Source organism: Mus caroli, unplaced genomic scaffold, assembly GCF_978045245.1.
Source record: "Mus caroli unplaced genomic scaffold, Mus_caroli_1 scaffold_18, whole genome shotgun sequence".
NCBI classification, from domain to species: domain Eukaryota; kingdom Metazoa; phylum Chordata; class Mammalia; order Rodentia; family Muridae; genus Mus; species Mus caroli.
Window position 1 is genome coordinate 75,565,345 of NW_028227273.1, and position 134,749 is coordinate 75,700,093.

The following is a 134,749-nucleotide window of genomic DNA, read 5'->3' on the forward strand; positions in this document are numbered from 1 at the left end:
GCATACACTAGCAAGATTTTGCTGAAAGGACCCAGATATAGCTGTCTCTTGTGAGACTATGCCGGGGCCTAGCAAACACAGAAGTGGATGCTCACAGTCAGCTATTGGATGGATCACAGGGCTCCCAATGGAGAAGCTAGAGAAAGTACCCAAGGAGTTAAAGGGATATGCAACCCTATAGGAGGAACATGATGAACTAACCAGTATTCCGGAGTTCTTGTCTCTAGCTGCATATGCATAGAAAGATGGCCTAGTCGGCCATCACTGGAAAGAGAGGCCCATTGGACTTGCAAACTTTATATGCCCCAATACAGGGGAATGCCAGGGCCAAAAGAATGGGAATGGGTGGGTAGGGAAGGAGGGAGGGTATGGAGGACTTTTGGGATAGCATTGGAAATGTAATTGAGGAAAATATGTAATAAAAAAATATTAAAAAAAAAAAAACTTTGGAAAGTTGCTGGGGGTTGTCTTACTGTGAAGTTTCTTTGGCTGAGGTTTAAAGTTCTAGAAATGCCTCATATGCATGGAGAGGCATTCCAGGAATTTGAACCTGTAATTTCATCAAGGACTATGGGACACTCATCAGATAAGAGTGTGCACGTGGATCTTCCCAGATAAGTTAGAGAAGAAGGGATAAGGAATGGGAGTCCTCTAGTTTGCTCCAAGATCAGAAGAGCTATCTGGTCATGGTAGACTTTGACCTTAAGATGAAGCTTTTTCAATTAAATGGTAAGGATTATGTTATCTTTGCCAAAATCATAATAGAGCATACTTCCTTTCTTTATGATTAAAAATGTATCTCTCTGTGTGTGTTTGAACGAATAGTGTCATTCTGTGCACATTTGTTTAAACACCAGAGTATAATCAGATCTGGCATTCTTCAGGTGTCAAACACTTTAAATTTTAGGAAAGTCTTCCCTCACTGACTTGGACTTACTGGGAAGGCTAGGTGACCAGAAAATATATACCAAGTATCCCTCTATAACTACCTCCACAGTAAGATGTCTACATAACATCTCTATTTCTCAGTTCATCATTTTTGCAAGGCAAATACTTTACCAAGTGACTTATCTCCAGAGTTATAGATCACCTTTGTTTGATATATATTCCCATGATTTTTCTGAGAGTTCCACAGTGAATTCAGGAATCAGACAAGTGTGTGTGTGTGTGTGTGTGTGTGTGTGTGTGTGTGTGTGTGTGTGTGTATGTGTGAATATGTTATCTTCTAAACCATTTTCCCTGGCTTATACAGCTATCTCTTCCCTCTGTCTAAACATAGTCTTCCCTGTAAGTTCAAACCCCCTGAATATTTCTTACTCTCAGAAGCACACCACATACACTTCATTAGATACCCACCTTTAGGGTCCCATTTTGCTTTAATTATTACTTTATTTATTCGGCTTCTTAGTAGTTACATTTTGAGGAACTATGATTAGGAAGACAATGTGAATTCAAAGAATACTTAAACATAAGCTATAACATGAAATTTTAGGGAAGGTGAATCAATGAGCAAAAATGCTGGTGATAAGAATGAAAAATTAAGTGAACCAAATATTTGCCTGGATATCCAGAACAACTTCTGAGATAGAAAGGTTAATTAGAGTAAGGTGATATAAAAGTCAAAGCTGTGAAAACATATACAAAGAGACAAAAATGTCTGAAAGGAGACAAGAATGTTTTTAATTGGATATAAATGAGTCAGAGGTTAAATGTGCTTACTGCTATTAAGTGGATCCAGGCCCAATAGTCATCAAACATCTTGCCTAAAACCATCTGTAAATCAAGATAAAGGGGATCTGAAACCTTCTGACCTCCTGAGGAATAGTCATATATCTAATGCCTTCACATATATAGAGAATAAAACCCTTTATATACAAAATTCATATATGTATATATATACACATATATATATATATCTTTCTTTCTTTCACATATATATATATATATGTGTGTGTGATATATATATATACACATGAAAGAATCTTTCCTTTTTCTAATACATAGAAATGATTTATTTGACTGAAGTACATTCTGAAGGTTCTACATCATTTTTCCTGTGTATTACATTCAAACAAAAATGTAACATTATGACTGTAAAATCAAAAGTGAACTGATTGATACTCGATAGTTACCTGTCAATCTACATGTTCTTATAAAGCCTATATGAGTCAAGAATTTTTTTTAATTTATTGACTGCTGGAAACCAAAGATAAGGAGTTGTGATTTACAAATGGATTTATAATTTAGTACCTATGTTCTTACATAAAAATACATTAGCAAAGTACAGCATTCCTAGTTATATATCCTTGATGCCTCACATCATTAAACTGAGATGCAGATTTATAGCCTCCCGGTACAAAGAACTTATATCTCACCTTTATAGAAAATGTTCATTCCCTGATAAATGACTTATCCAATTATTCAACTAATGAATAACCTGTAACTGATCCTTACAGTGAGCTTTCATTCCTTACAAAGGATTTTGCAGTTACTTGAGTATAATAACAGTTTATGAACAGGGTTAAAGAGTTGGCATGAACATTAAGGATTTTCATCACTCAGCACAGTCCAATAGCATTTCTCTTTGTTTTGCCTATGTTGGACAATGTAACACCTAGAATAGAAGCCTACTTGAAGTATTTCCTTCTTTGTTTCATTGTATGACTTATGACATACTAAAGCCCTCAACTGAGCATTTTCACAGATGCTCCTATGATAATCATAAGCTATTTTGAAACAAATAACAAAGCCATCATGAACTTTACTAAGAGGTATGCTGAGATGTAGTGGACACACTGACATTCTCATCTACAATATTCAGGAAGAACAATCAGACTTCAAAGCACTTCACATCTGATCAACATTACTGGATAGATTCTCTTGCCATTTTTGTTTTCTTGCCACTGGGGGCCATTCTCTGTGCAAAATGATGTTCTGTGTCATTTACATTTTAATAGAAGACTTAGTTGTAAGTTCTATATACATTCATTTGCAGACCTCTTCCACCACATGGAAAGCTTCTAAAAGACATCATTTAGAAATCAACACAGATTTGAATTAGCAGATATTTGGAGTATCACAAGATTGATTTAGGTCAACATGCCCTAGTGGTTAATGCTTTATGCCCTCTGTCTGTGTCAACTCTACATTTTTCAACCACTCTCTGTGACTCTTGTTACTATGCCTCTTATCCCATCTCAGCCTTCCATTATAAAAATTGATCTCGTTTCAGTTCTATATACTGAAAACTCAAGATGAAAATGTTGTCTTCTCCCAATTTTTTTTAACCTGGCTTATATGCAGTTAGCTCCTCCCTGTGTTCAAACATAGTCTTTCCTGTGAGTTAAACCATCCTGGGCATTTCCTATTTTCAGAAATACACTACCTTCACTTCATAAAAAACTCTCCCATAGAGGCCCACTTTGCTTGAATTATTACTGTAAGTATTCTGCTTCTGAGTAGTAACATTTTGAGATACTGTGGTTAGAAATACAACATGAATATGAAGAAAACTTCAACCTAACCAAAACAGAGAATACTGGTGACAAAAAAAAAAAATGGGCAAGAATACTAAAAATAACTAAATGACCCTATTAAAAAGAGTACAGAGCTAAAGAAAGAATTCTTAACTGCGGAATTTTGAATAGCTGAGAAGCACCTAATGTTCAACATAATTAGTCATCAGGGAAATGCAAATTAAAACAACCCTAGTAGGCATTAACCTACTAGGCACATAACCAAAAGGTGCTCCAATGTATAACAGGCAAACATGCTCCACTATGTTCATAGCAACCTTATTTATAATAGCCAGAAGCTGTAAAAGAAAAAAAAAAAAACCCAGATGTCCCTCAATAGAGGAATAGATACAGAAAATGTGATACATTTACAATGGAGTATTACTCAGCTTTTAAAAACAATGGCTTCGTGAAATTCACAGGCAAATGAATGGAACTAAAAAATATCCTGAGTGAGATAAGTCAGACACAAAAGCACACACATAGTATGTACTTACTGATAGGTAGATATTAGGCAAAAAGCTCAGAAAAATAATTTTGCAACTCACAGATCTTATTTAGCTCAAGAAGATGGGAGACCAAAGTATTGATGCTTCTGTTCTTCTTATAAGGGGAAACAAAATAATCACAGGAGGTAAAGGGAGAGAGGAACTTGGAAGGGAAATATGAGTGTGAGGGAAAAGGTGGGGCAAGGATCAGGTGTGGGAGAAGACGAGGGAGATGTACAGAGGGTCAGGAAATTAAACTGAGGTGTATAACAGGACGGGGTGGGGGGAACTGGAGGTAGTCACCATAATGTCTCAGATGCCAGGAAAGCAAGAGGCCCTCAGGACCCAACCACTAAAACACTCAACAAACACAGAGAGAAACTGTAGAGACCACATTCAGAGGTTAGGCACAGCCCCTAGTTGAGGAATGGGGTTACCCACCCACCTCAAAAATATTAACCCAGAATTGTTCCTGTCTAAAAGAAATACATGGACAAAGTATAGAGCAGAGACTGATGTAAATGCCATTCAGAAACTATCCCATGTGGGGATCCATCCCGTATGCAGACACCAAAACCAGACACTATTGCTCATGCCAAGAAGTGCTTGCTGATGAGAGCCTGAGCTGGTTGTCTTCTGAGAGGTTATACCAAAGCTTGACGAATACAGATGCAGATTCCTGCAGCCAACCATCAGACTGAGCAAGAGACCCCAATGGAGAAGTTAGGGGAAGGACTGGAGGACCTAAAGGGGTTTGCAATATCAACCAAACAGACGTCCCAGAGCTCCCAGGGACTAATCCATCAATGAAAGAGTACACATGGAGGGACCCATAGTTCCAGCTACATATGTAGCAGAAGATTGCCTTATCTTACACCAGTGAGATGGAAGGTCCTTGGTCCTGTGAAGGTTAGATGCCCCAGAGTGAGAGTAATGAGGCTTGAGAGGGTGGGTGGGGTGGGAGCACCCTTATAAAAGTGGGGGGAGAGAGTGTTTTTGGAGGGGAAACTGGGAAGAGGGATAGCATTTGAAAGGTAAATAAATAAAATAACCAATTAAAAAAGGAATTCTAGAGATAGGACTGAAGCAATAAGTGAGCCAGTATTTGCCTGTTCATCCCAAACAAGTTCTAAGATAGAAAGAAATACTAGAGTGATGTGTGATGGAAAAATAAACTATGAAAACATATAATGCCAAGATAATCTGAGAGGAGACAAGAACTATTTTATTGGTTAGAGAGATGGATCAGAGGTAAAGCTATTGTTACTATTTAGAGGACCCAGGTTCAATACTCATCATACAATCTTGTCTGAATCATCTGTAAATCAAGTTATGGGAGATCTGACATCTCCATTTGTCCTCCCTTGGGAGCAGACATACATCCCATGCCTTTATATACACACAGAACAAACAAACACCCATACATACAAAATTTATGTATTTAAATATAAATGGAAAATAATCTTTTCCATCTCTAATATGTACATATTATTTACCGAACTGAAATCCTTTCTGCAGGTTCTGCACCAGTTTTCCTGTCTCTTATAGTCAAACAAACAAACAAACAAACAAAAAAACTGTAACAATTATGACTGTGAAGTCACAAGTGACACACTGACTGTTACACTATAGTCATTGATCAATCTATATCATTTTATAGAGCCTATGAATCAAGAATTGTTTTTATTATTTTTATTTTATTGACTGAAGCTCCCAAAGCAAAACAAGTAGTGATTTATAAAGAGATGTATTAAGAAAGAAATTATTTGTTATTTTTATTAGATATTTTATTTATTTACATTTCAAATTTTATCCCCTTTCCTCGTTTCCCATTTGAAAATCCCCCTACCCCCTATCCCCTCCACGTTCACATTAACACACCCACTCCCGCTTCCCTTTCCAGCGATTCCACTACACTGGGGATGGAGCCCCCACAAGACCTCTGCTCTCATTGATGTCCCACAATGCTATCCTCTGCTACATTTGGTGTTGGAGCCTTGAGTACCTCATTGTATACTCTTTGGTTGGTGGTTTAGTCCCTAGGCACATGGGAGGTACTGGTTGGTTCATATTGTTGTTCCTCCTATGGGTCTACAAACCCCTTCAGTTCCTTGGGTCCATTCTCTAGCTCCTCCATTGGGGACCCTGTGCTCAGTCCAATGGATGGCTGTGAGCATTCACTTCTGTATTTGTCAGGCACTGGCAAAGCCTCTCAGGAGACAGCTATATCAGGCTCCTGCCAGCAAGCACTTCTTAGCATCCAAAATAGTGTCTGGATTTGGTAACTGTGTATGGGATAGATCCCCAGGTGGGACAGTCACTTGATGGCCTTTTCAACAGTTTCTGCTCCAAACTTGGTCTCTATATCTCCTCTCATGGGTATTTTGATACCCCTTCTAAGAAGGACTGAAGTATCCACACTTTCTTCTTCCTTACTGAGTTTAATGCAGTCTGTGAATTGTAAGTTGGGAATTCTGAACTTCTGGGCTAATATCCACTTATCAGTGAGTACATACCCTTTGTGTTCTTTTGTCTTTTCCTGATGACTAAGAATGTTGAACATTTTTTAGGTGTTTCTGAGCCCTCCAATTTTCCTCAATTGAGAACTCTCTGTTTACCTCTGCTCCCAATTTTTAATAGGGTTATTTGGTTCTCTGTAATCTAACTTTTTGAGTTTTTTGTATATATTGGATATTAGCCTTCTATCAAATGTAGGAATAGTAAAGATCTTTCCCCAATCTGTAGGTTGCTGTTTTGTTATGGGACACAATGAAAGCAGTGCTAAGAGGAAAAGTTGTAACTCTGAATGTCTCCAAAAAGAAACTGGAGAACACATACACTAGCAGCTTGACAGCAAAACTGAAAGTTCTAGAACTAAAAAAAGCAAAGAGAACCAAGAGGAGGAAAAGACAGGAAATAATTCAATTCAGGGCTGAAAGCTACCAAGTAGAAAGAAAAGAAAGATACAAAGAATCAACCAATCCAGGAGCTGGTTCTCTGAGATAATCAATAAGAGAGATAAACCCTTAGCCAAAGTAACCAGAGGACACAGAGTTAGTACCCAAATTAACAAAATCAGAAATGAAAAGGGAGACACAGCAACGGAAACTGAGGAAATCCAAAACATTATCAGATCCACTACAAAAGCCTATACTCAACAAAACTGGAAAATCTAAACAAAATGGACAATTTTCTAGACAAATTCAAGGTACCAAAGTTAAATAAGGATCAGATTAATGATCTAAACAGCCTCATATCCCCTAAATAAATAGAAACAGTCATTAATATGTAACCTCCAACAAGCCTGAAGCAAAGCTCATAATATCCAAGATACAATTCACAGACCACGTGAAGCTCAATGAGAAGGAAGACCAAAGTATGGATGCTTCAGTCCTTCTTAGAAGAGGGAGCAAAATACTGATGAGAGGAAATAAGGAGACAAAATGTGGAGTAGGGACTGAAGAAAAGGCCACTCAGAGGCTGTCTCAACTGGGGATCCATCCCATATACAGTCACCAAACCCAGACACTATTGTGGATGCTAAGAAGTCTTTGCTAACATGAGCCTGATATAGCTGTCTGCTGAGAGGCTCCACTAGAACCTGACAAATACAGAGGCAGATGCTAGCAGCCAACCATTGGAGTGAGCATAGGGTCCTCAATGGAGGAGTTAGAGAAAGGACTGAGGAAGCTGAAGGGTTTGCAACCCCATAGGAAGAACAACACTATCAACCACCTAGACTCCTCAGAGCTCCTAGGGACCAAACGACCTACCAAAGAGTACACATGGAGGGACCTATGACTCCAGCGGCATATATAGCAGAGGATGCCCTTGTCAGACATCAATGGGAGGAGAGACCTTTGGTCCTATGAAGGCTTAATGCCCCAGTGAAGAGGAATCTGAGGGCTAGGAGAAGGGACTGGGTAGGTTGGTGTGGGAATATCCTCATAGAAGCAGGGGGAGGGAGGATTGGGTAGGGGGTTTCAGGGGGTGGAACCAGGAAAGGGGCTAACATTTGAAATATAAATAAAATACCTATTAAAAATTCTGATTGGCACATATAAAAATAAGCCTTCTTATTAATATTTGTACATCCTGTCCCAAAGATGGACATCAGTAAGACATTTGGGAGTAATGACGATCTCTAAAACCTAATATAGCAAATGGGGGCACTAATCACTTTTTTGTTTAAAGATCAGAATGAGAGGTAGTAAGGAGTTGTCTTTCACTCTGTCTTTCTGTCCTCAACACCTTTATGTCTTTGTTTTGTTTTTTGGGGTTTTTTTCCTATTAACTGTAGGGAAGGACATTGAATTGTTTACTGTGGCAGAACACAGATCTACAAAAGATGATAATTTCATAAGTCAGTTAAAATTTTGTAGCTGACATTTTCTATTGTAACTCACAATGCGAATTAATTTGTTGATGCATTAGCACTGTAACAGAAGAAAGGACCTTGAAAACAGTGTTTTGTATAGATGGTGTTTAATTAAATACTATGGAAGACCTGAAAACAATAATTAACAGAAACACACATAATTTATTTTATTCTTTCAGCCTAGTGATTATCCCACTGGTTTAGCAAATCCTTGTGTGACATATAGTGTTTAATCTCTGGTTAATTTGTTGTCAATGTGACCATATGGAAAAAACCTTAATTGGGAAGATATTTTCACAAGATTAGCTTGTGGACAAGACTGATGCATTTTGTTGTTGTTAATGTTTAGTGTAAAACGTTACGGCTCATTATGGTTGATGGCACCTCAGTGAATGTTTGGAAGAGAAAGTAGGCTGAGCAACCTAGAAAGAGTAATAGTTATCCATGTTCCACCATTTCTTCTAACATAAAGATTAACATAACAAATAGATAGATAGATAGATAGATAGATAGATAGATAGATAGATAGATAGATAGATAGATAGATAGATAGATAGGTTGGCAAAGTAAGGCTGTAAGAGATGCACTTGCACTTTATACATCAAGTGGAGCATGCCCAAATAAAGAGTAAAATACACAAACATGGGATGGGCATGTACTATATAATCTGCCTATAAGGTGGCACAAGAACATAACCCAGCAGTGTGCATTTGAGTGCACTCTCTCTCTGCTGATTACACACCTACTCCTATACTAGAGAACAAGTTCCTTTTGATAACACACTGTCTCTATTTTCTCTATTTTCATATCTCAGCTACAATTTTTCCCACGTATGCATGAGCCAGTAAATGTAAAATGGTGCCCTTTTAAATAAGTTAATCAGAAACATTGTGAATTTAAAACCATCATTACCAGCATACAAGAATGAATTTCAATTATATTTGATAAAAATCAGTTAAACCACAATGGCAGCAAAAGAGAGATACTGGTATCAGTGGGGAAAGTCCATCGGTCATTTACACATTAACTTCACTACTTACATAAAAAGGATAAATGATAGATAGATAGATAGATAGATAGATAGATAGATAGATAGATAGATAGATAGTGCAATTATATATATATATATATATATATATATATATATATATATATATATACACAGAGAGAGAAAGAGAGCACATAACTCACAAATGTATAAAAAGTTCTCACACAGAGAATGTTTGGCTTTCAGAAACCCTGTATGCTACCATAATTTGCTATACTTATTTGTAATTATCGTCAATAGACATTTAATATCCCTGTGATGGAGGCTAAAACACACATAAAGGTTGAATGAGAGAGTTGCCTCCATGAAATTGTCCTATGTCCTCCATCTGTGCGTTCTGGTACGCATGTTCTCACACTGTCTTTGTCGCTGCCTTTGTTTTTCTCTTCCTATCTGTCTTGCTCCTCTCTCTCTCTCTCTCTCTCTCTCTCTCTCTCTCTCTCTCTCTCTCTCTCTCTCTCTCTCTCTGTGTGTGTGTGTGTGTGTGTGTGTGTGTGTGTGTGTGTGTGTGTGTGTGTGTATGTCTTTATGGGTCTGTCTCTCACACACACATGAACACATATAAATGAATAAATGAGTGAATAAATATATAAATAAATAAATATAGCCAGTAAGCAATAAACACCAAGGTTCTGCTTTTCACATTTGGATGTGACTAAGTCACATGCAATATTGGCACATCTAGTATATAAGAACAGGGTATTCTGGCACTGTATATAATATTTACACATCAGAGATCATGCTTTGACTCAGTTTTGATTGACTCAGCTTAGTACTAGAGTAAGGGGTTGCCAAATAACTGAAAGTCACCCAGTGATGATAGTTGGTGTCTGAAACCAAAATAGCCTTAACAAATAGGGAGTGGTTTTTGGTGATGAAGAATCATCCCCTGGGAGCTATTAATCATTATTTTACTCAGCTATACATTGCTTCATGCCATGGCAGAAACTATAACAATTACATCTCCAAGGTCCATTTTTAAACATTCATTCTACTCATCCTTTAAGACAGCATTATTGAGTTTCCCAAAACAAGGGTTCCCACAAGCAGAAATTTTATCTAGCTGTGCTGGGGACAGTTCCCAAAGTTGTAAATCCAAGAAAACAAGCACCTCCTAGACAAATGCACTAAAGATTCCGACTTTCATTCTTATATGACAATTAAGAGCAATGTCACATAGAGGGATAAGCTGAGTCCCTCAAAATAATGCAAGAATGTAGTAATTCATGTCCTATTAGGTCTGATTCACTTTGTTTGATATTGAAGACAGTCTTTCACATCCCATTTTGTCAACTACATTTAATGTTCCTCAGCTAGTTTTCCATATTTTTCTCTATGGAAAACAAAACAACTTCAATACAAAATATACATAGGTCAAAACAAGTAAGCATAAATGTTTGAGACCTGAGAGTGCTGCAGGTACATAAATAGAAAGCCAGGAAAAAAAAAGATGAAGAGAGATAAACTAGAACAGGAAGACAGAAATAGAGATATAATTGCAAAGCTTGTCAAGATATTCTACGTAGAAAGTATGCTTTTTATGTCTTGGGATGTGGTTAACATGCTAGACTTCTTAGAATTTTTACATGAGATGAGTGAACACCTTTATTCAATTACCAGCACTTCCTGAACTGGGTGTGGTGAAAAAATTCTAGAACCCCAACACTTAGTAGACAAATATATGATGATCAGAAGTTCAGGCTCATCCTGAGATACGTAGTAAAACTGAGGTCATACTAGGCTACTAGATACCAGCTTAAAAGTACAACAAACAACACCTCCCAATCTGTACCATCTATATTTCTGACCTATTTTCCAAATAAAATGGCTTAGATTCATTTCTGTGAAACATAAATTGATGCAAAGTTTTACTTCTTTGGTTCTGAATCTGATTTGAGAACTCTTATGCTGGTTCACAATGAATGTTCGGGTCAGATAATAAACATGATAATTTCAATTTTTGTATTTATTCTAATTCTCTCTCTCTCTCTCTCTCTCTCTCTCTCTCTCTCTCTCTCTCTCTCTCTCTGTGTGTGTGTGTGTGTGTGTGTGTGTGTGTGTGTGTGTGTGTGTGTGTGTGTGTTTGTGGTAAAGTGTAAAAAGGAGTGCCAGATTTTCTAACTCTTCAGTTCCTGACAGTTGTGAACCACCTCATGTAGTTTATGTGAAAACAGCTTTGATCATCTGCAAGATCAGGAAGAACTCAACAGCTGAGCCATCACTTCACACTCTCTTACATTATTTTTTTTTAAATCAAACAAGAGGCACATTTTTTTGGGGGGGAGGCTCAATGTTTATGAGTACTACTCTTTCATACTCTTTCATAGGACCTGAGTTTGGTTTTTAGTTCTAACATCAAGCAGATTACAATTGGCATACACATACACAGAAGCACACACACACGTGTGTGTGTGTATGTGATATATATGTATATATATATATATATATATATATATATATATGCAACATTAAGGAGCTCAGTGCCTTCTTAGTAGCTGGGTAAGGCACATAACTTAGGTGCATTAAACAATGGTAAGAAAATTGACACAATGTGTGAATATGGTCATATCTTTACTATGATAACATGTGTGTATATGTTTGTGTCTATGTGAATATTTCCATGATAATAAATTTATGCACTTTAGACATAGGTAAGTAATGACTGATTACTCATATTTTAACACAGCCACATTGCTAAGGGATTATGATGAAAAAACGTAGGTAAAGCAAATTTTCACAATCTGGGAAACACACAAGTATAGCAAATATTCTGATATGATATGACCTGTCAGCTGTTACTTTCTTGTGCTTATACTTCCTGGAGCAAGCCATCTCCCTCTTTTTGTACACAAGGGTATTCTTCTCTCTTTACATCTCTGTGTCTCTCACGGGACTGAATATGTAAATCTCTAAGACAGGACCTACTGAAACAGAAAGGACTTCAGGATAATGATGCAATTGTATGGGAGCTGCAGTGGGTTGCATGTTTTCTTACCTGCAAAGTACTGACTCTAGATTCAGGCAGGAGAGTGTCACATGACTGTTTGCAAAAGAAAATCTGTATGCTGGCACAGTTACTGTTTATTTCCTAGGGTTATATGATTTAGTAGCTTTTGTCTCATGGGTTTAGAGTACATGATAGAAAAACTATTAAGAGCATCTCAGCCCTTGAGTTTGTAGGAAGCAAGTAGAAAAATTAAAAAAAAAAAATTCTTAGAACCAGAAGCTAAAGTTGTATTCAGTCTTGTTTATCAATTGTTATTTCAGTACTGAAATGACTTGAGATCTCTTTTGTTACCCCATGTTCACTCATACCTGTTTTGTGCAAGTAAATTCAGAGGTCTATGTGTAATTTTGTGTGTGTATGTGTGTGTGTTTCTATATGTCTGAGTATGAGTATACAAAACAGATCCCGTAGTTTTACAGCCTCAACATGCACCCTAAAATCTAACTTGTGAATCAGTTGTCCAGTCTCTGGGAAAAGTTCAGATCCTGTATTAACAGGAAAGAGTAGCTAAAATTTAGAAATGCTGAGACCCAGCCTACATGCTCAGCCAAAATATCCTGATGTCCCCAACCTACTTCCCCGCTGAATTTCATATTCTTGCAACTTTTATCAACAGAAAAGTAGTGAATGTCTTAGGTGAAGCTGTCCTAACACATGTGAGAAGAGCTTTGTCTTTTCCATATGCTCTTATGTCTTCCCCTTATAGCCATACCCTTACCAAATTTGCAATTGATCCAAAAGAAAACACTTACCAGCACTGAGCTCTGCTACTGGAACAGTGCCAGGACTGTGGCCCTCAGTAAACTTAGGGCATTTGCAGCCAGTGCAGTTATATTTCCTCACGATCCCTAAATTTACATTGTCACCTGAATTACAGTTACCTTGTCACCTGCTGAAAACTGACACCTTGTGTAAAGGGACCATGATGTGGCTCTGAACAAGTTGTAACTTAGTTGCTGAAAATGTTACAGGATCCTGGGGATTACTAAGTTCTGAGTTAATTAGAATACATGAAAACTTCCCTGAGTTCCTTGCAATGAACTGCCCCTCATATAAAGAAAAGAGTTAATAAGTGATTTAGCAATTCTATTGGCCTGGCTCCCTCTGCACCACAGACAAGGTATCTATAATTTTTATGATGGAACTTACCCTGATACTAACAATAACCCTTGTCATGATGAGGATGAGGAAACTGCCTTGAGAATAGATGTGTGAATAATACTAAGTTGTAAACATATGCTCACCTCACACATTGGGCATGTTAGGAAATAGTCAAACTGAGGGATGAAATCAAGACTGCCAACTCTCTCCTTATTTATTCAATATAGTACTCAAAGTTATAGCTAAAGAAACTAGACAACAAAAGGAGGTAAAGGGGATAGAAATTGGAAAATATAAGTCAATATATCATTATTTATGGATGATATGACAGTATATATAACATTCTCCAAAAGTTTTAACAGAGAACTCCTACATCTGATAAACAACTTCAACAAAGCGGCTGGATATAAAATTAACTCAAACAAATCAGTATTCTTCCTCTCCACAAAGGATAAATGGGCCAAGAATAAAATTGGAGAAATATCATACTTCACAATAGTCATAAATAATATAAAAATATCTTGGCATAACTATAACAAAGTAAGTGAGAGGTCCATATGACAAGAACTTAAAGTCTCAAAGAAAGAAATTGAAGAAAACCTCAAAAGATGGAAAGATCTCCCATACTCATGGATTGGCAAGATTAATATAATAAAATTGGCCATTTTACCAAAAGCAATCTACAGATTTTGATGGAGGACATAATAATTCCAACTCAATTCTTCACAGAGATAGAAAGAGCAAGTCTCAAATTAATCTGGAATAACAAAACACCCAGGATAGCAAAAACTGCTCTCAACAATAAGAGAATTTATGGGGGAGTCACCATCCTTGACCTCAAGCTGTACTACAGAGAAATAGTGATAAAAACCACAAGGTTTCGGTACAAAGAGAGGCAGGTAAATCAATGGAATAGAATTGAAGATCCAGAAATAAACCCATATACCTATAGTCATTTGATCCTTGGCAAAAATCCAAGACCATACAGTGGGAAAAAAGAAAGCATTTTCAACAAATGATGCTTATCTATCTAGCAGTCTACATGTCAAATATTGCATATTGATCCATTTTTATCTTCTTGTACAATACTCAAGTGCAAAGGGATGAAGGACATCCACATAATACAAGGTGTGAGGGAGCAGGCTGGGGAAATAAAAGAGGTTGAAAGAGAACCTGTATCCTGCCAGAGCTCCGGTGCTCTGGGCAGGCAGACGCAGGGGACTGCCATGCAATCACCACATTGCCCACGGTAGGCATCTGGCTGTGGTAATCCCAGTCCAAAGGGAGGAGAGGAAGCAGTCCAAGGTCTCTGGGCCTCATGAAGGCCAAAGATGACAGGTTCTAGCTCTTGGGCATCACAGGATGTCACTGGACTCCACGGAAGAGCTGAGAACAAAGTGGAGGACCCAGTGGCAACTTGGTCAGCACAGGGCTAAAGAGAAAAGAGGGCAGGGGGGTGAGTGCTGGGTGGTTCCCATGTAGGCAAGAGCCCTTGGTTGGGTCCATGGCTGGAGCACAGGAAGGCCTTTCAGTGGGGAGGTTAGACCCGGCTCTTTAGAGGAAAGCACACTCTATTGCCCCAACAGGTTGAATCTCAGTGAGCAGAGAAGGTCTATAGTTTTAGAGCTTTATTGTAGAAAGGCAGAGAGAGCGAGAGACAGTAGAAGGAGAGAGGCCGACCATGGCCACATGGAGAAAAGTGGAGAGTAGAGCTAGAGATAAGAATGAGAGGTAAGAGCTTGAGATAGAGAGGAAAGACCAAGCATCTCCTTTTATAGTGGGCTAGGCTATCTTGCAGTTGCAGGGTAGATGTGGGAAGGAGCATACCTGGCTATTGTCAGGTAACCGCGAGGGTAGAGTCTAGCCAGAATGTCAAGAGTTTGGGTCATTGCATGACTATTGTTCCAGAATTATGGAGTTGGGGGCTCTGTGGTGTTAAGCTGGGAGCATGTCTGTCTGGAAGCATGGATCACCATTCTGTCCCTTGTAAAGTTTCTACTGGGTCTTCAGGGTAAGACTTGCTTGACCAGAAAACAGGCTGCCTTTCACTATCCCACAACAAGGTATGCTGAATCTAACAAATGAGAAAGTTAAAAAGAGCCTTGAACACATCAGCACAGGGGAAAGTTTCCTGAATAGAACACCACCAGTGGCTCAGGCTCTAAAACCAACAAATTTCTGTAAGGCAAAGGACATAGTCAATAGGACAAATTGGCAACCTACACATTGGGAAAAAAATCTTCACTAAACACACATCTTATAGAAGGCTAATATGCAAAATATATAAAGAACTCATGAAGGTAACCTGCAAAAAAAAAAAAAAAAAAAAAAAAAAACAATCAAATAAATGGAGTATAGAGCCAAACTGAGAATTCACAGTGGAGGAATCTTGAATGGCCTAGAAGCACTTAAAGAAATGTTCAACATCTTTCATCATCGGGAAAATGCAAATCAAAATGACCCTGAGATTCTACATTACACCAATCATGACTAAGATAAAAATCTCAGGTGACAGCCCATGTTGGCAAGGACGTGGAGTAAGAGGAACATACCTCCATTGCTGGTTAGATTGCAAACTGGTACAACCACTTTAGAAAAAAAATCTGAAGGTTCCTCAGAAAATGGAAATTAGATCTACCTAAATAGCCAGCTATAGCACATTTGGGCATAAACTGAAAAGATGCCCTACCATAACACAGAAGTACATGTTCCACTATGTTCACAGCAGCCTCATTGTTGATACCTGGAAGCTGAAAACAACTTCAATGTCCCACAGTGGAAAAGTAGATACAGAAAATGTTCATTTACACAATGAAATGCTATTCAGCTATTAAGAATGAGGACATCATGAGTTTCGCAGGCAAATGGATGGAACTAGGAAATATCATCCTGAGTAAGGTAACTCAGATCCAAAAGGACATGCATGTAATCACTAATATGTGGATATTAGCTAAACAAAAACAAAACAAAACAAAAAGTACAGATTACACAGGATACAATCCACAGAACTTCAAAAGGTTAATAAGCTGAAGGACTCAAGTGAGGATGCTTCAATCCAACTTGAGAGGAAGAAAAAAGTAATCAGAGCAAAGCAGAGTAAGGGAGGGACCTAGGTAGGAGAGGAGAGGTGGGGAAGGTATACATGATCAGGTGTTGGGGAGGAAGAAACAGGAGAGATGACCTAATGGCCAGTAGAATGAATGGAAATATGCAACCACCAGTGGGCTGGGAGGTGGGTGACCCTCTAGGATGTACCAGAGACCAAGGAGATAAGAGACACTTAGGACTCTAAATAGAGGGATCTTAAATGAAATTCCTTAAAGTGGGGAGAAGGAACTTGTAGAGTCCACCTCCAGTAGAAAGGCAGGACATCAAGTGGGTGGATGGGGTTGCCATCCCACAGTCAAAAACTTTGACCCAGAATTTTTCCTGTCTAAAAGAACTGCAGGGACAAAAATGGAGAAGAGACTGAGGAAAAGGAGGACTGGTGACTGGTCCAACTTGGGATACATCTCAAGGGGAGGTTCCAGACTTGACAGTTCTACTGATGCTATGGTGTGCTTACAGACAGGAGCCTAGCATGACTATCTCTGAGAGGTCCAACAAATAGCTGACGAAGACATATGCAGATCCTTACACCCAACTGATGGACTGAAGTCAGGGACCCTGTGGTTGAATTAGGGAAAGGCTGGAAGAAGATGAAGAGGGTGACCCTATGCAGACCAGTAGTTTCAACTAATCTGGACCCCTGAGGTCTCTCAGACACTGAGCTACCAAGCAGGCAGCATAAACTAGCTGATAAGAAGCCCAGGACACATATGCAGCAGAGAACTGCCTGTTCTCACCTCAGGCAGAGAAGATTCACCTAACCCTTAAAAAAATTGAGGCCACAGGGGATTGAGAGGCCTGGTGGAGCTTGGGGATATCCTCTTGGATACAGGAGAAGGAGTAATGGAATGAGGAACTGGCAGAAGGTGGACTGGAAGAGGAATAATGACTGTAGTATAAAAAAAGTAATAAAAAAATACAAATAAATAAAAATTATATTTACCACAGCTGGAACAGATTTGTCACAGCAAGGACATACTCTTAGTAGAATTTATCTTAAAAATTAATAGCATCCTTATTTATAATTGCCAGGAACTGGAAAGAACCCAGATGTCCCTCAACAGAGGAATGGATACAGAAATTGTGGTACATTTACACAATGGAGTACTACTCAGCTATTAAAAAGAATGAATTAATGAAATTCTTAGGAAGATGGATGGAGCTGGAGGATAAAATCCTGAGTGAGGTATCCAATCACAAAAGAATACACATGATATGTACTCACTGATAAGAGAATATTAGCCCAGAAGCTCAGAATACTCAGATACAATTCACAAACCACATGAAACTCAAGAAGAAGGAAGACCAAAGTTTGGATATTTCTACCCTTCTTACAAAGGGGAACAAAATACTTATAGAAGGAGTTGCAGAGACTAAGTGTGGAGCAGAGACTGAAGGAATGACCATCCAGAGACTGCCACACCTGGGAATCCATCCCATATACAATCACCAAACTCAGACACTATTTTGGATGTCAAGAAGTGCTTGCTGACATGAACCTGATATAGCTGTCTCCTGAGAGGCTCTGCCAGTGCCTGACAAATACAGAAGTGTATGCTCACAGCCATCCATTGGACTGAGCACAGGGTCCCAAGTGAAGGAGCTAGAGAGAGGACCCAAGGAGGTGAAGGGGTTTGCAGCCCCATAGGAGGAACAACAATATGAACTAACCAGTATCCCCAGAGCTCCCTGGGACTAAACCACCAACCAACGAATTCCTATAGTGGTACTCATGACTCTAGCTACATATGTAGCAGAGGATGGCCTAGTCAGTCATCAATGGGAGGAGAGGCCCTTGGTTTTGTAAAGGTTCTATGCCCCATTGTAGGGGAAGGCCAGGCCAGGAAGCTGGAGTGGGTCTCTTGGTGAGTAGGGGAAGGGAGAAAGGGATAGTGGAGGGTTTTTTGTTTTTTGTTTTTTGTTTTTTTTTTTTTTTTGAGGGGAATCCAGGAAAGGGGATAACATTTGAAATGTAAATAAAGAAAATATCTAATAAAAAAGAAAATGCTTATTTTGCAAAATTCAGGTTATCAGGAGATAATAAAATCTGAAAATACTCCAAAAAAAAATCATTTCCTGACGCTATAACAGAAAATACTCTCATAAAAGTCACTTAAGGGAGAGAAGAGCTGTAATCTTGTATACTTCATGATCCAGTCCATGCCTAAGGATTTGTGGGACACACATTACAGAAGTTTTTCAACCTAATTGATGTCCACGAGACAATCCCAGTACAGAAGCCCCCATGAACTATGTAAATCTAGAAATTTTCTTCTAAAGTCTTTTCTTCCACATAATTTTGGATGATGCCTAGTTGACAATCAAAACTACCCATTACATATTCTTCCACATTTCTTGCATCTTTCCTGTTCCTCTTATGCCTCTTAGATCACTTAGTTGAAATGTACTTCCATATCTGGTACCCAGATGTATATGTATATGTGTGTGTGTGTGTGTGTGTGTGTGTGTGTGTGTGTGTACATATGAAAATACAAAATTTTTCAAATCAATATAAAATCTAGAGAGTCACAAATCAGAAATAAAGACATCAATTTCCTTCTGATAATGACATTGTTCACACTATGCTAACAAATATTTTCCCATTTTACGCATTTTAGAGCAATGATATAAATTTTTGCTCTCCATGGCTGAACACCTTGTTAATCTTGGTCTTGGTGTTGTGTGGTCCAGGTTGACTTAAATTCTGAAATTCTCTTTGTAAGCTGTCCTTGATATGGTTCTGTTTTTATAGATGTCTCAAGTACTAGAATTAGAGTCCTATACCACATGGTCATCAAAGGTTTCTTCTTAATAAAATAAAAAAATTGTTATTAATATATATTATCTTGTATAATCCTTTCAAGTGTCTATATGTTTTGTCTCTTACACAGTTTTGTCACGCCCAGACTACAGGTTCAGTTGAAAAAATTCTCAAAGAACAATGATATTAATTTTCATTTATATTTTTTCTGTCAAACTAAAGGTCAAAGAATTTTTTTTACCAGATTTATACTCAAAACACTGTTGTGCAAGGTAGCATGAGAAGGAAAGTGAGACTAGGGTGGCACAGAAAGCATCCCCATGACCTCTAGGGATACTGCCATTGCCTTAGTCATAGCTTGTAGAAATTTATTTAACCCCACCCTGATATTTTTATCCTGTGTTTATTTATGTACCCTGATAAAAGACATACAACCTTTATATTTAAAATAAGCCTTAAACAACACAAGGGAGGAGCAGATACTACTCTCTATGAGATCTGTTAGAATCTACTTTCCTATAGATAACCCTGAAGTATTACTATGTTTTATTTGGGCTTCTCTTAACTCTAACTGGCCAGCACATATGGCCATGTTCTCTCTTGACTCATAACACGTGCCAGTTTCTCTTTCCCCCTACTGTACCCTTCTTCCCCTCCTGGCTCTTACAGCCCCAAGTCCAAGAATCCTAAACCCTACCTATGTCTCTTCTACCCAGCTATTGGCTGTTGGCATTTTTATTTACCAACAGAAATATCTATGGAGCATGGTCACTTAGTGCCTTATATGGGGAATCTCTCATCTCTGGGACAACCAGGTGTTAGGAGCACACACTTAGCATTACTATTGATAGCAAAAGGCCAAACTTCGACAATTGCTGAGGGATGAGTCTTCCCTCAGGGCCTACTCTTCCCTCAGGGCCCTCTCTAGACTGGCCGACAGGGAATGGATCAGTCTGTCTCTAAATTCTTGACCCTGGAATACATAGAGTATTGGGTTGAGGCAGCTGTTGAATGTGGCCAGGATGCTTGCTGGGTTCACCAATGTGTGAATGCTTTCTGGTGTCTCCAATTTCCAGATGTTGCCTAAAGGCATAATTAAGTGAAAAGGGAACCAACAGACAAAAATGAAGCTTATACAGACATGAGGACACGTAAGGGACGGGTGCAATTCACAAAGTCACTTCTGTAGATCTTTGTAGCCATGAATCCATAGCAGATGGCAATGAAGGACATTGGCAGGCTGAAACCAACAATAAACTGGATGATTTCTGCAGCTGTGTTCACAGTAAAGAATACTTTTAATTGTTCTTCATGGTTTGCAACCCAGGATTCAAAGTTACATGTACAGTACATGTCTCCTCTTGCATCTCTTACTGTAGTCAAGAAGAGTAAATCTGGCAAGGTAAGCAGTAGAGCAAAAATTCAAGCTCCAACAACCACTTTTCTGGCCAGATTCACAGTTCAGGAATTCTGAGACCATACTGGATGCAGGACACAAATACACCGATCTGTGGCAATAATAGTGATTAGGAACACACTTAGAAAAAGATTTATGTGCACAATGCTGTGAACAAATTTGCAGAGGAACCAACCAAAAAGCCATTTTCCTCTCATGATCATTGAGATGATATGGAGTGGTAGCGTAGCTATAAAAGAGAAGTCACTCAAAACCAGGGTCATATAACAGATAGTGGTCACAGTGTGAATCATTCAGAGCCCTGCCATCCAAATCACGAGCCCATTACCTAGCACACTGAGGATAAAGGGTATCGAGAGGACTATGACTGAGATGATCCATAGAACTGTGGAGTTGGTAGATTCATAGAACAACACTTCTGATCCATTCAGAGGGATGGAGGAGTTGTCTTCCATCTTGGTAGCACCTGAAACATTTCAACAAAGAGAGTTTCTCAGATGTAGGTGCAGTTTATAGCACTGTTACTCAGATCCAACATCATCTTCTATATTATAGGGTTAATAAAGTAAATCTGAATCTATGCAGAATGTTCCTTATGGAAAGCATACTTCTACAGATTATGAAAGAGAAATATTACCTCTCAAACCAACTATAAAATCTCCGATGTCTCACCACTGATATTGAGCTGTGGATGGATAGGAAACAGAATATAAGCAGGCATGAGTTGATCATGAGGAAGAGAGCAGTGGACTGATTAGATTCTCCTTGGCTAAGGCTGTTTATCAGCTCTTTTTTCTTAAAGAAGAAATTTCAGTAGAGAGAGGCAAAACACTTTAAGTGAGTTTGTTTGCAGACCAATCATTAAGGGGTACATAGAGGTATTGGAGTTTGTTTACTGAAAATTGTAGATGGTGTCTTCTTAATTCTAGCTGTAATATTGTTACTACTGTTGTGGCATTCATTTTTGTCTATTGGCCTGTTTTTCAATTAATTATCCTTCTAGGCACAGTATTATAAGAATAAACTGCTCAGTGAGGACCATAAAATCCTTAAAATTTTGTTTGACCCAATGATTCTGATAGTTTCTACATTGTGAGTTTCAAAGAGAACTTTTGTAAAGATTATGAGGTACATGCTATATTCACAGTGCTACAGTTTATTATCTTTGTCCAAATCATACTATTGCATACTACATTTCTTTATGTTTACGTGTGTGTCTGTGTCAGTGTCTGTGTCTATGGGTGTAAATATATATTCATGTTTCTGCATGTTGGTTTAAATGGCAGTGTAAAATGTCAACTGACATTCTTCATGTGCCAAACATTTTGAATTTTAGGACAGACTTCCATCACTGACCTGGAACTTACTGAGGAAACTAGCTGATGAGCCTAAATACAATCAATATTTCTCTATATCTGCCTCCCCAAAATGTTTCTACAAGAAAAGCCCCATCTCTATTTTTCAGGATTTTATTTCTGTAAAGCAAGCACATTATCAAGTGAGATGTGCCTAGAGCCTGAGACCTACTTTTTACTGTATATCTTACTATGATGTTCCTGATAGTTCCACAGGAAAGGAGTAAAAATAAGATTATGATGAAGCTAGAATTCAGACCTTATACTAGCGTGTCTGTGTGGCAACAAGAACATTTCTTAATATCTTAGATAATGATAAGAAAGAGTTCAATAGAGCTTCAAAGGGGTTTAATGACAAAGAGGAATTCAAGAAACAACTACCAAGACAAAGTGACACATAATATATTATCCAACTTCTTGCTAAGCTCATATCAGATTTAAATCTAATTCTGCCCATGATATTCACCTCTCTGATCTAGGTTAACACATAGTCTCTTACCTTCTGCAAATTTTATAGATCATATTTCTCTTTGTGTGTGTGGGGGGGGGCGGTTATTTTTTATTACGTATTTTCCTCAATTACATTTCCACTGCTATCCCAAAAGTCTCCCATACCCTCCCCTCCCTGACTCCCCTACCCACGCATTCCCACTTTTTGGCACTGGCGTTCCCCTGTACTGGGGCATATAAAGTTGAAATGTCCAATGGGCCTTTCTTTCCAGTGATTGCCTACTAGGCCATCTTTTGATACATATGCAGCTAGAGTCAAGAGCTCCAGGGTACTGGTTAGTTCATAATGTTGTTGCACCTACAGGGTTGCAAATCCCTTTAGCTGCTTGGTTACTTTCTCTAGCTCCTCCAATGGGGGTCCTGTGATCCATCCAATACCTAACTATGAAGATACACATATGTGTTTGCTTGGCCCCGGCCTAGTCTCACAAGAGACAGCTATATCAGGGTCCTTGCAGCAAATGCTTGCTAGTGTATGCAATGGTGTCATTGTTTGGAGGCTAGTTATGGGATAGATCCCTGGATATGGCAGCCTCTAGATGGTCCATCCTTTTGTCTCAGCTCCAAACTTTGTCTCTGTAACTCCTTCCATGGGTTATTGTTTCCAATTCTAAGAAGGGGCAAAGTGTCCACACTTTGGTCTTCTTCTTTTTCAGTTTCATGTGTTTTACAAATTGTATCTTATATCTCGGGTATACTAAGTTTCTGAGCTAATATCCACTTATCAGTGAGTATTATCATTTGAGTTCTTTTGTGATTGTGTTACCTCACTCAGGATGATGCCCTCGAGGTCCAACTATTTACCTAGGAATTTCATAAATTCATTCTTTTTAATAGCTGAGTAGTACTCCATTGTGTAAATGTACCACATTTTTTGTATCCATTCCTCTGTTGTGGGGCATCTGGGTTCTTTCCAGCTTCTGGCTATTATAAATAAGGCTGCTATTAACGTAGTGGAACATGTGTCCTTCTTACCGGTTGGGACATCTTCTGGATATATGCCCAGGAGAGGTATTTCGGGATCCTACGGTAGTACTATGTCCACTTTTCTGAGTAACCGCCGGACTGATTTACAGAGTGGTTGTACAAGCTTGCAACCCCACCAACAATGAAGGAGTGTTCCTCTTTTTCCACATCCTCACCAGCATCTACTGTCACCTGAATTTTTTATCTTAGCCATTCTGACTGGTGTGAGATGGAATCTAAGGGTTGTTTTCATTTGCATTTCTCTGATGATTAAGGATGTTGAACATTTTTTCAGGTGCTTCTCAGCCATTCGGTATTCCTCAGGTGAGAATCCTTTGTTTAGCTCTGCGCCCCATTTTTCAATGGGGTTATTTGATTTTCTGGAGTCCACCTTCTTGAGTTCTTTATATATATTGGATATTAGTCCCCTATCTGATTTAGGATAGGTCAAGATCCTTTCCCAATTTGTTGGTGGCCTTTTTGTCTTATTGACGGTGTCTTTTGCCTTGCAGAAGCTTTGCAGTTTCATGAGGTCCCATTTGTCCATTCTCAATCTTACAGCACAAGCCATTGCTGTTCTATTTAGAAATTTTTCCCCTGTGCCCATATTTTCGAGGCTTTTCCCCATTTTCTCCTCCATAAGTTTCAGTGTCTGGTTTTATTGGAGTTCCTTGATCCACTTAGATTTGACCTGAGTACAAGGAGATAGGAATGGATCAATTTGCATTCTTCTACATGATAACCACCAGTTGTGCCAGCACCATTTGTTGAAAATGCAGTCTTTCTTCCACTGGATGGTTTTAGCTCCCTTGTCGAAGATCAAGTGACCATAGGTGTGTGGGTTCATTTCTGGGTCTTCAATTCTATTCCATTGGTCTACTTGTCTGTCACTATACCAGTACCATGCAGTTTTTATCACAATTTTTCTGTAGTAAAGCTTGAGGTCAGGCATGGTGATTCCACCAGAGGTTCTTTTATCCTTGAGAAGAGTTTTTGTTATCCTAGGTTTTTTGTTATTCCAGATGAATTTGCAGATTGCTCTTTCTAATTCGTTGAAGAATTGAGTTGGAATTTTGATGGGGATTGCATTGAATCTGTAGATTGCTTTTGGCAAGATAGCCATTTTTACAATGTTGATCCTGCCAATCCATGAGCATGGGAGATCTTTCCATCTTCTAAGATATTCTTTAATTTCTTTCTTCAGAGACTTGAAGTTCTTAACATACAGATCTTTCACTTCCTGTCAACAAATTAAAAGGGCAATCTCCAAATTCATTTGGAATAACAAAAACCTAGGAGAGCAAAAACTATTCTCAAGGATAAAAGAACCCCTGGTGGAATAACCATGCCTGACCTAAAGCTGTACTACAGAGCAATTGTGATAAAAACTTCATGGTACTGGTATAGGGACAGATAAGTAGACCAATGGAATAGAATTGAAGACCCAGAAATGAACCACACACCTATGGTCACTTGATCTTTGGCAAGGGAGCTAAAACCATCCAGTAGACAGCATTTTCAACAAATGGTGATGGCACAACTGGCAATTATCATGTAGAAGAAGGTGAATTGATCCATTCCTATCTCTGTCTAATAAGGTCAAATCTAAGTGGATTAAGGAACTCCACATAAAACCAGAGACACTGAAACTTATGGAGGAGAAAATGGGGGAAAGCCTCGAAAATATGGGCACAGGGGGAAAATTCCTAAATAGAACAGCAATGGCTTGTGCTGTAAAATTGAGAATCCACAAATGGGGCCTCATAAAATTGCAAAGCTTCTGTAAGGCAAAAGACACTGTCAATAAGACAAACAGGCCACCAACAGATTAGGAAAGGATCTTGACCTATCCTAAATCAGATAGGGGACTAATATCCAATATATATAAAGAACTCAAGAAGATGGACTCCAGAAAATCAAATAACCCCATTAAAAAATGGGCCTCAGAGCTAAACAAAGAATTCTCACCTGAAGAATACCGAATGGCTGAGAAGCACCTGAAAAAATGTTCAGCATCCTTAATCATCACGGAAATGCAAATTAAAACAACCCTTAGATTCCACCTCACACCAATCATAATGGCTAAGATCCAAAACTCAAGTGACAACAGATGCTGGTAAGGATGTGGAGAAAGAGGAACACTCTTCCATTGTTGGTAGGATTGCAAGCTTGTACATCCACTCTGAAAATCAGTCTGGTGGTTCCTCAAAAAATTGGACATAGTACTTCCAGAGGATCCCGCAATACCTCTCCTGGGCATATATCCAGAAGATGTTCCAACTGGTAAGAAGGACACCTGCTCCCCTGTGCTCATAGCAGCCTTATTTATAATAGCCAGAAGCTGGAAAGAACCCAGATGCCCCTCAACAGAGGAATGGATACAGAAAATGTGGTACATTTACACAATGGAGTACTTCTCAGCTATTAAAAAGAATGAATTTATGAAATTCCTAGGTAAATGGTTGGACTTCGAGGGCCTCATCCTGAGGGAGGTAACCCAATCACAAAGAACTAGCACAATATGTACTCACTGATAAGTGTATATTAGCCCAGAAACTTAGAATACCCAAGATATAAGATACAATTTGCTAAACGCATGAAACTCAAGAAGAAAGAAGTCCAAAGTGTGGAGACTTTGCCCCTTCTTAGAATTGGGAGCAAAACACCCATGGAAGGAGTTACAGAGACAAAGCTGGAATGAAAGGATGGACCATCTAGAGACTGCCATATCCGGGGATCCATCCCATAATCAGCTTCCAAACGCTGACACCATTGCATACAGTAGCAAGATTTTGCTGAAAGGACCCTGATATAGCTGTCTCTTGTGAGACTATGCAGGGGCCTAACACAGAAGTGGTTGCTCACAGTCAGCTATTGGATGGATCACAGGGCCCCCAATGGAGGAGCTGAAGCAAGTACCCAGGTAGCTAGCGGGCGATCTGCAACCTTATAGATTGGACAACAATATGAACTAACCAGTACCCCCCCAGAGCTCGTGTCTCTAGCTGCATATGTATCAGAAGATGGCCTTGTCGGCACTCAGTGGAAAGAGAGGCCCATTGGTCGTGCTGACTTTATATGCCTCAGTACAGGGGAACTCCAGGGCCAAGAGGTGGTAGTGGGTGGGTGGGGGAGTGGGTGTGGGAGTGTATGGGGGACTTTTGGGATAACATTGGAAATGTAAGTGAAATAAATACCCAATAATAAATAAATAAAAGAGTTAGTTAGACAGGAGATAATGTTTTATGTTGGCTGGAAAGGTGTCACAGTGTTTACATGTACTGACTGCTAGCCTAACACCATTTGTAAATTAGGTTCCAAGGAATCTGACATCAATTTCTGACCTCGCTTGGCCCATGGTCTATCTTGTGCTTAGACATACATACAGGAAAAAGCCGAAAAAACATCATACATACAAAATTTAAAAATGTATGAGTTATGGGTTAAGTATGTTTTCTATCCCTTATATGTAGATATTATTCATTGCACTGAAATTCTTTCTCTATCTTCTGCATTAGTATTCCTATTTTTTATATTCAAACAATCACTTGTAACAAACATGACTCTGATGTAACAAGTGAACTGAATGATACTCTGATCATTGATCTATTTACATGTGTTTATACAGCCAATAAGGCAAAAATTGGTTTTTTTTTTGTTTGCTAAAAGAAATCAAGAGAAAGAAGCTATGATTTATACATGTACACATAATCAATTTGCTCTGCTCTTAAATGAAGATTTGCTGCCACAGTATCACAACCCAAATTATATGTTGTTGATGTACTCACATTAGCAAGTTAAGATCAATACTTTACAGCCTGCTGGTATGAAGTATTTACTATCTAACCATTACATAAAATGCTCATTCCCAGTTAAATGACTTATCCAGTCATTCAATTATTAAGCTGGCCCAGATACCTACTAAGATCCTTTATTGTTTACAACGGACTTTGAAGGACCATTTTACTAGGATACTTGAAGATTTGGCTTTCTCATTAAGGATTCTAGCCACTCAGTACAATCCAATGCAATATCTCTTTGTTTTGCCTTTGTTGTCCAATGGTCCACCTAGAACAGAAAGCCACTAGATCACTCTCCTTCTTGATATCATTATATGAATTTTGGCATACTCAAGCCCTCCTCTGGGTATATTCACAGATGCTGATATAATTATCACTGGCTATTTTGCAGCAAATGACAAATGTTCCTGTAACTCATTAAGGGTGTCCATGACTGTGGTGGAAACACAGGCATTCTCATCTGTCATCATCAGAAAGAACAATCAGACTTCAAAGCACTTCACATCTGATGATCAATTCCTGTCTATGCATTTTCTTGGCATTTATGTTTTCTTGGCAGCTGGTCCATTCTCTATGCAAAATTAAGGTTTATGTCATTTAAATTTTACTAGAAGACTTTATTGTGAGTTCTGTATACATTTATTTGCATACCTTTTCCTCTCCTTGGAAAGCTTCCTAAATGTACGTTTTATAAATCAACAATAGACCAAATGAATAGATGTTTGGAGTATCATGGTATTGATTTAAGTCACCATGCCAGAGTGGTTAATGTGTTATCCTCTTGGACTATATAAACTCTTCATGTTTGGCTTCCTCTCTCTGTGTCTCTTGTTCTATGCCTCTCCTGTCTATCTCCAAATTTCCCTATTTAGTACAGATTATACTTATTAGGATCTCAGATGTAGGATCCCATTTAGCTTTAATTATTCCATAAAACACTCTCCTTTCAAATAGTCCCATTCCTGCATTACTGATTGGACAACCAGATCTCATTATCAGTGATACCTATAGAGTTGTATCTCTGGATCTTACCATAGAAGTAGAAAAGGTGTTTAGGATCTTTAATCACTAGAGAGATCCTTCCTATTTCCCACACTTTTAAAAAACATTTTAGTTCTGACATCACTGTAAATAATACCATCTTTCATTTCTTGTTTTCTGGTTTCAGTTCTGTCTCCTATTTCTCATTTTTATCACATATTTTCCTGAAACCAGTAAAATCAGACCACTTATTCCAGGAGAACATATTACAGCTGTCCAGAAGAAGGAATAGAGATTACAAAAGCACAAGTCAAAGACTTCTTCCTGGAAGTAGGCAGAATTTTGCCTGGTTGTACTCAAGAGACTGGAAGCAGAAAGGCTTTGACATAAGCTGCAGAAGGCTGTAGTTGTAGCTCACTTGGTAGCTACAGAGATTGCCTCAATATTGCTGAGACTTTGTTCAGCATAGCTCAAAGTATTGTGGCACCTGTATGTAACCTGACCATTAGGAAGATGGTTGTGTTGCATTAAAAAAAAAAAATCAAGGCTGTATACGGTCAGGTTGGAGCAAAGACTCAAAGTTTTAAGTCAAAACAAACAAAAATTAGTTATTTTCTTCTAAGCCACATAAAAATTAAGAGGAGTAAAATAAGAAGGCAGTCTCAAGCATACATGAAAACAGGACCCCACTGTTTCACATTGTCTGTTCAGGATTCCCCTCTGCTTCCTCTAGATCTCTATTCTTGCCTGCATTCTACTCTCATAACCTGAGTTTCCTCTATCATACCAATGTTGGTGACAATTACTCAGTTTGATACTAACTAAAATCTGAAGATTGTGAGGATGCATTTCAGCATTTCACTGGTTAAACGGGCTCTATAAACAGTGGCCAACTTCATTGCTGTTCTTGTGACATCATATTCTTTATCCCTGCAACCAACAGTGGAGCCCTATCTCAGACTTCTGCTCTTACCTGTTCTATTTTGTCAGTGCTAGAATCTCATTCAATTTGTAAACTCTTTCAGTAGTTGCTTCAGAAATTTGTCTAGCCTTATTTAGCCAAATTATCATTTTGCCATATAGTTGAAATAAGATTTATTATGAGATATTCCACATTAATTTATTAACATTATGACTGAAATTTGGTATATATTTGTATGCTTCCTTTCCTCAGTTTATACTATAACTTATGTGAGACTTCCCACACAGAGAAATTGAATGGAAAAGCAGGATGAGGATTTGTTGGAATTTCAATTTAGTCCTAAATCTAGCAGTTAATTTGAATGCTCAATATTGGCTTCCTCATGTGCACAATAAAAACTGTAGAACTTTCATCATTATTTAGTACATGCTACATGCATACTGAAGAGAACATGTACAAAAAAGAAAGCTCCAGAATAGAAACTGGAGAAAGTGTCAAATATTAATAAACATTATAATGAATACTTTGGTACTTTGGGAGCTCTTTCCCACTTGCATTCTTAGGGAGGCTTTCTCATGTTTCTTAAATATTGTCTCTTTTGTGTTTCAAACAGATTTAATTAATTTGAAAATTTTATGAAATGATTTTAATTATGTTCAAACTCATCCCTAACTTCGTATTGATTCTCACCCCAAATGTGATGCTTGCTTTTTGTCTGTATCTCTGTTCATCTATCTATGTCTCTCTTTCTCTCTCTCTCTCTCTCTCTCTCTCTCTCTCTCTCTCTCTCTCTCTCTCTCTCTCTCTCTTTCAATATTGCTGGCCAACTACACTTGTACATGTGAACTGCAATTGAGTGTCAATGGCAATATACCAGATGGTACAGCATTGAAGCAAAATTATTTTTCCCTCACAACTGTCACAAAATAACAAGAGCTATTCAGATAGAGATGGATCTTTTACCCACATCTCCTGCCCAGATTTTGTCTGACTTGGGCTTGTGCAGGTCTTTTATATACTGACTCAACTGTTGTGAATTCACATATGCTCTACATTCTGACTCCTTTAATCTACATTACATATGTAATTACATGCATACAAATCCACATGAATTCACAGAAACACACATAAATCATACTGTATACAGCTCCCAGTAAAGACTGGGGTCTATAAACTCAGAACTCTAATATGAGTTGAGAGACTCTTTGAGAGACTGAGGAGGATGAATTCATTGTCATTTTTACCACATGGAATGATAAAGGTCTACATTATCTATATAATCAAACCCCCATCTTTAAAATTGGAAACAATATAGCACTGGAATTATACTTCTGTGTGACAGTTCTACCATGAGCAAATGTCTGGTTTTGATCCACTGAAGTATTACATCTCTAAAAGATTCAGCAAAATGAACCATACATGATTATGCTATATACTGCCTCCTCTTAGGTTGCTAAGGAAGGTTTGGTGAGAGTTTAAGGCCATCCTGGGTGTGTATTTAGGTTCTACTACAGGCAAATAATAATTCATGGTTTCCAAAAAATGTTTTGTGCCCAACCTAACCTCTATGATTCTGTAAATTTCTCCAAAGTAAAAACATCAAACAATAAAACAGATTAATAATGTTGATAAAGAGCACAATTTTATACGCATGTAGATAGACTTTCAAAGTGAGACTGAAATCCCACATAACAATAAATGCCACACAAATCATTTTGTAATAGTTATGCTATATATATGGGGTACATTTTTCATGTTTTAGACATGCACACATGCTTGTAGAATCCGGTGATGACCACTGAGAATGGGTCCAGCAGTGATATCTGAACTCTTTCCTTCAAATCAATCATAAACAGAAATTTGGTACTTGGCAATCTTGGAGCATCAGTACCAAAGGGCTGAGTGTATGAAAGCATGTTGTCAGAAATATAGTGACATGCTGCATACAGTAGTGAGGCTCAAAAGTAGCAGCATTGCCAAGTGTAAGAATAGATTGGGTAAAATAAAGCAAAATGAAGCTGCCTGAGATGGTCTGAGTGGCTTTAGTCTCAGAGGATAGTGAATGGAAGATACTGAATAAGTGAAAATTTCTCACTATCCCCTGGTGTCTTTAGAGAAGAACCATGTAGACATTGGCACCCACATAAGTCCTATCAATATAAAATCTGAAAAAGTCATCATCATTTTGCATCTGCCTTCAGATATACTTGACACTTGAGAAGAGAAGAAGCCATAATCCTACATATTAGTAGAATTCTGCATATGTTGAAAGTCTTTAGTGTGTATAGGGACTAATATGTTTATCCAACATAAAAGACAGGAGACACTGATCTTCCAAGCTTGGCCTTTGAGTTCTATCTGCCCAGACACTCTGGGACTGATGGCTATTGTCTGAAAATTACTCAAGAGGCAAGTGGTATATAGAGAGAGATGTTGACCCACTCTATGCATATGTAAAGCAACATTACACCCATGGGTTCCCAGAATGTGTGTTATTCTCCAGAAATATATGATATAGAGAACCACCTTGAATAGAAGAATCAGGAAATTTCCCACATCTATGTTAGTAAGTATTAGAAGGGTGAGCCATGATGCTTTAATAGTATAGGACATGGACGTATAGACTACAAAAACATAAGCATTCCCCAACACCCTAAACCCAGTCTGTACAAGGAAATGTAATCTAAGAATAAAATCACCAAAACCCATTATCCCAGGATCAAAGAAAAGTGTTATATAATGGCTGGAAACTCACAGATGTACATCTCAGTTTAGATTTTTTTAAAAATTTATTATTTCTGATAGAAAATCCAGATCCTTCATGAACTTTTCTTTCTAAAGGCAGTGATTGTATTTTAAAGTATTTTATACCAATGCGTTCAAAATTGACATATATACAGACCAGACAAATGTGTTCACATTTTGCTAATTCAATCAGACCAGATGACTCCAAATTCTATTTTCCATAGTCTTCATTACATGTCCAGGATACCATCCACAAAGGAAAGTATGATTCATATTAAGAATGTTTTTAAGGACCATTGTATGACAGAACAGACTTACATTCCTCAGAATAATATACCTGGGTCACTTCCTAAGGCTTCAAAGCCTTGTATAGAAGACACTTGTACAAACTATGTTAACAAGAAAATTCAAAATGAATGGAACTGGCAGAACAAGTATCTGATCCCAGTAATCTAGAGGCAGGCACTGACATTTCTTTGAGGTTGTTGCTATTTGTCTAAAGAGTTCATTTTGTGCCAACCAGTATTTTTAGTTAAAACCCTGTCTCAAAGCAAACAATATAAATAAATAAATAAATAAATAAATAAATAAATAATGTCATGCCATAAATTAAAGAAATAAATATTATAGGTATGTACTGGCTAGTTTTGTGTCAACTTGATATAGCTGGAGTTATTACAGAGAAAGGAGCTTCAGTTGGGGAAATGCCTCCATGAGATTCAGCTGTAAGGCATTTTCTCAATTAGTGCTCTGGGCTGGTAGTCTTGGGTTCTATAAGAGAGCAGGCTGAGCAAGCCAGGGGAAGCAAGCCAGTAAGGAACTTCCCTCCATGGCCTCTACATCAGCTCCTGCTTTCTGACCTGCTTGAGTTCCAGTCCTGACTTCCTTGGTGATGAACAGCAGTATGGAAGTGAAAGCCGAATAAAGCCTTTCCTCCCCAACTTGCTTCTTGGTCATGATGTTTGTGCAGGAATAGAAACCCTGACTAAGACATAGGTACATATATCAAGGATTCATATATATTCATACCTAGTGATTCCATAACAATATGTAAAAAGTATTTATAAATAAATTACTAATTTTTAAAAACTTATTAAATAACTACATAAATATAAGTAGTGAAATTACTATAGATATACAGTGAAAGGAATTTTTTTCCTTCTCTTTGCTCTTATCCCCCTTCTCTGGAAGAAACTTATATTACAATTATTTAATCTTTATAATTTTGGTCATATCCTCATAAAATATATGTTGTAAAAGCAAATGAAGTATTTGCATTTAAATTAATCTCTTACAAGTTTTGACAGTTAAAATTAAGCTTTAGTTCACAGCTCATGGGTCAAGATATTATGCTGCAAACATAAATTAAGAAAATAGATTTTAAGAACGGCGGTTGATTTACTACAAGCACTTGGGAAGTAGATCCAGGTGGTTCTATATGGTGAGTTCCAAGCCAGCCAAGGTCACATAGTTAGACTCTGTGGGAATAACTGGATACAGAAGGAAAACAGATAAACAAGCAGAGGTTACCTGGCTCAGTCAGTAGTTAAGTTTGCTGTTCTTGAGGAGGACACTGATTCTGTACTTAACAACAATATCAGTGAACTCACTATTTCTTACACTTGAGTTCCATGGGTATCTGATACTCTCTGGATTCTGCATGCATCCATTCTCATATAGTGAACATTAACTTACACAGTCAAACACAAAATCATACATTAAAAAATAATAAATATGTGTTAAAGGAAGGAAAAGAATATTGCGTGCCAAGTGAGACTTATACCAGTAATGTAAAGTAAGTTCAATGATATGTTCAGTAGTACACATCACTATTTTAAGAAGGGAAAATGGTCACCCTGCCTCTAATTATACTTTCTGATAACTATCTTGATGGGCTCAATCCATATTATGGCAGATGAGAATCTGCTTACAACAAAAGGTAATGAAGGGAAAGAGTCAAAGCAACAAGCTATAATTTCTGTTCCAAATAAATATTTGGAGAGCAAAATTGATCATAAGATAGGAGTGTTTGGGACTGGAGAGATGGCTCAGATTGGGGCTGGAGAGCTGACTCAGAAGTTAAGAGCACTAACTGCATTTCCAGATGTCTTGAGTTTAATTTCCAGCAACCACATGGTGGCTCACAGTCATCTATAATGTGATCTTGGTGCCCTCTTCTGGCATGCAGACAGAACACTATGCATAATAAATAAGTCTAAAAAAAAGACAGCTGTGCTCATACAGAGACATAAATATGCAGTTTAATAGACTGGTATTCTATATATGGAGAGGAAGACGATTTCAGGAAAAAGTGAAGGACTCCTATAACAACTAGTTTTATTTTTTCTGTTATACTGAGTTAATAGAATTCTACAAAAAAATTATCATGAAAAAGTTAAAGAATATTTATCTGTAGCTGACCTAATGATCTAGTTGGAAATTACTATAAAGTCACTGGTACATTAACCATAGAACAATTTTGGAGAAAAACAAACTATAATTACACACGTGCATATACTCACATGCATGTGTGCATGCACACACACACATCTCCATATTGAGGCCAACTAGAAGAAAAAAGCTTAACTGATGAGATGTTGTCATCAGATAACATTATGGGCAATACTCATGCATTCTCTTTATGAATGTTTTTTAAGAAGACTCTGCCAACTTGGGGGGGGGATAGGCCCTCAGGGCAGGGTTGGATAAAAATTAATCTGAGCAGGCCATGATGTGTAATTAAGTAATCAATGTTCCTCCCTTGCCTCTCGCATCAAAATTAACATCAAAATGATCAGCTGCCAGAGTAAGACTGCAAGTTTGGACATACCTGGGCTTTATTCATCAAATAGAGCGTGCCCAGATAAAGAATACAATATCAAAACATGGAAGAGTCATGTGCTATGTAACTAAACTGCAAAGACCCATAATAACACATTCCAGTAGTGTACATTTTGAATGCATGTTCTCTGCTGCTTATATACTCTCCTATTCTAGAGTGCACTCTCTGTTATATTAAAAAAAAAACTGTCTTTATTATTTCTAACCTTAGATTACTATTACAATTCTTTCCCTTTGTATGCAAAAACATGTAAATGGGTATGCTTATAACTCAGATAATCCAAAAACCTCATGAATATAATATCACCATTACCAACATACAATAAGGAATTTCAAAATATTGACAAACATGAGTTGAATTAAAGGCATGAATAGACATTCTGATGTTAATAGGGAAAGCCCATGAGGCCTCTACTCACACTAAGAACTAGAGAAATTTGAGGAATGCTGAAGGCTGGGGAAAAAATTCCTCCCAGGACAGGGAACTTTCAATTGTCTATCCAATAGCAAGAGTGTCAGTGATGAAAACATAAAAGTAATATTATATAGACTGGGTAGATTTCATTTAAAATATATTTGTATATACATATATTTTATGTGAATTTAATTAGTATAACAATTAATGAAAATAGAGACCACAAATTTGTAAAAGAGCATTGGGTAATGTGAGAGGAGTTTAGGAGACATTGGAATGATATGTTTATATTATTATCTCAAAAATAAAACATACAAATATATAATTAGAAATGTAATTACAATTAGTAAGTATTTAATTAGCAGCAAGTACCAAAAAGTTTCTGTTTATTTTCTTCTAATATAAATGTGTAAAATAGTACACAGCAGAACAACTCAAGTATAAAATGTTTCCACACAGAGAATGTTTGGTGTTCAGAAATGGTGCATGCTATACTAGTTTCGCCTACTATACTTATTTCTCATTATCATCAATAGATATTTAATATCCCTGTGATGGAGGCTGGAACGCAGATAAATGTAGAATGAGAGAACTGACTCCGTATAATTGTCCTAAGTCCTCTCTCTCTGCATGGTGGTATGCCTCTACCCATCCATCTCTGTCAGTGTCTCTGTCCCTGCTTTTGTCTCTCCAACTCTGTCTCTCTCATCTCTCTCTGTCTCTCTCTCTCTCTCTCTGCCTCTCTCTCATCTTCGTAAGTGTTCTCTCTCTCACATACACATAGAGATAGATGATAGATAGATCGATAGATAGATCGATAGATAGATATAGATTGATAGTGAAATACAGAATAAACAGGAAATAACAAGTTTCCATTTTGCACATTAAGATATGACTAAATCACATGAAAAGTGATACATCTAATGTATAAGAACAGGGGCCTCTAACATTGTATGTAATATTTCCATATCAGAGGTTGTGCCTAGACTCAGTTGAGGCTACTCTAACTAAGTACTAGTATAAGTAGCTCACTAACAGCAGAAATCCTTTCAGGGCTGAAAGTTGGCATTTGTGAACAGAATAGATTTGAGTAATGGAGGACAGAGGTGGTTGAGTGATAAAGGATCAACTCTCCAGAGGGCTCCTCTGGGTTGTTGCACCCTGCTACTCATTGTTTCCAGTCATGGCAGAGCCTATAATGAGACAGCTTACTGAGGTCCATTTTCAAACATTCATTCTACTCATGAGCCATCTCTAAAGACATCATTACTGAGTTCCCAAAGCACAGAAAGGGCTGACACAGGCAGAAATTTTACCTAAAATTGCTTCTATATGAGTTCTGCTCTAGGAGTTGTAAATCAAAAATTCAAGCACCCTTGGCAGAACCAAATTTGCTAAAGATTCCAATTCTCAATCTTAGATGATATCTGTACTGGCTAGTTTTGTGTCAACTTGACACAGCTGGAGTTATCACAGAGAAAGGAGCTTCATTTGAGGAAATGCCTCCATGAGATCCAACCGTAAGGCATTTTCTCAATTAGTGATCAAGGGGGAAAGGCCCCTTGTGGGTGGGACCATCTCTGGGCTGGTAGTCTTGGTTCTATAAGAGAGCAGGCTGAGCAAGCCAGGAGAAGCAAGCCAGTAAAGAATAGCCCTCCATGGCCTCTGCATCAGCTCCTGCTTTCTGACCTGCTTGAGTTCCAGTCCTGACTTCCTTTGATGATGAACCGCAGTATGGAAGTGTAAGCTGAAAAAAGCCCTTTCCTTCCCAACTTGCATCTTGGTCATGATGTTTGTGCAGGAATAGAAACCCTGACTAAGACAATATCTGTTAGCAAAGTCAAGGAGAAAGACAAACTGAGTCCCCCAAAGCAATGCAGAATTGTGGTAATTAACATGGCATTTAACTTAACATTCCAAGTACTAATATGTCTATTTCATTTCGTTTGATATAGAGGACAGATTTCTGCCACCCATGCTATTAGATGGGTTTAATCTCTCTTAGTTGGTTTTTCATAGTTTTCTCTGTGGAAAACAAAACAACCTAAGTAACAGAAGATAGGGCAAAACTAGCATACAAAATGTTGTGACCCTTGAGTGTTGCAGTGAGATGCAGGGATAGAAAACAAATAGAATGGAAAGGCAGAAATCAAAATTTAAGTGTGAGTCTTATCAAAATATTGGACATAGAAAGTATATTTTTTTGGATCTTTGATGTGGCTCAAATGGTAGAATGCTTAAAATTTTTCATGGCATGTATGAATGCCTTGGTTGAATTCCCCGCACTACATTAACTGGCTATGGTGAAACATGTCTGTAACCTCAACACTTAGTAGAAAGATGTAGGATAATCAAAAAGTTCAGGATCATCCTACTGTAAGTTGTTAGACTGAGGTCAGCCTAGGCTCTGTGATATCAGCTTAAACACAGAACAAACACGCAACACCTCACAGTCACCAACACTTACATTTCTGGCCTACTTGCCCAATAAAATAGCTTAGAATGATGTCAGTGAAACAGTAAATGATTAAAATTTACTTCTTCCACATTGGGTTTTACATTAGAGTTCAGAACTCTCAAGATGCTTCATACTGAATGTTCAGAACAAATAATAAATGTCATATTTTCTATTTTATATTTACCGTGATTGTGTGTGTGTGTGTGTGTGTGTGTGTGTGTGTGTGTGTGTGTGTGTGTGTGTGTTTTAGTGGAAATATTGTTAAGGGCAAGACGGGGGTGTGAGATTTCCTGAATCTTCAGTTTCTGCAGTTGTGAGTTACCACACATGAGTGATGTGAACATAGTTTTAGATATCCTATAAGTTCAAAAGGGGATTTTAACGGATAAGGCATCTCTTCACTCCCCTTTCTCTGATTTTTCCCAAATAAATGATGCACAGTGGTAGAAAAAATGGCTCAATGTTTAAGAATACTTGCTACTCTTTCAGATGACCTGAGGTCAGTTTTCATCTGCCATAACAGGCAGGTCACAATTGCCTGTAACTTTTACATCCAGGGTATCTGACACCTTCTTTTTCCTCTGTGTGAGTGTGTGTGTGTGTGTGTGTGTGTGTGTGTGTGTGTGTGTGTGTGTGTGTGTGTGTGTGTGCATGTATGTGTGTGTGTGTGTGTGTGTGTACAATATGGCAACATAAAAGCACTTACTAGTTTCCCTGTGGCTGGGTGAGGGTGAGAAGCTAGCCGTATTAAATAAGAGTAATATTGGCAGAATCTCTGGATATGTTCATAATCTTAACATAAGTTAAGTGTGAACATAAGTGTGTGTGTGTGTGAGTGTTTGTGAATATTTGCATCATAGTAAAATTGTGCACTTTAAACTTAGCTAAATTGTGGGTGATTACTAATACTTCAATACATCTATATGACTAAGGGATTATGCAAAACAAAGTCAGAGTGACAAGGTCTTAGAATCTGGGGAATGCAAATCTAAAGCTACTAGCAGAAATGGTATGATGTGATATGACCTGACAGCTATTGTTTCCTTGTGTTTGTATTTCCTGGAACAAGCTAACTCCCCCTTTTTGTATACAAGAGTATAGTTAAGTTAACCCTTTACTTCTCTGTGGCTTTTGCAGTACAGAATGAGTAAATTTCCAGGACAGAACCTCCACATTAATAGCAAGTAGAAAAGGACATCAGGAGGGTTAGGTACTGGAATCTGCAGTGGACTACATGTTTTCTTAGCTGCAAAATACTGGCTCTGGAAACAGGCAGGGGATGCCAACATGGCATTTTTTTTTAAGAGACTAGCTACCTATTGGCAATGTCACTGTTTTCATATGAGAGTTAGATGGTTTTGTAGTTTCAGTATCATGGGTTTAGAATTTAATGGGACACATTATTGAGAGCCTCTTAGCCCCATAATTCACAGAAACCAAGTCAATATTTTCAACACTTTTGTCTTGGCTCCAGAAGCTGGGGTTTTATCAGTATCACTTATAAATTGTATATTTCTGTACTGAAATGTGTGTGGGTAAATTCTATTACCAGATGTTCACTCACAACTACTAGGTGCAAGTAAACCAGATATCTCTGAGTGTCTCTGTATATATGCGTGTTATATTTGTGTCTGTGTATGAATATACAGAACAGGTACCATGGTTCTACACTCTGAACATACAATGTAGCATTCTCCAACTGCTGTATTAAGAGGAAAGTAAATCTAGAATATTAAAACCCTCATACTCTGACTAAATACTCTGGCAAGATATCTTGATGTCCCTGGACCTTCTTGCCTGCTGTTTTTCACATTCTTTCATCTTTCTATCAACACAGAACAGTGAATTACACAGGTGAAGCTATCTTGAGGCTTGTAAGAAGTCCTCTGTTCTATCCAACCCCTCTCATGTCCTCCCTTCACAGTCATTCCCATACCTAACTGGAAAATGAACTAAAAAGAATCACTCACCAGGACTAAGCTCTGCTACTACAAAAGGGTCAGGACTGCAGCCCTCTGTAAGCTTAGGTAATTTCCAGTCAGTACAGTTATAGATCCTGAGGATCCCTGAGTTCACATCTCCACCTAAAGCTGCAATTACCTTGTCACCTGCTGAGCTCTGACACCTTGTGCAAAGGAACCACGATGCACCTGTGCACAAGCTGTAAATCCAGTTCCAGAAGTCAACCAGTTCTGGGGATTGTTAGCTAATTATGAGATAATTAGCATTGATGAAAACGTCCCTGAATCCACTTCCAAATACAGAAAAGAGTATCCTCAGCATCACAGACATGATCTGTCATGTTCATGACAGAACTTGTGCTATTGTTTCAAATTAAGGATCAGAAGGCTGTTGTGAAAATAGATGTATAAATAAATACTAGCAAGGTTTGGACATATGCTCACATCACAGTTTTGGCAAATGTGGGAAAGCCTATCCCATTCACCTTCTCAATTTGAACCTTTGGAACAGCGTGGATCTAAGGCAGCAAGGAGAATAAAGGACATATTCTACTTCTGAATCCATTTCACCCTTCTTACAGAGTCTCTTTTGTGAGTAGTTTTAATTCACAACCAGAACATTTTGAGCTAAGGCAAAGGATAAGTAGGTAAATGCCATTGCAGTGCAAGGACGGGTACCTGAATCACAGCCTCAAGTCCCATGTAAAATCCTTGCACCAGTGTATCTATAACTCTCAGTGTTCTGAAGTTTAGGTAGATTCTTTGTATAGTTCTTTCTGTTTCCACTTGGTTGATTTAAACCCTGAGTTTAATTATTTCATGCCTTCTACTCCTCTTGGGTGAATTTGCTTCTTATTGTTCTAGAGCTTTCAGATGTGCTGTCAACCTGCTAGTGAATTCTCTCTCCAGTTTCTTTTGGGAGGCACTCAGAGCTATATGTTTTCCTCGAAGGACTGCTTTCATTGTGTCCCATAAGTTTGGGTATGTTGTGGTTTCATTTTCATTAAACTATAAAGTCTTTAATTTCTTTATATATATATACATATATATACATACATATATATATATTTTTTATTGCATCTTTTCCTCAATTACATTTCCAATGCTATCCCAAAAGTCCCCCATATCCTCCCCCCTACTTCCCTACCCACCCATTCCCATTTTTCTGGCCCTGGCATTCCCCTGTACTGGGGCATATAAAGTTTGCATGTCCAATGGGCCTCTCTTTCCAGTGATGGCCAATTAGGCCATCTTTTGATGCATATTCAGCTAGAGTCAAGAGCTCCGGGGTACTGGTTAGTTCATAATGTTGTTCCACCCATAGGGTTGCGGATCCCTTCAGCTCCTTGGGTACTTTCTCCAGCTCCTCCATTGGGGACCCTGTGATCCATTCACTAGCTGACTGTGAGCATCCACTTCTGTGTTTGCCAGGCCCCGGCATAGTTTCACAAGAGACAGCTATATCTGGGTCCTTTCAGCAAAATCTTGCTAGTGAATGCAATGGTGTCAGCGTTTGGATGCTGATCATGGGATAGATCTCTGGATATGGCAGTCTCTAGATGGTCCATCCTTTCATCACAGCTCGAAACTTTGTCTCTGTAACTCCTTCCATGGGTGTTCTGTTCCCAATTCTAAGGAGGGGCATAGTGTCCACACTTCAGTCTTCATTCTTCTTGAGTTTCATGTGCTTAGCAAGCTGTATCTTATATCTTGGGTATCCTAAGTTTTGGGCTAATATCCACTTATCAGTGAGTACATATTGTGTGAGTTCCTTTGTGATTATGTTACCTCACTCAGGATGATGCCCTCGAGGTCCAACCATTTACCTAGGAATTTCATAAATTCATTCTTTTTAATAGCTGAGTAGTACTCCATTGTGTAAATGTACCACATTATCTGTATCCATTCCTCTGTTGAGGGGCATCTGGGTTCTTTCCAGCTTCTGGCTATTATAAATAAGGCTGCTATGAACATAGTGGAGCATGTGTCCTTCTTACCGGTTGGGACATCTTCTGGATATATGCCCAGGAGAGGTATTGCTGGATCCTCCGGTGGTACTATGTCCAATTTTCTAAGGAACCGCCAGACTGATTTCCAGAGTGGTTTTATAAGCTTGCAATCCCACCAACAATGGAGGAGTGTTCCTCTTTCTCCACATCCTCGCCAGCATCTGCTGTCACCTGAATTTTTGATCTTAGCCATTCTGACTGGTGTGAGGTGGAATCTATTTATTTCTTCCTTGACCACATTATCATTTAGTGTTGTTCAGCATCCAATTATATGTAGGCTTTCTATTATTTATGTTGGTATTGAAGACCAGGCTTAGTTCATGGTTATCTGATAGGATGCATGGAATTATTTAAATATTTTCGTATCTGTTGAGGCCTGTTTTGTGAATGATTACATGGTCAGTTTTGGAGAAGGTATCATAAGGTGATAAGAAGAAGGTATATCCTTTTGTTTTAGGATAAAATGTTCTATAGATATCTGTTAAATCCATTTGTTTCATAACTTCTGTTAGTTTCACTGTGTCTCTGTTTAGTTTCTGTTTACATGATCTGTCCATTATTGAGAGTGGGGTGTTGAAGTCTGACATTATTATTGTGTGCAGTGCAATGTGTGCTTTGAGCTTTAGTAAAGTTTCTTTATGAACATGGGTGCACTTACACTTGGATATGGAACATAGATGTTCATAATTAAGAGTTCATCTTGGTAGATTTTACTTTTGATGAGTATAAACTGTCCTTGATCATCTTTTTTGATAACTTTAGGTTGAAAGTTGATTTTATTTTATATTAGAATGGCTACTCCAGTTTGTTTCTTGGGACCATTTGCTTGGAAAAAATTTTCCTGTGTTTTACTCTGAGGTAGTGTCTGTCTTTGTCACTGAGATGGGTTTCCTGTATGCAGCAAAGTGTTGGGTCCTATTTTTGTAGCCTGTCTGTTAGTCTATGTCTTTTTATTGGGGAATTGAGTCCATTGATATTAAGAGATATTAAGGAAAGTAATTGTTGGTTCCTGTTATTATTGTTGTTAGAGTTGAGATTCTGTAAATGTGGCTTTCTTCATTTAGGTTTGTTGAAAGATTACTTTCTTGCTTTTTCTAGGGCATAGTTTCCCTCCTTACATTGGAGTTTTCCTTTCTAGCTTTCATAGTCTCTGGTGAGAAGTCTGATGGAATTCTGATAGGTCTGCCTTTATGTTACTTGACCTTTCTCCCTTATTGCTTTTAATATTCTTTCTTTATTTAGTGTTTTGATTATTATGTGATGGGAGGAATTTCTTTTCTGCTCCAGTCTGTTTGCAGTTCTGTGGGCTTCTTGCATGTTCATAGGAATCTCTTTCTTAAGTTAGGGAAATTTTCTTCTATAATTTTGTTTAAGATATTTCCTGGCCCTTTAATTTGGGAATCTTCATTCTCTTCTATACCTATTATCCTTAGGTTTCATGTTCTCATTATGTCCTTGATTTCCTGGATGTTTTGGGTTAGGAGCATTTTGCTTTTGGTATTTTCTTTGACTGTTTTGTCAATGTTTTCTATGGTATCTTCTGCACCTGATATTCTCTCTTGTATCTCTTGTATACTGTTGGTGATGCTTGCATCTATGACTCTTGATCTTTTCCTAGGTTTTCTAACTTCAGCGTTGTCTCCCTTTGTGATTTCTTTTTTGGATCTTGAATGGTTTTGTTCATTCCCTTCACCGGTTTGATTGTGTTTTCCTGTAATTATTTAAGGGATTTGTGTTCCCTCTCTAAGAGCTTCTAGCTGTTTACCTACCTGTGTTCTCCTGTATTTCTTTAAGGGAGTTATTTATGTCCTTGTGATCTTAAATCTGAACCTTGCTTTTCTGGTGTATTGAGGATCCAGGACTTGATGTGGTGGAAGAACTGGGTTGTGCTGGTGCCAAATAGCCTTGGGTTTTGTTGCTTAGGTTCTTGTGCTTGCCTTTTGCCATTGGTTATCTCTATTGTGTTGGAGTTTGTCCCTTGTGTGGGCCTGTGAGCCTGTGATCTTATGTCTGTCAGCACTCCTGGGGAGATGAGCTCTCTCATGGGTTGAATTTGTATGTGGAGATCTGTGGGACAGCCTTAGGTTTAGAGCACAGATGGAGACTGGAAGGATCCAGCTGTTCTGCTATTCCTGTGTCCTGTGCATTCCTGGCAGGTCTTGCTTTAGACAGTTGTTGGAGTGAAAGTTGTGATCTTACCTCTGAGATTAGGATTGAGAGCACTCCTCTGGTACCATATCTCTCCTGAAAGGATGTGTCATAATGTCTATTTTTATTGTTGACAAAAACAGAGTGAGACCTGTATGCTGCCATGTCCACACACCTGCCCACTGCCTTGCCACACAGGAGGGCTGTGCACACCTAGAGGCCCCATTGCTGCCATACCATCCACTGCAGACAGGGTTGGTCACTCAGAGACCCACCAGCTGTGTGTCTAGCCTACAGTAGGACCCATCAAAATGTATGTGGTGGACAGAACGTAGAGAAAGAGAGGCAGAGTACCTCAAGCATTATGAGGAGAGATGAAACTGGAGATTCAAGGGTGAAGAGGAATAGCCTGTTGTGAGTGGAGTCACCTGGGACCATGGTGAGATCTCAACCCAAGCTGCTACTGAGGCTTATGTCTGGTTCCTGGCTCAGCAGCAGGCTGCGAAGTTTTAATACCCATGGCTCATATTACCATGGAGAACATGGGGATGCCTGTGATCTGGGACAATGTGAATGTACAAGGGCTGTGCAGAACTGGCCCCACCCCTCATTGCTATGATACTCTGGAGAGGTAGCACCACCTCTCACATATAGTACCACTCAGAAGAGCAGGAAGTTCACATTACCCAGGCAGCACATTGGAGCTGTTCTTAGTTGTGGTGGTGTGAGTAAGCCAATACAAGGATGTGAATGTGTGAAAGCTGACCCAATCACTTGTTTGCCATTGAGTGGCACAACAGAGAGGCGATGCCCTCCCATTCTCACCTCTCACCTGCTACAGTAGGGTAGCATGAGAGAGCTCATGTAGCATGCCCTCCCTGGGTAGGCATGAGAGCATTCAGTAGCACTCAGAACAGAATGCCCTGAACCTACCTGGGCAACACAGTGGAGCCTTGACAACAAAGGCAACAGTGAGCCAGACTCAAAGGTGTGAGTGCATAAGACTTTAGCAGGCTGCAGCACATCACAGAATGTCACCAGGGACTCAATTGGGCAGCACAGTGGAGCTGGCTTTGGAGGTGTTGGTATGAGTGAGCCTACTCCAAGGGCATGAGCAATGCTGACCCTGCCTCCTACTGATGGTCACATTGAATGGTCTAGACAAGGTAGCTGGAAAGCTACCTTGGTTGTGCAGATAAAGGAGAGTCAGCATACTGACCAGATCAGTTAGTACCCAGGCCTAGATCCATGGTTTTTCATTTTTGGTCTTCCCCAAAATATACTACCAGAGTCCTGCCCTGGTCTTTTTGAAATAGAACCAAAACAGAAGTCATTCAGCTACAGGAACTAATAGAGAGGACAGAAAACTTCTTTACTTTGGGTGCTCTGCCCATGCACTGAATTCTTAAGTGCACCTGGATGAGGAACTGTGGATATGTGACCCAGGTCCTCTGAAAGAGAAACAACTGCTCTTAAACACTGAGTTAGCTCTTCAGCTCAGTAGTACTATATGTTTTCTGTTGACACAAGTTAACATTAATCATTAACCACTATATATGTCTTCATAACATGAGCATGTAGGCAAATATGTAGAACATGTCCTTGATTTTATTCTGATGTGAGAGGACACAGCTTACAGCTCACCTCTGGTTTGATGCTCCTGAGTGATATAAAAAAAATCAGGCTCAGTAAGCAATGGAGAAAAATCCAGGATGAAGCACTCATCCATTGCTTCAGCTTCAATTTCTGCCATATTTGAGTTCCTTCCCTGGCTTCTCTCAATAATGGTCTTTTATCTACAAGTGTAAGATAACATAAGCCCTTTCTCTCTTGTGGCTCTTATGGTCATGATGTTTTATCACATCAACAGAACCCTATAGAACAAGACCTCAAACACTTTATAAAAGTGCCATACTAATAGTTCAGTCCATAGATTTTGCTCTATATTCATAAAGTCCACTCACAACTGATTGGTTCTGGTGCAATCAGACCATTAAAAACAGTTTTCTTTAAGTCAGATTGATAGGGTTGATAGAAATGAAAGAATGTAAAGATCTCAGATAATATTTGCTCATTTACTATATTCTAAAATATTGACACGAAAGTCTAACCATTCCCATCAACTCTTGTCAATTTCATTCCTATATACATCCTTGTAAATCATATTTTAATATAATTTATATTTTAAATATTTAAAATTTTAATTTTATTTAAAAAGATAATATCATTCATACCTCCACCTTCATACAATCAAATGAATCCACTGATCTTTTATCCAAAAGTGAATACAAAGTCCTATTGAAAATCACAATTGCCTTTGATATTCTCAAATATAAATGCATGTAAAATTGCCTGATATCTATATTGTTCTCCTTACAACATTTATGGTAGTGAGACAAAATGAGAAAAAAATAAAAATATTTGGCATACATAAATATGTCTGCAAGATAGAAGAAATATTTCTTAAAATCACTGGTCAATGTAACTAGTCACATGTGTATGGGTCCTTATCTATAATTGATGTGCTCATTTTCAAATTTCATATCTCACTTTTCCTCAGATATTTATAAGCTTGACCCAGGATGGATAAGGAAAACCTGAATTATTGGAATGTCTGAGCAACTAACACATCTGCCTGACTTGGGTTCTTACACATTTATTGTGATGTAAATGAAAATAAACAGTCATCGTGACATGCCCTGAGAGGTATCCTACATTATAATGTGTTCTACCTTCTCCAACATATAGTATCAGTGTAATCAGGATAAATTGAAACCTCCTCCAGCCTGAAGCAGGCTAAGCCAGACCTTGACCTTGCTGCCACTAAGGAGATTACCCAGTGGAGCCTTCCTCCCTAGATCACTCCATTGTTAAGCCACTGCAGCTGTTCCCCTTCAAGATACTGCTACCTGCTGGAAGGCCACTGAGCTATTCTGGAGTCTACACCCTATCCTGGTTCAGGCTCCAAGCATGAATTGGCGGGGATGAGTCTCCTCCCCTTTATAAGTGCATTTGCCATTAAACATTTGAGCTTTGATCAGGAAACGTGACTTAGCTCCATTCTTTCTCTTGACCGCCTAGTTTCCCCTCTCTTTTCAGCCCCGGCTTGCTTCCCAGGTGTACCCCATTTCTTGTGAACTGCAGGCCGGCTTCCAACAATAAATCACACCTGTTAGTTCCAGAGCACTTTCCTCTAGCTCCAGATTCAGAAACAAGTGAAGTCCAGAGTTATGTGCTCTCACTGGGCATGGTAGATTACTCCTGTAGTACCTATAAGTGTAGTTTGTCAGAAAAATGGCTTGTTCACCAGACTTCAAAGCCAAAAGAGTAAGCACAGAAAGCCCATATTGAAAGAGATTTAGAGAGAAAAACAATGCAAGAAAGTATGGAATGTTGCTTGTAATAACTAAGTGATAAAAAGTGATAATATAGGAAGAAGGAATGAGATATTTCCTTCTTAATAACAGAGACCACTACACTAACAGAGAATAAGTTTATGGAAATGGGAAATGAGTATTTTACTAGTCGATACAAAGGGCTAATGGTCAGCTTTTGCTCCTTCATTTCTGGACCTATGAGCAGTTCAAAAAGGAGAGGCAGTACCAAAGAGTAGATGCTGTAGTAAATGTCAAAGGACATTTCTCTAGCTCAGAGAAGTACTGAAGTCTATATGATGCCATAACTGATTCTCCAAAATACCAAGTCACCTGACTCAGTGATTGTGAAAAATAGCTGGAGTTTGATGTGATTCTACTGACTTTATCTACTGATTCCTGAATTACAGCCTGGTATTGTACAGTAGTAGGAATTGAACACGGGGCAACAAACAGGCTGAGCATGCTTTCAACTGAGCTACACATTCAGGTCACAGAACCAGATTTTTTAAACTGCATGCTCTATGCTTCAGTATCTTCACCAATGGTTGGAAAAAGTTTACGAGGGAAAAGAAAAAGGGTCTTCCCAGTGGTTTTATATTCCCTGAAGCATCTGTTGTACATTGGCCTCTGAGAAACCATAACTCTTGTGGAATATGGAGCTAGGCAAGAGACAGAAGAGCTAGGTATGTGAGGGAAATCCAGCAGAGGTTCAAGATGATGAATCTCTGGGAAGGCTTCTTTTAAAATACAGAATAGTGCTTGTCTTGGGGTGAGTGAAATAAAAAGCCAATCCCAAATGTACCTTCTGAAGAGATAGGGGTTTCATGGTTTAATCAGTCACATTTCCTTGTGTAGTTACACTTAGGGATTCAGCAGAGGGCACTAAAAAGGGAGAAAAAGTGGTTTTAAGACCTGACAGAGAGGCTGACTTGTTTTCTTGCTTTGTGTCTGACCAACCACAAGATGGTAGACAGAATCCACTAAGTTACTTTACATCTACATGTGAAACAAATTAAAACACCCTGAAGCTTTAGTTTTGTGTCTTTGATATCTCCATCTCCTACTAGATTCGAGATTGGAAAACATCTGGTTCTATATGCATGGGTTCTCTTTATTAAAGTACCCTGATTACAGGCAAAGGAAAGGGAACTCAAGTTTATTGCACCTATCTTAAAAAAACAAACAAACAAACAAAACAAAAGCAAAAAAGAAAGAAAACACAAGAACAAGAAACAAAACCTATACACCGTTATTCCACTCATGGTCATGTACCCAAAAGACACAGTAGCCTATCATACACATCTGCTCATCCATGTTTATTGCTGCTGTATTCACAATAGCAAGTAAATTAATTCACCCTACATATATGTAACAATTAATAAAAATCCTTAAAAATACACCATGGATTTAAAAAAAAAAACAGAAGGAGTATATCGAAATTTTGGAAAATGAAAATGAGGAAGTAAATGATGTGATTATATTAAAATCTCAAAAAAAGAAGATAGAGAAGAAAATGTGGTGAAGGGACATGTGGAAAGATAGGATGGGTCAACATGAAGATTATCAAATGAGTTTAATCCGTATATACATATGTAGGCAATGGTTAAAGAAAATTATATAATTTTCTTTTATTGACTCTATTTCCCTATCAAAGAAATATTTTAAGCCCCCCTTTTATATATTTTATTGTGTTCTTTCCTATAGCAGTTCCCTTAAACCAACTTATACAATATTTCTTTTTCTTTTCTTTTTTGTTTCTTTTTTCTTTTTTATTAGATAATTTCTTTATTTACATTTCAAGAATTATCCCCTCTCCTAGTTTCCCCTCCAAATACCTCCTATTCACCTGCTCACCAACCCATCCACTCCCACTTCCCTGTCTTGGGATTCCTCTACACTGGGGCATCGAACCTTCTAAGGACCAAGCACATCTCTCCTCCCATTGATGTCCAACAAGGTAATCTTCTGCTACATATGCAGCTGGAGCCATGGGTCCCTCCATGTGTACTCTTTGGCTGGTGGTTTAGTCCCTGAGAGCTCTAGGGGTACTGGTTGGTTCATATTGTTGTTCTTCCTATGGAGCTACAAGCTCCTTCAGTCCTTTCTCTAGCTCCTCCATTGAGGACCATGTGCTCCATCCAAAGGATAGCTGAGAGCCATCCTTTGAATATGGCTCTGAATATGTCAGGCACAGCAGATGCTGGTGAGGATGTGAAGAAAAAAAGAACACTCCTACATTGTTGCTGAGGTTGCAAGCTTGTACAACCATTCTGGAAATCAGTATGGCACTTACTCAGAAAATTGGACATAGTATTACCTGAGTACCCAGCTATACCACTTTTGGGCAAATACAGAGAAGATGTTCCAACCTGTAATAAGGACACATGCTACACTATGTTCATAGCAGCCTTATTTATAATAGCTAGAAGCTGGAAAGAACCCAGATGCCCTTCAACAGAGGAATAAATACAGAAAATGCGGTACATTTACACAATGGAAGACTACTTAGCCATTAAAAAAAAATTCCTGAAATTCTTAGGCAAATGGGTGGAACAATATTTCTTATTAGTTAAGAAATAGTGGATAATCCCATCTCTCCGTCTTTCTTTTAGCCTTTGTTGATAAAAATGCTTCCCAGGGGAACAACATAAGCAATTTCTACCCTTTCTCTTCAGGTCCCAAAGACAAACCCAGTGTTTGACTTGTCATTTTGGAAGATCAATGAATTTTAGAGCTTCTTAAGAGACCATAGATGATGAGTTCCTTATAGTAATACCATAACTCTTCCTACAACCAACTTCACCTGAAAAACCCAACCCAGTGAGTCTGAGGCCTTCCCAGTTGCTGTATATATAGACTCTATGTTCTCAGTTTTCATACCCTCTGAATATTCTAGGCCCCTTTGACTTTTACTTTTTTTCCCAAATTCAGGGGACAGAGAAGTACTTTTCAGATTAATAATGTTCTTGTCACAGCATATGGTGAAACAAAAGTGGAATGGGACTAAGGTGGGACAAAATGCATCCCACAGCCCCCTCCTCATATTGCATTTATTTCAATGTCTCCAGGAAGTGAAGCCAAATTGGTTCTTGTATCACTGATATGACCAGAGTCCTCACTCAGAGCTCTCTGCAGACGAGAAGACAGGGAATGAATCAGTCTTTCTTGAAAATCCTGGCCCATGAAAACATAGAGAATTGGATTGAGGCAGCTATTGAAAAAGGCCAATGAACTGGTTGGATTAACCAACCTGCCAAGAATTTTATAACTACCACTAAACAGCATCTCTTTGAGCCAGACTGTGCCTAAAAGGGCCACCAATTGAAAAGGAAACCAACAGATAAAGAAGGAAGCCACAACTCCTGTAAGAACTCGTAAAGGACGGCTGGAATTAACAAAGGCTTTTTTGTGAATCTTGGTAGTGATGAGTCCATAGCAGATGGCAACAAAGGACATGGGCATGCTGAAGCTAACAATGAACCTGATGATCCCTCTAGTTGTTACAAAAGTGATAGCTGTGTTCAACCTTTCCTCAACAGAGTTGCCCCAGGATACAAAGCTAAATCTACAGTGCACATCCCCTCTAGCATCTCTAACTGTAGTCAAGAAGAGGAAAAGGGGCAAAGTGAGAATGAGAGCAAAAATCCAGGACCCAACAACCACATTTCTAGCCAGGTTCACAGTGCGGTGGTTCTGAGCCCAGACTGGATGCAGCACACAAATACAGCGGTCCAAGGCAATGACAGCAATCAAGAAGACACTTCCAAATAGGTTTACATCTACCACAATGTGAACTAATTTACACAGGAACCAGCCAAAAGGCCATTTTTCTTTCATAGCCATTTCAACAAGGAGGAATGGTAGAGTTGCTGTGAAAGAGAAGTCAGCCAATGCTAGATTCAGATACCATATAGTGGTGACAGTGTGTGGCATCCGGAATCCAGCTACCCAGATCACTAGACCATTTCCCAGCACACCAAGGAAGAAAGTGATGGACAAAACCACCATTGAGAGGATCCACAGAACCCTGGAGATGGTAGAATCATAGATCACCACATTTGATCCATTCAGAGGGATAGAGTAGTTGGTTTCCATTTTGACTGCACCTGAAAAAATTCAACAATAACAATTTCTCAGATGTTGCTCCCTCTTGCATGACCCCTATTTGGACTGTTCACCACCAGAGGAAAACCATTTTACCAGTAAAGTTCCAAAATTAGCTTTTTCCTAGATGCCTTTCTTGGATAGCATACCTCTCCAGATTCTGCTTATTCCTAAAACAATTCAAGATTTTCAGACTAATTATCAAAACAAAATAATAAGCCTTCATGTCGCAGCAGTGACAATGAACTAAAAGTGAAAAGGCAGCAAAATGTGGGTGACAGGAATTTAACAAATCAATGAATGTGGTGTGATCGGTAGACTATCCTTTGGTGAAGGCTTTTCCTCAGTTCTCATGTTCACAAGAGAATTCAGAGGAGAGATGACAAAAGTTTAATAATAAAAAAATAATAATAATAACTTTAGCAAAGCAATGAACTGTAAACTCCAGAGAGAGAGAGAAAAAGACACAGACAGACAGACAGTCAGACAGACAGACAGACAGACAGACAGACAGAAAGAAAGAAAGAAAGAAAGAAAGAAAGAAAGAAAGAAAGAAAGAGGGAGAGAAAGAAAGAAAGAAAAGAGAGATTTAGTGGCATGACCCACAGAATGAATAACAGACCATTATACTCTGCACTCTAGATTTTGAAGACAGTTTTTGTGAATATTTATGAGGTGAGTGGTATACATATGGAAATAAAGTGACCCCTTTTTCCTCAAACTTGTGGTAGACCAGATGCTGTTTTTGAGTATTGATTACCATGAATCTCTTGAAATTTTATAAAGATAGGAGGTTAAAATCACCACAGTTTATAGAGGATATTATAACAAAACTATGGTCATGTGCAATCTTTGATAATGTGTAAGTATAATTACTGGTGATGATTCTTGGTATCTTGGTTTCTTACACAGTAGAAAGACCCTAACTTCAGCATAAGGAATGCTTAAACATAAAGGAAAATTCTGGAAACAGCTGGACACAGTGACAGGTACAATCTCTATATTCAATCCAGTGCCATCCATTTTCCCTGCTTGAGAAGAAGTTTCTCTCACCTAGGTATACAAAAAGTATACATGACTGCACAGTTTAGTGTTATATTGATTAGAGGGTAATATTTATTTAATTTTGGTGAAGTTTGTGGACTTCTGAGAAAACATGCATTCTGTAATTATTGTATACAGAACTTAGATTGACCTATACAAAAACTCTAAAAGGTTCATTATTTCTCATTTTTGTAAGACTAGAATGAGGTCAAGAGAAAATATGACCCAGAATGCTACCTAAATAGTGATAGGACAGACTTTAATCTAGCTGCATCTGAGTCCTCCTACAATACCAAATGTGACAGATGTTACTGAATGTGTCCTGTGCTCTCACCCACAGAATCTGATCACTTGTTCTCTGCTAGGTAAACCACAGATTAATTGATATGAGTTGTCCTGCCATCTATTTTTGAGTGTAATTCCTATTCAGACTGGAGAGTATCTTGAATCTTCACTGCTGCTTAAGGTATTAATGGAGTCATGCACATGCCACAATTTTGGATAACACTAGAAGTAGAATTCCTCAGGGAACTTCTGTGATTACTTTTTTAGCTTCATGAGAATAAGTCTCACTTTTACTGTGTTTCCTGATTTAGAGTTAGTTCATATCTCTATTTCATGCAGCCAATTAAACTAAGTCTTTGTGAACAACTCAGGTTAAAGAACCTTGATATATTTTCTTATGCTATAGTGTGTGTGCTATAACATCTGCATATAGGCTATATTCTTGAAATTTATTCATAGGCCTGATGTTGTTTTATTAATGATAGAGTGCTTGTCTAGAATCCTGTGAGGGAGTGGAAAATGGTTCAAAGGTAAAACACCTTCTGGCCTATAACACACTTGTAAGCATATGGGGCTGTTGTATGAAAAATACTGAAAGGAAAACTGCAACCCAACAAGGATAACTACTCACCCCACTCTTACCAGGAAAACACAGGAAATAATTCCATACCAGCAAAAAAAAGTCAAACACACAAACACACACACAAATACAGACACACACACACAGAGATACAGACACACACACAGTAACACCACCAACACAAAAATAACAGTATATAACAAACATTAATCATTAATATATTTTAATATCTATGGACTCAATTCTCCCAACTAAAACGTGCAGGGTAAAAGAATGGACGCAAAAGCAACATCCATCATTCTGCGGCATACAAGAAACACATCTCAGCAATGAAAATAGACATTACCTCGGAGTAACATGGTGGAAAAATGATTTTCCAGCAAGTAATCCCAAGAAGCAAACTGCAGTAGCCATAGCAATATCTAATAAAATACACTCAACCAAAATTATTCAGTAGAGACAGGGAGTGTCACTTCATACTCATCAAAGGAAAAATCTACCAAGATAATATCTCATTATCCAATATCTCAAACATATGGACACCAATATTTGTAAAAGAAATGTTGCCAAAGGGGAGACAACAATGGAGATGGAAAACATAGGAAAGAGAACAGTAAACACAGCATCACCAACAGAATACAAAAGATAGAAGAGAGAATTGCAAGCATGGAAGATACCATAGAAGATATTGACATGACGGTCAAAGAAAAAAACCTGCAAAAAGCTAGCCCAAAACATCCAAGAAATTCAGGACCAATGAAAAGATCAAAACTAAGAATAATAGATATATATAAAGGAATGAAGATTCTCAACTCAAATGGCCAGTAAACATCTTCAACAAAGTCATAGAAGAAAACATCCCTAACTTAAAGAATGCCCATAAATGTTCAGAAAGACTACAGAATGCCAAATAGATTTGAGCAGAAAAAAAAAAATGCTTCCTATAAGATAATAATCAAAACAACAAATGCACAGGACAAAGAAAGAATATTAAAAACAGAGAGGGGAGGATCACTCGTTAGTAGAACACAACATCTGTTCCAAGCCAATCACGTGGGGCCTGAGACAGCAGTATGGAAGCAGAAAACTGGCCTGAAAAGGGGTCCCTCCCGGTCGGCACCAGCACCAGGTAACCTTGGGTGTAGAATCGGTGGACACCCTTACAGTCCCCAGAGGACTCTCCACGAGATCATAGGATCACTGGTGAGTGGAACAAAACATCTGTTCCAAGCCAATTGTTATGGGCCTGTGACAGCAAACAAGGACGCCAGAGCCCTTCCTGACCAGAGGCTCAGGTTCCTTTTGAGCAGTTCTGGTTTACCTTGGTTTCAAACAGACGAGACAGCTCCATGGGCCTCAAAGGAGACACCACTTCCAGGCACTGTAATATGCCCATGGTCTTAGGACAACAGGATCCCAGGATAACAGGAGCTGGGTCACAACAGTATTTCAGGGTCTCAAAGGAGCTTGACTGCCAAGAACTCTGACACACCCAGAATCTCAGGTTCACAGAAGCCCACAATCAAAGTAACACAGAGAAAGTTGGACTCTGAGGAGTCCTGAATAAACTGGGATTATAGGAAGGACAGGCTCCAATCAAATATATTGAGGGCAGCTAGCACTTGAGATAATCAGATGGCAGGAGGCAAGCATAAGAACAGAAGCAATAGAAATGAAGGTTACTTGACATCATCAGAACCACACTCTCCCACCATAGCAAGTTCTGGATACACCATCACACCAGAAAAGCAAGACATAGATCTAAAGTCACTTCTCATGATAATGATGGAGGACATAAAGAAGGATATGCAGGAAAACAGAAGCCTTTAAAGAGGAAACACAAAAATCCCTTAAAGAGTTACAGGAAAACACTACAAAACAGGTCATGGAATTGAACAAAATCATCCAGGATCTAAAAATTGAAGTAGAAACCATAAAGAAAACCCAAAGGGAGAGAACTCTGGAGATAGAAACCCTAGAAAAGAAATCAGAAAACATAGATGCGAGCATCAACAACAGAATACAAGATATAGAAGAGAGAATCTCAGATGCAGAAGATTCCATAGAGACCATCTGCACAACAATCAAAGAAAATGCAAAATGCAAAAAAATCCTAACTCAAAACATCCAAGAAATCCAGGACATGAGAAGACCAAACCTACAGATAATAGGAGTAGATGACAATGAAGATTTTCAACTTAATGGGCCAGAAAATATCTTTAACAAAATTATAGAAGAAAATTTCCCATACCTAAAAAAAAAAAAAAGAGAGAGAGAGAGATGCCTATGAACATACAAAAAGCCTACAGAACTCCAAATAGACTGGACTAGAAAAGAAATTCCTCCTGACACATAGTAATCAGAACAACAAATGCACTAAATAAAGACAGAATATTTAAAGCAGTAAGGGGAAAAGGTCAAGTAACATATAAAGGCAGACCTATTAGAATTACTCCAGACTTCTCATCACAGGCTATGAAAGCAAGAAGATCATGGACAGATGTTATACAGACACTAACAGAATACAAATGCCAGCCCAAGCTACTATACCCAGCAAAACTCTCAATTGCCATAGATGGAGAAACCAAAGTATTCCATGACAAAACCAAATTCACATGATATCTTTCCACAAATAAAGCCATTCTAAGGATAATAATGGAAAAACACTAATACAAGAACATTAACTACACCCTAGAAAAAGCAAGAAAGTAATCCTTCAACGAACCTGAAAGAAGACAGCAACAAGAACAGAATCGAAACTCTAACAACAACAAAAAATAACAGGAAGCAACAATTACTTTTCCTTAAAATCTCCTAATATCAATGGACTCAATTCCCCAATAAAAAGACATAGACTAATAATAGACTGGCTAAACAAACAGGACCAACATTTTCCTGTTTACAGGAAACCCATTTCGGGAAAAAAGACATTACATAAGAGTGAAAAACTGGAAAAAAATTTTCCAAGCAAACAGTCTGATGGAACAAGCTGGAGTAGCCATTCTAATATTGAATAAAACCGACTTACAACACAAAGTTATCAAGACAGGAAGGGGCACTTCATACTCATCAAAGGTAAAATCTTCCAAGAGGAACTCTCAATTCTGAATATCTATGCTACAAATGCAAGGGCAGCCACATTCATTAAAGAAACTTTAGTAAAGCTCAAAGCACACATTGCACCTCACACAATAACAATGGGAGACTTCAACACCCCACTCTCATCAATGGACAGATCCTGGAAACAAAACTAAACAAAGACACAGTGAAAATAACAGAAGCTATGAAACAAATGGATTTAACAGATAACTACATAATATTTTATCCAAAACAAAAGGATATATCTTCTTATCAGTACCTCTAGTACCTTCTCCAAAATTGACCATATAATTGGACACAAAACAGGCCTCAACAGATACAAAAATATTGAAATATGCCCATGCATTTCATCAGATAACCATGCACTAAGGCTGATCTTCAAAAACAAGACAAATAATAGAAAGCCAACATTCACTTGGAAACAGAATAACACTCTCCTCGATGACAAATAGGTCAAGGAAGAAATAAAGAAAGAAATTAAAGACTTTTTAGAGATTAATGAAAATGAAGGCACAACATACCCAAAGTTATGGGGAAAATGAAAGCATTCCTAAGAGTAAAACTCATAGCTCTGAGTGCCTCCAAAGAAAAACTAGAGAGAGCACATACTACCAGCTTGACTGCACACCTAAAAGCTGTAGGAAAAAAAGGAAGCAAATTCACCTAAGAGGAGTAGACAAAAGGAAATAATAAAATTCAGGGGTGAAATCAACCAAGTAGAAACAAAAAGAACTATTCAAAGAATCAACCAAACCAAGAGCTGGTTCTTTGAGAAGTCAACAAGAGAGATAAAACCTTAGCCAGATTCACTAGAGGGCACAGGGAAAACATCCTAATTAACAAAATCAGAAATGAAAAGAGAGACATAACAACAGATCCTGAGGAAATCCAAAACACCATCAGATCCTTCTACAAAAGGCAATACTCAACAAAACTGGAAAACCTGGATGAAATGGAAAATTTTCTAGACATACCAGGGACCAAAGTTAAATCAGGATCAGATTAATGACGTAAACAGTCCTATATCCCCTAAAGAAATAGAGAGAGTCAATAATAGTCTCCCAACCAAAAAAAGCCAAGGACCAGATGGGTTTAGTGCAGAGTTCTATCAGACATCCAAAGAAGACCTAATTCCAGTTCTTCTCAAACTATTCCACAAAATAGAAACAGAAGGTACTCTACCCAATTCATTCTATGAAGCCACTATTACTCTGATACCTAAACCACATAAAGACCCAACAAAGATAGAGTACTTTAGGCTAATTTCCCTTATGAATATTGATGCAAAAATACTCAGTAAAATTCTCACTAACAGAATCCAAGAACACATCAAAACAATCATTAATCATCACCAAGTAGGCTTCATTCCAGGGATGCAGGGATGTTTTATTATACAGAAAACCATCAACATAATCCACTGTATAAACAAACTCGAAGACAAAAACCACATGATCATCTCGTTAGATGCTGAGAAAGCATTTGAAAAATCCAACACACATTCATGATAAAAGTCCTGGAAAGATCAGGAATTCAAGGCCCAAACGTAAACATAATAAAAGTAATCTACAGCAAACCAGTAGTCAACATAAAGCTAATGGTGAGAAGCTGGAAGCAATCCCACTAAAATCAGGGAATAGAAAATGCTGCCAACTTTCTCTCTACCCATACAATATACGACTTGAAGTCCTAGCCAGAGCACTTCAACAACAAAAGGAGGTCAAGGGGATACAAATTGGGAAGGAAAAAGTCAATATATCACTTTTTGCAGATGATATGATAGTATATATAAGTGACCCTAAAAATTCCACCAGACAACTCCTAAACCGATAAAGAGCTTCAGTGCAGTACTTGGATATAAAATTAACTCACAAATCAATGGCCTTTCTCTACACAAAGGATAAACAGGCAGAGAAAGAAATTAGGGAAATAACACCCTTCACAATAGTCACAAATAATGTAAAATACCTTGGTGTGACTCTAACTAAGGAAGTGAAAGATCTGTATGATAAGAACTTCAAGTGTTTGAAGAAAGAGATCAAAGAACTAAGAAGATGGAAAGATCTCCCATGCTCATGGATTGGCAGGATCAATATAGTGAAAATGTCTATCTTGCTGAAAGCAATCAACAGATACAATGCAATCCCCATCAAAATTCCAACTCAATTCTTCACCGAATTAGAAAGGGCAATTTGCAAATTCATCTGGAATAACAAAAAACCTAGAATAGCAAAAACTCTTCTCAATGATAAAAGAATCTCTGGTGGAATCTCCATGCCTGACCTAAAGCTGTACTACAGAGCAATTGTGATAAAAACTGCATGGTACTGGTATAGTGACAGACAGGCAGACGAATGGAATAGAATTGAAGACCCAGAAATGAACCTACACATATATGGTGACTTGATCTTTGACAAGGGGCTAAAACCATTCAGTGGAAAAAAAGACAGCATTTTCAGAAATGGTGCTTTACACAACTGGCAGTTATAATGTAGAAGAACTGGAATTGATACATCCTTATCTCCTTGTACTTATGTCTAAATGGATCAAGGAACTCCACATAAAACTAGAGACACTGAAAATTCTAGAGGAAAAAGTGGAGAAAAGCTTCGAAGATATGGGCACAGCAGAAAAATTCCTAAACAGAACCGAAATGACTTGTGCTGTAAGATCAAGAATTGACAAATGGGACCTCATAAAATTACAAAGCTTCTGTAAGGCAAAAGACACTGTCCATAAGACAAAAAGGCCACCACCACATTGGGAAAGGATCTTTACCAATCCTAAATCAGATAGGGACTAATCTCTAATATATATAAAGAACTCAAGAAGATGGACTCCAGAAAATCTAATAACCTCATAGAAAAATTGGGCACAGAGCTAAACAAAGAATTCTCATCTAAAGAATATGTAATGGCTGAGGAGCACCTGAAAAAATATTTAACATCCTTAATCATCAGGGAAATGCAAATCAAAACAACCCTGAGATCCACATCACACCAGTCAGAATGGCTTAGATAAAAAATTCATGTTACAGCAGATGCTGACAAGGATGTGAAGAAAGAGGAACACTCCTCCAGTGCTGGTGTGATTGCAAGCTTGTACAACCACTCTGTAAATCAGTCTGGCGGTTCCACAGAATATTGAACATAGTACTATCGGAGAATCCAGCAATACCACTACTGGGCATATATTCAGAATATGTTCCAACTGGTAATAAGAGCACACACTCCTCTATGTTCATAGAAGACTTATTTATAATAGTGAGAAGCTGGAAAGCACCCAGATGTCCCTCAACAGAGGAATGAATACAGAAATTGTGGTACATTTACACAATGGAGTACTACTCAGCTATTAAAAACAATGAATTTCTGAAATTCCTAGGCAAATGGATGAATCTAGAGGATATCATCCTGGGTGAGATAACCCAATCACAAAAGAGCACACATGATACGCACTCTCTGATAAGTGGATATTAGCCCAGAAACTTAGAATACCCAAGATTCAATTTGCAAAACACATGAAACTCAAGAAGAATGAAGACCAAAGTGTGGACAGTTTGCCCCTTCTTAGAATTGGGAACAAGCTACCCAATGAAGGAGTTACAGCGACAAAGTTTGGAGCTGAGATGAAAGGATGGACCATCCAGAGACTGCCCCACCCAGAGGTCCATCCCATAATCAGCCACCAAATGCAGACACTATTGCATATGCCAGCAAGACTTTGCTGAAGGGATCCTGATATAGCTGTCTCCTGTGAGGCTAGGCCAGTGCCTGGCAAACACAGAAGTGGATGCTCACAATCAGCTATTGGATGGAACACAGGGCCCCCCAATGGAGGAGCTAGAAAAAGTACCCAAGGAGCTGAAGGGGTCTACAACCCTATAGGTAGAACAATAATATGAACTAACCAGTACTCCCAGAGCTCATATATCTAGCTGCATATGTAGCAGAAGATGGTCTAGTTGGCCATCATTGGGAAGAGAGCCCCCTTGTTTTTGCAAACTTTATATGCCCCAGTACAGGGGAATACCAAGGCCAAAAAATTGGGAGTGGGTAGTTAGGGAAGAGGGCGTGTGGAGGGTATAGGCGACTTTTGGGATAGCATTTGAAATGTAAATGAAGTAAATACCTAATAAAAAATTGGAAAAAAAATAGTGAGGGAATCAGAATTGCAATAGACTTCTCAACAGAGACTCTAAATATGAGAAAATCTTGAGCATATGTCATACAGACCCTAAGATAACAAAAATGCCAGCCCAGACAAACTCTCTATTACCACAGATGGAGAAACCAAGATATTCTATAACAAAAACAATTTAAATGATATATCTCCACTACAGAAGATAATAAAAGGAAAACTCCAACAGAAGAAGGGAAACTACACCCAAGAAAAAGACCAAGAAATTAACCTTCTCACAACAAACACAAGAGAACCACATAATCCCTCCTCTAACAACAAAAATAACAGAGAAGTAACAACCAGTAGTCTTTAATATCTCTCAACATCAGTGGATTCAAATCCCCAATATAAAGATATAGGCCAACAGATTAGATACATAAACAGGACTCAGGATTTTGCTGCATAGACGAAACACACCTCAATGACAAAGACATACACTGAATCAGAGTAAAAGGCTGTGAAAAAAACTTTACAAGCAAAGAGTCCCAAGAAACAAGCTGGAGTAGCCTTTCTAATTACCAATAAAATAGACTTTAAAACAAAAGTTTTCAAAAAAGTTGGGGAAGGACACTTCATACTCATCAAGGGAAAAATCCACGAAGATGAACTCTCAGTTTTGAACATCAATGCCTCAAATGCAAAGGCACCCACATTTGTAAAAGAAACATTACTGAAGCTCAAATCTCACACAATAATAGAGCGAGATTTCAACATCCTACTCTCATCAATGGACAGATCATGGAAACAGAAACTAAACAGAGACACAATGAAACTAACAGATATTATGAACCAAATGGATTTAACAGTTATCTACAGAACATTTCACCATAAAACAAAAGAATATACCTCCTTCTCAGCACCTCATTGAATCTTATCTGAAATTGACCACGTAGTCAGCCACAAAACAAGCTTCAACAGACACAAGAAGATTGAACTAATTCCATGTACTCTATCAGACCACCATGAACTAAGCCTGGTCTTGAATAACAACAAAAATAGCAGAAACCCCACATACTTGTGGATGACCAACAGCTCTTGGCTCAATGATAATTTGGTCAGGGAAGAATTAAAGAAAGAAATTAAAGACTTTTTAGAATTTAATGAAAATGAAGGCATAGCATACCAAAACTTATGGAACACAATGAAAGCAGTGCAAGAGGAAAACACATAGCTCTGAGTGTCTTCATAAAGAAATTGGTGAGAGGCTGAAGAGAAGGCTCAGTGGTTAAGAGCACTGACTGCTCTGCCAGAGGTCCTGAGCTCAAATCCCAGCAACCACATGGTGGCTCACAACCATCTGTAATGGTATTCAATGCCCTCTTCTGGTGTGTCTGAAGACAGCTATAATGTACTCATATACATAAAATAAATAAAATCTTCTAAAATAAATAAATAAATTGATGAGATCCTACACTAGCAGCTTACCAGAACTTATGAAATCTCTAGAACAAAAGAAAGCAAATAAATCCAAAGGGAATAGACAACAAGAAATAATCAAACTCAGAGCTGAAATCAATGAAATAGAAACAAAGAGAACTATACAAAGAATCAAAACTAAGCTGGTTCTCTAAAAAAGTCAACAAGATAGATAAACTATTAGCGAACTAACTAGATGGCACTGAGACAGTATCCAAATTAACAAAATCAGAAATGAAAAGACATAACAACAAAATGTGAGTGAATTCAAAAAATCATCAGATCCTACTACAAAATCTTATATTCTACAAAATCAGAAAATCTACATGAAATGGATGATTTTCTAGATAGATACGAGGTACCAAAGTTAAGTCAGGATCAGATAAATCATCTAAACATATTAATATCTTTTAAGGAATTAGAAGCAGTCATTAAAAGTCTCCCAATCAAAGGAAAAGCCCAGGGCCAGATAATTTTGGTGCAGAATTCTATCAGACCTTCAAGGAAGACATAGTACCAATACTTCTCAAATTATTGCACAAAATATAAACAGGATGCACACTACTTAATTTATTCTATGAAAGCATAATTAAATTGATACCTAAACCACAAAAAGTTACAACAAAGAAAGGAAACTTAAGACCAGCTTCCCTATGAATATCAATGCAAAAATATTCAATAAAATTCTGGCAAACTGAATCCAAGAACACAGCAAAACAATTATTCACCATAATCAAGTATATTTCATTCATGGGATACAGGGTTGCTTCAATATATGGAAATCCATAGTCATAATCCATTACATAAACAAACTCAAAGAAAAACACCACATGATTATCTCATTAGACACTTAAAAGGCCTTTAATAAAATGCAACACCCCATCGTGTTGAAAGTTTTATAAATATCAGAAATTTAAGGCACATAACTAAACATAATAAAAGCAATATACAGCAACACCATTCACAATAGTCACAAATAATATAAAACATCTTAATGTAACTCTAACCCAGTTGAAGATGTTTATAAAGAGAACTTCCAGTCTCTGAAGAAAAATAATGAAGAATACCTCGGAATATGGAAAGATCTCCCTTGCTCATGGATTGGTAGGATTAACATAGGAAAATGGCTGATAAACAGCTTCAAGAAGGTAGATAAATATAAGATTAACTCTAAAAATTCTTCTACACAAAGGATTTATGGGCTGAGAAAGAAAATAGGAAAACTACTCCCTTCACAATAGCCACAATAAATACATAATGTCTTTGGGTATCTCTAACCAAACACCTGAAAGATCTGTATAATAAGAACTTCAAGTCTCTGAAGAAAGAAATTTAAGATCTCAGAAAATGGAGAGATCTCCCATGTTCATGGATTGACAGGATTAGCATAGTGAAGATGACCATCCTACCAAAAACAAGATTCAACGCAGTCCCTATCAAAATCCCAACACGATTCTTCAAAGACATAGAAAAAGCAATTCTCAAATTCATCTGGAAAAGCAAAAAACCAAGAATAATGAAAATAATTCTTAACCATAAAAACTTCTGGTGGATTTGCCATCGCTGACTTTAAGCTATATTACAGAGCAATATGGGAAAAAACTGTGTGATATTGGTACAGACAGAGAGGCAGATCAATGGAATAGAATTGAAGACCAAGAAATAAAACCACACACCTACAGACACTTGATCTTTGACAAAGAAACCAAAAATATACATGAAAAAAGAAAGCATCTTCCATAAATGATGCTGGTCTAACTGGCAGTCTGTATGTAGAAATGTGAAAATTGAATGGTATTTGTTAACTTAAACAAAACTCACATACACATGGATCAAGGAACACAACATAAAACCAGATAAATTGAATCTAAAAGAAGAGAACGTGGGAAACAGCCTTGAGCACATTAGCACATGGGAACATTTTCTAAGTAGAACTCCAATGGCTCAGGCCCTAAGATTAAGAATTGACAAATGGGACCTCATGAAATTGGAAAGCTACTGTAGAGCAAAGGACATAGTTAATAGGACAGACAAATGGGCAACCTGAATATTGGGAAAAAAAATTCATTAACCCCACATCTGATAGAGGGCTAGTATCCAAAAGAACTCAAGAAGTTAAACACCAAGTAAACAAAAAGCCCAATCAAAAAATGGGGTATAGCAATAAGCAGCTGAAAGAGACTGATGCAGATATTTGGACCTAACCAATGGACAGAAGAATTAGGGGAAACCAATGGACAGAAGAATTAGGGGAAAGCTGAAAGAAATTGAGGAGGGAGACCCTCTAAAAGGACCAGCACTCTCAATTAACCGGGAGACCAGAGGTCTCTCAGATAATGGAACAACAACTAGGCAGCATGCACCAGCTGATATGAGGCCACCAACACATATACAGTGAAGGACTACTGGGTTTGGGTTTAGTCACAGAAGGTGAACCTAACCCTCAAGAGACTGGAGGCCCCAGGGAATTTAGGGGTCTGATGGGGTGAGGTTCACGGGTGGGGATATCCTTGTGGAGACAGGTGGCCAGGGAGGCGGTATGGGATGTGGAGCAGTAGAAGTTTGAACTGGGAGGTGAATAAAATCTGGAGTTTTAAATAAATGAATAAATGAATAAATAAATAAATAAAGTATAGACCTAAACAGAGAATTCACATAGTTCCACAAAACCTAGAGGAAACTCGATTCCCAGGTTCTCTGACACACAGGAATGAGGGAAACACAAACCACTACTCAGCCAGAGTCACAGGTTCCTTCTAGCTTGCACCAGTGCCCAGAGCAAACCCAAGGCTTTGGTTCCCCACCCACATCTGCAACACCCAGAGAAACCTTCAAGCCCAGGAACTCTGACACAAAAGGATCTCAGAAGCTTGGTTCCACCAGGATTTTTTGATCCCAGAGGCACCTTGTCTCCCAGGAGCTCTGACACACCAAGCTTCTCAGGATCACAGGCACCCAGAATCACAGGATCATAGAAACAGCTGGACTCTGAGTTCTGACACAACTAGGATCACAAGAGGGACAGGCTCCAGTCAGAGACAGCAAGGGCTGGTAGCCCTGGAGATAATCAGATGTAGAGAGGCAAGTACAAGAACATAAGCAACAGAAATCAAGGCTACTTGGCATCAAGTCTCCGACTACAGTAAGCCCTGGATGCCTCATCACAAAGAAAAAGCAAGATTCAGATTTAAAAATCATATATCATGATGATGATAGAGGACTTTAAGAAGAATGTAAATAAGTCCCTTAAAGAAATACAGAAGAACACAGGTAAATAGGTAGAAGACCTTAAAGAGGAAACACAAAAATCCCTTAAAGAATTACAGAAGAACACAGGTAAATAAGTAGAAGACCTTAAAAAAGAATCACTAAAATCCTGAGTGAGGTAACCCAATCACAAAAGAACACACATGATATGCACTCACTGATAAGTGGATATTAGCCCAGAAACTTAGACTACCCAAGATACAATTTGCAAAACACATGAAACTCAAGAAGAAGAAAGACCAAAGTGTGGATACTTCAATCCTTCTTAGAAGGGGGAACAAAATACCCATGGAACGAGTTACAGAGACAAAGTTTGGAGCAGAGACTGAAGGAATGACCATGCAGAGACTGCTCCACCTGGGGATCCATCCCCAAAACAACCACCAAACCCAGACACTATTGCAGATGCCAACAAGATTTTGCTGACAGGAGCCAGATGTAGCTGTCTTCTGTGAGGCTCTGCGAGTGACTGGAAAATACAGAAGTGAATGGTCACAGTCATCTATTGGATGGAGCACAGGGTCCCCAATGAAGGAGCTAGAGAAAGCACCCAAGGAGCTGAAGGGGATTGTAGTCCTAAAGGAGGACCAAAGATATGAACTAACCAGTATCCCCAGAGCTCCCTGGGACTAAACCAACAGTCAAAGAAAACACATGGTAGGACTCTTGTCTCTAGCTGCAAATGTAGCAGAGGATGTCCTAGTTGTCCATCAGTGGGAGGAGAGGTTCTTGGTCTTGCAAACATTCTATGCCCCAGTATAGGGGAAATGCCAGGACCAGGAAGCGGGAGTGGGTGGGTTGGTGAGCAGTGGGAGGGGAGAGGCGATAGGGAATTTTTGGAGAGGAAACTAGGAAAGGGGATAACATTTGAAATGTAAATAAAGAAAATATCTAATTTAAAAAAAAAAGAAAGAAAAGATAAGAAATACAGGAGAATACAGATAAACAGCTAGAAGTCCTTAAAGAGAAAAGAGATAAATCCCTTAAAGAATTACAGGAATACACAACCAAGATATTCCATGACAAAAACAAAAATATGCAAGATCTTTCCACAAATCCAGCCCTACAAAAAATAATAGATGGAAAACTCCAAAACAAGGAAGGAAACTACACACTAAAAATAAAAACAAGAAAGTAACCTTCTTTCAACAAACCCAAAAGAAGATAGTCACACAAAGAAAATTCCACTTCCAACAAAAATAAAATAGAAGTAAAAAAAAATAACAGAAAGAATCAATCACTTTTCCTTAATATCACTTAATATCAATGAACTCAATTCACCAATAAAAAGACATAGAAAACATACAGGATATGTAAACAGCCCAACATTTTGCTGCATACAGGAAATGCACCTCAGTGACAAAGACAGAAACTATCTTAGAATAAAAGGCTGGAAAATTTTTTCCAAGCAAATGGACCCAAGAAACAAGCTCAAGTAGCCATTCTAATAGTGAATAAAATCAACTTTCAACCAAAAGTTAACAAAAAAGATAAGGAAGGACACTTCATAATCATCAAAGAAAAAATCTACCAAGATGAACTCTCAATTCTGAACATCTGCATTCCAAATGCAAGTGTACCCACATTCATAAAAGAAACTTTACTAACACTCAAGGCATACATTGCACCTTACACAATAATAGTGAAAGACTTCAACACCCCACACTCGGCAATGGACACATCATGGAAACAGAAACTAAACAGAGATGCAGTGAAACCAGCAGAAATTATGAACCAAATGGGGTTAACAGATATTTAGAGAGAAAAACTTCACCCTAAAGCCTAAGAGTATACCTTCTTCTCAGTACTTCATGATACCTCCTTCAGAAACTGACCATATAATTGGTTGCAAAACAGGCCTCAAGAGATACAGGAATATTGAAATAATCTCATGCATCCTATCACATCACCAAGGACTAAGGCTGGTCTTCAATAACAACAAACAGAAAGCCCAAATACACATAGAAGTTGAACAATGCTCTACTCAATGATAACTGGGTCTAGGAGGGTGTAAAGAAAATTAAATACATTTTTAGAATTTAACAAAAACAAAGGCACAATATACTCAAACTTAAAGGACACAATGAAAGCAGTGTCATAGCTCTGAGTGCCTCAAAAAAAAAAAAAAAAAAACCTGAAGAAAGAATACATTTGCAGCTTGACAGCACACTTGAAAGGTCTAGAACAAAAAGAAGCAAATATACACAAGAGGAGTAGACAGCAGTAAATAATCAAACTCAGGGCTGAAATAAAGCAAGTAGAAACCAAACAAACTATTCAAAAATTCAACAAAACCAGTAGCTGATTCTTTGAGAAAATCAACAAGATAAACACTTAGCCAGGCTAACCATAAGGCACAGGGACAGTATCCTAATTAATAAAATCAGAACTGAAAATGCAGACAACAACAGAAACCAAGGAGATGCAAAACATCCTACTACAGAAGCCTATACCCAACAAAACTAGAAAATCTGGATGAAATGCACAATTTTCTAGAAAGATACCAGGTACCAATGTTAAACTAGGATCAGATAAACCATCTAAACAGTCCCATAACCCCTAAAGAAATAGCAGCAGTCATTAAAAGTCCCCCCCCCCAAAAAAGCCCAGAACCAGGTGGGTTTAGTGCAGAATTCTATCAGACCTTCAAAAAGACCTAATACCAATACTCCTCAAACTATTCCAAAAAAAAAAAGAAAGAAAGAAACAGAAGGAACACTACCCAATTTGTTCTGTGAAGCCACATTTACACTTATTGTTAAACCACACAATGTGCCAAATTAAGAACTTCAGACAAATTTCCCTTATGACTATCAATGCAAAAATTATCAGTAAATACTCACAAACCAAATCCAAGAAACATCAAAACAATCATCCATCATGATCAAGTTGGCTTCATCCCAGGGATACAGTGCTAGTTCTGTATATGGAAATTCATCAACATAATCCACTATATAAACAAACTTAAAGAAAAAACCCACATGAGCATCTCATTAGATGCTGAGAAAACATTTGACAAAATTCAACACTCCTTCATATTAAAAAGTCTTGGAAAGATCAGGAATTCAATGTCCATACATAATCATAGTAAAAGCAATATACAGAAAACCAGTAGCATCAAACTAAATGGAGAGAAACTTAAAGCAATTGCACTAAAATCAAGGACTAGCCAAGGCTGCCCACTCTCTCCCTACCTATTCAATATAGTACTTGAAATCCTAGCTAGAGCAATTAGACAACCAAAGGAAGTCAAAGGGATATTAATTGAAAAAAAATCACTATTTGCAGATGATATGATAGTATACTTAAACGACCCCAAAAATTCCAATAGAGAACTCCTAATGCCAATAAACAACTTCAGCTATGTGCCAGGATATAAAATTAATTCAAACAAATCAGTAGCTTTCCACTACTCAAAGGATAAACAGGCAGATAAAGAAATTAGAGAAATGAAACCCTTCATGATAGTCACAAATAATGTAAAATAACTTGATGTGACTCTAACCAAGCAAAGGAAAGATATGTTTGACAAGAACTTCAAGTCTCTGAAGAAAGAAATCGGAAATCTCAGGAGATGGAAAGATCTCCCATGCTCATAAATTGGCAGGATTAATACAGTAAAACTGTCCATCTCACCAAAAGCAATCTACAGATTTTATGCAATCCTCATCAAAATTCCAACTTAATTCCTCATAGAATTAGAAAGAGCATACAAATTGATCCATTCTTATCTCCTTGTACAAACCTCAATTCTAAGTGGATCAAGGACCTCCACATAAAACCAGATACACTGAAGCTAATAGAAGAGAAAGTGGGGAAGAGCCTCAAACACATGGGCATAGGGGAAATTTTCCTGACAGAACATCAATGGTTTATGCTCTAGGATCGACAATAGAAAAAATGGACCTCATAAAATTCCAGTTTCTGTAAGGCAATGACACCGTCAATAGGACAAAATGGCAACCAACAGACTGGGAAAGTCTTTACCAAACCTACATTGGATAGAAAGTTAATATCCAATATATACAAAGAACTCAAGAAATTACACTTTAGAGAACCAAATAACCCTATCAAAAACAACGGCTTCATGAAATTCTTAGGTAAATGGATGGAACTAGAAAATATCATCCCAATCATAAAATGCACTCACTGGTTTCCCCTCCAGTGCATTTATGCATTTATAAATGCATAAAAAACACTTATGCACTCACTGATAAGAGGATATTAAGCCAAAATCTCAGAATACCCAAGATACAATCTACAGACCACATGAAGCTCAAGAAGGAAGACCAAAGTGTGGATGCTTCAGTCCTTGGGAGTGGGTGGGTAGGAGAGCAGGGCGGGGGGGGGGGGGATTATAGGGAACTTTCAGGATAGCATTTGAAATATAAATGAAGAAAATATCTAATAAAAAAATTGAAAAGAGTGGGGGACAAAATACTCATGGGAGAGAATATGGAGAAACAAGTAGAGCAGAGACTAAAGGAAAGGCCATTCAAAGACTGCCTTACCTGGGGATCCATCCCATATACAGTCACCAAACCCAGACATTATTTGGATTTCAAGAAGTGCTTACTGCCAGGAGCCTGATATAGCTATCTACTGAGAGAATCTGACAGAGCCTGACTAATACAGAGGCAGATGCTGGCAGCAAACCATTGGACTGAGCACAGGATCCTCAGTGGAGGACTTAGAGAAAGGACTTAAAGAGCTGAGGGGGTTACCAACCCCATAGGAAGATCAAAAATATCAACAACTACACCATCCAGAGCTCCCAAGGACTAAACCACCAACCAAAGAGTACACATGGAGGGTGTCATGGCTCCAGTTGCATATGTAGCAGAGGTTGGTCTTATTGGGCATCAATGGGAGGAGAGGCCCTTACTTCTCAGAAGGACTGATGCCCCAGTGCAGGGGAATGTCAGGGTAGTGAGGCAATAGTGGATGGGTTAGTGGGGTAGCACCCTCATAGAAGCAGGGGGAGTGGCATGGGATAGGGCATTTGTTTGCGGAGGGGAAACCAGGAAAGAGGATAACACTTGAAATGTAAATGAAGAAATAACCAATACAAGAAAGGAAAATAAAAAAGAAATATTCAACATCCTTAGTGATCAGGGAAATGCAAATCAAAAGACCCTGAGATTCTACCTTATAGCCATTCGAATGGCTAAGATAAAAAATAAATAAATAAATAAATAAATAAATAAATAAATAAATAAATAAATAAATAAATAAATAAAGACCTCAGGTGACAACACATGTTGGCAAAGATGTGGAAAGAGAGGAACATTCCTCCATTGCTGGTGGGATTGCAAACTGCTGTAACTACTCTGGAAACCAATCTGAAGGTTCCTCAGAAAATTGGAAATAAATCTACCTGAAGACCCAGAAATATCACTCTTGGACATATACCCAAAATATGCCCTACCATGCTACAGTGGCATGTGTTCTACAATGTTCATAGTGGCCTTATTTGTGATAGCTGAAAGCTTGGAACAACCCAGATGTCTCACAACAGAAGAATGGATACAGAAAATGTGGTTCATTTACACAGTGAAATACTACTTAGCTATTAAGAATAGGATATCCTGAGTTTTACAGGCAAATGTGTGGAATTAGAAAATATCATCCTGTGTGAGGTAACTGAGACCCAAAAGGACATTCTTGGTGTGTACTCTCTAATATGTGTGTATTAATGAAAAAAAGTACAGAATACCCAGGATACAATTCACAGGACTCAAGAAAGTTAACAAGCCAAAGGGCCCAAGTAAGGATACCTCAATCCTACTTGGGAAAAGAACAAAGCAATCATAGGAGAAAGAAGGGAAGGAGTGGCATGGGTGGGAAAAGGGACAAGGAGCAGAAGAGAGGAACATGATCAGGTATTGTGGAGGGGAGGGAACAGGAATGAAGCCCTGATGGCCAGCAGAAAGAATGAAAATGGGAAACCTCAGTAGGTATCGGGAGGGTGAGGGGGTTCTCTAGAATGTATAAGAGACCTGGGAGGTGAGAGACTCTAAGGACTCAAAGGGAGGGACATTAGATGAAATGCCCTAAAGTGGGGAGAGAGAACTTGTAGAGTCTACCTTCAGTAGGAAGACAGGGCATCAAGTGGAGGGATGGGGTTGCCATCCCACTGTCAAAAACTCTGACCCAGACCTTTTCCTGTCTGAAAGAACTGCAGGATCAAAATTCGATTACAAAACCCTCAGGCCCAAGGGCCTTTCCTCCCACTGATGCCCAACAAGGCCATCTTCTGCCATATATTTGTCAGCGCCATGGGTCACCCCATGTGTATTCTTTGGTTGGTGTTCCAGACCCTAGGTGCTCCAGGGGTTCTGACCTGTTGATACTGTTGCTCCCTCCATAGGGCTGCAAACCCCCTCAGATCCTTCAGTCCCTTGTCCAATTCCTCCATCCAGGACCCCCAAGCTCAGTCCAATGGTTGACTGGGATTTTCCTCTTCTGTATTTGACAGGCTATGGCAGAACCGCTCAGGAGACCACCATATCAGGCTTCTATCAGCAAGCACTTCCTGGCATCCACAACAATGTTTGGGTTTGGTGGCTGCATATGGAATAGATCCCTAGGTGCCCCAGTGTAGGGGAATGCCAGGGCAGGAGGATGGGAGTGGGTGGATGCAGGAGCACCCTCATAGAGGCAGAGGGGGAAGGGAAGGTGATAGGGAGTTTCTGAAGGGGAGACCTGGAAAGGGGGAAACATTTGAAATGTAAATAAACAAAATATCTAACAAAAAAATTGAATAGAGCCCGAGGCAAAGGAGGTCTAGTGACAGGCCCAAGTTGGGATCAAGCTCAAAGGGAGGCCCCAAGCCGTGACACTATTACTGATACTATGATGTGCTTACAGACAGGAGCAATATAATATAAACAAAAAACTCTACAAATGTTTGGCACAATAGGAAAGGATATTAGCAAAAAAATTCAAAATAAATGTATAAAATAGTAAATGCTCAAAAATAATTTTAATAAGCAGTTATTTACAATATTCTTAATAAGATGGTTTTAGTAACAGAGCATGCAGACAGCTCAGTAGGAAGGTTCAGAAATTGGAGAAATGTCTTGTATTATTTCTAAATATTTACTGCATTGATAGAATATTATTATTTGTTATTTAATTACAATAGAGAAAATTGAAACATCAAACATTTAAGTAAAGTCTTAATTCATTAATTTAAAAGATTAGTCTACAAAGTTCTGAACTCACATCAATATCTGTGAGATTTTTATATAAATGGTAGAACAGTCCCCACAGCACTGAAAATAACTGCATAAGCATTCAACTCAGCCAGACCCTGACAAAATCCCTTCTATCACAGAGGTTGGTGTTGTTCACCTGATGGGCTACCTGTGATAGTATTCTGGATGTGCTAGAAGATAAGTCTGTGTATTACATCTGCTTTATGAATTGCCCTGAGAAATCATCAACTAGCAAACAAAACCAGACTTTCAATGAAAAGAAGAATCTGAAGAAAGAAAAAAGATCAGGAGATACAGAGGGGTAAATACCAAGGCTGTATATCTCAACTAAATGAATACAGGCCAGATAAATAATAGGTCTCCCTAAAATAGATTTAAAGGATACTCACTAAGTGGTTATTCTGACTATGTACACAAAAAACAACACAGGCTTCAGTTCATGGAAATATAGACCTCAATTTTAAGGCCACAAGCAAGAATAGAAAAAATGAGTTCAAGATCAAGAAAAAGTTAGGGGTACAACCACTTTCATTCCTAATTAACAGGAAGTTAACTAATGTATATATTAAATACAAATCTGTATTAAGTGAATGCAGAAAATATGTTTGGTAATTGCATCATACAATGCAAGACTATTAATCTTTCACTGTAAAATTACTGTTTTCTGTCATGAACAAGTTTAATTTTATTTCTGAGTATAAAACAAGTTGAATATTTTTCAAAGGATGCAATCCTATTATTAACAATGAACAAGCCAATTCCAAAAACTCATACACCTGAAAATATATAGTTTTCACATGTGGACTTGATGAATATTGATGGCTAAGCTGATAAAAGTAGAAAGCAGAGAAAAAGGAAAGTAATAAAAGATATTAGTTATGATGAAGTAGAAAACATCCAACATTCCAGACTACTTGGCATATGACACAATTTTGTACTTTTGTTGGAGATAAACTATGATCATTAAAAAATTAAATCTACCATGAATTACTGCCTCTAGATATAGCATATTGGATCTGTGGCCAACTTTTCTATGTTAGATTCAGACAAAATGTGACAAACCCCCAAATATCTGTTGATATTTTGCAACTAAACATATTTCTTCTTCCACTGTCCTTGATTATTTACTTTATACTCTACGGTGTTTTAACAAAAACAAAAGAATGCCACTTTGAGCACAATTCACTTTCATAACTGTGTTTCCTGTTTTAAATTTCTACCTATTATGTCCCTAGAGATTTTTCTCATGTACTCAAAGACATTTAAAAGCTCAAGCACTCTATTGCAGAGTCATTTTACATTGATTCAGATATAGGGCTGTTTCTATGGGATAAGCATATTTTACTTTCTCTATAAAGGACGAATGTTTGCTTGAATATTTATCATGAATTTATCTAAGGAATTCTGGATTTTCTGACAGAATTTCTTAATCTTGTATATTTCAGACAAGCTAAGAAACAGCCTTAAGTGGCCATCCTTACAGAAAGGGTATTTTGGTGAGTACATTTATATAAATAAGAAAAATCACTGGAAACATATATGGCAAATGAGTAAACATAATGAAAGCTCCCTGAAAATAAAAAAATTAGCAAAGGAACACATATGTTCAACAAAATAACATAGATGTAGATATGTGTAGAGCAGAAAACTGTTTCCAAAATTTAATGGTGACAGTCCTGTTCTACAATCAGCAGCTTAAAACATAAGCAAGACTTGTCACTCTAGCAAAATTCCAGACACTCAGAAGTCTCTGAATTCAATGGCATTGTCTCTTCTCATTAGAGCACATCTGGACTTAAAGAAATCTCAGAAGTACCAGGTCATACTAACATTAAATTATTACTTTGAAATTATAACATTGAAATTATTCAAATCATGGGGAATTACAGCCATGACAAAGGAAGATCATGAAGTTAAAATATCATAGGAGAAAAGCAAAATAAATAATATCAAAGTTATCACTTTTGTTATAAGGGTAAAAGAAATACACATAAAATTATACTTGAAAAGATTTGTGAGTAAAAAAAGGCATTTGTGAAAAACACAAGGATGATTTAGCCTATACACCCTTGAAGTCACACGAACTCTTAACTCTCAAAATGAATAATGGTACTTACTATAGGAAAATGTCCTGGAAATAGTGTAACAGAATTATATGAAGAACTTTGTTGACTGTGTAGAAAATATAAAGAGAGAAGACTGCACCCATCATCATATCTCCTTTTTGATAAAAGTCTTCAATGATTGTTACATAGCATTCAATGTCAGTAAAGGTACACATCGAATTAGGAATATACAGGAGCCCAAATATAAAAATCCAGGACATCATATTAACACATGCATCTGCCCAGCCATAAGACAGATAAATATTGATTTGCCAGTGACCAACAGGTATATATGCAGCTGTCACAGTAATCACCCCAAGGTCTTCCTGACATCACCCCCACTGCCATTGAGAATTCTGGAAATCTTTCTTCCCTTAGGCTCTGTAACTGAGGCCCTGTGCTCTGCTTAAAAACAAGTTGAAAAATATGTTTTTGTATCTTCTCTAGCTGTAGGCACCATGATTTCAGTCAAAAAAAGTAGACAGCAAGAGCTCATGGATCAATTTTCTGATTGGACTCAACAGATTCCTTACAGACCTTAAGAGACCACATACATCAGCCCAGACTATTATACCAAGAAAAATTTTCAATCACCATATATGGAGACAACAAGATATTCCATAACAAAACCAAATTTAAACACTGTCTTCTAGTAATCCAGACTTCCAGAATACTAAAATAAGACCATCAACCCACTGTGTCTAACTGCACTCAAGAAACACAAGAAATAAATAATTTCACAACAGCAAAACAACAAGAAGAGAAACACACACACACACACACACACACACACACACACACAATATTGACTAATACCCAAAAAAGTAAGAATTAACAATCACTGGTCATTAATGTCCCTCAATATCAATGGACTCGATAACTCAATAAAAAGCACATGCTAACAAAGCGGATGTGTATATAAGATCCATCATTTCTGCTGTATACAAGAAATACACCTCAGAAACAAAGATAAACATTACTTCAACGTAAAGGGCTGGAGAAAGGTTTTCCAAGTAAATGGACCCAAGAAACAAGCTACAGTACCCATTCTAATATCTAATAAAATAGACTTTCAAACAAAATTAATAAAAGGAGAAAAGAAGACAGGTAAGGACACTTCATACTCATCAAAGGAAATGCACCAAGATAACATCTCAATTTTGAATATATATTCCCAAATGGAAAGATGCCCACATTCATAAAAGAAATATTACTGAAGCTTAAGTCATACAATGAAATCCACACATTAATAACAGGAGACAATAATATTCCATTCTCACCAATAGACAGATCATGGAGTCAGAAACTAAACTAAGAAATAATGAACTTAACTGAGGTTATAAATCAAATTGGCAGAGCAAAAATCTTAGAACATTTCATACAAACACAAAAGAACACGCATTCTTGTCAGCACCTAACAGAACCTCCATAAAACTGACCATATATTCTGTCACAAAGCAAGACTCAAAAATAAAAGAAGACTGAAATAACACCTTGGTCCTGTCAGAGACAAAGAAGATAGGGTCTTAAAGTGAGAGACTTTAATACCCAACTCTTAACAATTGGCAGATCATCAAAACAGAAATGAAACAGAGACATGGTGAAACTAACAGAAGTTATGAACTGAAGGGCTTTAACAGATATCTACTGAACACTTTATCCCAAAACAAAAATATATACGTTCTCAGATGGTATATAAAAATCAGATCCATACCAAGGCTCAATAGATACAAGAAGATTGAAATAACCACTGGCACTCTATTAGATCACCACAGACTAAGACTGGATATCAAAAGCAACAAAAACAACAGAAAGCCCACATGCTCATGTAATTTCAACAACTCTCTACACAATGATAATGTGGTCATGGAAGAAATAAAGAAATTAAACACTTTCTAGAATTCATTGAAAATGAAGTCATAGCATATCCAAACTTATGCAACACAATGAAAGCCATGCTAAGAGGAAAATTCATAGCACTAAGTGTCTTCGCTGAAAGGACCCTGATATAACTGTCTTGTGTGAGGCTAGGCCAGTGCCTGCAAATACAGAAGTCGATGCTCACAGTCATCTATTGGATGGAATACAGGGCCCCCAGTGGAGGAGCTAGAGAAAGTACCCAAGGAGCTAAAGGGGTCTACAACCCTATAGGTGGAACAACAATATCAATTAACCAGTACCCCCAGAGCTCATGTCTCTAGCTGCATATGTAGCAGAAGATGGCCTAGCCGGCCATCATTGGGAAGAGAGGCCCCTTGGTCTTGCAAACTTTTTATGCCCTAGTACAGGGGAACAACAGGGCCAAGAAGTGGGTGTGGGTGGGTAGGGGAGCAGGGCGTGGGGAGGTTAAAGGGGACTTTCGGGATAGCATTTGAAACATAAATGAAGAAAATATCTAATAAAAAAAATGAAAAAAAAGAAATTGGAAAGATACTACCCTAGCAATTTCATACCAGACCTAAAAGCTCAAGATCAATAAATAAATAAATAAATAAATAAATAAATAAATAAATAAATATAATAAAATAAGATAAGATAAGATAAGATAAGATAAAATAAAATAAAATAAAATAAAATAAAATAAAATAAAATAAAATAAAATAAAATAAAATAAAATAAAATAAAGCAAAACATCCAAGAGCAGTAGAATGCAGTAAGTAGTCAAATTCGGGATGAAAATCAACAACTTTGAAACAAAGATAACACTACAAAGAATCAACAAAACCAGGAGTTGGTTCTTTGAGGAGAAATAACAAGATAAATAAACCCTTAGTCAAACTAACTATTGGGAACAGAGACAGTATCCAAGTTAGTAAAATCAGAAATGAAAAGAGAGACATAGCAATAGAAACTGAAGAAATTCAACAAATCATCAGATCTTACTACAAAAGTTTATACTCAACAAAACTAGAAAATCTAAATGAAATGGAAGATTTTCTAGACAGATACAAGATACCAAAGCTAAATAAAGGAACTGTCTAAAGCATCCCATAATTGCTATGGAAATAAATCTATCACTGAAAAATCCCAACCCTAAAAAATCCAGGGCCAGATTGTTTTAGTGAAAAATTCTACCAGACCTTCAAAGAAGTGCTAATACCAATATTCCTCAAATTATTCCAAAATAGAAACACTATGTAATTCACTCTCTGAGGCCACTCTGATACATAAACTACAAATTGACCCAACAAAGAAATAGAACTTCAGACCAATTTAGCTCATGAACATTAATGCAAAATACTCGTTAAAATCCTGGCAAACTGAATCCAAGAACATACCATAACTATTATTCAGCATGATCGAGTAGGCTTCCTTACAGAGATGTATGGATGGTTCAATATACAAAATTCCATGAACATAATCCACTGTATAAACAAACACAAAGAAAAAATAACATGATCATCTCATTAGATGGAAAAAAAGCCTTTGACAATTGCAACACACCTTCATGTTAAAACTCTTGGAGAGATCAGGAATTCAAGGCACGAACCTGAACAAAATAAAAGCAATATACAGCAAATCAACAGCCAACATCAAATTAAATGCAGAGAAACTTGAAGAAATCCCACTAAAATTAGAGCCTAGACAAGGATGCTCATTCTCTCCCTATCTACTCAATATAGTACTTGAAGTTCTAGAGCAATGAGACAACAAAAAGAGATGAAGAGGATACAAAAATTTAAAGTAAGAGGTCAAGGTACCACTACTCATGGTTGATATAATAACCTCTAAAATTGTACCAGAGAATACCTACAGCTGATAACCAACTTCAGCAAAGTGGCTAGATATAAAATTATCTCAAAGAAATTAGTATCCCTCTTTATACAAATAAAAACCAAGATGAGAAAGAAATTTGGAAAACAACAGCCTTCAGACTAGCCACAAATAATTTTTAAAACAAACAAACAAACAAACAAACACGTGTAACTCTAACCAAGCAAGTGAATGATCAGTATGGCAAAAACTTCAAGTCCCTGAAGAAATAAATCAAAGAATACCTCACATGATGGAAAGATCTCCCATGCTCATGGATCAGTAGGATTAACATAGTGAAATGGTAAAACGCAATCAAAATATTAAATGCAATTCCCATCAAAGCAATTTTTTACAGACATTGAAAAAATAATTCTCTATAGTGGTAGTATTCTCAATCCTCTCTAATCTCCTCAGCAAGTAGCAAGGAACTTGCCCCAGTGCTCTGGATTCTTGAATGAAAGACATACTCACCCAGCCTTCTATTTTAAATGTGCCTTAAGCAGCACAATTTTTCAGCCACTCCTAAACTCCCACAGTGCTAATGCCTCCCCTCTGATACTCCTAAATTATTACCTACTAAAAATCTATATTACATCTTTGCTACCCCAGACAAAATCAAGGAGGGGCCTCTTGGAAATGTTTTTCCCCAGCTTTTACATGATTGTTAATCTGTCTTCTGCAGCTCTTGTGCCTGGTTCTCCTGCTTCCCTAATATAGCAATTCTAAAATTCTCTTCTTCCTTGGGTTCCCTTGCCCAGGAAATTTAAAGTACATCCTCTGTCTCTCTGCCCAGCCATTGGCCACCAGCAATTTTATTTACCAACTAGAACCAAGTGGGGGCAGGGACAGGTGACATCTCACATGTAGAAGTGAAAATTTCTGTGCAATGTGGGAACCCAAGTAACATAATATAAGCAATAAGCCAAGTCCATAATATCTCACCCTTTTCATCCATTAAAAGGGACTGTTTTCTCAGATATACGCTGAACACAGTACTAATAGTTATGTAAACTATAAGGTATAGTATAAGCTAGTATGTCCCAGTCCATCAATATTGTCAATTTAGGTAGGTACTCTAAGAACTATCCTATCTTAAAGAGTTTACAATTCTATACCTGAATTTTTATACTGATTTTAAGTTCCATCACCATCTGAAAACCATTCTTTCAAATCTAAATCATCTTCCTTAGTGCCAAACTATCTCCTGTACTAAGGTCAAATCTAAGTAGATCAAGGAACTTCACATAAAATCAGAGACACTGAAACTTATAGAGGAGAAAGTGGGGAAAAGCCTTGAAGATATGTGCACAGGGGGAAAATTCCTGAATAGAACAGCAATGGCTTGTGCTGTAAGATCATGAAATGACAAATGGGACCTCATGAAACTGCAAAGCTTCTGCAAGGCAAAAGACACCGTCCATAAGACAAAAAGACCACCAACACACTGGGAAAGGATCTTTACCTATCCTAAATCAGATAGGGGACTAATATCCAATATATATAAATAACTCAAGAAGGTGGACTCCAGAAAATCAAATAACCCCATTAAAAAATGGGGCTCAGAACTGAACAAAGAATTCTCACCCGAGGAATACCGAATGGCAGAGAAACACCTGAAAAAAAATGTTCAACATCCTTAATCATCATCAGGGAAATGCAAATCAAAACAACCCTAAGATTCCACCTCACACCAGTCAGAATGGCTAAGATCAAAAATTCAGGTGACAGCAGATGCTGGCGAGGATGTGGAGAAAGAGGAACACTCCTCCATTGTTGATGGGATTGCAAGCTTGTACAACCACTCTGGAAATCAGTCTGGCGGTTCCTTACAAAATTAGACATAGTACTACCAGAGGATTCAGCAATACCTCTCCTGGGCATATATCCAGAAGATGTCCCAACCGGTAAGAAGGACACATGCTCCACTATGTTCATAGCAGCCTTATTTATAATAGCCAGAAGCTGGAAAGAACCCAGCCCCTCAACAGAGGAATGGATACAGAAAATGTGGTACATTTACACAATGGAGTACTACTCAGCTATTAAAAAGGATGAATTTATGAAATTCCTAGGCAAATGGATGGACCTGGAGGGCATCATCCTGAGTGAGGTAACCCAATCACAAAAGAACTCGCACAATATGTACTCACTGATAAGTGGATATTAGCCCAGAAACTTAGAATAGCCAAGATATAACATACAATTTGCTAAACGCATGAAACTCAAGAAGAATGGAGACCAAAGTGTGAACACTTTGCTCCTTCTTAGAATTGGGAACAAAGCACCCATGGAAGGAGTTACATAGACAAATTTTGAAGCTGAGATGAAAGGATGGACCATCTAGAGACTGCCATACTCAGGTATCCATCCCATAATCACCCTCCAAACGCCTACACCATTGTATACACCAGCAAGATTTTGCTGAAAGGACCCTGATATAGCTGTCTCTTGTGAGGCTATGCCGGGACCTGGCAAACACAGAAGTGGATGCTCACAGTCAGCTATTGAATGGACCACAGGGCCCCCAATGGAGGAGCTAGAGAAAGTACCCAAGGAGCTAAAGGGGTCTGCAAACCTATAGGTGGAACAACAATATCAACTAACCAGTACCCCTGGAGCTCGTGTCTCTAGCTGCATATGTATCAGAAGATGGCCTATTTGGCCATCATTGGTAAGAGAGGCCCCTTAGTCTTGTGAACTTTATATGCCTCAGTATGGGGGAACTCCAGGTTCAAGAAGTGGGAGTGAGTGGTTAGGGGAGTGGGGGAGGAGGGTATGTGGGACTTTTGGGATAGAATTTGAAATGTAAATGAAGATAATACCTAATTAAAATAAATTTAGCTATACCAATGTATACAATACAGAATGTAAAAAGCATTCTAGAAAGTAGAAAATATTAAAAACCACAGGTCTGATAAGAAAGTAATAAATGTTTCATGAACCCTTAAAAAATGACAACACAACTATAATTTGTAAAATAACCATAACCAGACACCCAAACCCAATTTTCTCAAATTTTTCTTTTCTCTTGAGAGATCTCCATGGTGTTTTCTCCTGTCTTATATGATCCATATCACTCTGAAAGTGGTCCAAAGCCTTTTCTTCTTTTCTATTAACACAAATACAGAGCCTCTCTCCCAAACCACAAATTCTTCCTGCTGAATAGTGATGCCAAAAAATGCTTTAAAGTTTGGGGAGGCGTAGGAAAATTAGAAAAATTGGTTAAACAAGAATCTAATAGCTTCCAGTGACTAAACCACTAACCAAAGAGGACCCATAGCTCCCGCCTCATATGTAGCAGAGGATGGCCTTATATGGCATGAATGGAAGGGGTCCTATGAAGGCTTAATACCCCTATGTAGGGAAATGCTAGGGAAGTGAGGTGGGAGGGAATGGGTGCTTAGAGGAGCACCCTCATAGAAGCAAGGGGAGGGGAAGTGGGATAGGGAGGTTGTGGAGAGGAAACTGGGAAAGAGAATAACAGTTGAAATGTAAATATATAAAATATCCAATAAAATGGGGGAAAAAAAAAATAAGAAAGAAAAGAAACCTAGCCTTCGCATCTGTTATCCAGTCTATGTATATCTAGGTGGCTCAGGACTTGACTGAAGTTCTGACTAGATCTATCTGAAAGGCTAGATGAACTGAGTCCATCTTGAATCAGCAGCTATTCCTGAAGATGTTCTGGAATCAAGTTTCTAGAAACAGCCTCAGGAGGCAGGTATCTGGACATCAAGTCATCTCATAGTCTCCGCAGATGAATCTTGTCAGGGCTGTATATTCTGCAATATAAGAATAATACAACCAAAAATTTAGCACTATTAAGATATTTATATGAATTGTGCAATGTGCACAGATCAGTTATGGATACATTTTTGTTTCTTGTTTGAGCAGGTGAAAGACAACTATCCTTTTATGAGTTAATTTGATCAATAAACAATTACATGAAAAGGATGGCATGATGAATCTTAATGATTCCATAAGCAACAAAATTTATTGTCTAATTTTAGCTGAAGACACTTTTATGTCTAAGCCAGTTACAAGGCTGTTCCATGTGGAGGAATCAGCAAATCAACTTACCTGTCTTGTTTGATTTCCTTAATTTTTTCTTTTCTGTAGAAAGATCTCCATGGGGTCTTCTCCTATCATATATGATCCATATCACTCTGGAAGTGGTCCAAAGCCTTTTCTTCTTTAACAAATACAGAGCCTCTCTCCCAAAATAGCATGCCCTTGGTCCAATTGCCTGAAATTATCAATTGATTCAAATTAGCATCTTCCTTTCTCTTCAGGCCTGCCCTATTTTGACCTCTCCCAGAGAAATTTTAATATCATAACCACCAATTTTACAACATCATTCATTTTGATGAGTAAAACAATTAAAAGCATGTAAATCAATCTAAGCAATTATTATCCTTTGAAACAGTGGTCCTTCACTATCCTTTCCCTTGTTCTTACACGATTAATTTTATTAGTGAGATCAAGACATAAACTTATTTATTCATCTGTTAAATTCTCCAGTCTATGAAGATTAAAATCTCTGTGGGTGTACATATCCCCTTTCTCTTTATATAACTTGAATTAACATCCTTGCCTATGAAATAACTTCAACTAAATTCCCTTCAATATTTCTGTATGGGCCTATTTCTAGGCTACCAATGTCATATGCCAATCTAAGCAATCCCAGAATTCCTGTGGAGACCACCTCCAAAGAACCCATTTCTTGCAAAGCATACACTTTTTAATTTTTCTTTAAATCAATTGCCCCATTTCTATATCTTATTTAGACTAGCTCTCAGTGGCCTGCCCTCTCCTCAGCAGGATCTGCCTGTTTGATGCCTGCCTTCTCCCCTCCTTAGCATTCAAGGCTTAAGCACTTTACACACACACACACACACACACACACACACACACACACACACACACTCTGCCACTGTCTCTGGGTCAGACTGAGTATGTCTCATCCTTAAGCCACAAACCCCAGAATGGTGCATGCCAGTTTAGCAAGCCTTTTAGTTTCGAACCCAGACAGCTTGTGGCTTGGGCATAAAAAGCAGCTCTGCTGAGAAACCACTTCTCCTGACCACTTAATCTTACATTACTGCTCATGTTTTCCCTTTGAGAATCTCCAACTAACTTCTATATGTTTTTATTAATCATTTTATTCATTTACATCTCAAATATTATCCCCTTCCTGGTTTCCCATCTACAAACCCCCCAACGCAATCCTCCCTCCCCTTTGCCTCTATGAGGTTACTCCTCTACCCACTCACCCACTCCTGCCTCACCACTCTAATATCCCCTATACTGGGGCATTAAGCCCCCCAGGACAAAGGGCTTCTCTTTCCAGTAATGCCAGATAAAGCCAACCTCTGGTACATATATAGCTGGAGCCATGGATCCCTCCAAATGCTGTTTTGGAGTATTGATCTTCTTGAAATTTTGCAAAGAGATTAAAACCACTGCAGTTCCAAGGATATCACAACAAAACTAAGGGCACATACAGACCTTTTGATAATATATAAGTGTGGTTACTGGTGATGCTTGTTGGTGTCTTGGTTTCTTATCTAAAACAAAGAGAATGTTAAAACAAGAAGGAACTTCTAGACACGGCTGAACAGGGGAACAGTAGGTATCATCTCTATATTCAATTCAGTGGCTGTTAAAGGTGAAGTTTGATACACCTTGGTATACATTACTGCACATTTTACTGTTGCGTGGGTTAAAGGGTGAATTTTAGTGGACTTTGTGGTCTTTTTCTGAAAGACCATGCATTCTATACTTAATGTGCTTGGGATTTTGAGTGGTATATAAAAATTTTAAAAGGCTCATCATTTCTTGGTTTTTTTTTAAAGTAGAATGGGATTAAGAGAATATATGACCCTGAAAGCTATATAAATGGACAGACATTAATCTAGCTAGATCTGAGTCCTCCTAACACACCACATGTGACAGATGTTGCTGAATGTGCCCTGTGACTTCTACACCAGAATCAGATCACTTGCTTTCTGCTAAACAAATCACAATTTTCTTCATTGAAATTCTCTCTCCATCTACTTTTAAATGCAAATCCTGACCAGCACAGAGAGTATTTTGAATCTTCATTGCTTCCTAAGATAGTTCTGGATCCATGCCCACAGGACACGATTCTGGATGATAACACAATGGGGGAAGACCTCAGGGAACTTCTTGATTTCTTTTCTAACTTCTGGAGAACAAAAAGCTTGAAATCTATTCAAGTTCAAGAAAGTAGATATATTTTCTTATTCTATAGTATGGATGTTACAAAATCTACATACAGGCTATCTTTTCAGATTTATTTATAGGCCTAAGGTTGTTTTATCAGTAATGTAGTGCTTTTCTAGAATCTTCTCTGAGGGAATGGGACAGAGCTCAAAGGTAAAACATCTACTTGCCAATAGTCCCCCATTGAAGACATGAGTCTTGGGCTTAATGGTAGCATACTTATATAGTATGCAAACAACTTTAGGTTTTATCTCCAGCGTTATAATTAAATAAAAGTGTAGAAAGAAACTATATCAATTATTTATTAATTGTACCTCAAACTGTACTTGCATAAAATATAAGGTAATTTTGCACCAGCATAGACGTCCTAGGCTTATCAATCTATCTTTAGAAAGGAGTACTAATACTAAGCACTTCTTTGGTTGATTGGTTGGTTGGTTGATGTGCAATTGAGAAAGGGTCTAGCTATGTATCTCAACTGACCTCATATACCAAACCTTCTGCTTCATCTTTCAGGATGCTGAAATTATAAAGGCATGGTAGAAGACATCAGTTCACAAAATTGCTCTTTGTTGTAATGGTTTTGTTAGTCTATCATGGATTTTCTGGGGTTAATAGACGTGTGTCATATTTCCCCAGGAAAAGTCACACAACACACACCCATAAGTTGCTCACCTGTAATTCTCATGTCAATATTGAGAGACAGAAACATCATTGTTTTATCAAGCCAAAACCATATTCTAAGAATTTTGGTATGGTTTTGGTTTTGATTTTATCAATAGTAACAAGCATCGGAACCCTTGTTTAACTAATTCCAGATCTTCAAAACTTGAGTCACTAATGTGCCTCATTTGTCATGAATCTGCCACATTAGCTGACTATGCCCCCATCACCATGCAATGGTGATTTCTCTCCTTTGTTTCTCATAGCAGATCCTTCTTTTCTTTTTATCACCCATCCTTTTCACTAAGGTCCTAACCAGGATATTGTGATATGTTTGTCAAGATTTTTCAACCCTAGCACTGTTGACATCTGTCAGTACTTAATTGTATTTGGGTATAGTGGAGTCCTGTACACCACAGGATGTGTAGCAGCTCTTTGACCTCAAATAGTAGATTCTGGAACCAACTCTTGTTCAGCTATGATAATGAATATATCTATAGATGACAAATATCCTCTGGATGACATAATGACCCTCAGTTTATAACCCCTTCTATAGTATAAAAATTAGAAAGGAATACTAATACTGAGCACTTCTTTGGTTGATTAGTTGATGTGCAATTGAGAAAGGGTCTACAATCAGATTAATATTCTTTTTATTTTCTGTATGTATGATCCACATGGTTACACCTGTGCACACCCATGCTTCTTCTCTTGTACATGTGTATGTCACAAGCCAATGGGTGTTGTTTCAGTTGACCTTCCACCTTATTTGCAAATATATGGTCTCTTACTGTAGCTGAGCCTTATAGATCTGGCATTTTGCTGTCTGGTGAACTCCAGTATAATGTGAATTCTGGGCTCGTTTAATTTTAGATGTGTGATATGTGGCGACTTCAGATTGTCCACAGCCATTAACTGAAATTGTCTGGAGTCCCAGGATAGGCTGTGGGATTTTTTGCCAGCTGCTGATAGTCTGGAGACTCTAAAGAGGAAATAAATGTCAGATCCCCTAGAGGGGCTGGAGGAGCTCCAAAGTAGAGGTTGCCTGCTGCTCCCCTGCTAGTGCATTTCCTATTGCTGAATTGCTGAACTGCTGGATTGCTGGTTTGCTAGACTGCTAGATATTCTAAAGATAAAGATTGAATGTGCCCTAAGAAACCCAATATCCATAATCAGCAAGCAGTAGCTTATAGCAGTCTATGACTATTTCCCCTCTAATATTCTTTCTTTCATAATGATTTGGTGTTGGAAGGGATTATGCTGCAATAAGGATTAGAAGGGAGATGGAGGTATGAGAACCCAATAAAATTGATTTAAAAAATAATATACCAACAACAAAGATCTGCTCACATCCCTGACTTCCTAGCACTACATAAGAGTTGGGTGTTGTGCCTAGTTCATTTGGGGTTAATTTGTTTTGTTTTGTTTCCTTTTCTTTTATTTTGTTTTGTGTAGGTACTTGGGATCCAAGCGAAGATCCTGTAATCACTTTTCCCAATAAGTCCTGATGAATTTGTTTTCTAGGCATATCTCTAATGCTGCTAGTGTCATTTCTCTGACTTTCAATTTCTTCATTAGCTGACTAAGAATGGTTTTCTGGTGAATACTTCAAGTAAGGAGAAAATGTCAATAAACACAAAACTTTTCCTGTTGGATGGGGTGGGTCTTTAATAAATGTTAACTCTGTCTTCACCATGCTCTGTACTGTGTTCTAAGGCTTACTTGTGAGCAACATATTGTAGAACTTTGCATTTTAGAGGAGAACATGTTTCTGTGGCTGATGATGTGCGTCAGCTGGGAAAGTACTTGACTAGCATGCACTTACCTCTGGGATTGATCCACAGCACTGCATAAAACTGAGTGTGATGGTATGTATCTTTAATTCATGTGAACATGAGGATCAAAAGTTCAAGATCATCTTTGACTGTATATTGGGTTCAAGAGCTACCCAGAGAAGAGCTTCATATAAGAAGAACCTGATTGTGACAATAAAAACTGTTTTTTAGACATTGCCAAAACTTGAACAAGTTCATTACGAGTTTACAACTTATCCTAGTGGGTCTTGCTAATTAGATCCTACTTAGTAATGTAAAGCATTATGTGTATTCTGAGATATTGTGAATATTGAATAATATGATTTATAATGAACATAACCATTGCACAACTGAATATTAAGCTCCTACTCAGAATAAGGTAAGGTCACCATTTGAGCCCAGCCAAGCTCTTAACCCTATCCCACTATATGTACCTCACTGAATACAGGTTTTCTTCCTCCCTTCTCCAAAGACCCTAAAAGCCACTTGGAAGATACAGTATCCTCCAAAAACCTGAAATCATTGAGATAAAATTTTTGACACAGCAAGAGAAGACAATGGGGTGGTTTGAATAGAAAATGCCCCCATAGACTCGTGTGTTTGAATGCTTGGTTCATAGGAAGTGGCAGTATTAGAAAGTATGGACTTGATGGCATAGGTCTGAGAAAGTGGTTCGCTGTGGATATAGACTTTGAGGTCTTATATATGCTCAAGCTACATTCAGTATCACATTCTCTTGCTGCTGCCTGTGGATCAAGAGGTAGGATTCCACCTCCTCCAGCACCATGTCTGCCTGCATGGTCCCATGCTTGCCACCAGGACAATAAAGGAATAAACCTCTGGAACAGAATTTCAGCCCAAATTAAATGTTTTCCTTTATAAGAGTTGCTATGGCCATGGTGTCTCCTCACAGCAATATAAAACCCTAACTAAGACATAAAATAAAAGGTAGAAAGACAAATAGGCTAAAGGTCAATCTCTCTTTTGTGCACGTCAGGATCTATGAGTCACAGAAGAAATCATGTGCTGCTTAGGATGGTCTGTATATGGTGAAACCCCGACATATGACAATTATCCCATTATAATTATCTTAGGACACACATGCCCATTTTATAACTAATGAAACCATGGCTCTGAAGAAGTGACTTTCAGAAGCAGAACATTTTTGCTAATTCTCTCTACTATTTACCATGTTCATTTCCTATTTAATATGTGCATACATACTCCAGGCTAGAAAGATGACTCACAAAGAAAGCCCTTGCCATCCAAAAAGGACCTGAGTTCAGATCTACATCACCCATGTCAAAACAAGGCATGGTGGCATACATCTACAAGTTCAGTTGTGGAACAGGACAGATACAGGATAATCTGTGAAATTTTCTTGCCTGATGATCCAGCCCACTAATAAGTTACAGTTTCAGAAAGACTCTTTGACCAACTAAAAATTTAAAACACATAGAATAACAGAGTTAGGTGTTTAAGTTTTGTACTCAACTTCATAAATATAAACACACACACACACACACAACACATAATAAACTGATTATTCTCTCCTTTTGATGGCTTCTCAAATTATATCACTTTATCTGACATTTTCAGAGTTCTTTAAAAGAAAAAGATATCAATTTCTGGATTTTTTTTTTTTTTTTTGCTGTATCAGCTGCCATCTCTCCATGCTGCTGTGTGTACCACTACCTGAAGAGCAAGAGTTGCCATTCATTTCAAGTGGCCTCTGCACACACTCTGGCTCAGTATATGTCTCACACCCTCCCAGAAATTCAACTCTTGAGTTTTTAATTTCTGTGGAGCGCTTTGGTCACCTCTTGCAGCCCATCCGGGATCTCACTAAGAACTGGGAGGTGGAAGTGGTGGCACAGCTGGCTGAACCAGATCTACATTTCTTTTGATAAAGGCAAACCCACAATGAACTTCATTGAGGCAGCACTGTTGATCCAGGGCTCAGCCTGTGTCTACAGTAAGAAGGTGGAGTACCTCTACTCGCTGGTCTACCAGGCTCTCGATTTTATTTCTGGCAAGAGGCAGGCCAAATAGCTCTCCTTAGTTCAGGAAAATGGGAGCAAGAAGACTGTCATCTCAGGGACTCCCTGTGAAACAGAGAATGAGTTCCTGTCACTGGACGACTTCCCCGACTCCCGGGCTAATGTGGATCTGAAAAATTTATCAGGCATACAGTGAGCTGCTTATCATACCCCTACTGCCCATGGCCCTGATGGCCTCTGATGAAGTAGAAAAGAACAGCAGCCCCTTGTATAGCTGTCAGAGTGACGTCTTGGCCAGCCGGAAGGATTTCAGGATGAACATGTGTATTCCTAACCCCAGAGGCTGCTTTATGTTAGATCCAGTAGAAATGTGTTCTGTGGAGCCTGTGTTTCCCATTCTGTGCCTGCGGTGCCCGTGGAGCCATACCCCATGTCCAGAAGCCAGAAAGATCCTGAGGATGCTGAGGAGCAGACCATGGAAGTATCTAGAAACGGGAGTCCTGTTCCTGTACTTGACATCTCCCAAGAGTCAGATGGCCCAGCACTCAGCGGTGGAGAGGAGGATGCAGAGGATGGAGCAGAGCCCCTGGAGGTTGCTCTAGAGCCTGCAGAGCTCAGGACCTCACAGCAGAGTGCCATCTTGCCAAGGAGATACATGCTGCAGGAACGACAAGGGGCCCCGGAGCCTGTCTCTCTGCTGCAGGAGAGCACAGACCCCTGGCAGAGCCTGGATCCTTTTGACTCCTTAGAATCTAAGGTCTTCCAGAAAGGGAAATCCTATTCTGTGCCACCCGGTGTGGAGGAGGTTCCAGGACAGAAGCGCAAGAGGAAGGGTGCCACCAAGTTGCAGAACTTCCACAAGTGGTACAAGGATGCCTATGCTGAACACCCTGACGGCAGGAGGGCTCGGTGGAAGGGCCCAACCTTTGCAGACATAGAAGTCCTGTACTGGAAACACATGAAAGAACAGCTCGAGACCCTTCAGAAACTGCGGAGACGTAAGATAAACCAGAGATGGCTACCTGGGGCCAAGCAGGATCTGTGGCATACAGAGGAGGATCGCTTGGAAGAGTCCCTCAAGGACCTAAGGGTAGCAGATGACTTTTCTAGAGTATGTGGAGGAGCCTGCGGGGGTAATGCCCAAGGAAGCTGCTGACCTCGATGCAGAGGCCATGCCAGAGTCCCTGAGATACAAGGAGCTGGTCCGAAGAAATGTGGAACTCTTCATTGCCACCTCCCAGAAGTTTATCCAGGAGACAGAGCTGAGACAACGCATCAGGGACTGGGAAGATACCATCCAGCCCCTGCTCCAGGAGCAGCACGTTCCCTTTGATATACATGTCTATGGGGACCAGTTGGCTTCCTGGTTCCCCCAGCTCAATGAATGGTGTCCCTTTTCAGAGCTTGTAGCAGGGCAGCCTGCTTTTGAGGTGTGCAGCTCCATGCTGACCTCCTTGCAACTGGCTAATGACTACATAGTGGAGATCACTCAGCAGCCAGGACTGGAGGCAGCTGTGAACACAATGTCTCTAAGACTGCTCACACACCGGCGAGCCCACACCCGCTTCCAGACCTATGCTGCACCATCCATGGCCCAGCCTTGAGTGGACAGCACTGAGGCAGGGCTGGAAAGTAGTATACACCTGGAGGTCTTTGCCCCTAATGTGCTATGGGGCCATTCACTCCAGTGCTGCCTCCTGGTTGGCCTAGCCTAATAAAGTGTTGCTACCCCTCCCCCCTTTTTTTAAGTCTTTTTCGATAGCCGGTGCAACTGTTTCCTGGAAGAGCGCTTTGGTAGTCAGAGGTGTGTCTATGCCTTCAGGAGCTCAGTAATTAACGAAGGGATTGAGCTTGAAGCCCGTCAAGTCCGGGACGACATATTCTGGAACCATTTCTTTTATTTGCACAAACTTCCTATCAGAATATAGATGCCTGTTTTCTTGGCATCCCGACTCTTAGTGAAGGTGCTTGGTCCCAGGTTGTTTGTCCACTTGCTCATCCTGTCCGCTCCCGCACCAGGCTTTGAGTCACAGCAGTCAGGAAACCCATGCTGGGCTCTGATTATTCTGATTATTCAGAGCTCTGGGCTGAAGGCTCTAGAGCTTGGCCTGCAAGCCTCTTCTCCCTTTCGACCTGAGACAGCTCAGACATGGTTTCCCCAGCCTGAGCCCTTTAAAACACCGCCAAACCAGTCACTCCTTCCAAGGCACAGCAAAGTCCTCCCTGCATTTCCAACCGTAGGCAGGGTCAGACACTCCATAGCAAGAGCCTTGCCGACTGGTCACCAGGGTGCCCAATGCCAAGCCTCAGCTCAAACGAGATCAAGGGAGAAAAGCTATTCAAGAAAGAAGGTTATGCTGCTAGGGAAGACAAATTATAGAAAGTACTAATAAAGGAAGAAGGAATGAGAGAAAGTACATTAGTGAACTGGTTATATCTGTGGGTAGGAACATTTATTCCTTTAGCCAAAGACCACTGAACCAACAGAGAATAAGTTCATGGGGATGGGAAGTTGTCTGTGCATAGCCCAATGAGTATCTTAGGAGTGGATACATGGGGCTAATGGTCAGCTCTTTCCCCCCCCCCCCTTCAGTCCTCGACCTATAATTACTCCTTATAGGCAATATCACAAAGTAGATAGATACAGACTTTCTCAATGGACTTTTCTCTACCCCAGAAAAGAGACATCTATATCTGATTCTCCAATATGCCAAGCCACCTAACTCATGGATAATGAAATGTATGCCTGTCCAATAATTTTCAGTGTGGGCACATCAACACATTTTATTTGCTACAAATGAGCAACTTAACAAGAAGGAATTATGGGTCATTCAAGTGTTAGTGATTTTGGCAGAAGCTTCGTTTGCCTATAAAGAAAAACAACAACTGGTATAAAGGTCTCAGCCAATAACAAGAAGGAATGACAGATGGAACTGGCCCAATGTGATCAGCATTAATGATCTAATCCTTTGACTCTATCTTCCAAAACTTGCTCTGGAATTGAAATTTTATTAGGTCGATAACACACTTGTCAATAATAATTGTTTAGGAGATGACAACATGGTGGATTAATGAAAATCACTTGCTGCTTTTGCAGAGGGTCTGCGTTATGTTCACACCTGAAAATGAGAGTTCACACCCAACTACAGCATAAGTCTTGGGTGATCTGACTCCCTCTTCTGGCTTCCACTGGCGCCAGGCATTTATATGCTTGCATATATACATGCAGACACACAAAATGCAGGTAACAAATAAAATGTAATGAAGAAACTGTTTGGTGAGCATTGGTATGAAATTTGAGAAGGTTCCTGGTAGAGCCTGGTGGAGCAGAAGTAAAGAAAACTGGGCCTTTGTTGCTGAATCAGAGGTTCTCCTTCCTCTCTGTCTCAATATAACTCAAAATCTTTGTCTACCCAAGCACACAGGATGTGTAGTTGGGATGATGGAGCAGAAACAGAAGGAAACACCTATTTTCTTAATCATTAATTCTACCAACATCTTCTGAAAAGCTGCTCTGTCAGAAGAACAAAATACTAACATTGAATTTGTGGCCACCTGTTGCCTCAAGACAAAGTAGGGTATACTGGGCTTTGCACAAAATTCTAGAAACAGCAGGCTTTCTCTGAAAGTTTACACAGGTTATTGGACTTTGGCCCAAACTCTCCTCCCAGGGACAACTACACCAGGCTCTTGTGAGGATTTCCACCTCTTCTGGAGTATGGATTATATTCTTCTTGAAGGTAGTGTTGATTAAACAGCTGACAGGAGATTCTGGATGAGACAATATGAATGGAGCCAATCTGTGTGTGAATAGAGGCATACTTTGTGTTTCTCCAGCAGATGTCATATGTGCAGTCATTGTTTTTGTTACGACAGTCTTGGTGAACTGAGACTAAAATAAAACTCTCAAGATAGCTGACATTTGAAGCAATTATGACTCTTATCTACTTACTCCTGGATTAGTGGTAATTTTCGCTCTCTGCCTTGGCTCCCAACATCTTGTGTTCCCAGCCACTCACCCAGGAATTCTTTGGATTCACAAATGAAACACACACACACATATACACACATATAAAGGGAGAGAGAGGGAGAGAGAGAGAGAGAGAGAGAGAGAGAGAGAGAGAGAGAGAGAGAGAGAGAGAAAGAGAGAGAGAGAGAGATCAGTTAATTTTTGACATGCTGCAACTATCTGAAAAGCTGGACACTCCTAAACCTTCCTGTAGTAGCAAACCCTGCCCTCCTGTACTCCTAAGGCTCTTAAGCCTTCCCCTGCTATTGTAAGCCTGTTGGAGGAAGTGGCCAGTTACCTGAATTCTTACATGGAGGGTTGACATTCTCTCCTGCAGCTCTTATGTCCCATGCTTCTCCTCTGAAGGCATGATGATTCCCTGCCTCATTTCTCTCTTTCAGTCCTAACCTGCATAAATCCAAAGGACCATCCTCAGTTTAGCTGTTCAGCCATTGGCCACTGGCTCTTTATTAAACAATCAAAAACCAACTGGGAAAAAGCACCTTTAGCTTTTGGAGACCTAGGTTCCCACTTTGGGGGCCCGAGTTAATTTGAAGTATTAGAACTGATACCCAACACCTGGAAATACAGGCTGGTATTATATAGTAGTAAGAATTGATTCCAGAATATAATACATGCTGAGAAAGCAGAATCCTTACCAATGGCTGAAAAAGGTTTAAGAGAGAAAATGGCCTTCTCTGTGATTGTGTTTTACCTGCAGCATCTGTTATACATCAACCTCTGAGAAACCATCATCTGGTAGAATATGGCGCTGCGCAAGAGACAGGAGATATTAGCATGTGGGGGAAGGGCAGCAGGAAGGCAAGATGATGAATCACTGGGAAGGCTTTCTTTTAAAAGACTTAATGCTTGTCTAGGGATGGTTGGCATGACAAGCCAAAACCCAAACATACCTTCTGAAGTGATAGGGGTTTACTGGCTATATCAGTCACATTTTTTGTGCACCTGTATTTACGAGTTCAGCAAGGGATACTAAAGAGAGGGAAAAAAAACAAAACAAAACATTTCTCCACGAATGGAGAAAACGTGAGGTCACAGACCTGAGCAGCAGGACTGACTTATTTTCTTGCTGTTAAAACTCGACTACCACAAGATGGCGCACAGCATCTAATAAGTTGCTTCATATCAAATTGCAAAACAAATTTAAAAACTTTGGAGACAACCATTCCAGAGGCTTTGGTTTTCTGTGTTTGACATCTCCATCTCCTACTAGATTCAAGTAGAACTTCTGCTTTTACATTAATGCATTCTCTATATTAAAGTACCCTGAATCCAGACAAGAGGAAGGAAAAAAAAAAAAAAAAAACCTCAAGTTTAACATATCTACCTTAAAAAAATCTTACACTTATTCCACACATCATCATGTACCCAAAGTACTGCATAGCATAGTATAAACACATGCTCATCCATGCTGTATTCACATAGCAAGTAAATGGATTCATTCTATTTTTATATAACAATTAATTTTAAAACAAGGCTATGGATTTGAAAAAGAACAGGAATGTATGAAAAGATTTGAACAGAGGAAAGTGAAGAAGTAAATGATATGATTATGTTATAATCTCAAACAATGAAGCAAAGAAAATGTGGGGAAGGAACATGTGGAAAGATAGAAGGGACACACACACAATGGTTAAACAAAATTCTCTAATAGTCTTTCTTATTGATGCTTCCTCACTATCAAAACAGATACTTCAAACTTCCTTATTTTTTGAGATTTTGGAGGTCTTTACTACACCAGTTCCATTACTCTGACCTACAGTATTTCCTATTAGTTAAGAAATAGTTGAGAGTTCCATTTCTCAGGCTTGATTATAGCATTTGATACTTAAGTAATGGCCTAGGGTGGAGGGGGGCGGGGGTGACATAAGCAATTTCTCTATCCTCAATTCAGGTCCCAAAGACAAACCCTGTGCTTAACTTTCACTTTGGAAAACCAATGAGTTTATTGAGCCGCTTCACAAATCACAGGTGATGGGTTGCTTACAGGATTACAGTCACTCCACACACAACCCCATCTAAAAAGCCTCCTCAGCAAGCCTGAGAAATCCTCACTGCTGCATAGATAGAGCCTATGTTCTAGATCTCCTAGGCCTCTGTAAACTGTAGCCTGTTCCCCAGGCCAAGTGAAGAGGCACCACACACTAGGGGAGACTGTATACTCACATGAGAATCACCTACTTTACTTTGCCCCTCTAGGAGGAGTATGAGGGGTATGAGGGGTATGTAAGATGGAGATGCTAAACTCTCCAAGATGGCAGTTGCTTGTCTCAGAGGACCATCACTAGTGTCAAGGTTCTAGTGATGTGCATTGTGTCTAGATAAACCAAAGATCTGAAGGCATGGTCAAATATTTTCTACTACCTCTGTTTCCTTTATCTTGTCTATGTTATCATTTCATTTATTATGTATTTTAAAATTATGTACATGTGTACATTGATTGCTTGTTTTCAATTCAAACACACTTGCCTCCCTTTCTCACTTAATCTCACTCCTGATTATCTCCGTTGTCTGCCTAGACAGGCTTACTTAAATAGACACACACACACACACAAACATACACATATATGCGCACACACACTATACATACCACACGCACATGCACACAATCACAGAATGCACATACCATACACAGATCAAACACACACATCACACACAAACACACACCAAACACACACACCAAGCACCATACACACACCCACATATGATTCTGTGTTTTTATATAAAATTTAAGAACAATAATTAAAAGACATCATATAATAGGTGTTCCTCACTTAATTTATTTAACGTGATTATCTCCAGTTATATCTGTTTCATGGCAAACCACAACACTTTGTTTTGGGGACTGGACTTGAAGTAGTCTCTCCTGCTCCTGCCTGACAAATGCTATGATTATAGACATGCCCAGCAATAACTTACTTGTTATGATAAATACTATTTTATATTAATATTTATATATTAATAATATTGAATAATATTTAATATTACTAATTAATGATAAATAATATTTAATATTTATTTTATATTTAGTTATTTTTGTGCAGGCAGCAAATGCGTATGAGTATAAATGCTTACTAAGTCTGAAGCCCTTGGATCCTCTACAGATAGAATTACTAGCAATTGTAATTCAGGTGCTGTGGGTCGTTGAAACTAAACCCAGGTATTCTACTGAAGCAGAAATTTTTATTACCCATTGAGACATCTTCTCAGTCTATGAAGTAGAATAATTTAATTTTAATATTTACCATCATGTATAAGCCTTGAGAATATGCATTGCTCTTTTCCTCTCTTGTAGTACATTGCTCCATTGGTTTTATCTACATTAGTTTTGTTTAGAGTATAAAGGCTTAGTTTTTAAAAGAACACAAAAGAACAACAGTATTAACATTGACTTTTATTTCATTTTTCCAGATTCAGGGGACACAGAAGGTTTGGTTTGTTTGTTTGTTTGTTTTTTCAGATTAAAAATGCTATAGGACACAGCATAAGGTAAGGCAGAAGTGGAATGGTACTGAAGTGGGATGAAAACCATCCCTTATCACAGACTTCATGGGGCCTTTAACTCAATGTCTGTAGGAGGTGAAGTAGAATTGGTGCTTGTATCACTGGTTTGACCAGAATCCTCACTCAGGGCTCTCTCAAGACTATAAGGCAGGGAATGAATAAATCTTTCACGAAAGTCCTGGCCCATGAAAACATAGAGCATTGGATTGAGACAACTATTGAAGTAAGCCATTGAGCTTGTTGGGTAAACAAACATGTCAAGAATTTTATAACCACCACTAAATAATGACTCTTTAAACCAGACTGTGCCCAAAAGGGCCACAAGCTGAAAGGGAAACCAACAGATAAAGAAGGAAGCCACAACTGCTGTAAGGACTCGTAAAGGACGGCTGGAATTAACAAGGCTTCTTCTGTTGATCTTGACAGCAATGAGTCCATAGCAAACAGCAACAATGGACATGGGCATGCTGAAACCAATAAGGAACCTGATGATCCCTCTAGTTGTTACAAAAGTGATAGCTGTGTTCAACTTTTCTTCATCAGTTTGAGCCCAGGATCCAAAGTTGAATGTACAATACACATCTCCTCCAGGAATTCTAACAGTAGTCAAGAAAATAAAAATGGGCAAAGTGAGAATCAGAGCAAAAATCCAGGGGCCAACAACCACCTTCCTAGCCAGGCTCACAGTGCGGTGGTTCTGAGCCCAGACTGGATGCAGGACACAAATACAGCGGTCCAAGGCAATGACAGCAATCAAGAAGACACTTCCAAACAGGTTTACATCTACCACAATGTGAACTAATTTACACAGGAACCAGCCAAAAGGCCATTTTTCTTTCATAGCCATTTCAACAAGAAGGAATGGTAGAGTTGCTGTGAAAGAGAAGTCAGCCAATGCTAGATTCAGATACCAGATAGTGGTGACAGTGTGTGGCATCCGGAATCCAGCTACCCAGATCACTAGTCCATTTCCCAGCACACCAAGGAAGAAAGTGATGGAGACAACCACCATTGAGAGGATCCACAGAACTCTGGAGATGGTAGAATCATAGACCACCACTTCTGATCCATTCAGATGGATGGAGTAGTTGGTTTCCATTTTCTCTGCACCTGAAAGTTTTCAAAAACAACCATTTCTCAGATATTTGGCTCCTTCTGACATGACACTCATTTAGAATGTACACTCCCTGCTACTACAGGAGAGCATTTTCACAGTAACATTCCAAAACTAGCACTTTACTGCATGCCTTTCTGCAGTAGCATAGCTCTCCACATTTCTCATATTCTTAAAACTATTCCTGCATTTAAACTAATTACAAAAAATAATAAGCCCTTGTGTCTCAACAGTGATACTGAACTGAGGGGGAACAGAGAGGGAAATATGAGTGAAAGGAGTTTAGCACTTCAAGGAAATCAATGGACTTAGTAGACTATACTTCAGTAAAGGCTTTTCATCAGTTCTCATGTTCACAAAATAAATAATTCAGTGGAGAGATGTCAAAACCTTAATCAAAAAGTTTTTAAAGATTTATTTTCTATATGAGATTCCGCAGTCATTATCTTCAAATGGATCCTATTACAGGTGGTTGTGAGCCACCATGTAGTTGCTGAGAATTGAACCCACAACCTCTTTAAGAGCAGCGGTCAGTGCTCTTAACCACTGAGCCATCTCTTCAGCCACAATCAAAAAGGTTTTTTGGCAAAGCAATAGATGTACACTCCAGAGAGAAAGAGTAAAAGACTCAGACAGAAAGACAAGCAGACACACAGAGAGAAAGACAGACAAAAGAACAAACAAGAGATACTCAATGGGATGACCCATAGAATGAGTACTGCCTAATGGACTCTGCGCTATAGATTTCAATGGCATTTTAGTGAGGATTTATGAGATGAGTAGTATATATATGGAAAAAAGATGACCTTTTATGGTTCAAATTGTGGTAGACCAAATTTGAATATTGATCTTCTTGAATTTGTACAAAGAGGTTAAAACCACCACAGTTCAAAGGATATTATAACAAAACAGAGAGCACATGCAGACCCTTGTTAATGTATAAGTGTGGTTTCTGGTGATGCTTGTTGGTATCTTGGTTTCTTATCTAATGCAAAGAGAGTGTTTAAACATGAAGGAACATTCTAGACACAGCTGGACAGAGGAACAGGTAGGTACCATCTCTATATTCAATCCAGTGCCTGATTAAGGTGAAGTTTCTACCACCTTGGTATACAAAGAGTATGCATGACCGCACAGTTTACTGTTATGAGTGTTAGAGGGTGAATTTTAATGGAGTTTGTGGACTTCTCCTGAAAGACCATGCGTTCTGTATTTAATGTGGTTGGAATTTTGAGTGGCCTATATAAAAATTCTAATAGGTTTATCATTTGTTCTTTTTCTTTTAAGACTAGAATGAGGTTAATAGGAAATATGACCCTGGAAACTATATAAAAGGACAGACTTTAATCTAGCTAGATCTGAGGCCTCCTACCACACCACAGGTGACAGATGCTGCTGAATGTGTCTGTGCCCTCTGTAACACAATATGATCACTTGCTCTTTGCTAAACAAATCACGATTTTGTTGATGGAAGTTGTCTCTCCATCTATTTTTGAATATATATCCTGACCAGGCTAGAGAGTATCTTGAAACTTCACTGCTTCCTAAGGTAGAGCCTGAGCCATTCACAAAGGACGAAATTCTACTCACACATCTACTAATTTATATCTCCCATTAAGGATATGAGACTTGGGCTTAATGGTAGCACACTTATATAGTGCGTAAATAACTTTAGGTTCTATCTCCAGCAATATAATATAATATAATATAATATAATATAATATAATATAATATAATATAATATAATATAGTGTAATATAATAAAAGTGAAGAAAGAAATTTTATCAATTATTAATTAATCCTGCTTAAAATGTACTTGCATAAAATATAGGGTACTTTTGCACCACCATAAACGTTTTAGACTTATCAATGTATCTTTAGAAGGAATAGTAATACTGACCCCTTCTTAGTTGATTGCTTGGGGGGGGTGGCTTTATTTTTTGTTTTTTGGTTTTTGGGTTTTTTGTAATGTGTGGTTGAGAAAGGGTTTAGTTAGGTATCTCAGCTGACCTCATATTCCTGACTTTCTGCTTCACCTTTCAGAGTGCTAAAATTACAAAGGAATGTTAGAAGACATCAGTTCACAAAATTGCTCTTTGCTGTAATAATTCTGTTAGTCTCTCATGAATTTTTTGGGGTGAGTAGACATGTGTCACATTTCCCCAGGAAAAGTCACACTACACACCCCAATAATTTGGTCAACTGTAAATCTCATGTCAATATTGAGAGACAGCAACACCACTGTTTTATCAAGCCAAAGCCATATTCTAAGGATTTTGGTAGAGTACTGTTTGTGTTTTTGTTTCTGTTTTTGTCAGAAGGTAAAAGCATTGGAACCCTAATTTAATTTTAGAGTTTCAAATTTTGCATCACTAATATGCCTCATTTGATATGAACCTGCCACATTAGCTGATTATGCTCATATGGTGATGCAATGGTGATTTCTCTCCTTTGTTTCTCATAGCAGTTCCTACTTTTCTTTTTCTAACCCATTCTTTTCACAAAGATCCTAACCAGGACATTGTGTAATGTTTTTCAGAATTTCTCAAGCCTAACACTGTTGACATCTGTCAGTACTTAATTGTGGTTGGGTATAATGGAGTCCTGTACAGCACAGGATGTGTAACAGTTCTTTGACCTCAGCTAGTACATTCTGGGAGCAACTCTTGTCCAGCTATGATAACTAAAATATCTATAGATGACCATTTTCCTTTGGAAGACATAATGACCCCTAGTAGATAACCACTTCTATAGTATAGAAGATAGAAAATATAGGTAGAGAAACAAATAGGCTAAAGGTCAATCACTCTTTTGTGCACGTCAGGATCTATGAGTCACAGAAGAAATCATGTGCTGCTTAGGATGGTCAGTGTATGGTGAAACCCCGACATATGACAATTATCCCATTATAATTATCTTAGGACACACATGCCCATTTTATAACTAATGAAACCATGGCTCTGAAGAAGTGACTTTCAGAAGCAGCACTTTTTTGCTAATTCTATTTACCATGCTCATCTCCTGTTTAATATGTGCATACATACTCCAACCTGGGAAGATGGCTCACTATAAAGCACTTGCCATCCAATAAGGACCTGAGTTCAGATCTACATCACCCATGTCAAAACAAGGTATGGTGGCATACATCTACAAGTCCAGTTGTGGAACAGGGCAGAGACAGGATAATCTGTGAAATCCTTGCCTGACTATCCAGCCCACTAATAAGTTACAGTCTCAGAAAGACGCTTTGTCCAAATAAAATTTTAAAACACATAGAATAACAGAGTTATTTGTTTAATGTTTATCATCACATTCATAAATATAAACACAGACACACAAACACAACAAACACAGTAAACTGATTATTCCCTCCCTTTGGTTGCTTCTCAAATTATATCATTCCCTCTGCTATTCTCAGAGATTTTTTTTTTAATGGTATCAATTTCTGGGGACTTTTTGCTGTACCAGCTGCCATCTCTCCATGCTGCTGTGTACCACTGCCAGAGGAGCAAGAGTTATAGTTCGTTTCAAGTGGCCTCTCCACACACACTGGCTCAGTATATGTCTCACACCCTCCTAGATATTCATCTCTTGAGTTTTTAATTTCTTTTTTCTTCCAAGCCAAAGGAAAAAACAAACAAAACAATAACAACAACAACAAATAAACAATAACACCAGGATATACTTTCCAATAGAGCATTCCCATTAACATATGAATTATCATGTTGTCTCCCTTCAAGACCCAACATGGTCTTCACACCAAAAATCCCAACTGTTATTTGAGGTTGTGATGAGAACTGTATATTCAAGGCTTGATTCCAATACAGGAAGAGTTCCAGTTTGATTATTTCCTGGGATCATTTCTATACAATAAAAAGTAAAGGGGGACTGAAAAAAACTACTCAGAACATAACATCATTGTCTGCTCTTCCTGCGGACCTCAGTTCTGTTTTCAGCACTGTCATGTAGGCTTAGATCTGTAAATTCAATGCCAGGAGATCCAATGGTCTTTGCTGACTTTCTTATGCACCTTGCAAGCACAGGGCAAACAGACACACATTTGTGAGAAAAAAATATGAAAAAATCAAAAAGTAAATTGAATGCTGGGGATGCAGTTCAGCATTAGAGCATCATCCTAGAATCATTTAGTAGTAAGGGACAAGAGGTGTGAATCAGTAGTAGATTACTGCCTAGGATCCCCTAGTAAGGGACATGATTAATAGCACAGCATCTAACTAGCATATGAGAAACATTAAATTCAGTTGAGGATGAAGGCAAGAAGGGGAAAGGAGAAAAAGAAGGCGATAAGCTTTGCTTCATTAAACAGACTTGTTTCTGTGGAAAAACTCACAGCACAATCTTAGAACCTATAAATATTCTTCATATTTTTCCCACCTCCTATCTTCCAATTAATCCACTCCATATTGTCTTGGGTCTTTGGAAATGCAACAAATTTCCACCTTCATGGATGTGGACTCCAGACAGTCAAACTCAAGGTTCTCAGTTCTTATCCTGATACCTCCCATGGCACAGTACCAATTAAACCCTCTGCTTTCTTCTGAAATCACATTAAACGTGTGCTTTAAGATGAAAAGAAAGATATGTGCAACGCATTGTACCAACAATTATAGCATAATGGATGGACATATAAAAAGCACAAGAATCATACTCCTCCACTTGACCTTTTTTAAAGTGTCTTCAACTCAGTTCTGCATGATTGCAAGGCAAGCACTTATACACTGACCCGTTTCCCCATACTTTCAAGTGTTTCTGTTCAACACATATTCTAAGTCAAGAACTCAGCAGCCATCTCGTGAAAGTAAATATGGTATTAAACATCTCTTCACAGGATTTTAGGAAGTGTCCATCACATATAACAGTCATTCAAAAAGTAAGTTTCAGTTACTGGAACACAACTTACCACCAGCTGAGGTCTCCTTCCTACACTGAACTCTTCCGTTCCTGTGGTGTAAATGAAGTACTTGGCTCTCACTATAGACTTAAGGAAACTCTGAGAGGAACAAAAACTGAAACCAATCTTGTTGTATAAACTCTTGGTTTCCTAAGATTCCCAGAAGCCAGGCAAATGGGATGCTATTGGAATCCTTTTATTTCATTGTATTTTTTATATGGACATTTTTCTTAAAGTTGTGTGTGTATAACATACATGTCTGGTGTCCTCAGAAGCCAAAAGATAACACTGGATCGCTAGGAACTGGAGTTACAGGTAGTTGTGAGAAACAATGTGGGTGGTGGTAATTGAACCTAGATTTCTGGAAGAACAGCCAGTGCTCTTAAATTCTAAGGCATCTCTCCAGCCCAAGTGGAGTTCTTATAATCAGAGTGTAAATGTTCTTCTACCATTGATCTGTGGAAAACGTGAGTTCAGTCCTATCAATTTTTGGCCCTAGCATCTGTGCTCTGGTTCTTTGAAGTTGGTTCTAATTTGACTTTACAAAATGTTGTGAACAGTCTGACATGGGCTTTGACAACCAAACTCAGTTCTTTTACAGCAGAGTTATACCTATTCTTAACCACTGAGACACCACCCTCCCAAACCCTTCACTCTTTTTCAAAAAATTGGAATAGCACTTACTGCTCTATCGGGGGACCCAACTTCACTTCCCAGTACCTACATCAAGGAGTTGGGGCTAGAAGGATGGCTTTGAGATTAATAGCACTGAATACTCTTCCAGAGGATCCAGGTTTGTTTCCAGTGACCTACATAGTGGCTCACACCATCTACAACTACAGTTCCAAGGCATTCAGTTTCCTCTTCTGGCCTCTGCAGGTACCAGACACAAACACAATGCACAGTCATAGAGGAAGTTAAAACACTCATACATTTAAGAATGATTTTTCTGCTTTTATAACATGAAAATGGCTACCTACATAGACGTCTCAATGACTAATTGCACTTACTGCTCTTCCAGGGGACCCAACTTCACTTCCCAGTACCTACATCAAACAGGTCACAGCTCCCTATAACTCCAGATCCAAGGACACTACAATTCTACTCCTGATCTCTACAGGCACAAGCACATATACACATGAAGACTGAGATGATCACAAGCACAATGTTGCCCCCATGCTTATTAAACAGTTCTAACAGCACATGTATGGATTTCTTTCCATATGAAGACATTCTTCACGTCTCTGTGGACAACTGGGTGCCCTAACAACCCAGGTCTTTACTAACTCAGATAAAAGGAGAGAGGATATAGACACTACCATAGATAGAGAAATGTCAAAAATAAACTCATGGTCACATTCTTTAGTTTGTGCCACAACATCTCCTTCTCTGTCTCTGTCTCTGTCTCTGTCTCTGTCTCTCTTCATGTTCTCACTAGTCACTCTCTTACCCTCACATTTTGAAAACAGGTTCCCATGAGTCCAACCTGTCTTTAAACACACTAAGTTGACATCTGAACTTCTGATCCTCTTGTCTCCACCACTTGAGTGCTTGAAATACAGACATGTACAATCCTCTCCGGTTTATACAGACCATCCTGCAGGTTAGACAGTCACTCTGCTAATTGATCTATACCTACAGTCCATAGTCATCCCCTTTAATATACTGTGGGAATTGAATAGATTTAAGGTCATCATAGACATAAGAATCACTAAACTAAAGCAGAACGCTTAGTTTGCAAGGGTTGTCACTACAAATCAACACACTCTGGGTGTCTCGAAGTAGATAGCAATCAGTAGATAGCAACTGATTTTGTCACAGTTCTGGATGCTGGAGGTCCAGGATCACAATGTTGGTCCCAGGGCTTCTCTTTTGCTTACAGGTAGCCATCATCTCCTCTCTGCATCCTCACATACACCTTTCAGTAAGCTTACACCACCCTGGTATTTCTTTCCTTTCAAAAAGACAACACTTATATTGGATTAGGACCCCACCCTTATGACCTCATTTAGCTTTAATTGGTTCTTTAAACATTCTAAATCTGAACAATCACATTCTGATGGAATATGAATTTGGGCTTTAATTGGTGAAAGAATAAGAATCCAGTTTCTGCACAAAGACAAGATGATTTTATAAGTTGATGAGAGAACAATCTAGAGGCTGGGGTGGGGGGCTGAAAGGAAAAGTGAACCTATCATGTGCCTTAATTTCCAAACAAGGTCTGAAAGGAAGACAGTGGTTGGCCTGAGGTGTAATGAAAACTTTCACCCAGAGAGCCTGTCAGGAGATAAGAATGTTTTGTAAGACCTAGATAATATTTGCTACACTGGAATTTGTAGTATGTACTCTGTTCAGTTTTCCTGTCTATTCTACTCAAATAAAAATTCTATTTGTAACTATAATGACTCTGAATTCACAGGTCAAATGACTGAGCCTCCTAAACTATGGTCACATCCGGGCACTATTTGTGTGGTTGTTGTTGCAGTCTGCAAGAGAGAGCATTAAGTCATCTTAAGCATGGATGCCCTCTCCCCAGTCCCACCAATACCAGTTGTTGTACAGCCTGCAAGCCAGGACTAGTTTTCTTGTATGGTTAGATTTTTTTTGTTTTGGTTTGGGTTGTTTTGCTTGAACAACAACAAATGAATAAAATATAATGAGTGAAGTGATGTGAAATTCAACTACTATCTTTTTAAATGATGAACTGTTGGCATATTTTCTGTGTATTCATGCTATAAAGCTGAGTTGAGGATCCTGAAACCTGCCAGGTATTAAATATTAACTTTCTCACCCTTGATAGAAAATGTACAGCCCTGGTTAAATGGCTTAAATAAGATAATTATCACCCAACAAGTCACCTACCCAGGCCTGGTTCTAACTGAGAACCTGCATAGTTCCCAGAGGCAATTAATAGTGGTCTATTATCTGACAGTAATGATTTGGTATCTCTAACAGGGAGTACCCCCAACACAGAGAACAGTGAATTGCAAAATCCTCTGAATTTGCATAGATTGTGCAAACATGGGAACACAGAGCAGAAGTCTACCCTAAGACTTTCCTAATTTTCTTCATACTCTAAATTGTACCCAAAACACACATGCCTCAGTATTTGTACAGATACTATGTGATCACCATGGATTATTGGTCTGGAAAGAACAAAGCTTCTGTAATAGGGATGGTGGAATATGAAGGAGCTAGATTCCCATCAAACTATCTTCAAGAAAAACAATCAGAGTTCAAACAACCTGACATTCTGTTCATCGATTACTCTCTACTGATTCCCTTTCTTGTTTTCTCGTGGTATGTGAGACCTTTGCTATATAAAAATGATACCCCTTACGACTATTTCTGTGAGTTCCTTTTGAGTTTGCATATCTTCACTCCAATAAGATCACTGATTTACCAAGTTGGATGTGACATGTTCATTACCTTTTTTTAACCTCCATGTCCTTTCTCAAGTAAATAGGCATCTTTTCATATCCCTCCAGGAAAAGTCTCACAACTTCTCCCTTTCTTGGGAACTTTCTAAAAGGTGTTTGTTATGAACAATCACAAAGATATGTTGACAGAAGTATGGGCTATTGTGTGATGGATCTTGGAGACTGTGACTAAGTGTAGAATGGCTGACCATTTCTGACTGTCTGAACTGTTCAGATTTATCTTCCTCTGTCTGGGTATATAGTTCCTATTTCTCTCCTCTCTATCTCTGCCTTTCATTGTTTATGATAAGTTCTCTTACCCCAGCCTCATAGCTTTTCCGTATGATCAGAAGGTTCTTGGGCACCTAGATTCCTTCTGCTCTGATATGGAGGTTACACCTCTATATCCCACCAAATATAAAGCAGAGGGAGGTTCTCAGATTCTCCAGTTTCCAGAACAATCCAACTTAGTCACCAAATGCTGTTAAGGAAAAAAAAAAAAAACATGATTTGGATATACTCGAAGGGCCTTTGTAAATCACAGAAAACCATTGTTGCTTGTTTACTGTTTCCTGTTACCCAATGCATTTCTGCTGTTTCCCCTCCTCCTGTTGGTTTTGTATATTTTCTGCTGAGCTCAGTAGAGACAGGCTTCTTTCTTCAGGAGATCAGCTGTAGATCTGTCCAGAGCTGTTGGAAAGTTCAGGTAAGAAAACTTGCCTAGAAATCTGCACAACTTGATGAGAATGCATCCTGCAGATTGGAGATTAGCTGCATAATAGACTTTGTGTGGTAGAGGGATGGGGATGTAGCTTAGTGGGTAGAATGCTTGCCTAGCACGCACAAAGCCTGGGTTTTGTCTCTAGTACCACATTAACCGCACAGTGGCACTCCTGCAATCTCAACATTAGAGATGTACAGGCAAGAGAATCCGAATATTAAGGTAATCCTTGGCTATGTGTAGTAAATTAAGGTAATCTTGGACTACATAAGAGCCTGTCTAAAAATATAAATAAAAAGAAAGAAAAGGAAAAATTAAGTTCAGTTGTGGAAAACCATAAAATAAAATGGTAAATATGGGCAACACACATCACTCTTTTGGGCTGTTTTGCCACAAAAGCGAGTCAAAGGTGTGGTAATTAAAGGGTGATATGAAAGTGAATGGTAACTTAGATTGAAGATGAAATGTTCTAGAAAATATTGATGTATCCATTTGTAGGGAGGAATCAAGGAAAAGTGTTGAGCATGTACTAGTCAGAGATAGCACTCCTGGAAAAAGTAGATTGTGAAAAATCTGTGGGAAAAGCAGAAGCTAGATATAAGCCTGTGATAGCTACTACCCGGTCATAGATATGAAGCTAAAGAAGGTGCTTCAGGAGAGTGGAGGGCAGTGGCTGTGCATGGGGTTGGGGGAAAAATCTATGTGGGCAGTGATGAACCCCCAAGCAAACAAGTCCCAGATCCTTCATAAATTTGCCTCTGTCTCCTCCAGAATTGCTGATTTAATTGTTTTTCCTCTCTCAAAGCCTGAATTTCTTCTATCACAATGTTGATGTTGTCTAATCAAGTTCAACCTTATCAAGGTCTGTAGAAGGTGAAGATGTAGTACAGTGATTGAAAGATTTAACGAGCTCTGTAAATGGTGTCCTACAACATTACTATTCAATCCAAACCACAATCATGTTCCTCCAATAGTAGATGGGACTATGTCTTATAGTTCTTCTGCTTTTGTATGTTGTGACCTGTCATTGCAGAATTTTCCTTCTTCATTTTGTAAACATTGTTATTCATTGCCTCATAGATTCTTAAGAATAAACATCCCTCAGCAGAGCTTGGTGGTCGGGGTTTGGTGGAATGTGGAGGAAGAGGAGACAAATAGTTTCTAAAACTGTAAACCTTTTAGGGTCAATCATAATGTTATCTACACAGGTGATTTTAGGCTGTCCCATGGGTGTTTTAAAGAAAGGAGAGTGGCAGGGCTGCGATTGTGGCTCAGAATGAAGAGTATGTGTCTAGCATAGAAGACCTGGAGTTAATCATCTTGTAACCTGAGGATTCTTCATACCTACAATCCCAGAATTAGGGAGTGGAGAAAGGAGAACCAGAAGTGTAAATCTATCCTTGGCAAATTTAAGATTCATAAAACCATGTCTCAAAAGACAAAAAGCAAAAACAAGGAAGAAAAGGAGGATGAGGAAAGTAGAAAGAAAAGGAGAGCTATCTGGTTTTGATAGCACACATATGTAATGCTACTACTTAGGAAGCACAAGTGGGACTGTTATAAGTTCAAGACCAGCCTGATTTACCTAGAAAATGGGAAATATAGAGAAATGAAGGAAGTTAGAAGGACTTACCTTTAGTTTAATATTTGCTCACCATTTCCATAACCTTATCTAACCAAATTTTCATTTTGGCATGCTGTTAAGGAATGTAAACATTATTAATGAGGCATTGCAATTTGATTCCTCCATAGAATTTTAAATTTTATGGTCACTCTTTTCTATCTCAAATTGGAGTCAATATTATGTGAGTCAACCCAAAGTAGTATGACAGAGCAGGGTCAGAAAGAGATCATTGCTGAAATTTCAGACTGAAAGATTGAATATTTTTTAAGAAATTAAATTAATGTTCCAGGACCAGTCTATTTTCTAATTTTCACAGTGTCATAATAAAAACAAAAACAATAAAAAGTAAATCCTCTGGCAGAAGAGATGCCTCAGTCAATAAGCTCTTTGCTATGCAATAAGTACCTTTATTCAGATCACCAACGCACACATAAAAGCTAGGTGCTGTAGTGTGAGTCCTCAACTTCAGCATTGGGACTGACATGTGTGGGCAAAAGGGAGATGGGCAGATATCTGGAGCTCATTGGTCAATCAATGTAGCTCTAAGTTTAGTAAGACACTTTGTCTGAAAAACATAAGATGAAGAGTTATTAGGAAGACACATGACATTGACCTCTTACATCTATATGCATGTTCACAAATACACATACATGAAAAAAAAACATTTGTTATTCAGTACATGCTACTTATCAATCACTAATTCATGCCTAGTCCTATTAATGCATTTTACTCCCTCTACCCTATTTAAGGAAGTCTGCAATTGATATTAGGGGAAGCCATTTTGACATGAATAATACTATGCATACATAATCCAGTGACATCTCATACCCACGGCTTAATAGAACCTTCCTTTCTCTCCTGACTTTTCTTGCCTTAAATCATATTGAAGAAATCTCACAGACAGAAAGAACATTATTTCTTTCTATCAAGATAATCTCATAAAGGGGCTGGAGAGACACTTCTTGGAGAGATGTTAAGAGTGCTTGCTGTTCTTGAAGAGGTCCTGCGTGCAATTGTTAGCACATAAGTCAGGCATGTCACATCTGGGATCCGCCATCTCTGGCATTGTTGGATATCTACACTCATGCACAGATACACACACATATACACATGATTCAAAATCAATTCTAAAAGCTAATTTCAATTGGTTATCCAATATCAAATGATCTGCCTTGGAAACATACATACAAGTCACATTATATGGACTAAGCAAGTTGTATCTCTCTCTCTCTCTCTCTCTCTCTCTCTCTCTCTCTCTCTCTCTCTCTGTCTTTCTCTCTCTGTCTCTGTGTGTGTGTGTGTGTGTGTGTGTGTGTGTGTGTGTGTGTGTGTGTGTGTGTTGTGTGTGTGTGTGTAACATCAATTAATTAAAAAATGAGACCATACCCTTGAAAGAGAGCAGGGATGGAGTTGGGAGTGAGGGGCATATGGGATAGATGGTTTGGAAGGAAGAAAGGAAAGGAGAAATGGTGAAATTATAATATCAAATTTAAAAGAAATAATATATAAGGAACAATTTCAGAGATGTCCGCTGAGGCCATTACTCATGGAAATGTTCCCTCTCAGCAGAGGAAATAAGTCTTTTTTTTTTTTTAAGCCCTAGTAAGGTAAGAGGTAGGTGTGTAATGAAGTACTCATGCAGAGAAATAGCTGATCAGTCTCATTCTGCATCACAGAAGCTGTCTTCTGCCAGTTTCCTAGTGTCCACACACTGTTTTATTTAGGCTGTTTGAAAATAAATGTAATTAAAATTTACCTGATACTTTTTTTCTTATTGTTGTTGTTGTTGCTTGCGTGAAGAGGCAATCAACTTTATTTTTTGAGAAAGAGCTCTCACTGGACTTGGAGTTCACCAGAGTTTGATCGGTCGCCTTGTGGAGCCTCCCATCTCTGCTCCTCCAGCACTGGGACTTTAGACAGGCACATGTTACATTACCAGCTTCGTATACAGCTGGACATAAAAACTTAGGTTCTTGTGATTTTGTAGCAAGCACTTTACTGAGTGAGCAATTTTCTCAGGCCCTTATTGTTTGTTTACTGAGACCACATCTAGCTATGGATTCCAGTCTGGTCTTAAACTTACTATGCAGCCCATGCCAGCCACAGCGTCAAATCTTTCTGCCGTCTTCCAAGAGCTGCAATGACAAGCATACACCACCAGCACCACACCCAGCTTAAATTTTATCACTTTAAAATTAAGTATCATTAAGTGTATTTAAAATGTTTTGCAACCATAACCCTATCTAATTCTAGACAAATTTCATCACTTAAAAGAAAATAAATCCCATAACCTTTGAGCAATAATTCTTCTCTCTCCCTCCCTCAGGCCCCTGTATCCACTAGCATGCTGTTTCTTGTAAACTTACTTATTGTGGTTATTTGTTATAAGTTGAATAATGCATCATATAACATTTTGTGTATGGATTCCCTTTTACTATACCTTTAAAGTATATCTGTCATCCTATACGTTCATTTTCTATTGCTTTGTTTAACCTTTTGAGAGAGTACCATTGTATATCCAGGCCTCAAATTTGCTGTACTCCTGCCTAAATTCTCCAAGTGCTATGATTATAGGTACATGCTACTACAATCAATGTCTTTCATTCCTTTTTATGTCCAAAAGCTATACATCAATTGGAAATATCAAAATACTTTGTATATACAATTTCTTTATTTAGGTTATCTTACCCAGACACATGATAGAGTTATCTAGGAAGAGTAAACCACAACTGTGAAGTGGCCTCCATGAGATTGGTCTTTAGATTAGTCTGTGAAACATTTTCTTGTTTAGTGATTGATTAGGAGGGCTCAGCTCACTGTTTGTGGTGCCACTTGGGCTGCTAGTGCTAGTTTGTGTAAGAAAGCATGCTGAGAAATTCATGAAAATTAAGCCAAAGAGCAGCACTACTCCATGGCCACTGCTTCAGTTCCTGGTTCCAGGTCTCTGCCTTGATTTTCCTTCATAATACAGTATAAAATACACACTTAAACAAACCCTTTTCTTCCCAAATTTCTCTTGAAAAGAAAACTAGGACAGGTTGCTTTTATATTCTAGCTATAGTGAGAAATGCTACAATAAAATGTGTGTACAACTTTTGTTGAACACAAGTTTTTTGACAATAACTCTTATTTATGCTTTGACAGTTACATACATGATCATATCATCCTCATACTCTTGGCCTAATGACATCTTCCAACACATACCCTTCTGTCACCAAGTCTTCTCCTTCTGTTTTTAACAATCCAATTAGGACTCTCTGCTGCAATGTTAACCCATCCTATTGGCTTGATCTTTTATTGAAGTGGTGAACATAAATCTTACCTATGTACTGTTTACCCAGTTTTGTTTTTCTCTTGCAAGTTAAGGATCTACACCAGCCAACTAATTGCATTGTGAACAGAGTGCATATTAGCAATTTTTGTGAAAGCATAGGCACACCTTCCCCATCTGATAAGAGGTTAACAACATGAATGAATGTCCAGCAGTGGTGAATTTTCCCTAGCTTGAGTGTGAAGGACTTGAAATGGAAGTAGACTGGATACAGTAATAAATGGACCCAAGGAGCTGAAGGGGTTTGCAGCCCCATAGGAGGAACAACAATATGAACCAACTAGTATTCCCCAGAGCTTCCAGGGACTAAACCACCAACCAAAGAGTAAACAGGAGGGACTCAAGCCTTCAGTCTCATATGTAGCAGAGGATGGCCTTGTGGGACATCAATAAGAGGAGAGGCCCTTAGTCTTACGAAGGCTTGATGCCTCAGTGTATGGAAATGCCGGGACAGGGAAACAGGAGTGGGTGGATTAGTAAGCAGGGGGAAGGGTGATGGAATGGGGGGGGGTGGTTGGAGGGGAAATGAGGAAAGGGGATAAAATTTGAAATGTAAATGAAATGTAAATAAAGAAAATATCTAATAAAAAATAGAAGCTTAAAAAGAAGAAGAAGAAAAAGAAGAAAAGAAAATTGCTTGAGGCAGCATTTTCAAAAATAGGTCCTGAGGAGATGTCTCAGTTGCTATAATGCTTACATTCAAGTGTGAGGGTCACGGTTTGTATCACCAGAAAACTATATGTCAATTGGACAGAGAGGCTCAGCTATAATTCCAGCCTCAGAAAGTGAAGAGATCCAATTCTTGGAGCAATCTGCCTATCAAGGTTAGTCACAGCAATGAGTTCTGGATTTGGTTGAGAGACCCTGTTTTAAAGAATTAGGTGGAGTTATGGTAGAGGATGATTCCCAACATCAATCTCAGGTCTCCACATACATGTGCACATATGTACATAACCATACCAATACATACATACACTCATACATGTATAGAAAACACATGCGCATGGAAAATGAAAAAATAAAGTCAAGCATCGTGATATGCCACTTTAATCCCAACACAAGAGTGAAAGAGGCAGGCAGATTTCTATGAGTTTGCATATAGAAAAAGATTCTATGAGTTTTGTCTATAGAAAAAGTTCTAGGCTAGCAAGGATGTGTACTGAGATCTTGTCTCACAGAGAAAAAAAAAAAGGTAAGACAAATAAATAAACACACCTCTTTCTTTATGTTCTAGGAGTCTACAAGATGGACACCAACATGTCTCTCCTCATGAACAAGTCTGCAGTGAACCTCATGAATGTGTCTGGGAGTACTCAATCAGTATCTGCTGGCTACATTGTTCTGGATGTCTTCTCATATTTGATCTTTGCAGTGACCTTTGTCCTTGGAGTTCTGGGCAACGGGCTCGTGATCTGGGTGGCTGGTTTCCGCATGAAACACACTGTCACCACCATCTCTTACTTGAACTTGGCCATTGCTGACTTTTGCTTCACTTCCACTTTGCCATTTTACACTGCCAGCATGGTCATGAGAGGACATTGGCCATTTGGTTGGTTCATGTGCAAATTCATATATACTGTAATAGACATAAACCTATTTGGAAGTGTCTTCCTGATTGCCCTCATTGCACTGGACCGCTGTATTTGTGTTCTGCATCCAGTCTGGGCTCAGAACCACCGCACTGTGAGCCTAGCCAAGAAGGTAATCATTGTACCCTGGATTTGTGCATTTCTTCTTACATTGCCAGTTATCATTCGTTTGACCACAGTCCCTAATAGTAGACTTGGACCAGGGAAAACAGCCTGTACTTTCGACTTCTCCCCCTGGACCAAAGATTCTGTAGAGAAGTATAAAGTGGCCATCACCATGCTCACTGTCAGAGGAATCATCAGGTTCATCATTGGGTTCAGCACTCCCATGTCCATTGTTGCCATTTGCTATGGGTTAATAACCACTAAAATCCACAGGCAGGGCCTGATCAAATCCAGCCGTCCTTTGCGGGTTCTCTCCTTTGTTGTGGCTGCCTTTTTCCTCTGCTGGTGCCCATTTCAAGTAGTGGCCCTCATATCCACAATCCAAGTCCGTGAACGGTTGAAGAACATGACTCCAGGCATTGTAACTGCTTTGAAAATCACAAGCCCCTTGGCATTCTTCAACAGCTGCCTCAATCCAATGCTTTATGTCTTTATGGGCCAAGACTTCAGAGAAAGACTCATCCACTCTTTACCTGCCAGCCTAGAGAGGGCCCTGACTGAGGACTCAGCTCAGACCAGTGATACAGGCACCAATTTGGGGACCAACTCTACTTCCCTTTCTGAAAATACTTTAAATGCAATGTAAAGAATGGGCTCTAACTTCCAGCTTCATCTGCTTTGAGTTCCACTGTGCTATAGGCGTTCCTTGTTGACCTTCAGGCTACATGCTCATTAGGAAAACTTGAAATAACCTTTTAGACTTTTTTTTTACCTCAACCCAAGATAGTCAATAAAGAAAAAAGAACATACATTTTCTTGTTAGTCTGAAATAATTCCAAATGACAGTTAGTACTATAGCATCATTAATAATACTGTCCACTTAGTTCACTCACAGGCTGTAAACTCACAAATTTTCATAACTGTCCTTCTGCAGGGAGCAGGTATATGTCCCCTTTGGTAAAAGAAGCCGGGGGGGGGGGGGAAGACTACTATCCTTTGAGCTATGCAACTGTCTGATCCCTTTTGTTATAGCATTTGGTCTATCTGTTGCCCCCATGATACAAGTGTTGTCACGTGTGACTCTCAGTGTAGCTACAACCAAATTTATAAAGTTTATACTGTATCTGGCATCTGAGGTACTTGCTCCAAAGAGAATGAGCCCAGAATGGAACTCCTGTTTCCACTACCAATGGCAGTGAATAGGTGTTATACCCTAACGAGAGAGAGAGAGAGAGAGAGAGAGAGAGAGAGAGAGAGAGCATTTGATGGCATTCAGGTTCTTTGATCTAGGCTATTCTTACTATAGTAAAATGAAATCTCATAGTACTTTTAATTTGCAATTTCCTGATGGCTAAGGATTTTGAAATTTCAATTAAATGTATTTCAGCCATTAGTAATTCATCCTTTCAGAAACCTCTGTCTTTTCTATTGCCTGTTTATCATTGTGTGTTGTTGTTGTTGTTTAGGGTTTTTTAATATATATTTTAGATAATATCCCTCTGTCAGATGTACCATCGACCAGCCTTGGCTTGGAAAGTGGTTCTGAGAGAGGGAATGTCTGGGAGCTACAAAATCGTGGACTCATGCTGACAACCTGTGTTCTGCTTGACACAGCTTGTCCAGTCTGCTTCTCTGTCTGTTCTGCTTTCTCAATGGAGATCTGTCTTTATTTTGCTTTCTTGCTATTCTAAGAGATTTCTCTGTCCATGTCCTGCGCACACGCGTGAGTGTGTGTGGCGTGTGTGTGGCGTGTGTGTGTGTGTGTTTCTCCAAGAAATTCTCTTTTTATCCTAAAAAATTCTGTGGATAGCTCATCTCCTGCAGAACATAGGTGCATTCTTTTATTTTACATTTCAATCCAGTCATTCATTCCAGATTTTCCTTTTGATTATTTTATGAATTAGCATCCCATGACCCCAGACCTTTGATTCTTAGGCGGCAGTAAATATACATTTTTTTTAATATTACAAAAAATTCAGATCAGTTTTCCATTTATAAGAACAGATGATAAATTAGCTGAGTGGGACTCTGTCCTGAAATTCATATTTCTATCACACCTTGGCCTGGACTTGCTGTGTCCCAGGCTGACCTTGAACATAGAAATCCGCCTGCCTTTGTATCTTTCTGACAAGCTGGCTTATTGATGCAGCTGCCTTTGTTAGCTTAGATTCATGAAACCCCTCATCATTCATACTGCATCCCTGTTTGGTGTAGTTAAGAAGTTATAGATTTTCAAACTCATGTGTTTAGAGCTCTTTTTCATTCAAGGGCCGTCTTGAAGGTCCCAGTGTTTATCATTTTGCTGAGACATGTCCACACCCTCAACTCCTGGACTGGTGCTGTTTGTAATTATCATGGAGTCATTAACATTAACAGGGAGGGCATTCTGCAAAGGAATGTGAAATGTATACATTATTATACAAACAAGCCATAACCCACAGCAGCCATCCACACTCCACAGTCATGGAAGAGGATCATGCCAGGGCCCTGTCTCAGGGGCAGGAAGCAGGGCACTCTGTTCCCACCAGGGCTACTACGGGCTAAAGACCTATTTTAAAAAGTTCTTTTCTATGCCAATTAGTTCACCTGTATTCTTTGCCTTTTTCTATATCAGATTCAGGGCACCACACCTAATATTATGGTTCTTGATCCATTTGGAGCTGAATTGTGTGTAGAGTGAGAATAAGAATTAAGCTCTTTTTTCTTCTATAAATAGCTATCAAGTTTAACCAGCATCATTTCTTGAAGATAGCATCTGTTGCCGTGTGTACTATTGGACTTTTCATTAAAAATTAATGTAAGTGTCTGAAAATCACTGAAGGAAGACCCCAGACACAGTGGTATGCAAAAACAAAGAACATTTATTCTACAGAAACAACCAGCATGCAGGGGTTAACTGTTCTTTGAGATGGGGACTTCTCATAGGAAACCAGGGGGAATTCCCTAGAAGGACTGGGTAATCTTAAGTTTTATTAGTGGATTTGAGGGGGTCATAGGTGATTTATAGTCTGTATTCCTATGTCATAAGCATTTAACCATAGGATGAGATTGGGCTGCCCAGCACAGATGACCCATTCTGAGATAAGATATCTCTCCATTTTTGTGATTATGCCCAGGCTGTTCTTTTGTAGGGGGGTTTATGATCTTGTTCTGGATTTTATGGTCTCTCCCTGGAGCTTTTTTTTAAAAATCAGGCCTGGTCCTTACATGGAGACAAATGAGGTCCTTAAAAAGAGAAAAATGGGATTTATGTTGTGCTTTCAACATAATGCTTTTTGGAGTGTGGACTTATATCTGGATTCTCAATCCTATTTCAGTGATCAATGAGTTTGCATGTAGGCCAATGTCATAATGTTTTTATTGGATGTATAGATCTATAGCATAGCTGTATAGTGCTAAAAGGTGCTATTCACACTATGAGAAGAGAAAAGGAATTACCAGTCTTACCCATTTGTCCTATTTGTGAACACTGAGAGCTGCAATAACAACCATCCTGGCAAGACATACCCACTGATACAATAGTGGCATAAATATCATGGAAGTAATCAACCACATTCTCATTGGATTTAAGGCCCACTCCACACATCAAAACTCCTATCTGCCACCATTATTAGAGGCATTAACCTATATTTATGGAGCTCAGGTGCCCTAGGACAGAACCTTCTACTCCTATTCTGCTAAATAGACATAGTGTTAACAAGCTATCAGTGACTATCAATGTATATACAGATTAGCACATCCCTCAACTCCCATCAGAGAAACCTTTATTTTATGTCCTGGAGATAATAAGGAACACAGAGACCCACAGTTGGTTAAGGTATAGAGAACAAGAGACTAATGAATGCTCAACCCTAAATGGAAAATGTATATCACACACAACCCTCCCGAGGTTCAAGGGTTATCACAAGGGTGTGAGCAATGCCTGTGCAAACTCAAACCAGCTCGAATCCCAGTATGGAAAGGAGAATTGAGTTTGAGTACCTAGCTGAGAATCTATTGAAAATTGGAAGCTTATGGGTATTCTATTTTTTTTTTTTTGGCAGGGGGAGGGGGTAAAGGTATAGCCTCTGGTAGATCAACCATACTACACTGGAAGGTAACACATCAGAAATTATGCAGGAAGCACAAATTGTACTGGATGGGTTTTACCAAAAAAGAAAAAAAAATGAGTATACAAATCTGGGAAGGCAGGGAAGTGGGAGTGAATCTGGCAAGAGTTAGATGAAGAGATTAATATGATTAAAATACATTTTATGAAATTTTCAAAGAACTAATAAAAATTGAAAACAAAATTTTAAAAGAAAAAGCTTCAGAGAAAATATCTGATTTGCAACCAACTAACACAGATGTGTAAATAACTGTGAAAGCCTGTTTTTGGTTGGTTGGTTGTTTTTTTTTTTTTTTTCCTATGTTTGTTTGGTTTTTTGTTTTTGAAAAGATCTCATGCACTCTAAACCAAGGATGATCTTTAAATCCTGTGTGCATGTGTATATATGAATACATATACTTGAGCATGAGTGTGTATGTGTTTGCCTATGCTTGTGTTTGTGTGTGTAGATGCATCTGGATGTTAGAAGTTAATAGCAGATATATTCCTCTATTACCCTCCCCCTTATTTTGAGAATGAGCTTCTCAGTGAATCCAGAGAATACCAACTTACTAAACCAGATGTCCAATGCATTCTGGTGTTCTACTGGTTTCTGGAATTCCTTAGTTCTGGCATCATAGGTATGCACTACTGTTCTCATCTTTTAACTAGATTCTAGATATCTAAAGTCAGGTCCTCATACTTCCATAGTAAGCACTTTACTGAGTGAGTCATCTCTCCTGCCTGCAAAATAGAATTACAAATACCTATCACCACACCTGTTTTGTGTGGTGCTGAGGACTGAATTCAGAGTTTCCTGCCTATCAGGCAAGCAAGCTACTAATAGAACTATATCCTCAGCCTGATACTACTAAACTGTTAGCCCAGAGTGATTTGCATCTCTGGGTCTTCCCTAACCCAGAGTAAATAGCATCAGAATTGAATCAAATGGTAGGACTCACAGAAAGTATCAACCAAGAACTAGGGGATTGCATAGTACAAGAGAAACCTCCATACATCTACTATATATATTCACAAGAGCTATAAATAAATACATTTTTCCCTATAGACCCCATTCCAGAGGATAAGAAAACAGTCACTAAGGTGAAAAGTACAATGAAAAAGGAAGCTCGGGTTATTATGAACTTGGGAGTGTGAGGAACCTATGATTGAGGGGACTGTACAGTACCTTATTTCCAAGAGGCTCTGTCTTAACCTCTAGTTGTGATGACACAGTTAAACCACATCCCGTGCATTTTGAAAATCAGAAGGAACATTGATTTCCTGTTACTCAAGTAACCCCAAGCCTACTTCCCCCCTATTTTTCCTCAGTTCTACTCAAAAATCCCAGAAGATTGAGACACATTCCACTAATGACCACAACCCAGAGAAACCATAGAGTTAGACCAGGACCCAATAGTCTGTGTCAGAAATATATATCTCTAGAGCATGTAATTAAAAAGTCAAGAACAGCTGAGGGTAGCGGGAAGTAACAGACTCCTGGAACTCAGGACTTCATCTCTCTGAGCTTTCATCTTCTGGTTTGTAAAATGAATGATTTACCTGTAGGTTAGTCTGTAATTTTCTTAATTAATGATTGACATGGGAGGACACCACAAACTGTGGGTAGTACCATCCCTGGGCAGTGAGTATTTTGTCATCTAACAGGCAAGTTGTTGGTCTGGAAAAACAGCTTAGTGGTTAAGAGCATTTGATTGCTCTTGCAGAGGACATGGGTTTGGTTTCCTGGGCCAACATGGTGATTCACAAACATCTATTACTCCAGTTCTGGGAGATACAGTGACTCCTCTGGCTTCTGCAGGTACCAGGCCCATGCCTGTGGTGTGTACACATACAAGCAGACAAAACACTAATATACATAAAATAAAATGAATACATTTTTAGAGGAAGCAATGGCAAGCTGATCAAGCCATGGGAAGCCGGCAAGCTAGTAAGAAGAGGCATTCCTTTAAGGTCTCTGCCTCACTTTCTGCCTCCAGATTCCTTCATTGAGTTCCTGCCCTGAATTACTTCACTTTGTGGTGAACTACAATTTCTAAAATGAAAGTCATTGTGTTTATCATAGCAGTAGAAACCAATGAGACAATGAATTTACTGAAAATCCTTCAGAGACAAGATTACATACTACAAAAACAAAAATCATTGTTCTATAAGATGAGGGAGTAAATTGTCACTATATCAGTTACTGTGGATGTGCCTGACAGACATGAAGTTATGAAAGATACCATGAGCAAAAATAGAAACCCTAGGTAAAGTTCCACCTATATAAGGCTGAAAAATAAGGCAGCTAGGGGCCTACAAGATGGCTCAGTAGGGAAGGGTGGTTGCAGCCAAGTTTTCTGTCTTGAGTTCAATCCAGAAACCCACATGGTGAAAAGACACAACTGACTCCTGCAAGCTCTTCTCTGACTTCTACACACACATTATGATTTATACACACACACACACACACACACAAAATAAATGTGAATAAAAGGAGACAAATAATGCATGCTCTGTAGCCTTTATTTTTATTTTTTGTTTTAAAGGTTATATGGATATTTCTCTTTTAATTTTTGGTATTTACGGTATTTAGTTATGGTATTTTGTATCAGTTTTTTCCTTATTGATTTATGGTGGAGACGATATAGAGAACAGAAACCAGGCCCTTATACATGATGAACAAATGCCCTACTTCTTAGAATGAACCAGACCCCCAGACCCTCACTGTGGATTCTAGGCAGAAGTTCTACCCCCAAGCTACCTTAGCTCCTCACTGGAAGATTCTAGGTAGGAGCTCTACCTTTGAGTCATGCCCAGTCCTTTACTCAGTAAATCTAGGCATTTTTTTTTTTCTGCTGGTGAGTTACATTTTTGCATCACTTCTTATATCTCCACTTTGCAAATAATTGATTAACTAGTCTTTGGTGACAGGGTCTCTGTATGTAGTGCCAGCTGTCTTGGCAATCACTATGTAGACCAAGCTATCCTTGAACTTGGAGATCCTCTTGCCTTTACCAGCTAAGTGCTTGGATTAAAGGTATGTACCACCACACCAGGCTCCATTGGTTTTTAATATTTTTTTTAGGTAGGATCTCACTAAATTGCTCAGGATAGCCTTGAACTCAACTGTTGCTAAACCCAGGCTGGATAGAATTTCATAGCCTGTAGCCTAAGAATCCTCAGGCACCTAATATGTCAAGTATATATATGACAATGTTTACACTTACAGTGCAGATTGAGAGAGGGCTCAAGAATGTTTTCTTTCCTTATTCAGTGTTGGTTACATAGACCTATTAACACAGACACATTAACCATGGGAAGATTTGTCAAGAAATGGTCTGTGCTAAGTACAATATTTTCTGCATATATTATACTACATTTTTTTTACTGAAAATAAAGAGAAGGGAGGGACAGACAGGACAAAGATGAAGAGAGGATGGGGGAGGGAGAAAAAAGAGAAATAACCAAAGAGAGGAAGAGAGTATTTCCTGGCATGTAAGAAATGAAAGATGACTTTTAAAGTGTTTAGCAGCTGAGCGGGGTGGAACAGGAAAACCAGTGAAAATTCATGTCTGGGACCCAAGATGCTTTATCAGGTAAACACTGTTGTTACCAAGTCCAGTGACCTGAGTTCTATTCCAAGAATTCCTGAAAGAAAAGAACTAATTTCTTTAAGTTGTCCTCTGTGTCACCGTGTGGACACATTGTTTAACACTATGAAGTCTCAAAACACAAATAAATGAATAGGTATTAAAATAATTTCCAATCTTTTCCTACCCCCTCCTTCATCTGAAAATCTAGAGGCACAGAAGGGAGGCTGGGAAGCCACCAACTCTAAGGATAGGAACCTCTGAACACAAAGCATTTCTGTGTCAGGGAACTAAGGGATCAGAACTGCAACTAGGGTAGAGATGAAACCTCTGACAAATTCATCTATTGCCCTATTATTTCCATTGGAAGTGGGTGGCCTGCTTACTTTCCATATCACATAATAGGCAGAGGCATTGATTTCTGAAAATCAGAAATGAAAAGTTCCCCAATTTCTTTTTCTTCCACATAAACAGGGTTCCCTCCCCAATCAGGTATTTGAGATGGTTAGAGCAGGCTGGAATGACATCATTGCTCTAATTTCAAGAATTTTATGGTTTTCCTCTCTGCCTCCAATTTGTCCTTCCAAAATTAGTAAAACTTTTGAAGTATAGTATACATAACAATGTTGCACCTATATTCAATGAGATAAATGAAATAAAGCAGACACAAGACATCTATACCAAACCCTTCAGGCTCAGTGAACATTGTAGAAGAGCAGGGGCAAAAAGAATGTTAGAGCTGGAAAAGGAGAAATGCTATGAAATACGACCTTCTGGATGTGCTATGGTTGCTGCCCATAAGAACTCACAGGAAACAGCCATGCTTACATATAGAAGAACTGCAGAAAATCAAGCCAATTAAAAATTCCAGTATAGATTAGGAATAGGCTCCTGAGGCCACACCAAGGCAGAGAAGCTATTGGCAGTCAACGGCTATAGGGGAAGGTGGAGTCACTTTTCTTTCTCCTTATTTTTAAAGATCTATTTTATTCTATGTATATGAGTATTTTCTGCACATACTTCTGTGCACTAAGTGCATGCCTGGTACCCACAGAGGTCAGAAAATGGCATAAAATTCCCTGCATCTTGACTTACAGATGATTGTGAGTGGCCATGCTACTGAAAATCAAACCCAGATTTTTTGGCAGAGTAACCAGTGCTCTTAACTGTGAGCCATTTCTCCTGCCCTGTGCTATGTTTTATTTGTTGTTTGATACTGTAACATAATTGTTGGCAATAGGATTAGAAAATTTACTGTTGAATCTACAGATAATATTAAGTTGGTGGAGTGCTTACTTAGATCCAAAAAACCCTGAGTTCTATCCCCAGCACCAAATAAACCAGACATGGTGAGGTATGCCCAGCACTCAGGACACAGAGGTAAGAAATTAGTTCAAGATCATCTTCAGCTTCCTAGAAAGTGCTAGCCCAGCCTGATCTGCGTAAGAAACTCTCTCAAATGAAGGAAGAAAGAAAAGGAGAAGAAGAGAAGAGTGGGATGGAGGGAAGGAGAAGAGAAGAAAAGGGAAAAGAGAAACTTCATAAATTTCTAAGAAATTCCCTTTCTCCCTTCCTCCTCATCCCTCCCTTCCTCCAGCCACACCCCTCTCCCAGCTGCATGAAACTTCTTGGCATTTCCAACATCTCTCCAAAATTCATGAGAATGTCACCTGTTTGCATACTGGGTCATTGAAAATATAATTATTTAAGTTATTCATATCAGACCAGGGTAGAGCTATAATCCAGTATGACTGGAATCTTTGTGTAAAGGGAAATCTGGACACACAGACACACACACAGAGAGGGGGGGGACAGCACATACTGAAAAAGGCAGAGAGATAGGAAACATTGTGAAAGACTGTCAACAAATCAGTAGCAGCTGAGTTACGGGGTTATGGACTTGGAACAGATCTTCTCTCACAGTCCTGCTAAATCCTTGATCTTGAATTTATAGCTTACAGAACTGTGCAGTAGCAATATTCTGTTGTCTCATCAGTCTTCGTTACCATGGAAGCTGTAACAAATGAATATGCTTGGCTCACAAATTCGTCACAGCTCAGCCTGTCTTCTAGTCACTTTCTCAGCTTTACTGGCAATTATGACCAACCCTACAGACAGGATGAGCTCATCTAAGAGTCCTTAACTTTATTCTGTCTACAAATTGGACCACTGTCCTCAAATTCTGGGCACTGAAACTTACAGCTAGCTTGGGGAGCCCATCAGCTGGCTTATTACATATGGATCTCATTGTGCAATCTCTGATGTAATCGTTGTTCCAAGAGAAAAGAGAGAGAAACTAAGGCTAAGGGACTGAAGGAGCTGAAGGAATTTGCAGCCCCATAGGAGGAACAATATGAACTAACCAGTACCCCCCAGAGCTTCCAGGAACTAAACTACCAATCAAAGAGTACACATAGAGCGAGTGACACATGGCTCCAGCAGCATATGTAGTGGAGAAGAGGCCATAGGTCCTGTGAAGGCTCAATGCCCCAATGTAGGGGAATGCCAGGACAGGGAAGCGGGAGTGGGTGGTCTGGTGAGCAGGGGAAGGGGGGTTGGGATATGGGGTTTTCAGAGGGGAAACCAGGAAAGGGGATAACATTTGAAGTATAAAATAAAGAAAATATCTAATAATAATAGAAAAGAATGTCACTTATGCGAATTCAGTATTGGAGGAGGTATTCTAGTTTTATCCTCACCACCCAAATAGTCCCCATTTCTGTTCTCATGTCATTTATTCCATTACCCTATTTCTTTTCTCTCCCTTTCCTGAGCAACCTTTTCCTAGCTCCAAGAACTGGACTTCTGAATCTCACTGAATATAATAGAGTCTTGGTTTCCTTTTGTGTAAAACGGGCATTAAATGTTTACCTCACAGGGTTTTCTGGAAGACACTAAACGAGAAATCATATATAAATTGATAGATTGGATTGTGCTGTCTTATGTCAGGACACATTTTCCCTAGTCATGTGATCTCAAAATTTTATAGCACATAAAATGTTCTAAAGTTCCAAGATCACAGCCCCTTTGTTAGGGACTCAAGAAAGCTGGAATGGTGGTCACAGCCAGGAAGAAAGAGAGAGGAATGAAGACTACTTCACTTGCTGTCCAGGCTCTGCAGGACCACTTGAACCTTGAGAAATCCTGGCCATGTTGGAGCAGTCTGTAAGGTTGAAGCACTTGGGGCTAACCACTTTGGAGCCATCTAGGATGCAGATATTCAGGCTTGTTAGAAATCCCATCAGAAGCACCTAGGACTTACTAGCTTGGAGCAGCTTGCAGTCTGTAGTTGATTGAAAATCTGCTGAAATAGATATAGATTAGGGACAAAAGGTTAAGTTGACATTTGAGTATCAGAAAAATATCAACAATTAGCAAGGGGAAAAGGGGAGTCAAGCACATTTGTTCCTGGAATACACAAGGACACATAATGAAAATAAAAAGTGAATATTTAACAAGATTTTGAATTGTATATGCCCTTCCCTATGGCAAATGGAAGTGGGGGTTGTGAGCCATTTAGAGAAAGAGAAAATGACTTTTATGGGACATGAATAGTCCAATAGTAGACAGTGCTGAGGAAGAATATTTCTATGATCTTCCTGTGAGGCTTGTCCCTCAATCTCTTCTATGATGACAGTTTAAATTTTGGGGGGTGGCATGGAGTTGATGAAATAACCAAGTGAGGTTGTGGGCAACTCTGTTCCTTTCTTGTAGAGCCTGGCAGACAAGGAAAGCTGGAATAAAAGGCCTTTGCCTACCCTTGCTGCTGTTCAGACACTGTTGATATGGAAAGTGATACTTTTGTGTGACATGTTAAGCCTCAGCACTAGCCAAAAAAACAAAAAAACAAAAAAAACCATGGCAACACGATTTCCTTTTCTCTCTCACGCTGGGATGTCATCACAGTGGCTTTGACCACTTCCCTATATGTAACTAAAGCATTTGACACAAAGGAGGTCTCTAGGCCTCTGACCTAGAATCTTCCATTTGTCCCATCCCATGCAGCCCTTAATGAGTCAATTTTCTACGTTGCAGACTTTTTGGCTAGTTCCCCCAAAACATTAACATTCCAAACTTCCCACTGAGAAATCTCCTCTAGTAGCCCTGGGAAGAGTAATCTCCTTACCCCACAATCTAAAAATGAGAATGATCAGTCCAGGAACTGAGGCTGCCCACATACATCAACATAGTGACTGGATCTCATGGTCTAAAATAGATAAAAATGAGTGTCAAGACTGGCCCAAGACAACCAGTCTTGGAATCGACAGTGACTTGGAACACAAGCTTCTTCCAGTTTCTACCAGGCTGACCTTTCAGAGCTGATATTCTCAAAGAAGACAGTCTTGTCTCTACTCCCATCCCATCACATCCATCAGCTACCCAGTGACTGCTGGTTCAGTTGTGATGCTATAGTTTAAATCTAAAATGTCTTCCCTTGTCTTCTAGCTGGTGCTGCTATTTTGGAAAGTTGCCAGCCTGTTTTCAGCCTTTAGGAGATTAGGAATTGTGATGGTGTTGATTGCCAACTTCACAGGATATGTTTTACTTAGGAGATAAACTTCCAAGCACTCCTGCAAGAGATTATTTAGATTAGCAGTTATCTTGGTTAGGTCAGTTGAAGTAGGAAGTTAGGTTATCTTGCATGGCACCATTCTGTGGGCTGTGGTCCCAGATGAGAAACTGAACTGAACATCAGAATTCATCTCCCTTTGCCTCCTAACTATAAGTGCAATACAATTGACACCTCAAGCTCCTGCTACCATAACATCCCATCTATGACGGACTGTACTTTGGAACTATGATCAAGATAACATTTCTTCCTCCATTAAATTGTGTTTTCCCAGAATATTCCATCAACCTAAAATAGCTAACATAGGCCTAGTGGGTGTGGATAGGTTACTAGAGCAAACAGTTGGAGATTTTATACAGGCCCTGCTCCATTTTAGATGTCCTTCCCTCTTTTCCAAACACTTTACCCCTGAGCTGTTATGAACTTAACTGCTCTGACATGTCTTCCCCACTGTGATGGACTGAAGCCTTTGAAGACCTTGAGCAAAAGTAAGTCTTCCCTTGAGTTATTTCTGTCTGACATTGTGGTCACAGCAAGGTAAAAGCAATTTCCACAAATGGATGTCGCCACTTCATGTCTTCTGTTCTGGGAAGGTTCTTCCTTAAGGGTTATGCTGTGAAATATGACTTGAAATAATCTCATTTTATAGGTAAAGAAAGAGGTGTTTGGGGGAATGAGCCTTTCAAGTAGCATGCAAGCAATTATGATATAATCAGGGTTTGTGTCTAAAACCCATAGTATGAAACCTAAGGAACACACTGGCAATAGGTCTAATTTCATTTCTGCTGATGTGACAAACACCATGACCAAAAGCTACTTTGAGGGAGAAAGAGTGTATTTGACTTAAAAATCCAGGTCATAGGCAAACCCTGTGGGAATTCATGGCAAGAACTTGAAGGCAAGAGTCCTAGCAATTCCACACAGCACTACCTACAACTGAAAAACTCACTTAACAACTAAAGAAGTATGGCAAGAACTATCGAGGATTCTACTTGCTGGCAGGTTCACACGCAGCTAGCTTTCATATGTAGACCACAATCACATGCCTAGGGAATGGTGCCTCCTACAGTGGGATCACTGGGCCAACATGGTGAAAAGAGAGAAATAACTACTGCAAATTGTCTTCTGACTTCCAACTGTGTGTTGTGGCATGTATATACAAATCCTTTACATACAAAAATTTTAAAACAAACAGTAAAAATATTTTTAAAAAAAAAATGTGCCAGGGTTTCCATACTTTCTAGTATAAAGACCTTCCTCCTTTAAGCCTGAAGTATAAACCCTAGTTTTCCTCCCACAAACATGAAGGTTCAAGCTCTAGTCCTGTTTCCATGGATTCAAAGCTTCAGAACACAGCCCTCTTGTCTCAGACCTAGGGGTCCAGATCCCTACCCTTCCCCCTCAGATCCAGGAGTCTAGAACCCATGCTCTACCCTCAGACCCAAGAATCTAGGTTCCATCTACGCCCTCTCAGACTCAAGTATCCTCCAGCCTCTCAGGCTCCAGCCTCCTCCCTCATATTTAGATCCAGACCCAGCCCTCCCTCTTTCAGATTCAAATATCCAGGTCCCAGCCTTCTTCCTCAGATCATGAATCCAGGTCCTATCCCCTCTTCTCTCACCGCATGTCCCAGCCTCCTACCATAAAAAGAGACCTAATTCAGAACACATATTTGGTCACCTGGCTCAACTAGCCCACATCCTTGCTGCATCTTTCTGGCTGGGGTATTACATTTCTTGGGCCTCAGTTCTTTGCTTGTTTAAGCAGGGACAGAGAACTATGAAAACATTTACTGGCTTCTTTCTTACCTCTTGTTTTTTCTTTTTTCCTCCAGTGAAAAGGATAGAAGTGGTAGAACCCCCTGGAGAGTATCTAAGCACTGGGGTGTCTGTGTGGGATTGCTACCTTCTAGAGACATGAAGCAAACTACTTCCATTGGGTGGTTTCCCAGTAGAAAAGGAATCTTAAAGGTCTAGGTATTTCCTGGAATTTGCTGTGTGTGGGAGGAATAGCTCAGTGAAGACCCATTGGCAGCATTAGGATCCAAGCCCTCCCAGTTCCTGGAAGTCAGGAGCAGAGGAGAAGAATGCTTGTGTGTCTGGGATCTGTGCCCATCCTAGGGACTCCTTGCCTCAAGTCCCACCTCTCCCAGCCCCGACATTCACTCCCACTGTTGGGAGTTCCTTACCATATCTTGCCCAACTGAGTGGCTGTCAGCCACAAAGCTGTAGGGTGTGGGCCTTCCAGCTGCTGGGCCCTCTTCCTCCTCTCATCTCCTCCTTTCACCCAGTTTCCTTCTTTCCTTTTGCTGTTTGCTGTGATCTCTCCTCCCCCATTCTTTTCTCTTCCTTTTCTTCTGCCTCCCTGGGAAATTCCAGGGTGTGAGATAGCAGAGGGAAACAGTGGAGAGTTTCGAGGTGGGAAGAAGAAAGAGAGAGACAGACAGACAGAGACAGAGAAAGAGGGAGAAAGATGTATGAAAATAAAGATAGAGATAGAGCAATAGTCGAATACTCAGAAAATAAAGTCAAGAAAAGCAAACAGGGTGACCCATGACCCAGACATACATCTTTTATTTCCTTAATCTAGAACTGCCAAGGATTGCAAACTGGAGAGTAAACTGGGCCATAGGGTGAGTTAAACCCTGTCTGGGCTGCAAAGTGTCACATAGGAAGGGGTATGTAAACAGAAAAACAAAAACTAAAAAAAAAAAAAAAAAAAAAATTCAAAATAAAAACAAAAACAAAAAACAAAGAAGAATGAAAAAGAGGATAAAAGGAAGAACCAAAGGAAAGAACAGAGAGAGAGAAGGAGGGAGGGAAGGAGGGAGGGAGGGAGGGAGGGAAGGAGGGAGGGAGAGAGGGAGGGTAGAGATATGTATAGAATGGATAAGGACACCTGCCTATGGAGAACTTACATTCTAACAAGAGAGGCCCTTATACCAATGAAAAATATGCTAAGCAATTGAGTCTATAGATTATAGAGAAAGCTGATCAGTGCTGTGGGGGAAAGAAAAATAGGGAATTTGGGAGTAAGAACTACAGGACAGAAGCAGTCCCCATATCTAATAGGGAGTCCGGGAAAGCCATCTTCCCTCCTGTATCAGACACACAGACTTTACTGTGACCCAATACTTAAGAAAAGCAACTTGAGGAAGGAGAGGTTAATTTTGGTCATGGTTCACGGTATATGGTCCATAATGGTTAGGAAAGTATGATAGACTCAGTAACTGAACCCATTACTGCAGGAGCTCTTTAGATAGCTTATTCACATTTGGTGGATCAGGATAGAGTGGGAGGATAAGAGAGACTTGGCTTATAACACTCAAAGCCCTTCATCTACCCAGTGGCCGGGGTCTGACAGCTAAACAGAGAGCCCAAAAAATTTTAATTCTGAGTAGAAGTTCAATATGAGGTGTCCTAGCTTCTTTCTATGATATAAAAAAAATGCTGAGAAAGAGACAGACAGACAGAGAAAGAGGCAGAGAGAGACACAGAGAGAGAGAGATTTGGCTTACAATTTCAAATCACAATCTTATCTTTAATGGAATTCAGTGCAGGAACTCATGTAGGAGCTTAAAGAAGAAACCATGAAAGACTGCCGCTAGACTGGATCACTTGTAGGCTCATGGTTAGTTAGAAGTACTCTCATCCCAGGTCCACTTGCCTTTGGATACCACCCACAGTGGGGTGGGCTCTCCTACATCAATCATTTGTCAAGATGTTCTCTGTCAATCATGGCCTCAAGCCAATCTGATCTAGAGGCTCTCCTCTCAAGTAACTCTAGACTGTATATAGTTGACACTTTAAGCTAACTATGACAAAAGGTAACTAGGGAAAAGTATACAAAGTAGGTACCCATTTGGTAGGCATGTCTTCCTGTGGTTAGAACTTCCTTGCAATTAAACATTCTTGAAGCAGTTAGGTTGTTCTCCTCATATTAGAAACTAAGACAAGGGGAGGGGGAAGAAGGGGGATGAGATCGGGGGATTGTGGAGGGGTAACCAGGAGGGAAGAGGGTTACCATTTGAAATGTAAATGAATAAAATGATTAATTAAAAAATAAATAAATAAATAAAATAAAATAAAAAGAAACTAAGACACCTGGGAATTCTCTAATACCTGTGCAGGAAACAAGGGTTTACACACTCAAATTACACACATACACACACACACACACACATATGTATATGTGTGTGTGTATATATATATATATATCGAATTGTGGTATTTATTGTCCTTTTGTGGACTTTTCTAGATGATCATGGGAAGAAATACCAAATCTTTTGACTGAATCCTTTTCTTCAAGAAGACAAGAACTAAGAAACCATACACACATACACACAGAGACACACACACACATAGAGTTCCTCAAACTTTAAAACAGTGCCACCAGCTGGTTACCAAGTGTTCAAACACATGATCTGTGAATGATACCCTCCACCTATCCTATGTCTCTAATTCTGCATTTCTTCAAAGTATTTACTTTCTAAGTCAGAACACTCAGTAGAGTAACCACATGACTGGATTCAAGCAATTAATAGAACACATACTTTAAGTTACTTTTTAGTGGCCTCCTTGGTTCTCCAGGAAAGAAGTTCAAAAATAAAAACTGGGTCTGCAGTTGTTAGTAGCTAGAGTGCTGGCTAACCATACACAAAACTCTGGATTCCTTTTCAGCACTCCACAAGCCAGTCACAATACCTATCATAAACCAACAATACTAGTACTTGAGAAGTTTAGGCACCAGAACCTCAAGTTCAAGGTCATCTTCAGCTATATTGAGAGTTAGAGCTCAATCTGAGCCTCAAAATGTTAGGTTTCAACTCAAAACAGATTGCTGAGGTGCCTACTTAAGATATTAATGCAAACTTGGTCACCAGATTCTCCCTGCATATCTCCCTTCCCTGACACCACCACCACCATAAACTTCTCTAGCCCTCAAGCTGGGCTGCCTTTCTCCCAGCTTCCCTTCCCAAATAACTGAACTATTTTTGTTACCTGGTCTTTTCCTCAACTCTCTTTTGGTCCTCCTAGCTGCTGTACCTTGTTCCTCTGCTCCCGTCTCCTTACCTCTGCCTGATCTCCTCACATGGCTCAGAGTCATGTCCTCTCTGGACTCTCCCAGATGTTCTTTCCTCTGACAATGTCTCCATTTTATCCACAATAAATGTATTGATGATGATAGATAGATAGATAGATAGATAGATAGATAGATAGATAGATAGATAGACAGATAGACAGATAGATAGATAAATGATAATTTAAAAAAAAAAGAAGAGGCCATGAATTTGAGAGGGACTATGGGAACATTAGAGGAAGGCCAGAATGATGGTTTTATTTTATAGTTAAAAAATTATTTTAATTTATGGATTGTTGAACTAAAGAGATGACTCAGTGGTTAAGAACACTAAATGCACCAGGCACTCGGGAGGCAGAAGCAGGTGGATTTCTGAGTTCAAGGCCAGCCTGGTCTACAGAGTGAGTTCCAGGACACCCAGGGCTACACAGAGAAATCCTGACTCAAAAAAAAAAAAAAAAAGAAAAGAAAAAGAAGAAGAAGAAGAAGAACACTAAATGATGTTGCAGAGGATTTGGATTTGATACATACAGACAAGAAAACACCTATGGATATACAAAATAATAAAATAGAAATAAGCTTTTAAAATTACTAATTGTTTCTTCCTGGGATTTTTTCTTTTGGTGGTGTTTTTGTTTTGTTTTGGGCCTTGGTTGATGCTGTTAACTGCAACCTCAATGTTTGGTTTCAGAACCCAGACATGGGACTGAGGTGCAGATTGTAGATGCCAAAACAGATCTGGCCTCCAGGTTCTCCCAGCATCTCTCAGTCCCTGCCTGGCATACTGTGCCCCCAATCCTGAACTTTCCAGTCCAGGGGCTGTGCTGCCCTACCCCTAGTGGCTCTTCCCTATATAACCCAGATATTCTCTCTCTCTCTCTCTCTCTCTCTCTCTCTCTCTCTCTCTCTCTCTCTCTCTCTCTCTCCCTCCCTCCCTCCCTCCCTCTCTCTCTCCTTCTCCTCCTCCTCTTCCTTTTCATTTCTCTGCACTCTCCCTTTCCTTCTTTCTCTTTCCTCCCCATCCCCACAGGGACTTCCCTGGCCTTGGTCTTTGGAGCCAGTGAACTCTCCCACCCAATTCAGCTTTCCAACAAACCTGCCTTTAATATAATTTAATCTGGCTTGAACTGAATCAGATTTACTGGACCTGGAGTCACAAGCAATTGTGAACCACCACGGGAGTGCTGGAAACTAAACTTCAGTCCTCTGGATTCTCTTTATGTTCATGTACAAGTGTACAAGTGTCTACAGAGGCCAGACGAAGGCATCAGATAACCTTGTGCTAGCCTTACAAGTAAACCATATGACATGACTCCTGGAGTCCCAACTCAGGTCTTCTGCAAGGGCATCAGGTAATTTTAATTATTGATGTATCTGTCCTCTAAAATCATTTATAAAGAAATATTGCCTTACAGATCTTGTTACTGACTTCACTTCCCAACTCCTTAGTGCTTCCACAGTGTTGTGCTTTATAAAAAGACAAAGAGAGAAAGAATGTGTTTGGTGAAGATATGGCCAGGTGTGGGAGAAGGGAGTGCCTCCTCAGGCCCCATGATGACGCATCCCTTCCCTTTAAGGGACCAGCCACACAAAGGTATAGTATAGAATAGAGTTTATTCAGGGCATGGGGAGGGGAGTTGAGATGGTAGTAGAGACAGAGAAAGGGAGAGAGAGAGAGAGAGAGAGAGAGAGAGAGAGAGAGAGAACAGCATTAGAGGAGTAGAGGCTGGCCATGAGCACCTGGATAGGGGGAAGGGGTAAGAGGACAGAGCAAGAACAAGAAGGCAAGAGAGAGGGGACTGGGCAAGCAGCCCTCTTTTTAGTGAGTCAGGAACACCTGGCTTTTGCCAGGGAACTGTGGGTCAGAGCTTAGACAAAATGATAACACACAGCACCACTCAGTGTGTGTGTGTTGTAAACTAGCCATAAGTCTTGCCTTGGACACCTTTCTCCTTCATTTTCCACTCCCCTAACTCCACATCAGTCAGGAGCGCCTCCTCCAGGAAGCTTTTCCTACCTTTCAGTTCCATCAGTGCCCAATCCTCTATTTACACAGCTGCCTCCTCTACTAGTTTGGCATCTCCTCAGAGGCAGGGCCCCCTGCTGAGTCATTTCTGTGTGCCTGGCATCACTTAGTCCAGGGTCCCACCCATCATCTGCTGAAGAGATGTCCTTATAATGAATACATGTTTTTCCTCTGCTTCTTCTCCATTTTTAGCAATCACCCTTACCCTTCTCTTTTGGTGAAGTTAAATGATGACAACCCTACTTGGAAGACATCGTAGATTGAGGACAGAGAGCAGTTATAAGCCCCAATTGGAGGGGAGGGATCTGTAAAAGAGCTCAGCTTCATCTGTCCTTGTCTTCTTGTCTTTGCTACATTTAATCCTGGTCATCTGTGCTTGCAAGAAAAATTGAACCCCTGCTCCTGAGGGAGGAGGATTAGGCCTGTATTCATTTTTTGAGAGAGGAGGGCAGATGTCTAGACTCAGACTCCTGAGTTGAAGTGGGAGGACTGAATACTGGACGATCAGGTCTAAGGGAGAAGGGCTGGGGTCTGAAATTCTTGGTTTGAGGGAGGAGAGCTAGGGACTGTGCCCCTGGGTCAAACAGAGGAGTACTAAGACCTGGTCACTTGGGTCTGAAGGAGCCTGTGCACTTTGTGCCCTGGCAGAGAAAACTCTCAGGGTTTGAAATCCTAGTTTGTCTCTCATGTACTCTGGTTTTAGAAACATCTGGTTTTATACAGCTGCTCCACCCAGTCAGGGTGGTGTTGAAGCTAGGCAATCAAATGCTCAGCTCCTGGGTGGAGCCTGGGCTATCCCCTCCTAGCCATGGGAACTCCCTTTATCCCCAGATCTGGGCTTGCTTCCATCAGAGGATCCATCACCCTGACACAGACAGACACTAGGCAACACAGGTTCCCGGCAATAGCATCAGACACAGCCTGTCCTGCCCTGATATTGGGTAGTACCTAGTTTTCAACCATCAAAAACCTTCTCCCTAGTGCCCAAGGTCAAGCAAAGGCCCAACATAGCACTGCAGCTATACCCTGTATAACAAGATTCTCACACATGCCTGGCTCTGTCCACTAGAGTGCTGAATGATTGCAAGAGATGAAGCAGCCAGAGGAAAGAAAAACAGAGTCATAAAAGTCAGATGGGGAGAACCGAGTGAGAGTCTTATAAAAAGGCAGGCAAGCAGGTGAAAGCTAGAGACACCGAGGGATAGAAGAGTAGATAGATATACAGATTGCAGATTAGTAGAAGATGGGGATAATAGACATGAGATAGGGAGAGGAGAAGGAAGAGTGAAAGAAATGGGAATACAGATAGGTAGAGAAATAAATATAGTCAAGGAATCAAGTAAAAAATGAGAAAGTAAGAGAGAGTGAGGCAGACAGAGAGGGTGAGGGAGGGAGGGAGGGAGAGAGAGAGAGAGAGAGAGAGAGAGAGAGAGAGAGAGAGAGAGAGAGAGAGAGAGAATAAACTTTATCAGAATCACTCACACAAGAGAATGCAGGAACAAATATCTGCCACAGACAGGACACAACCCATCATTGTATACTAAGAGAAACTCTGAAAAACATAGTCTTGAAGCTAAAAAGAAAAAATGTATATATATATATATCCTTATAAGAAACCATGTACAAGAGTGATAAGGATCACTAGTCTTCTGGCCTCAAGGAGCTAGGGTACACTCCATGAGAGCTTCTTTTCTTCCCCAGCTGTGTTCTGATCTAGTCTCCATCAGAGCAATGAACTCAGATCACTCCATGGAGTCACTGCCATCCCCCAGAAGACAGATTCCAATAGCCCATCCCTTAGCCCCAGACAGACTGTAACATGAGCATATGTGTACATATGTACCCCTACACAGACACACACACACACACACAGAAACATCAGCCCAGCAAAGAGCATACAATTCTGGCTGTAGCTCCAGTCTGCTGTGAAACACATGCCAGCAACACAGGCACACC

General features: G+C 39.0%; 3 protein-coding genes, 2 long non-coding RNA genes and 2 pseudogenes across 5 annotated transcripts in view; 2 read left to right on the forward strand and 5 right to left on the reverse strand.

Annotated features, from left to right (window-relative positions):
- Window positions 1-20,307: 20,307 nt before the first annotated feature.
- Window positions 20,308-21,278, reverse strand: LOC110284276 (formyl peptide receptor-related sequence 3-like; annotated as a pseudogene).
- Window positions 21,279-48,849: 27,571 nt separating this feature from the next.
- Window positions 48,850-74,847, reverse strand: LOC110284199 (formyl peptide receptor-related sequence 1). Its single transcript, XM_021149890.2, has 2 exons — window positions 74,623-74,847; window positions 48,850-51,417 (listed from the first exon to the last, which is right to left on the reverse strand). The coding sequence occupies exon 2, from the start codon at window positions 51,404-51,406 to the stop codon at window positions 50,351-50,353; it is 1,056 nt and encodes a 351-aa protein (XP_021005549.1). The 5' UTR covers window positions 51,407-51,417; window positions 74,623-74,847; the 3' UTR covers window positions 48,850-50,350.
- A 6,046-nt stretch (window positions 74,848-80,893) lies between these two features.
- On the forward strand, window positions 80,894-90,693 carry LOC110283998 (condensin-2 complex subunit H2-like; annotated as a pseudogene).
- Window positions 90,694-96,546: 5,853 nt separating this feature from the next.
- Window positions 96,547-102,675, reverse strand: Fpr2 (formyl peptide receptor 2). The gene is made up of 2 exons (XM_021149556.2): window positions 102,659-102,675; window positions 96,547-97,733 (listed from the first exon to the last, which is right to left on the reverse strand). The coding sequence occupies exon 2, from the start codon at window positions 97,720-97,722 to the stop codon at window positions 96,667-96,669; it is 1,056 nt and encodes a 351-aa protein (XP_021005215.1). The 5' UTR covers window positions 97,723-97,733; window positions 102,659-102,675; the 3' UTR covers window positions 96,547-96,666.
- Window positions 102,676-106,719: 4,044 nt separating this feature from the next.
- Window positions 106,720-114,199, forward strand: Fpr1 (formyl peptide receptor 1). The gene is made up of 2 exons (XM_021149979.2): window positions 106,720-106,774; window positions 112,979-114,199. Exon 2 carries the CDS (start codon window positions 112,990-112,992, stop codon window positions 114,082-114,084), a length of 1,095 nt encoding a protein of 364 aa, XP_021005638.1. The 5' UTR covers window positions 106,720-106,774; window positions 112,979-112,989; the 3' UTR covers window positions 114,085-114,199.
- Window positions 114,200-122,693: 8,494 nt separating this feature from the next.
- LOC115029746 (uncharacterized) lies at window positions 122,694-128,169 on the reverse strand. The gene is made up of 4 exons (XR_003835305.2): window positions 127,877-128,169; window positions 125,429-125,689; window positions 125,245-125,325; window positions 122,694-124,419 (listed from the first exon to the last, which is right to left on the reverse strand). It is a non-coding gene; the product is annotated as an uncharacterized LOC115029746 (long non-coding RNA).
- Window positions 128,170-132,464: 4,295 nt separating this feature from the next.
- The window catches only part of LOC147000503 (uncharacterized), a 7,809-nt gene continuing 5,524 nt past the window's right edge, over window positions 132,465-134,749 (reverse strand). The window contains exon 3 of the long non-coding RNA XR_015045986.1: window positions 132,465-133,978. This is a non-coding gene — a long non-coding RNA (uncharacterized LOC147000503). The remainder of the gene's footprint in view (window positions 133,979-134,749) is intronic.

What these genes read in the sequence shown, in the direction of transcription:
- LOC110284199 (XM_021149890.2), bottom strand. Translation starts at nt 51,406, where the DNA reads ATGGAAACCAACTACTCTATCCCTCTGAATGGATCAAATGTGGTGATC.
- Fpr1 (XM_021149979.2), top strand. Translation starts at nt 112,990, where the DNA reads ATGGACACCAACATGTCTCTCCTCATGAACAAGTCTGCAGTGAACCTC.
- Fpr2 (XM_021149556.2), bottom strand. Translation starts at nt 97,722, where the DNA reads ATGGAAACCAACTACTCCATCCATCTGAATGGATCAGAAGTGGTGGTC.